The 128,399-nt window shown below is 41.0% G+C and overlaps 8 protein-coding genes, 1 long non-coding RNA gene and 7 other non-coding genes across 22 annotated transcripts; 7 read left to right on the top strand and 9 right to left on the bottom strand.

Moving 5' to 3' along the window:
• Nucleotides 1-13,583: 13,583 nt before the first annotated feature.
• On the bottom strand, nt 13,584-13,677 carry trnai-uau. The gene is made up of 2 exons: nt 13,640-13,677; nt 13,584-13,619 (listed from the first exon to the last, which is right to left on the bottom strand). It is a non-coding gene; the product is annotated as a tRNA-Ile (tRNA).
• A 1,903-nt stretch (nt 13,678-15,580) lies between these two features.
• LOC111220088 (inactive rhomboid protein 1-like) lies at nt 15,581-52,133 on the bottom strand. Of its 7 annotated transcripts, none has more exons than XM_022743051.1 (20): nt 51,881-52,133; nt 31,082-31,223; nt 30,782-30,915; nt 30,307-30,453; nt 23,882-23,990; nt 22,972-23,178; nt 21,834-21,956; nt 21,310-21,452; nt 20,895-21,149; nt 20,667-20,778; nt 20,483-20,557; nt 19,945-20,106; nt 19,618-19,718; nt 19,457-19,520; nt 19,182-19,276; nt 18,706-18,781; nt 18,254-18,354; nt 17,942-18,095; nt 16,882-17,105; nt 15,581-16,755 (listed from the first exon to the last, which is right to left on the bottom strand). In XM_022743051.1, the coding sequence occupies exons 2-20, from the start codon at nt 31,193-31,195 to the stop codon at nt 16,560-16,562; spliced, it is 2,592 nt and encodes an 863-aa protein (XP_022598772.1). In that variant the 5' UTR covers nt 31,196-31,223; nt 51,881-52,133; the 3' UTR covers nt 15,581-16,559. The 7 variants fall into 7 exon arrangements, with proteins under 7 accessions (XP_022598772.1, XP_022598770.1, XP_022598771.1 ...); XM_022743049.1 differs by having other exon boundaries at nt 23,762-23,990; XM_022743050.1 differs by lacking the exon at nt 51,881-52,133 and adding an exon at nt 51,265-51,361 and having other exon boundaries at nt 23,762-23,990.
• Nucleotides 31,855-31,948, bottom strand: trnai-uau. Its single transcript has 2 exons — nt 31,911-31,948; nt 31,855-31,890 (listed from the first exon to the last, which is right to left on the bottom strand). It is a non-coding gene; the product is annotated as a tRNA-Ile (tRNA).
• A 2,054-nt stretch (nt 52,134-54,187) lies between the features above and the next one.
• trnai-uau lies at nt 54,188-54,281 on the top strand. The gene is made up of 2 exons: nt 54,188-54,225; nt 54,246-54,281. It is a non-coding gene; the product is annotated as a tRNA-Ile (tRNA).
• A 597-nt stretch (nt 54,282-54,878) lies between these two features.
• trnai-uau lies at nt 54,879-54,972 on the top strand. Its single transcript has 2 exons — nt 54,879-54,916; nt 54,937-54,972. It is a non-coding gene; the product is annotated as a tRNA-Ile (tRNA).
• Nucleotides 54,973-55,288: 316 nt separating this feature from the next.
• trnai-uau lies at nt 55,289-55,382 on the top strand. The gene is made up of 2 exons: nt 55,289-55,326; nt 55,347-55,382. It is a non-coding gene; the product is annotated as a tRNA-Ile (tRNA).
• Nucleotides 55,383-57,935: 2,553 nt separating this feature from the next.
• Nucleotides 57,936-60,971, top strand: LOC111220031 (hemoglobin subunit alpha-D-like). The gene is made up of 3 exons (XM_022742967.1): nt 57,936-58,300; nt 59,030-59,234; nt 60,176-60,971. The coding sequence occupies exons 1-3, from the start codon at nt 58,209-58,211 to the stop codon at nt 60,302-60,304; spliced, it is 426 nt and encodes a 141-aa protein (XP_022598688.1). The 5' UTR covers nt 57,936-58,208; the 3' UTR covers nt 60,305-60,971.
• Nucleotides 60,972-61,918: 947 nt separating this feature from the next.
• On the top strand, nt 61,919-64,487 carry LOC111220237. Its single transcript, XR_002665051.1, has 3 exons — nt 61,919-62,449; nt 63,140-63,375; nt 63,491-64,487. It is a non-coding gene; the product is annotated as an uncharacterized LOC111220237 (long non-coding RNA).
• Nucleotides 64,488-66,367: 1,880 nt separating this feature from the next.
• Nucleotides 66,368-67,352, bottom strand: LOC111219709 (hemoglobin subunit beta-like). Its single transcript, XM_022742439.1, has 3 exons — nt 67,234-67,352; nt 66,869-67,091; nt 66,368-66,583 (listed from the first exon to the last, which is right to left on the bottom strand). Exons 1-3 carry the CDS (start codon nt 67,323-67,325, stop codon nt 66,455-66,457), a joined length of 444 nt encoding a protein of 147 aa, XP_022598160.1. The 5' UTR covers nt 67,326-67,352; the 3' UTR covers nt 66,368-66,454.
• Nucleotides 67,353-69,321: 1,969 nt separating this feature from the next.
• LOC111219743 (hemoglobin subunit alpha-1) lies at nt 69,322-71,296 on the top strand. Its single transcript, XM_022742509.1, has 3 exons — nt 69,322-69,785; nt 70,479-70,686; nt 71,153-71,296. The coding sequence occupies exons 1-3, from the start codon at nt 69,691-69,693 to the stop codon at nt 71,279-71,281; spliced, it is 432 nt and encodes a 143-aa protein (XP_022598230.1). The 5' UTR covers nt 69,322-69,690; the 3' UTR covers nt 71,282-71,296.
• trnai-uau lies at nt 70,228-70,321 on the bottom strand. Its single transcript has 2 exons — nt 70,284-70,321; nt 70,228-70,263 (listed from the first exon to the last, which is right to left on the bottom strand). It is a non-coding gene; the product is annotated as a tRNA-Ile (tRNA).
• Nucleotides 71,297-71,642: 346 nt separating the features above from the next.
• LOC111220210 (aquaporin-8-like) lies at nt 71,643-73,802 on the bottom strand. The gene is made up of 5 exons (XM_022743220.1): nt 73,386-73,802; nt 73,044-73,170; nt 72,714-72,928; nt 71,827-71,961; nt 71,643-71,719 (listed from the first exon to the last, which is right to left on the bottom strand). The coding sequence occupies exons 1-5, from the start codon at nt 73,643-73,645 to the stop codon at nt 71,674-71,676; spliced, it is 783 nt and encodes a 260-aa protein (XP_022598941.1). The 5' UTR covers nt 73,646-73,802; the 3' UTR covers nt 71,643-71,673.
• A 1,581-nt stretch (nt 73,803-75,383) lies between these two features.
• LOC111220171 (aquaporin-8-like) lies at nt 75,384-78,572 on the bottom strand. The gene is made up of 5 exons (XM_022743166.1): nt 78,258-78,572; nt 77,931-78,057; nt 77,568-77,776; nt 76,371-76,505; nt 75,384-75,595 (listed from the first exon to the last, which is right to left on the bottom strand). Exons 1-5 carry the CDS (start codon nt 78,527-78,529, stop codon nt 75,553-75,555), a joined length of 786 nt encoding a protein of 261 aa, XP_022598887.1. The 5' UTR covers nt 78,530-78,572; the 3' UTR covers nt 75,384-75,552.
• Nucleotides 78,573-79,952: 1,380 nt separating this feature from the next.
• On the bottom strand, nt 79,953-85,781 carry lcmt1 (leucine carboxyl methyltransferase 1). Its single transcript, XM_022743010.1, has 11 exons — nt 85,382-85,781; nt 85,067-85,158; nt 84,513-84,634; nt 84,264-84,340; nt 83,359-83,420; nt 83,125-83,227; nt 81,997-82,117; nt 81,569-81,670; nt 81,217-81,308; nt 80,838-80,935; nt 79,953-80,596 (listed from the first exon to the last, which is right to left on the bottom strand). The coding sequence occupies exons 1-11, from the start codon at nt 85,528-85,530 to the stop codon at nt 80,574-80,576; spliced, it is 1,041 nt and encodes a 346-aa protein (XP_022598731.1). The 5' UTR covers nt 85,531-85,781; the 3' UTR covers nt 79,953-80,573.
• Nucleotides 85,782-97,363: 11,582 nt separating this feature from the next.
• Nucleotides 97,364-97,435, top strand: trnae-uuc. Its single transcript has one exon. It is a non-coding gene; the product is annotated as a tRNA-Glu (tRNA).
• Nucleotides 97,436-119,797: 22,362 nt separating this feature from the next.
• On the bottom strand, nt 119,798-121,560 carry LOC111220074 (dexamethasone-induced Ras-related protein 1-like). The gene is made up of 2 exons (XM_022743028.1): nt 121,164-121,560; nt 119,798-120,902 (listed from the first exon to the last, which is right to left on the bottom strand). The coding sequence occupies exons 1-2, from the start codon at nt 121,432-121,434 to the stop codon at nt 120,373-120,375; spliced, it is 801 nt and encodes a 266-aa protein (XP_022598749.1). The 5' UTR covers nt 121,435-121,560; the 3' UTR covers nt 119,798-120,372.
• Nucleotides 121,561-128,399: the final 6,839 nt, after the last annotated feature.

Genomic DNA, 128,399 nt, shown 5'->3' on the forward strand with positions numbered 1-128,399 from the left:
TTTCCTTAGAAAAATTACAATAAATTGCCTTGACAGTGCACCATCGTTCTACAATGCAGCAATTTGCCCCTGTTGCACCGCTGTGCTTGTCTCACTGTGGTTAGTGTGGAAGCCCCTTAGTCTGCATTTAATGGACAAAAGAAGCAAACACAAATGAGGCAATGACAAATAAACCTTCTCAAGCTTTTGAAGGGGATGGAGGGGAAGGAAGATGAAAAGATGTCAGGAGGCTCTATGAGAGAAACTGTGGACAAAAAGCTTCAGAGCAAGATAGAGACAGACAATCACAAGTGAAAGGGACACAGTGATATGTCTACATCTACAAATGCCTACATTTAAATTTGGGATAATAAATAGCATGTGGGTACTGTAGTAGAAAAACTGTCTTTTACTTTAAATATCCCATATATAGAAGATATAAATGACGCATCATATACAAAAATAGAAACTCAAAAATCTTCGGACCTTAGCAAGAACTTAGCAAAAGGCTCTTTGTGTTGTTATCACTGACTTCTTCACCACTTATGACCACAACAGGTACTTGTAAGATCAACATGTTGGAGTCGTAGTAGTAGGAGAACTCTTCCAACTTTCCACTCAGCGGCACAGTACACGTACTGGGTGAAACGCAGCACATTTCATTTTCTCGATTTCCTGTCAGCAAACAAAGGGGAGACCTCTTTTGTCGAAGCTCCAGTTCCTCCGCTAAACCCCTTCTGTGCTTCCCTGTGATTAGGTTCAGAGAACATCATGGGGGTGAGGGGCGTGAAATCATTTGTGGTTGTAATTATGGGCTCCCCTCTCCAGAGTAATCATGAGCTATTAAAAACCACCCTCGGCTCAGCCCCCCAACAATGCCAGTTAACATCAGTGTTCCTCTGGGAGGCTGCAGGGAAGAGGCCAACTACCCGCAAACTGCAGTGGGCACAGAGCTGTGTGTGTGTGTGTGTGTGTGTGTGTGTGTGTGTGTGTGTGTGTGTGTGAGTGCGAGCGTGTAACGCACGTGCGTAAGCCAGGAACATGCTTTTGCCTTTTTGAGCACATACAGTAATACAGAAACTAAAGCTAACAATGCTAAATGTAGACTTTAAAACAAAACAGAGATGCTAACAGGAAGAACAAAAAGTAAAGAATTGTGTTCAGACTGAGAGCAATTCTCAGTTCTTCTTCTTCTTCAGGACAGATTGAAGGCAACAGTGAGTGAGTCAAGAAATGGGCCGGGGCTAGCTGGTTAGCATGCTAACTCCTGTAGAAGAAAAGACATGATAGATGCAAGAATTAACATTGGTGTTGCTCTCCACAGCTGGAGACGGCTTTGCTGAGTAAAAGAATAAAGTTTGAGCCTGAACTCACGTTTCTTCTAGACCGGTAAGTAAACAGCTGATGTTGGCTGTGCAGCGACAGCAAAAACGTACTGAAACTGAAACTTACTATAACATAATAGCTCCTTCAAGTGTCACACTATTAAACAATTTCCAAGAAAAAAAACAAACGACACAGAAGTGTGAACAGAAAGCTGGCGTGTTAGCTTCACATTTATGTCCTCCATTTTCTCACTGTGTTGTTGTGTCACAATATCATCAGTACGGGCAGGAGGAATGATAACAGCGACTATTGTTGGACTTGGTGTTGGCTAAACATTTTCATTCACCTATGTTACTAACCATCGATATTTCCTACTTAAATACTAATTATGGAATATGTACTTTAGTGGGAAATGAGGTCAGTGTTGCCTCTCTACCCTTCACTCCCTCCCTCTCTCTGGCAGTTTCATGGGCTTTGTGCTGCCTCCCGTAGCACTCAGGTTGAATGAACACAATCCCATTATCAGTGACAGTCAATTTAACATCTAAATGCCAAGTTTTGAATGCTTGATGCTATGACACAGAGGGCAATTGAAGATCGTTTGCCACAGACTGATTGGTCCACCCCAGCCGGGGGAGGGGAAGAATTATGGTGATGACAATTTCTGAGTGAATATATTTGGGATGAAATGTCGAAGTCGCTCCTGTGGCTGCAAAAGCAGAGACACAGAGTGAAAGGGTGACGTACGCGGTAAGATAATCTGCTTCATTACAGCGGGAGAAACCCCAGTCGTGAAGCCTCCTTTCAGTCACATGACAGTGTAAGAATTAAGCTTACGTTATCTGGAGGTGACAGACAGTTTGCCGTTATGCCGAAGTTTTTCAAAAGTTGTTATTAACTCAAAAGCGCAGTGTTTTGTCCCCCCCTATAAACTTTCGAGAGGCATGTTTTTCTAAATTACACGTCATCAACGGTGGAAAATGCCAGCATAGTGTTTGGATAGAAAATGTTGGTAATTTTATCAGTATGTTCACGGCCGCAGAGAGAGAGAGAGAGAGAGGTGTACCTCACAAGGTGGTCTGACTGCCCACAAAGACGGCCTACAGCGAACAACACAAGTAGAAAAGGAGAGAACAAGAAGAAGGCCGACGTATACAAGACCGAGAAGAAAGGAAAGGGGTCATATCAGGAGGAGTCCTCAGATCCGACTGTGTGTGTGTGTGTGTGTGTGTGTGTGTGTGTGTGTGTGTGTGTGTGTGTGTGTGTGTGTTTTATTGAGAGAGGGAACTCTGGTGACAATTTCTGTGACATTGTATTGACACAGCATGGAGTGAGAGAACGAAGAGGAGGAGAAAAGGGGCTGAGCGAAAAAGAGAAAAAGAAAAGGAGTGAGAGGAGGAGTGTTTATTCTCTTTTCCTTCCCTCCTCAAGTCAGTCTTTTCCCTCCCTTTTTGTCCGTTCAGTAGTGTTTGTGCTTCTGTGTGTGTGTGTGTGTGTGTGTGTGTGTGTGTGTGTGTGTGTACACACTCACTGCCACACTTGAATCTTTTACTGATTACCTCACACACGTCACGTCTTTCTGGAGGGCTTTTAACGGCGGAGGATTATCAGGCAGCCAGAGCCTTTTAACCCTTCCTCTGCCCTCCCTGCTCTGAGCAGGCAGCTGAAAAATGCTCCTATTATGCTTCCGTCCAAAAATGTGCAACAGCGGTTTTACCTTTATAACAAATAAATACAAGGTTTTGGTGTGATACAACGCAGCCAGAGGACTGAAGTTCTGCAGTGTCAGCAGCAACAATAAACACCTTGTGAATATATAGTGGCCTGTAACCCGCCCGGATGCAGCTGCGCAGCATTGTGGTTTTGTCTTCATCACGGCTCCTTCACAGTTTGAATGTCCACTGGAAGCGTTGCAGAGCTACAGCACTGTCAACCCGCTCTGCCTCAGCAGCCACATTACTAATACATTTCTTTTGCCAAGGTTTTTGGTGTTCTTCAAGCAGACTGTATACTCATCTGCCCATTTATGTCTGATGTGGTAACAGATATTTTATAGCTGTAATTAATAAATTTTAATGATTTTACAAAGCAGGCAAATTAACCTCAATTAAATGGGACACAGCTGCGTCCGGTGGACCTTCAGTTTAATCATTTCATCTCAGTTTGCACATGTTATACAGATTGCACTGTGTTCTCAGTGGAGGTTGTTCCAACTGTGTTACAGTAAAAGCTAATGTTGCTTACTTGGAACCTGTCTGCTTATCGACAAAGTCAACATGGCAGTGGAGGCTAACCTGTATAGTAGTCACTACGATAATAGTAGATAGCATAGTCAGGGTCATTTTTGTTGATCCTTGGTGCTCGGAAGAATAGCGAGAGTTTTCTACCTTGGCTTGAAGGTTTGCGTTTGTCACAAAGGGAGTCAACTTGGTAAGGACAGGGTGATGGTATATAGTGTATTAAATGGCTGAAGTGAAGTCTCATAAAGGTAGATGTTTAAGACCCCTCTGCTAGCTTACATGTGTGCCATCTCTGAGGTGGTCGAGTGTTTGTCTCCTCTCCCTCCCTCCCCTCCTCATGTTTTCCTCTGTTTTATGTGTGTGTCCTGCCCATCCTCTTCCATTCAAACCCCCGTTTACCATTACAATAGCTGCCTGCCGAGACCCTCTCCCATGTATAGCCCTGACCACCGCTGGCTACTGGCAGGGGACCATTCACTGCTGCAACCCACCCCGGACCCATAAAGAGCCTGGCAGGACCGGCTAGGTCCCCCTCCCCGTAAACACCCAGCATCACGCTTGTTGTGTCTGCCCGGGTATAATACCAGGGGAAGGAGGCAGGATGGTGGAGCTGTTGGGTTTATGTACTTGGTTTTGTCAGGGGTGAGGAGGGAGGGGTTTGGTTTTATGTACCCAATAGGGTAGAGCTGCAGTTTGAATGGACAGGAAAACTGTTAAGGACAAATTGTTCTGTGTTTAACTTCGAGAGGAAGAATAAAAGAAATGGCGATTATGACCAGATTGTTTCAAGACCAGACATGGGAATAACAGACTGAGTGCTGCCAATCAGCATGTTAGTATTTTATTTTTCATCCACCTTTGGAAAGATTCTAACTGAAACTTGCGACGCTAAATGTCCAAAAAAAAATGTTTCATCCACCTTTGAACAACAGCCGTCCCCACAAATTCTAGAGGTGATTCTGCCTCGCACTGATGATTACTAAATTAGAGATGGAAAAAAAGAAGAAAAAAATAAAACCGCTGCCACAAAATGTTGCCCCCTCTCCTTGACGATGGCTGGAGGTCAGACGGGTTAGCAGGCGACTGTCGCCTCTTTAGCAGAAGCCACACATGATTGGCCTCGTCTGAAGAGCTGCGTTCTCTCCAAAAAATCAGTAATTTAGTTGTAGACCATTCACAAGGTCTCCATTTGATTGGAGGAGAGGTTGTGTTTGCGTGTATGAATGTGTGTGCGTCTGTGTTTGTGTGTGTGTGTGTGTGTGTGTGTGCATGCCTCAGACCTTGGGAGGGCTGGCTGTGCAAGCCCAAGCTTGCCCCGGCGATGCCACAAAGCCTGTCAGAAATGAAAGATGATGGCAGCGCAGAGCCAAGAAGCAAAAGGAAGATATTCACCAGTAAGTCTTATGAGAACAAATACACGTCCAACCGTCGCACGAAAAGCTGTGATATATGATACAGCCACTCTTATTGGCATTTTTCTGTTACAAAATCTGCGCCTCCATCGCTCTGTTGCACAGACAGAGAGAGAGAGAGAGAGAGAGAGAGAGACGAGGAAACAAAGAGCGAGGTGCTTATCTTGAGGAAGAGGCGCATCCAACCATTATTGACGCAGGTGACCCACAGTAAACAGATTGGAGAGTTTGAGATTAAACAGCTGACAAGTACAGGTTGCGTACGGAGCGGAGTGTGTGTTCTCTCTACCTCACACACATAGAGCTCCTATAAAAAGACACATGATAACAATAACAAACCCAAGTGGAGTTTGCAGATGTCTGGCGATAAGCGATGAGAGGAAAGAGTCTTCTGTTGATTTAACCTTAATCCTTTTTCTAAAAACGTATTGACAGAAGCCGTTGCAGAGGTAGTGATCTGTTGGAGGCGCGGGGGTCGCCTGTGGAATTTTCCACTGGTTTCACCCGGCGAACACAAGATCCTTCATCCTTTCACACCGAGTTCTTCCGTAGACCGTTAAGACACTCGAGTCTGATTCCTCTCAGTTATCAGAGGATGATTAGCTGATTGCTGAAGTTCAAGATCAATTTTGAACTCCCGCTGAAAAGGCTCTTTTCACAAAGGAAGGAGACCAATCAATAGCGTAGCCCATCAACATGAGAATTTTCAAGCAAGTTTCAGAAACAGAAAGTAAGGGAGAAAATTGCACTTTATATGGACGTTGATGATAGTGTTTAGTCGAGCCTCATCTTATGGCGCATTGGTGGCTTCCTGAGACAGTGATTTGGTTGTCAAATTGTATCTCGGACAGGGGAGGCTCTGATTTGTTGCTCTGGAGGAGTAATGGAGGAAGATGAGGAAAGAGAGAGATGGGATGTTAAGACATTTGGAGAACTGGAATCGTGATGATTGAGGTTGATTTGCATTGTGATCAGACAGGATGACTGCTTTCTCTTTGCATAAATTTGTTATATATCTAAATAGAGGCAAACATACAGTGCATGATTTATTTATTTATTTTTTGGAAGTCTTGGGATTGGATCCTATTTCACGGTCGTCTTGCTGCAGAAAACGCTGATGATTGACCAACAAAAATGGCCCTCGGCCCTGCTCAGGCAAGTGGAACACCATGTCCTGCTGTGAGACGTGAAGGTTTATAGAAGTTGAAGTTAATATAATTTAGTTTGGGGAGGAAGGACATGTGTGAATATGTGTGTTTGCATATTTGCGCTAGTTAATGTGTTGAAGAGTGCAAGGTATGTCATGCTGCATTTACACCAGCCCGATGGAGTTTTTATTTGAAAATTTTCTCCTGGAGTTTCATTGGGTCATGTTGAGAACTACCCCCCCAACAACAAATTCAACTGGTAACCATGAAGAGACATAAAGGAATGTGAGTGTTTGTTCTTGCAAGCAGTCAGTCAGTTTGGAGTGAGCTGTTTGTCATGCTGTGTCACCAACAGCTCTCTCTTTGATTGTTGTATGCCAATACAGCCATTCATGAATTTCCCCTAAGGGATAAATAAAGTATTTATCTATCTATCTATCTATAGATTTGTGTCATGATTACATTATTATCACAGGTGCATTCATTTGTAAGTTGCATATACTGTTGTAGTTGTTGGAGCTAATCTTAACTAAAAACACATATTAAATCTAAACTAAACTTAATCAGGTATTAACTAAAGCAATCTACAAATATAACCAAGTGAACCGAGGTGGAAATACTCAAGTACAAGAACTCCAAAGTTGTACTGAGTATGTGTGTGTAGTAACATCCCAATACTCGTTATAAATTTTGCGGTTTTCCAATAAAACGATGACAAACAATAGAAGAGAAGTGGATTGTTATGTGTCCTCTCACTGTCACATAGGATGTTGTGTGAACAAAAATGTAAATTATAATAATAATAATAATATTATATAATAAACTTATATAGCACTTCTCTTCACAAAGTTACTATGTGCTTTACAGTAAGAAATAAAAACAGCAATTAAAAACAAGTTACATGAAAATATAAATTATCCGTGTAGTGGGAAAATAAAACAAAACGTATCAAATATTCAAACGTTCATGAAAGCTTTCTGATAAAAGAAGAGTTTTAATATACACTAGAATAACCAGCAGTTATTCCTGGGTCTTACAAATGAATGCACCTGTTGTAAATGAACTATTAGGGAGCCCTTAACCTAAGTAAACCAAAACTGCAGAAGCAATATTTAGTTTCAAAGAAAACCAACTGCACAGTAATTGTGATTTCACCTTTACTGCGTGTGCATGTCACTCTGATGATACACCTATGCTGAGTCATAATGCCCCATCACACCATCTCGACTGACTGGTAACAGCCAGCGAAACCGCTCCTCGGTTCAGACAGGCCCAGACTCGCCTTGTACAATGATTAGTCCTGCTTGTCTTACACTGGACACAATGGCCCCTTCCTCACAGCTATGCATCTCTATTGACCCTTCGCTAACTTGGAACAGAATGAAACGAGGACGGGGAACCAGACCGTCTCATTAAGAACAATAAGAGAAAGTGCAATGTGGGAGAGCCACATTCCACCGATGACTGTAAGGATTGTGTACAGTGTTGGAAATATGACAGACTATGCTCATTCACTTTAACCTCACAGTGTAAAAACTACATGTGGGATCATCTTATGAAAATTACCATCTAGTAACCACGACACACTGTCTAACGTGAGTCTGTCTCTGCAAAAATACACGTCTTTAAAGCCATTTTGTGGGTTGTTGAGTTCAAAATGTCTTAAAAAAAAAAAAAAAAAAGCCAAACTGCGGTAAAATTATTGTTTTTCTTTTTAAAGAAGATAGAATAAGGCAGATTGCTCCTTGAGAGTTGAGAAAAAGTGACTCTTCTTTCAAGAAATATTTTAAACAAGTTGATTGTGCCTTATTTCGAAAGGGAGTAGATTGAATGGAAGGTTTTCTGGATTCATAGCAGAGCAAAAGTATTGCCTTTCAATGCAGACACACTTGTGCCTTAATGTCAATGTTCACATGGTGGGAAGCCAGTGAGGGATCACGTCTTTGTTGCTGCTCTGGAAACATCTACTTGGTGGAATTATGTATTTTTATTGACACATTCACCCAATTCACAGCGCTTAGTGCTTTTCTACCATACAAACACACACTGATAGATCAGGGGAAATATGGAGGTTCAGTATCTTGCCTAAGGAGCCGGGAATCGAACCACCAACAACCCATCCCCCATTTTTTTGTCTTGCCAATAATCAAACTAAGACATGATTTTGTCATCAGCATATATAATCAATTCTATCCCATGTTACTGTTGTGGAAGATCAGTTCTATAAACTAAAAACTACGGGACCTAACACCGAACCCTGAGGTACACCCATCGTACACCCATCGTACTCATTATTAACTTTAACACACTTCCTCTTTCATCTTATCTTTTCTCACTTCATCTTGTTTTTGTTGACATTCTCTTCTCTTCCTGTCCTTCCTCCTGGAGTCCCATGTGTGCTGTGTGAATATCAGATAACAGTTCCATGAAAATGAATCCAGGGAGACGTAACCCACACGGGGATGAAGGGGGGGGGTGCGTACACTAACATACATTGAGTGCAAGAAAGAAAGAGAGAATTACTAACCATCAGAGAGATTCTGAGAGGGCATTCAGGGAGAGAGTATTGTTAGATTAATCGCTAATGAGGTGTGTGTGTGTGTGTGTAGGTGCACCTTTGTGTGTGTGTGTGTGTGTGTGTGTGTGCGTGTGTGTGTGTGTAATTAGTGACTGGGAGCCAATGAGTGGAGGATAAGAGCAAGTCTTCAGGACGGCTGGAGGACACATGGTAAGGAAGAGGAAGATTGTCCTCTGGAAATGACAGGGCAATATGTAGAGGGTACGGGGGGTGGGGGGGTGGATGGGGGGGCTCAGGAAGTAAGTCATATTACAGTTCAGTGCAACATGACTGCATATGACAATCTCTATATCACCTACTTTATGTCAGACAAAGCCAGCACATCCTGTCAAAGCATCTTCGGTTAAGATGTCTGGATTTCTCAAAAAAAAAACAAAAAAAAAACAAGCACTTGTGTGTTTGCGAGGAACAGACACTCAGTCGTTCCTTTCATCGTGTCTAATTGGATACTTGGACTTAAGACGGAAGCAAATGCAAATGAACTGCGACTGAACTTACAGTGAAATAAGATGGACCTTTAATGATCTACTTCTCCGGGGGTTTTCGAAAAAAAAAAAAAAAAAAACCTGATATACTGGAAAAGCAACGACTGAGCAAACTCCAAAAGTTAAAATGACAACCTGTAATAATGCCGTCTGCGAGGAGCTTGGAACATACCCAAATGTGCTTCAGTTAAAAGGAGATTTACTGGCTTCTGGGGGATGCTGCTAGAAAGTAAAAAAAAAAAAAACTAAATTCAGTCAGATAATGTAGAAGCATCTGATTCACTTGCAAATCTCTGGTTAAATGGGTCTCGCAGATTAAGCAGACAGAAAGATGAGATATACTCTTTATCTGAACTGTTTTCAAATGGTGTTTTTTAGCTTTACAAGAGAAAAGACTTCAAGGATGAAGACTGATGAAGTTGGTTTGCCAAATGCGTGTCTGGTTAACTTCCACCACCTCGGATAAAAAAGCAGCACGCAGCCTTCAACTTTACAGTTTTTTCTTTAGGGAACCAAAAGGGACTGACTCACACGCGATGCATAAACAGGGCAGGTCCTGTATGTGGCTACCTCCTGGAGGCAGTATGTATCAGTGCAGACCTGTTAAGTACTGAACTCGAAAATGAATGTGTTAGTTTAATTGTTTAATACAGAAGAGCTGCAGAAAATATAAGCATGTGACCTTTATGGAGAATTTAAACAGGGATTTTAATCAGAAAGTACCTATGAAATTTAAATTACAGTCAACACCAGAATCCTGAAGGTCATTGGAAGATATTAAGCCCTGGATGGGAATGTAATGATAGTGAATAATAAGAGAAAGCATCTACCAAACTACTATTTAAACTGTTGTAGTTGATTTGTTTTATATGGACAGAAAACTGCAGAAACATGCTTCATTTTTTCAGAAAGACCAGAGGAAGAAATGCTGAATGAGAGACTGAAGAGAGTCACAGGAGCTGGTGAAACAAAGGCGAGCCGGGACGTACGATGCAGCCATCGTCTCGAGACAATAAAATCTGAAACTACATCTGAAAAAAAAAAAAAAAAGATGGCGGCAACATTCAACTCTTTTTCCAGGTAAAACTTATGTCATTAGACTAAAGTCTAACTAAACACTTCAATGAACACATACAAACACACACACACACATACACACACACACACACAGGCAGGAGGAGGGTTTTCACTGTCAGTACAGGTGGTGTATAGGACCATGTGGTTTTCAGGGGGAGGGGGCTATAACATTACTCTCCATCAACTCTGCCATAGGTGGGCTCATCAGACAGGTGTGTGCTAGGCCTGCCTTCCCCTCCCCCATCACTCTCTCACACACGCGCACACACACGCGCGCGCACACACACACACACACACACACACACACATAAACACAAACAATCCCCCAAGCCCCCACCCTTCCACCTCTTGGTTGGCCTCCTTCACCTGATGTGTGCTGAGACTGAGGAGTGAGTGAGTGAGTGAGTGTGTGTGTGTGTGTGTGTGTGTGTGTGTGTGTGTGTGTGTGTGTGTGTGTGTGTGTGTGTGTGTGTGTGTGTGTGTGTGTGTGTGTGTCTTAGTTGTTCCAGGCACAATGAAGAGAGAGGGTCTGTCAGTGGCCACCTGTTGGCCAGCTGTCAGGGTCCCATTTCAGGGTCGTCTTTCTAGGCAGACACAACAGCAGCTACATCTATCTATCTATCTATCTATCTATCTATCTATCTATCTATATCTATCTATCGACGTAGGAAACCTGACTTTCATTTTGTCCCTAAAAACCAACCATCCATTAAAAGATGAGTTGAGGAGGAGGGGGAGGACTGCGTGGCATCTAAGTGTGTCTCGTTTGATGCTGATCAATGGTTCGTAGATACCCTCCTCTTCATGTCACATTAACATCTCTATATGAGCCGTGATGGAGGGTCGGGGGGGTGCAGCAGAGGTGTGAGTTGGAGGTGGGGGGTTTGGAAAAACCAAATGATGAATGAGTGATGGAAACATGAAGGCATGAAATGGACAGGAGCAGGAGGAGGTCGTGATGGGATGGAGCTGGATTGGAGAAGGGAGACGTGGGAGGAGACGGGAGAGATAATTTCCTATGAGCAGTCGGCAGGGGATGGGGGTGGCAGTGAGCGGGGGGAGGAGGTCTAATGGCTTTGGGTGCTGCCTCTATTAGGCCAAGCAGCCAGAGATGATTTTTCAGGATCTTTATGTCGGCAGGGTCATTAATTTGTCACTATTAGCTGCTCCACCAGCTTTTATTGTGACAAAAAAAAAAAACGGGGACAGAGAATATTAACTCACATAGTGTTGTGCACGTAATCTATGGTATTTAGATCTTGCTTAAAGCTGCTATAATAAATATTTTTTAAAATAAAATGCATCAAATGAGAATGTGAAAACAATGTCAGTGTGAAAACGGTCCACTCAAAGAAGATCCCGCCCAGAACGACAGAAGATTAGCAACAAAGTTAGCAACTAGTCGGTGAGCACAGCTAGCAGCTAAGCCAGATATTCCCTTTAGGAGTTGAGCAAGATCAAAAGGAGAGTCTATATTGTTATTACGTTACATTTGCAAGGTCACCAGAAACACGACTCCAAATAAATGCTAATGTTGCTATTATTGTTATGCTAATATCTGCTGGAAAGTGTATGCTAACAAGTTTATCATATCAGCTATTGTCTGAATGCTAAATGTGAAGCTACACCTAGCAGCTGGTTAGCTTAGCTTAACTACGGCGGCCTTGAGAGCTCAACGCACTGCAACTTAAGAAAACACACGCACAAAAATCACAACACAACCAAATACAGGAAGCAGCTAGCCCGGCTCTCACTAAGTCCACCTACCATTATCTCTAAAGCTCACTAATTAACACATCTCCTTTGTTTAATTTGCACATAAACACAAATGTAACAACATAACATTTTTGTGCTAAGCTAACCTGCTTCGTATTCAGCGTACGTGTCAGAGGTGAGGGTGGGGTCAATTCACTCATTTACAGTAACTCTCAGTAAGAAAGTGAATAAATGTATTTCCCAAAATGTCAAACTATTTCTTTAAAAATTTGCAGTGCGACTCTTTTTGATTCATCACCCAGGATAATAAAGTTTTACAAGTAAATTGTAATATGTGACCACTTGTTGAAGACGAGCGTGGACTTTGGGGAATACCTAATAGATACCAAAATGACCTAAATGCAAGATTAACAGAATAAGTTTTAGTGTTGTAATTTGAATGCAGATCAGTGCTGTCTGTGTTTGTGCTGTTCAGCCTCTCAGAGCGCCTCTCTAACATAAGTACACACTCATTTAGACTCAATTACAGACAAGAATTAACGAATGCCAGAGCAATTGCGCGTGTGCCTGTGTGTGTATTTGCATGCAGATTTCAGTGTGTGTGTGTGTGTGTGTGTGTGTATACGCACACTCAGAGAATGGGAGGCGAGCAAGAATGAACAGACACAGTGGTACAACAACACAGGGAGCATCTGGGGGAACCAACAAGAGTTCTGCACACTAATAAACCTTTCTGTTTGAATTAATGGCATTCAAATCCCAAAGAACAATAAAACAATGTTGTTGTAATTCAAGCTTTGTACCCTGAGCAGCAGTCATGTTCTACTCTTGTACCAGGTTTAACACAGGAGTTAAAGGTCCTGGGTTGCCATCTAGTGGGCATTCCCAAAAAAAAAAAACAACAGACATCTTGACTTACACAGGTATGATAAGCAACAAAGAGTCAGGCTGACATATTCAGCAATGCAGGAGGACTGTCAGGGATTGTAGGCGGGCGAGAAAGCCAGAAGGAAATGGTTGGACAGAAGGAAAAAGAAAAACACTATTAGACTCTCTGCAGAACCCTGGTTAAGAATTATGGAAGAAACTTATTACTTCTCGAGGATGCTGTGGGTACACTTTAAAAAGCCCTGAAATAACTTATCATTTTAGAGTGTGCGATGTGTACAAGGTAAGCTTTGGTAATACACGATTAGCATGTTCGATCCATAGTACCTCACAACAAATGCTACAGCAGTTCTGCCTTGGTTTCTTTGCACTCACAACCAAAACTTTAGTGGCTGCTTTTTTTAAGTTGAGTTTTAAGTTAAATCTAACATTTATGCTGCTAACTTCAGTAATGCATTCACTAAATCTAACTGGGAAAAAATAAAAAGTAAAACTTTTTACTTAAGAAATAAGAAAATTAAAAGTCACAAATTCAGTTCCTCTGAAAATATCACCTTGCAGACCCACACACCAAGTTCATCTTGTAATAGTTTGAAGGTGAACATCAACAGAAGTTCGCCTCTTCTTTGAAAAGGCCACACATACACACCTTTAATTTAATCACTGAGTGAAAGCCAAGGCCTTTGGTCTTTGTAGTTCTGTCTTACTCCTCAACCAGCACAGTAAAACTGTGCTGCTCCAGGTGAGGCTCGAACTCACAGCCTCGGCATCACTCTGCAGGTTACTGTCTTATAAGTACCGCGCGCTGACCGATTGCGCCACTGGAGCCTGATGTCAACCCACAGTGAACAACACTAAACAACAGATTTAAATATCCCTGAAAAAGAGGCCAATTGCTTTGGCCAGTTAGATGTGTTCTCATGCTGAACTTTAGTGGAGCTGTTGGGGTTGGAGTTTGCTGATGTCACCAAAAATCAGAGAAGAGTAATTACACTGAAGGTTGACCCACCTTAACAGTGATGACAACAAAACAAAACAAAACAAAAAGCATCAGGAATTCACAGCCAGTTCACATTTTCACACAGACCAGCCACGCAACTCAAAGTCAGCAATCTATACTCAGCTGTTGTGGTCCTGTAGAAACGACTTTAAGTCACTAGAGATCACTGTATCTGAGGGTTTAACTTGAACCTGCTGCACCCACACGCACGCGCGCACACACACACACACACACACACACTCATCTCTCTCTCCTTTCCTTTCTGCTCAAGCAGTCGACACACTTCGCTGTTATTCCTCCTGCACACTTGGTTGTCCTATTAATAGTTACGCATACATTCACATTCACACGCACATTAGCTTAACGACATGTTGCTTACCTGTTGTTGGGGCGCGCGGCACGCCGTCCCTCTCCCCCGCGAGTTCGGCAAAACAAGGCCGTAACATTTTCCTTTCGTTAAATGGTTTGTTTTCCCGCGCTTAGGGGAGTTTCCTGTTTGTTGCAGAGAAACAACTTGTTTCGCTGATGTAGAAATGTTTATTAAATTACTTGGTTAAAATATATTTTTATTTCATAAACTGTGAGAGCTTTATTTAGCCAGAAAAATGTGCTTTATAAATATACTTGTTTTTTGTTTTTTTGTTTGTAAATACTAAGCCTGGTGGGAGGGGCTATGGGTTTAGTGAAGTCAGTCTGTTTTTGGTTACAGAGCAGGTAACATGGAGTGACCCTGTAACATATAGAGTGCTTTATTTTTGTTGTTTTTTTGTATTTTTATTTTTGCAATGAGTTTCATAATTTGCACTTTGGGAGGCTGGAAAATAAATCACACCGACACACTGTCTTCAACTATCCCTGTGTTATTTTTAGGAGGAGTTTGGGACAGAACACCCACCTTATCCTCGTCCTTTTCAACATTCACATAAAAGTACAAGTGTTGATGTTTTTATTTTATTTTTGGGACATGCTCTAGTAACTTGTTTTCTCCAAGCATCATGTTTAAATTTAATTAACTGTGAATAGATCAAGTCTTCAGCTTTTTCTTTAAGGTAAATTAATAATGGTTTACGATTAGGGAAAGATTTTAATGACTTCTCTCTTCTTGTGCTGTGGTTAGTGGTGGTTAGCATCAATGTCAGCGGTGTAGTTTGTTTCTGTTATTCATGATCAGAAATATATCTTCATAACCTTGGTGTTTTTACTTGATTTGGTCATATTCCTCTGCTAGAATACTCAGAGCTATGTTGTCTTTTTTAATAATAATTTTAATAAATAGCCATTTCAGAAAACCAGTCATCCCAAATTACGCTTGTGATGACCGATCCATCTGTGGGTCAGTTTGTTGTTCACCGCAACAATATTAATTCATCACATTTCAAACAAATCTACCCCAATCTTGCTAAAAATATTATTTTCTAAATTATAACACATATATATATCCACAAGGTGGAGATGAGTGGTAAAAAAAAGAAAAGATAGTTATGTACTGTTTCCTTTAATACCTGATTAACTGAGGTGACTATAGAAAATGTACATTTCGTTGGAATATTCTGGTGTGGTGTGAGTAGTTTACAAGCTCCAGTGGTACAACAGATAAGTGTGTGGTACAAATAGGACAGACACCAGCACATTGATGCTGAGGTTGTGAGTTCAAGCCTCACCTGGACCAGTGTGGTTTAAGTGTCTTGACATATCTTCTGAAGGAAACACAGACTGAAAAATGAGCCAAACTGAGTGTTTCGTTGTGTTTATTGTTAGGTAGCTAAAACGCGACCACTATGAATAAAAAACAAACAAACGGAAAAACACAAAAATTCACCTCCGTAACAGCGATTCACAATGCAGCAGATTAATGTATAACTGTGTTCTTTACATGGAACACAGGGTGAATATAAAAAACAAACAAACAAACAATCCATCTGTGAAAGAAGTGCATTAAAGGCTGTGTAAAAACATATTTTACATGATTTTGTCAGATTGTGAAATACAGTTTCTACAAAGGTTAAGGAACACGACCCATAATGCCAGAAACTGCTGACACAAACTGACACATGGCACTAAAAAGACATCGTGTGCGTGGGCGTGTTTGTGTGTCTGTAAGGCACATTTAAGCATTTTAGAGTCTCATTTGTTGGCGAGTTTTAACTCTAAGAATATCCAGTAAATGGACAAAACTGTTTGGACATCAGTAAAAAAAAAAAAAAAAAAAGCCTCAGCTCGTCCTCTGCAGCCTTGTTAGGTTGTAACGCTCCCCTTTGGCCACTGGGGGATGCTGTCAAGTCACGTAAGAAGAGAGGTAACTAATCCTCCAGTGTGACTGGTCACTGATTAGCCCAGCTAGAGATCAGTCACACATATAAATCAATTGTTAGTCCTTTTCAGTCAAGTTTTGTTCCCGTGCACGTGAATATTTTTAGTCAGATGCCTGGAGGCTTTCATGCCTTTATTCATAGTGGGTCTGTTGTTCCTTTCCAAACGGTACAACAAACAAGTTTGAAATTCACCGGTCCACATGAAAAATCCTGAAACGCTGTAGCCGTTGTTCCAGGAGAAATGTTCCTGCTCAGTCACAAGTTGCACTGCGGCTAAATGTGCATTTTTTTTTTTTTTTTCAGTTGCCTCAACATCCAACATTTTAGAAATGTTGCAACCCGGTCCAACTTCAGTGCACTCCCAGAGACAGTCCAGCTGACACTTCGAAGGCCGACGTTCAGAGGAGGTGCGCGTTCAGGTCATACTTCTCACAGAACTTGTCAGTGATGGGGATGCAGGTGAGGTACTCACACCACTCGCACTTCACGGGGTAGACGTAGAAGAGAACAGCCAGGGCGGAGAGCAGACCCAGGAAGACCAGCAGGAAGACACAGATCTGGACCCGCTTACGGTACATATCAGAACGCCCGAAACTAAAGAGAAGAAACCAAGCATTATTTATCTCTATCTCTCTGTCTCTATTTATTCACAGGGAGGGTACAGATACAGTCTCTCTGTGGAATAAACTCAGAAGCACAAGCATCCCTCTCTTCACCTACCTGATGTACGGCAGGAAGGCAAAGGACAGGAAGAATCCAGATATGAATCCGCAGATGTGGGCAAAGTTGTCAATCCATGGAAGCAAACCAAAGGAGAAGAAGAAGACTGAGATGGCCAGCAGCTTGGCAAACGCCCACCACGGTCGCTCGAGGATCTGCCAGCTCTGAAACAGCTCCACAAACAGACAGGCCAGGATACCGAACTGGCTGCCTGCAGGACCCACCTGAGAGAGAGAGGGATGAAGAAGAGGAAAACGGTGAATGCAGGGACACAGAGATGTTATGTCTTACATAGCTCAGTTCATCACAAAACAAAAACTAGTCCCTGATAAAGTCCTGAGAGGAACATAAACTGTTAAGAGCTCAGGGGCTGAAGTGAAGCTCTCTGTTGGACACAGCTACAGTCTTTTTCCCTGTGCGGCACATGTCTCTCTTAAATGCTACAACCATTTAAACTGCAATATCTATTTAAATGAGACTTTTAGTACATCCAATAATGAAAAAGAAAAACATGAAAATGCACAAAAAAAAGTAAAAATTTTACAGAATTTGCTAAATTTTTTTGTAGCAACCCATTTAGCCAGTTATCTCTTATTATGCAGAGGTTGTTGTTGTAAACAAACACAGTAACAAACTTCTCTTTTTATTCATTTAGCGTAACATGGCTCCACATGCTACTTACCTAGCTGGCTAACTAGCTAGGTGGGGGTTGCACATCTTGGTTTATCAGCAACAGCTAAAGTTGGCTGGTTAAGGCAGAGCTGCTTCGACAGTCTGAAGATGTTTCTTCAGGATCAGCTGTTCTGCTAACAGCGTGTTAGCTAGCCAGTTAGCTCCGGTTGCTAACAGGAGCTTACCTGGTAGCACTTGTTCAGCTTGCAAGCTTAAGTGAGGCAGGACATATGAATTTGATAGTATTAAATGTATTAAATTTAATTTATTTATTCATGAATTAATTTATTTACATATTTCACAAATAGTTTATTTAATATTGAACACCGTGGGGTTCCGGAAGATGCCGGATCATGTGTATAGTTCTGTTTTGAGGGTGACATTGTACCTCCGCTCTGTAGGGCAGGAAGATGGCTGAGGCCAAGTTGCCAGTGATGCCGCTCAGCATGTAGATGATGGAGATTCTCAGCCAGCCGGCCAGCTTCTCTATGTCCCTTAGCACCGTCATCTGGAACAACACTGACACCAGGCAGTGCAGGATCCTACAGACACAGAGAGCCAGAAAATTATTTTTGAACGTTATAACTTTTTACTCTTTTAACCAATTTGTGATTTAGGCACGTAAAACAGTTGTACTCTCATGTCTAAATACCGAGGCCTGTTCTGAGATAGACAAAAAGAAGAAGGGGAGTTCAGTCACCCAGCATGAAGAAAGAGTGACAGCCACAGTCTGGAGAACTGGTCTGGGATCTCTGGATTGAGAAAAGGCAGCAAACCACACACATCATCCATACAAGCCACCTGGTGGAGAAAGACAGGAGAAAAACAGTCAGGACTGTAGATCCACTGCCACCCTGTGGAGGAACATGACATGTTGAATTCAGTCCAAAGTCACAGGAAACCACAGGCTCTCGTGGTGCAATAGGTCAGCGCACAGTCTTTATACAACAATGACCTGCAGGTCGGGAGTTCAAGCCTCAGCTTGTGCAGCAATGTTTTAAATTCAAGTGCATGCATCACAGATACCGTCTGGGCTGAAAAAGCCTTTAGAATGAATAAAAAATAGCAACTGTTGTACAGATTCATGAGGATTCGAGGAAAAGAAAAGGTTGTAAATACAGTAAAAATGTCTGTGTCCTTTCTTTGTCCTACCTGTGAGCAGAGAGTAGCCTCCTCATGGAAGTAGCCGTGCATAAAGTCACAGTATTCTCTAGAGGTGATTTCACACCTGCAACACGACACACACACACACACACACACACACACACACACACACACACACACACACACACACACACACCATAAGCTTCATCAGCAAAAGCTCACAGAAAAAAAGAAAAATCCAGGAATTAATTATTCAAAAACTTTAATATACTTAAGATTTTCTTTATCATTTAATTGAGTGCTGGGCGACGTCGCCTTAAAGGAGTTGTTCAACCGTAAGAGTTTCAGTGCAGTTTCACTGATCTATGACTGTATAGACTCTGTGCCGAATGCTTCTCTGTTCTGACATCAGAGAAAGTGGCGAAAACACAATAAGCATGAAAGTGCTCAAAAATGAAGGTAGTTAATATTGGTACATGTGCAACACCGCGACTCCTGCGGTGCCCGGTGACACTGATGCTCACCGTCCTTTGGTTCCAATGCAGCAGGGCCGGCCTGTGATGGTGCAGTCTATGTGGGGGAGGTTGGTGTGATTCCCAGAGTTGTACCTTGTACAAACCTACAGGGAAAGTTTAAATTTAAATATAAAAATGCCAAAATAAGGATCCGGGTGAGGGCAGTCTCCTTTGTGGTCAACTTTTATAGGCTCCCCCTTCACTCCCTACTGCAGTGTGAAAATTCGGATTATGTCGATACACATTTATGGTCTTCAGACATGAGCGAATGTAATTATACTCACTGGCCACTTGGTGATGTCATCAGGCCACTCGTGAGGTGAAACCGAGGCCGGCTCCAGGCAAATTCTACAAATCACAATCAAGTTCAAAACGATGTCACAGTGCGGTTCTAAAACATCAGGATGATAATCATACAGACAGCATTTTTTTTTTTAAATGTTACCTGGGGTCCTGATGGCAGACTGAACCATGCTGGCGTAGTTCACCGTTCAGATGGGGAGCACTGGGGTGCTGAGGCCACTTCACCCACACTGCCAGGGTGCTCTGCAGTACAAGACAAACAGAAGTAGCTCAATCATCATCTAGTGGCTACTTGAACAAAAATACTGCAACAAGAACTGTTTAAAAATGCTCTAAGTGGCGTTTAACTTGCTACTGTACTGTCAAATATGCCTTCTGTGTATAAGTTCCTCCAGTGACACCTTTAAGACAGACATGGCTGAAAAAGGCCAGGTAAAAGTTTGACTGTAAAGACTCTGGTTTCACCAACCGAACACTCCTCTTGTAAAGTCTGCAGGCAGCCGGAGCGATCGTTCCTCACGCAGCAGCCGGACTCTCTCTCTCTCGCTCTCTTCTCCTGGATCAGTTTCTGGATCTCTTCGTCTTGTCGCATGCAGGGGGAAAACTTGGCTCCCAGGTGGATCAGTGCCTCCTGCAGGATAGTGACATTACAGCTCGGTGAGGTCACGGAGACGGGCCTGGCTATGTGAGATTAAATGAACTCAAGTGACCTTTCATCAACACCAACACTCATCATGTTAGAAACCGACATTGTTACGATATCTTTCTGTGCACAATTGAATAGTCAACGTCCGGGTCTGCTCGGAGCGGAAGAAGCGACTACTTCAACTGTTTATCCTTATTCTATTTGTAATTAATTTCTGCTATTTCCATCATTACCATCAGTTTATCTTTTTAATTGATTGATTTTAGTTAATATTTTCAACCATTTACTAAAGTGCTGAGTAAAGCACAATGATCGGGAGAAGATTGTAAATAGTAAAGATGGTAAAAAAGAAAATACTTACCGAGCTCGGACCCACCCAGAAGTTTTGTTGTTGCACAAACTTAACATTTTCATAAACTCCTTTGTTCCTCAGCACCTACAGAAGGTACTTGTATCACTCAGTCATCCATTTTCAGAGCAAATTCAACACAGATTCACAAACAGAACCAATCTGAAGATTACAAACATTGTGAACTTTTACTTACAGAATCGACAGTTTCGTGTTGTGTGAAGCCCACAGGGGCGATGCCGTAGATAGCCACAGCCAGAATAGTGATGAGCAAATGGACAAATGTGATCCAGTAGGTAAAGAAAGGCCTGAAGGAGAGAGAGGAAAACTATTTCAGGCTCCGTTTGCTGGAATATTGATGAAAAACTATATTTAATTTCACATCAGAGGACAGGAAGGAAAAAAACAGACTCATCTACTTTACCTGTGATCATCCATGTCCTCAATCTGCCTCTTGACAAAGCTGTCAATGCGCTTGCGGTACGTCCGGTTTGTGAGACGGCCGACCATGCCGAGCCCATACGGCCTCTTCTCTCGGGCAAACAGCTTCTTAACGGGAACCACGATCCTTTGTCCCCGCTGCTGATGGTTGTTGACACTCACCACCTCCTGTTTCAGACGAACTTTAGGTTGCACCAGACAGCCATCTTTTGTCTTCCGCCATCCTCGCTCTAAAGGCCTTGATTTAGGAAGAGGAAAGAATCGCAAACTGATACGTAAGATGGAGAATTTAGTCAGTACGTAGTATCATAAGACAGTGTCTTCAGTGCTGCAAAAGCTGCGTGAGAGGTGAGAGGTTTATGTGCCTATGAAAAAATTCTGTAAAAATATAAACCCACAACATGAGGTGACTCCTCTCCAGTTCATTCCTATCCAGCGCACTTCCTGTGAGCTCGCTCTCATCCAGCTGTTTGAGGGCCGCCTCCGACGGTGTCTCAAAAACATCATCGGCATAGGTGGACAGCTCATCGTGCAGGCCCTCCTACAAAGACGAGTAACTAAGTGAGTAGGAATTCAATATAGTAAATATATAATAAATACGCTCAGACCACAATAACGTGCTTTGAATTTTTACTTTGCTTTGCCCAGAGAACAAGAAAATAGCTTAATAACTCTAGTGTAAAAACATTATTCAATCAAGCTGTGATGTCATTAAAATTCAACTCAATAAATGTATAATTCATTTGTTAATAGCACTGGTTTTACAATATTTTATACCTGACGTCTTAGAAAAGTTTTTTGTCAGTAACAACCACAAAAAACTAGTGGAGACACAATCTTCTGTAATTTTAATCTTGTTAATTCAGGTGAAAATAAATGAAAGGTTAGACTGGCGGTGTGTGGAAGTGTGTCCACTGCTCACTCTGGTGAAGAAGGAAGTGTCCAGATCATCAGGAAAGTCTACAGTGTCGTCTTCGAAGAAACTAGGAGGCATGAAACTCCGTCTACGATGTCGCCCTGCGGTGCTATCACCCAACGTCCGGCCCTAACGCACAGAAAAAACACAAACATCATCATGTACCGGTGTCACACTGAGCTACCATGATACTTTCTCTGATAAATGATGCCAATAATGGAACATTATTGAAAAAAATATACACAAAAAGGTGAAATATGAAGCATTTTCACACAAGTATATCACTGTGACAGATACTTACTCAGGGTTTTTACTACTGTTAGCAAATGAGACCATGTCCGACATTATTATCAGACTCTGCTGAGCCTGAGCGTTTATCTGGAGGAATCCCCAGCAGTGCGTGTCACTCTCTAAATACACCAACCTCTGTGTGTCACTGGATTACCGCTCTGCTTAATATTCTGACCACAACCCAGCAGATATCTGAGCATTCGCTGTGTATTATCACGGACCATCTGCTAGTGAATCCCCGCCCTCTGCTCAGCATACACTAGTGGATACTACTACTGTAACATATATGTAAGAGTTTAATCCACAACACGACAGCTGATCTCATGTTTTACATGACATGCCGACGCACACACATGAACACACGGACAGAAATGCAAATACGCAGAAAACACTCAGAAATTAATCCCATCCATTCATGTGTGTAGGAGACAGAGACACATCAGCATATAACGGATGGAGTTTGTCAAAGAATCTCTTCACAGAATCATAAAATAATGGATATTAAAGTGTGTGCACGTGTATGGAAACTCAGTGTTTTTAAATGTGTAAATCACAGGCGGAAAGATTAACTGTAAAGCATTTGTTTGTCTATCTTTAGCTCAATCTCCTTTTCAGAGAAAAAGATCACAGTCAGTTATAGCCCATAATGTAAGTTATAGCTGATCCTAATGTGCATCTACATTGTGCAGAAAAACTGGTCATTTCAATTTCGGGGAAAACTGGTGTTGGCGGCAGCTTGGAGCTTGGAGCTTGAAGCACAGGCTTTGCAAAGCAAAAAGAGTATTTGGTGATTGAGAAGTTTTTAAGATTAATTCTCATTTATAAACAAACAAACAAACAAACAAAAAAACACCTTCATAAGTGCGGCTGCTGCCTTGAGACTCATGACAGCAACAGACTCCCGCTTGCGTCGTCGCGGCAACCGGTTGAGGGCGGAGCGGGAGCTTGAAAAGGAGCAGAGGGAGGCGGTGCCGGGTGTGATGGGAGTTTGCGGGACACTGAAGCCGTCTACATCTTCCACCATGCGGAAGGCACGACCCCGGGCCAGTGGGTCTACGATCTGCGCGCACGCACACGCACACACACACACACACGCACATACACACACACAGTACTTTTCATACTTGGACAAGCCACATACAACAGTAAACACACAGCGAAAGAATAGTGAAGAGAAGGGATGCACATAACACACATCTGTACTAGGGTTAGACTGATGTATCCAGCGGAAAGCAGCTTTTTCTTAATTAATAATTAAATATCTAGTAATCAACATTATTGTTTACTGATTAAATTGTTCACAATAGCAGTAAAAGATTTGTCTGTTATGAATTTGCATCATAACCAGAGCTGCTTCATGCAACAATCATTAGGCTAACACTGAAACGCTTATTAAATGCGCTTATAATAATGAGCAAAGACATTGGTTCCTAGTATTAGTCGTCAAAAACCCATCAATCGAACCCTAGGCAAGATGACTGAGCTAAGAGGTAAAGCAAGCACCGTAAATGTAATGTGTAATGAGGAAAGGGAGTGAACGAGTGGAAGAAATTAAATGAAAGAAGTGAAACAGGAAAAGGTGAGGTGAATAACTGTCCCGTTCGTTCCTAGATCCGTGCAATGTGCCCCAGGCGCTAGCCTACCCTCTGCATGCCATAATGGTGGTGACTGGGGTGGTGGGGTGGGAGGTAGAGGGGAGGAGGGGTCTCAGTGCTGGCCAGGGAAAGGTTGTCCTGGCTGTGGAGCTCCATTTCCCTCATCACCTGAGCCTTCAGACCCCCATACAGATGGCTGCAGTGCTGCAGGCTCTTCCTCCTCCATCGCTGGGTGCTGTCGCTGTCCTTGCTCACCCCGAACCAGTCGGCCGTACCTCTGCAAAGACAATGGACTGTGGTTAGTAAAACTTAAAATCTGAATATTCTGATATGTTAGTCGGATTTAGGGCATGAGAAATTAAATGTTATGTGGCAGAAATCAATCCACAGGTACATTTGTAATTGAAATGATCATATTTAATCTGTGCACAAGACATGCTACTGGCTCAGACGTGACAACAAACTGTTGACAGAATAGCTGCAAATGGAGCTAAATCAGTTAAATCACAATCAATCCAGTATTAACACTAAAACCAACAACAGAAACTCAGATCATTTTATAAAAGCTACACACTGGTTTCACTTGGTAACAAACTGGTGCAAACATAACACACACATAACACAATAAAAGTAGCTATTGTAGTAGTAGCATAAATGCTAACGTCAGTATGCTAACATAATCACGAAGGCAATGCTAACATGCTGCTGCTGAGCAGGTATAATGTTTACCATCTTAGTTTAGCATGCTAGCTTGCTAACTTAGCTAATTAGCGCTAAAAAAATGATCTATTGTACAATTTATTCTCTAGCTATTAAAGAATATAAAGTATATGTATGTTTTTCAGTATATACATGAGCTGTTTTACCATTTTACTGCAACAACGCTTCCTCATCCAGTTATATCTCGTTATCAAGCATGTAGCTAATTCAGAAAGTCATGAGGCAACTAACAAATAAAATAAAATAACATATACTTATTGTCTATTTCATATTATTTTTTATTTTTGTCCATAATTTGCTTTAGCCTTCTGAAGCTGATTATTCTTTAATGGATTGAAATGTACATCCCTCCTAATTAGCGGGACAATATGCTGATTAGCTGATTGACTGCAGCTGTTCGTTGGGGGGTAGTTGACTCATAAATTGGGTCATTTGCTGATTGCTTTCTTGTGTGTTCTGTTGAAGAGCACCATACATCTAAAAACACAGACATCTGGTTTCGCAGTCTTTAAATATGGAAATCATTTTCTACGGAATAGAAAGCCAAAATAAATAGTTTAATATAATTAAGACAAAAACTTTGACCAGTTTGAGCGTGAGTTTCGTGTGTTAAAAAGAAAGAGGGCATGTAGGGTGAACTGAAACAACAAAAAAAACCCCCCAATAAAAACAACCTTTGGCTACAATACAAAGTAAATTTACCAACTCAGATTTACTTCAATAGCACAGATCTGCTTTCCAGATGAAGATAAGTGATAATGAAGAATCAGAATGGGATGCGGGTCCATCTACAGCTGCAATCCAGCTGATTGACAAAAACATTTGAGACAAAGAAACCCTCATGAATTCAGCTCCCTTCCAGCATTTCCTTCTCTCATCTCTCCTTATCTCTCTCTGCGTATACGTGCACGGTGCATGTTTGATTGTGTGCACGCCGTCGGCCCAGCTAAGAGAGGATGGATGAAGAATACTGTCTTGTGTCGAAACGCGATCTACTGCTCTGTGTTCGGTCAGCAGTGAAGAAGCAGATGGACGACCTGACATGACTGTCGGTCTGTGTTTTGAATTTAAACTCAATAAATATGAATTCACTGTGCGCATCCAGGTACTTTTTTTTTTCTCTTTCCATTAACAGTGCCTGCGTGCCAGGCTGTGTTAACCGATCAGGAGGGGGGAGGCCACGCTGGGGAAACTGTTTGGAGAGCAGAAGACTCAGTAATAAACACTCAGCCCTCGTCATCAAGACAGACGCCAGCTGGGGAAGCCTTTTAAGGCTGCGCAGGGGCAGGCGAGGGGCGGCGTGGACCTGATTGTTGTCCTTCAAGAGAGGAATGTCTTAGGAAGAAGACACAGGTTTGGGAAAGCAGAGACACATGGGGGTCAAAGTGGGCCTCTTTAACAAGGAGAGGGGGAGATGCAAACAGAAAGGAGGAGGGAGACAGTGAGAACCAGAGGAGGAGGAGGAGGAGGAGGAGGAGGGGAGGTCGTAACATGAAATGAAAACGATGGAGAAAAAAAAGAAAAATACAATTCAAGATTGAACTGATGGTAAAACATGATGCGGCCACATTTCAGGCTGGATGACGTTTGTTTGTGTTTGTTTAGATAAGCAGCTATTTGTCTGCGTGCACCAACAAGCATGTGTCACATTCGCCCACACGAACCTCAATAAAACATTCACCACTGCTTGACGACAGCACAAATCCATTCCACATCAAAGATTAAAGCGTTGTTAAACCACATGAATTATTAGCTTCCAGATCTCTCTTCCAGGTAAGGCTGGTGCACACACATAGCAGCAATCAACCGTACTGTAATTACAGGCTTAGACAGCCTTCATTTCATCTGTGAGAAAAGACCAAGGGGCAAATATCAGTAACAAATGCTACCACTGAACAAACACAGATCGCTGCAAATAGAAAAGATAAAAATATGAGCATGGATGATAGGTAATGAAGAAAAACAGGCAGAGCGCTGCACTGGGTCAAAAAGGTGTTGTGGAGAATGTAAAAAAGAAAACTGTGAAACCAGGTGCGCTACCAGGATGAGGCCGGTGGTCAGGTAAACTAGAAAAACAAGTTGCAACTGTATAATGGCAGTCAGAAAAAATTATCCGATCGTAGATGTGAAACTAAAAATCCTTTATTAGTATATGGAAACTCTCGGAGTCTTCATCAGGGCAGGAGTGCAATGAAAAACAGGTGTGCATTTAAAGGCTCAAGTCACATGATGTGTGGATTAAACCACTTCAAAACAAACAAGTTCTGACAATAGAAACAACAAGACATTAATTGAAATGTTTATTTCTTGTTGTTTCTTTGTTTTATTTCTTCTTATTTCTTGTCTTTACAGACTATGTCTATATCCATGTACTAATAAAGGATTTTTAGTTTCACATCTACAATCAGAGTTCCCCGGATATATATATTTTTTTTACATTTTTTTCTGACTGTCATTGTACAGTTTCAACTCTTACGAGAGTTATTACACTGGACAGATGTTTTTTTTCCAGTTTATCATGGATAATAGGTATTGAGTTTACTGAATGGATAAATCAACAAATGAGCAGGTTTTATTATTCCTTCACAACTGCAAAAATATATACAAAAGTACAAATACGATGTACTTCAAATTTCCATTTTTTTCCCCCTACTTTATACTTCTACTCTAATCTTGTATGACCTTTTTAAAAAAAACACAACTTGATCAGCTTCAACCTTAAAATGCTGTTTACATGTTAAAGCATCAATAAGAAAAATCTAATGTATAATATAATGTACATTATAACACGGATGGGGCCGTTCTGCTGCATAAGAACTTATTTTGGTACTTTAAGTACATTTTGCTGCTAACACTAATATCCGCCTTTACCTGGGTAAATTTTAAAGGCTGGACTTTTACTTTGAAAGTATTTTTAAATTGTGGCATTTCTGCTTTTACTTAAAATAATAGTTCATTTTGGGAAATACATTTTCTAGCCAGCAGCTAGTACAGGGGGACACAGCTATCCTGACTCTACTGACGGCAACAAAACTCACCAAGTGGCACCTTTAAAGCTCAGTAATTAACATGTTATATCTTGCTTTCTTAGTCTGTCAGAAAAAGGAAAGTAATCGACGCTCACCATCTCTTGGCTGTAGTTTCATATGTGACATAAAGATATTAGAGTGGTGTCAATCTTCACATTTAACTCTGCAAGAAATTGAATGAACACATTTCCCATATTTCCACCACTGCTAAAAGAGAGCGCTCAGCAGTATTACACGTATACATGTGGATGTTGTCAATCATGAAAGGTTCAGTAAAACCAAAAACATAAAGACTAAAAACTATGTAACATATTGTCTTTTAATCTCAGCTAAATTCGATATTTTAGTTTAGGAAAATCTTAATCCTTGCACGAGGAATACAGCACTTCAACAAGTGCTTTGTGCAGTATTTCCATTCACTGGCCAACGTGTCACATGTTGACTCAAATCAACGTTTTTTGATCCGTATGTTCTGCTCTGGTTGAGCAGAATCACGGCACACTCACCTGTCCAGAGAGCTCCAGGTGTGGTTCAGGGTCTGGGTCATACCTGAGTGGGGCTGGGACTGTGGAGCTGTGTCGCCTCCATTACCAGCATCACTAACATACTGTCCCCGGTTAGCCCCTGACCCGTATTAAACCCTGATCTGCTGAACGCAAACTGATCCTCCGCAGATCACACATACGATGTTCCATGAGGGGATTTCCTGAAATCCAGGCCAGCGGCACCTTGTAACGGTCGCTGTTACGCAAGGAGAGGATGATCGCCACATGTGCAGACCCTGTGTAAGATCCCTGTCCTGCTCAGTGAGCGGCCGGTTAATCAACGGTTAGAGAAATGCTGGCATCGGTATCTTCGGGTCAGACGGTGAATGTCCTGATGTAAAGAGATCCACAGAGGGATTTCCACCGGCTGGACCGACTCATTCAGGGCGCGATGAGTGGGAGGACCTCAAATCTTCTGACCTTGTGTCCTGAGCGCACAACTGAAGTTTCCATATGACTTTGTTTGTGTGAGAGAGTGTGTGAATGTGTCAGCGTCTGGCAGGCCTCCCAGTATCCATCCTCAAGAGGTTGCATAAAAGGATGTGACCTACTGGGCAAAGAAGACAGCGGCTCTGGTCCTTGTCAAACTGAATATTCTCCCCCATCCAGAGCCCCAACGGTCACCATCAATGAGGTCCTTCTCTCTCTCTCTTTCTGCCTTGTTTTGCAGGAGTGTGTGTAAACACCAGTTCTCCCTCTAACATACCAGCACTCCACAGGAAATGGGAGATTAGAAGGAGGGAGAGAAGAAAGATAGAACATCATACACATGAGGAGGGAGGAGAGATGGAGGAAGGGCACTGGGACATGCCTGAACATGACACACACACACACACACACACACACACACACACACACACACACACAATGGAGTAGGAGTACCACGAAGGTCTAGCTTGTTCAAATCATAGCCCGTAGTGTGAACCGCACCTTGCTTTGCAGCGAAGACCTTCGTGTCAGCAGTTAAAAGAATTTCAAGATGAATGGCGCCTTGACATGAAAAATGACTCATGCAAAGCCTTCCTGTTGTCCTCCAGATCGACAAACCCCAGGGCGCCCTCCCAGTTACCCTACAAGCCAGTAGGGTAGCAAATCACACACAGACAAACACTTTGTTTGAATAGTAAAAGATTTATCCTGTATTTATAACCTCCTTCAAGTACCTCTGCTAACCCCCAACAACTCATGTACACATGCACAAACTTCCCCTCAATCCCATTAATTCTCTTGCAAACATCAAACGAATTAACTCTCTATCTCTCTCGCTCACACAGACCTGGCCAGTAAACCTCGGCGTGATAAAGTTAAGACGACAAGAGTCTCTAGGTTTTAGTCTCGGCTCCGCGTTCAAACATTTACATTCAATTTAGCGCCGTGGGAGAGGCCCCCCGCTTTGATGTGGCCCTCATGCTCTGTGAGGCAAACATCGCATCTGTATGAGTAATTGTATTATTTTGTCTGCCTAAAACCATGTGGCGCTGTGTGTCACCTGACTGACTGACACAGATTACACCACTTACTGTGCATTCCTCAAAGCATCACGGCACAAAGGCAAATGCAACAGTGTGTGTTCTGGTGTGCAAAAAAACTGAGTCAATACCAACATCAAGGGGAGAAAAATCACGGTCCAATGGGTCATTCATCATCAGTCCTTCATGTGTGGTACACCTCAGATAATAGATTCCTCAACCTGCCTTGTGCATCAGTACATAGTTCATTTCTCTGTTTTTGTTGCCGCTGGTTGCGTTGAAGAAAGGTCTCGTCTTTAGAGTCAACAAAGAAGCCACTGCATCTATTCTCTCCAACAAACTGCTATTTTATCTGTTCTGAAAATATACGACAGCACATTCTTTACTTTAGACCTGCACTGACAGATTAAGCTCCACACACAACAGCGATGAGTCACCTTTTAAGTTAATGTGGCGAACTTTATAGAGAGGAGTTGCTTGTTTACATATGTAGCTAGTTATAGAGCAACATTAGCATACATTTGAGTTGAGTTGTGTCTCCACCAACTCCTGCGGGAAATATGTGGCTATTTAACCACTAAATGAATCACTATGTTCATCAGCCGGTCTCTAACTAGCTTTGGACCTTTGGTGCTGGAGGAGTGGTGTAGAGTGAGCTGGGAAAGCGTGGCCATCTTATACTCTTAGTCCCTAAATCACTGTCTAACAATCAGCATGATATTTCTTTCTGTGCAGTATATTCAACAACAACATGCTGTTTCAAACAGAAGCAGACACCTTCGAACAGCTGTCATCACCTCCCTCCCTCCGTCCTCCACCCTCTCCTGTACCTGATGATCTGTTTGGGTATAGATGAGCGTCGTCGCGTCAGTATTTTGGGGATGCAGGACCGCCTCCGAACAGTCGACACCCTCCTGGGGCTCCTCTGGCCCTTTGGGGGAACTGTGTTGACGCGCTCAAAGCGCACCCTTTTCTCACTTCACAAACACCACAGCAGGAAGGGGGGGGCGGGGAGGCAGTGGGGAAACACAGATATAAAAAAAAAAAGAAGCAAAAGGGGGAAAAGAGAAGAAGAAGAGAGAAGAGAAGACAGCAAGATTAATTTGTGTTAAATCAGAAAGGAGACCACAGCTCAAGTTAGTTTTGTTAAAGAGCTAATGCAGAGAATTACTGAGATTATAAGACATGCAGAACTCACAGGAAACTAGCAGCTGGATAAATTCAGCAGAGGAAAGAAGAGAACCTCTTAAGAATCTGTGTGTGTTAGTGTGTTAGTGCGTGTTAGTGTGTGTGTGTGGGTCTAACCTCTTGATAGACTGTGTGATGGAGGGCAGTCTCTCCAGAGGAGGTCTGAGGTAGTTGTTTGAAGTTTCCATGGCAGCGATGCAGGTCTGAGGGTTTTCCCCTGGCATGCTGACGCTGCGCAGGCGCTTTACTGGCTGCAACACACACAACAGATGAATATGATGATGATGATGGTGATGATGATGGTGCAGACACACTCAGTGCCTGGCTGCACAAATGTGAAATAAGTGGTTTAAGATCTAAACAACTCCTATGACTAGTTTCGCAGTTCTGACTTGAGTGTCACTGCTGTGTTTTTACCTGGGTGTGTGTGGGCGAGTCGTCCGGCGTCAGCTGGATGGTGGGGATGTCCAGTTTGAGCCATGGTGGCTTCTTCCTCTGCAGACTGCTGTTCCTGCTGCCCGGTTCATCCATGCTCGCTGCCTCTCCCTACTCCTGCCAGCTGGACAACACACACACACACACACACACACACACACACACACACACACACACACACACACACACACAGACACACACAGAGAAATGGGTTTGTAGGACAATTCACACAGTCAAAATACATGATACACATGAGGGCAAAAAGCTAAAATCCAAAACTTAGCAGCTTTGCTGAGTAATTACAGACAGAATGTGCATAAATAATAATCAACACTAATCCATGCCTCCCCATGGTGCTGGGGTCGACACAGAGAGAGAGGGTGCAAACACATGCCTTATTATTTTCACTGCTAAAGTCCAGGTTTTTTTTAGATAAGCAGTGATAATGGGTAAATTTGATTTGGATTGAGCCAAATTGACAGTGGTTCAATAAAAAATATGCTTGTTATTTGTTCAATAAACACATGCAGACGCTGCATCTACACGAACAAGTTTTTATTTGAATAAGTCTATAAGAAATGTAGCAAAATGAAAACAGTAATTTCATATAAACCAAGATGAAATCAATGTGTGTTAACTCCTTCCCTCAACAATTAGAGACCGTGTTTGCTCTGATTATCTGATTAATCTCACTGATGAACTATTTCCTACATCAAAGTCCTTTCTGCGATTCACAGTCCCGGTTAAAACTTCACTGCTCCAGGTGAGGCTCGAACTCACAACCTCGGCATCACTCTGCAGGTTACTGTCTTATAAGTACCGCGCGCTGACCGATTGCGCCACTGGAGCCTCTGTTGAGCAGATAATGGGGTGGTGTTTTGGAGGGTCAGTGTAAGCGCAGCTGTGCCTCAACGCCACAAGATGGCGCTAGGATCCTCAAAGGCAAGGCTTTTCCTGCTATACTCAGGCAGACACTGGCTTGAAGAGAGACACAGAGGACACAAAGGGATGCTATTCCCCGCTGTTGAGTGTGGTCCCATCCTCTTTAAGCAGACTTTTCATTCAGGGATGTGGTCTGAGTGCAGCAGGCCGCCTATTAACATATAGAGTCCGACAGATCGAACGACTGCCACACAAACTGAGGGAAAGCCACGGAGCAGAAAGCCGCAGCCTCCACTCATCCTGTTGTTTGCTGGTTAATGGGTTTATGGGTAAAGGGAGACATTTGGAGAGTGAAAGGGGTTTTCCTGGTGAAACTATTTCACTGGAAGTTGTTTGGGAATAAACACAACATATTTCCATTTTCTATTTTAAAATCAGTGAACTATCCGTCACTGGTGCCACATAGCAACAAGAAGAGGAACAAGAGGAAGAAGAAGATAAGATGACATGAAATTCAACCGACTGTCGTCTCCGTTCATAATGCAAACAAAATGCAGCTTATAGTGACAATGGAGGAACGTTTACCACTTAAAATTCACGGGTCATTGACTATATAACTGTAGATTAAACCATTTTTTGTATATGAACAAGCATGAGGGGCAATATATCCTGCACACGGGCGCTGCTATCTTGCACCTTGCCGGTTCACCTGGTAGAGCGCGTACCATAAAGGATTTACCTCACCGCAGCGGACTGGGTCAGAATCTGACCTGTGGCCCTTTGCTGCATGTCGTCCCCTGACTTCCCTGCCTCTCTTTCACTGTGGCCGTCAAAATAAAAAAAAGAATCTACACAGTAGATCGAGGGTGGAGCCACAGTATAAAGGTCAATCACGACGTCACACTTCACCTTTTTATAGCATGAAATAACAAATTAAAATCAAACATATCCAAACACGAAACTACCTAAACTGACAAAAACCATCTTTGGGAAAAATGTATTTTTATGTGTATTTTGATTTTTTGTTTGGCCCATGTGCCATCTGATAACATGAAGGGGACGAGGTCGATGACCTGTACTGCAGCCGGCAAACAGGAGGCGATCCAGATGTTTCGGCTTCCCCTTTTGGGGAGGTGTCATGTCCTGCGTCTTTTTACACAGTCATCATTTTAGATGATTTTAGACACAGAGGCAAATTTGCAGCTTATGTGGGATCATGGTCCAGGCAAAAGGAATATTCATCAACCTCTGGTAAAGGCCTGCGGCTGAGCTGACTAAAGGCCATGATTGATAGTTTGCAGTAGCTGGCATGTCTGCTTCTCTCTATCATCTGTCAACACAAGTGGGCTTTTCCAAATGTCTCCATTCACCTCACTGAAATGACATTTAATGTGAAAGAAATGTCTCCGTGCTGCAGCCTCAGTTTGAGAAAACATTAGTATTTCTCCTGTCTGGTTGTGTTTTATATGTTCTGTGGGCCAAGGGGAAGTCAATGAGCGGGAGTGAGGGGACTATTACTGGATAATAAGACATCTGCATGCGGTTCTGGTGAGGTGTAATGAGCGACCACCGAGGAGGAGCTCCCGTAGATCTCAGCTGTGAATCATTCTGTGATTCATGGCTGTGAATAAAATTACAGGCTCCCCTCTCTTGCCATAAAGTCATTAGCTTAACAATAATCTGTTCCATGGTACGTAGACCTGGAGCCCATGTTCAGACTTCATGGCCAAAGTCAAGTCTAACGAGCTCAAAGATATTCAACACTGGCAGCTGGAGGACTTCTTCATACACATCGACATGGACAGTACGGCGTGTGCTTCCAAACCAAACAGTCAAAACAGACACAAACACACTCACAGTTGCACTACGTCCTTGAGCGGAAAATCCCCTTTTGGTTACTCTCACTTGTCAAACACAATCAGCTCAGGTGTCTCCACACAAACTGGCTTCTCTATTTAGATAGTGAAATCTCCTACATTTCCCAGGAGGCAATGCCCCAAAGAACAGGTGTGAACTTGTGGATCTCATTCAAAAGGAAGGCGCTTGGACAATTAAAGAGTGTGATTACTCATCTACAAATAGGTGTAGGTGTAGTAGAACAGCAAGAGCATCATGTGTCATCATGTGTCATCATGTGTTTTTTCATGCAGTTTGCAAACACATCAAACAAATGTTATATACTGATCTACTGAGGTTAATGGGGGTGTGTATGATCGTAGTTCTGCAACGCATCGTGGCATGATTCTTTAATGTCAGAGCGTAAAAGTTTCATACTGGACAGTTTTAGTCTCATCATAGACAAAATCTTTTTAGCTTCCTGGCTTTCATCAGTTTGTGTGAGAGATTAGTTATAAAGGTAACAAGTTAAAAGTTAACCTAACTAAAAAAAGTCCCACTATTGCACCCCCAAGTGGTGGTATCAAAAACTGCAGCGGGAGGACAGGCAGGACTAGCACATGAAAGTTTGCACAGACATTCATGTCCCCCAGAGGACGAAGCCTTCTACCTTTGATAATCCCGACTTTTACTTTCGTGTCACCATGTGGATGAAATGTTTGTCCTGAAATGTCTCAGTTCTCTACAACTGTTTGATGGATTGCTTTTAAATTTGGTACAGATGTTCATGGTGCCAGGAGGATGAATCCTATTTAACTTCGGTCATCCTTTGTCTCGTCCTTTAGCTCCAACATGCGTCTGACAAATGTGGTTTGAAGTGACACGCTGTGTCTTGACAGCTATTGGATGGACTGACATGAAATTCAGAACAGAACTATAATATAATGTAGGTTTTTTTTCTAGCATTAAAATTTCAGTTTGACAAATAATTTGTTTTATGACTAAATAGCTACAAAGCTAATGACATTCCCACCAGCACATATACCACATAGCACATCGCACAGCAGCTTTAAACTCTGAGTCAAGGCTAAACAAGTAGCATGTGAAGAGATGCTCTTCTTCTGAATTACCTTACACATAGTGGTAGATGTTAGCATGAATGGTTATTAGTCTCTCTGTGTCCCCCCCCCCCCCCCCCCCACACACACACACACACACACACACGCACACACACACCCTCAAAGGATGAGTGGTACTGCTATTGGATGGATGGATGAATGGACTTTGAGGATTCGTATCCAGATACACTATATACATTATGTAAATATACACACAAACAAACCAGCCCGGTGTTTGGTCTTGAGGAAAAATGTAAAACTAAAGGCGGATTATACAAAGTTGACTGTCCATGTCAGTGTTTTGGTCTCTCTGTGGCCACATGTGGAAGCCTTGCGCATTCTCTTACGGTCACTGAGGATAAACACACCCCTGCAAATAGAAACTTTCACCAGAACAATCCATAACCACATCCTTTGCTTATTCTGTGGTGATGATACACACTCGGTGTTTGTGCGAACACTGACATGAACAGAAACGCTCTTAAGATTGTACAATACAGCATGAATATGGACCTGCAAACCTACCCCCCACCTCTCTCTCACACACACACACACACGCACACACACACACACACGCACACACACACACAGTGTATAAACACTCACTTGACAACCATTGCTTCAGTCTCCCACGTCAGATTTTTACAATCCTCCATACGGCTGAAGAAGAAATGCCGTGCGGTCCAAAACCAATCTCCTCTTCTTTCATCTTGTTTCCTACATCCACCATTTGCTATTCCATGATCATGATCTCGTTTTTTTTTTTCTTTTTTTTCTCGAGTTGGGTTTTCATGCCAGATTAGGGGCTGTAATCCCTGTGCTGTACACCACATGACATCATCCTGCTGTCAGGCCTCAGAGGCTCATACCGACCCCTGACTGGACAGCGACACCGCTGCGATGGTGTCATCAGCACCCAGCAGGAAGCGGTGTCTCGGATACCCGCACACGCATTCTCAAAGCAGAAAGACTGAGAGTTAAAGGGCTTTAACACCTAGGTGTTAAATTTTTTTATTTTACTTGGGTTGAGATTTATCAGCCAAAGATAGAAAATCGTCTTGCACCTTTAAAGCTCTCTTCCTCCCCTTTCCTCTCAGATTTAGATCCGTATACTGTGCATGAAAGATTCAGTAACACAATACCAAGGCAGAAAGTGCAACGGTAATTTATCATATCGAAAGAAACTCTCATTTTGACTCATTTATCACATTCACACCACCCATAATGTTAAGTTACAGTTGTGACCTTTCTAGAAAATATCACAGGAAACGTGAACCTTCTGTGCAGCGCTGCAGCCTGTGGTGTCTATAGGGGGACAGAGCAGTGGTGTAATTGGATCCTCTTTACATACAGTGACATTTCCTGACATGCTGAGACAGAATGAAACAAAGGCATCACTTTGGCACCGAAGCGAGACTTGTCCCGACACTGCTTGAGACTGAGGCACCAACTCACTGTGACGGCATGTCAGAAAGCTTTAATATTCAAAGGATCTTTATGTTAAGTAGTCCAAAACCTAATCTCTGCTCTGTGTCCTTTTATTCTCTAAATCTCCAACCATCCCCCTCTTGTTCCTTCTCTTTCTGGTTTTCTGGTTTTCTGTTTCATGTCTGCACCTCCTTGCAAACTGAAGTTACTTTTTATCTGTAAACATATAAGATATTTTCGTTTACACTACTGCTTAAATTTTAATACTGTCAGAATAACGGTAGGACAAAGCTGGGTTTCTGCCGGGTACGTTATTTTATGGTGTATAAATAAAACAAACTATTTCACGACTTGTAATTCCTCAGTAGTTTGTGTAAAAGGCCCAGTCAAACAAAAGAAAGAGTCAAACTGAATTAATTCTTGTGTCTTTGTGTAATATTTGATTCTGGTAATCTGGTGACTGCTCACAGAGCTAGTTGGCAAGCTAACCACCAACATGCTCGCCAGATGGGCTAACGCTAATCAGTCGCAACAGCGCTCCAAGCTTTTTTCTATTTTCTCTTTTCCGGTCCATTTACTGTGTTCTAACGTGTTCATCACTCTGCACCATTTCATTCAGTACAGAATTACTGAGGACCAAAAAGACAAGCTTGCTTCGAGTCATTTAGCTTAGCTAGCTAGCTTAGCTCGGTTGCTCACAGTATTGTGTGTATTCGTATCATCAACTCCTGTCTCACAACTGTCAACAAATAACTGCTTTTCTGTGAAACAAAATCTATACTCTAATGCGTGGTGAGGTTTGATAAAAGTGAAAGATGCAACACAGATAATAAGTCAGAGCAGCTTCGACGCAGCATGTCTGTCAGCGACCTCAGCGCTTGTTGCAATTGTTCTTCCAAAAAGCATCTACAAAACAAGACAACATGTTTTGGGCATTTTCTGACAGCAGATGAGGTAACCAGCTCTTTTCACTGTGCCCTGCTGTCATGCCATGTCCAGCATGAAATCACATCACGATTGCTCACAGAATGATGGATAAAGGCCGATTTCTTCCTTCAAAATAAGTCAGGCAATCAAAATCATAATAGTTTGTTTTGCTGCCTCCAGGATTCTGTGACCCGTGTTTAACTGCTGTCACCACCAGTAACAAACATGGTGGAAAATCAACAGTATTTTTCTGTCCAAAGCTGTTTAGTCAAATCAGATCCTCATCAACAGCTGCCAAAAGTCTGTTTTAAGTCTAATATGAAGCAGAATAAATCAGAACGGCCTTGGATACTTTGGCTTCATTTGTGCCGGCTCTGTTAGGAAAGCCAGACTTTCAGGTCCGAACATATATTTATTTTGTTTTGGCAGGTAAATGGTATATCAGGGGGAGGATTCATGCTCTTTTCTTTGCTCTGAAAGAGGAAGGTGGTGTGAAACTGACAATTACCAGTACACTTCCTAGTTAATTGGTTGGGGACTCGGCGGCAGATTAATGCCCAGACAACCCAGGTAGGTCTGAACCTCATTACGCCGGCATTGCTCTGCTCTAATAGGCACTACAACCTGCCCAACAGCACCTCTGGGTGCATTTTAGCTTTAGTGTTAATGCATTTTCTTTTTCAGGACACTGATTTCAGCAGCTGTGGTCATGGGAACTGACTGATTGCAGCCTTGAGAAAATTGCCTGCTCCAAATTAAAGGTTAAGTCTTCAACTTCACACTGGTAAGCACACTACACACTGCACTGATGGATGCCTTTAAAACAGACGACACATCCTCAAAACTTACTTTGTTTGACTGACAATCAAAAGATAGGCAAGTGTATTCAATTAGCAATTAAAAGAAATGGAGAAAAAATACATTTAGTGTTATTTATATAATGGAACAATGAACGAGGTCAGAGATTCGACCTTGCTTTACATCGGAAACTCGTGAAGAAATAAACCTAAAATGTTGCGTTCATGAAAATCTCGGCTCTGGAAGCTTCTGAAAAGTCTGTATCTCCATCACCCAGTTTGTTCTGACGTAACAAAGCATGAGTAGGTCGCATAGATTAAAAGTGAGTTATGCCGTGTGCTCTCTCCTGCCCTCCACCCCTCCCCCCCTCTCACCACCACCACCACCACCACCACTGGACTGTGTACGCTCTGGGCTCTCATCTGTGCCAGATGTTACAGTCATAACACAGTGGGTCATTTCCTTTCTGTTTGCAGAGTCCTGCTGCACTGCGAGTGTGCGTGTGTGTGAGTGTAATCTGCTGCTACCTACGCAAACAAACACAAATAACTGATTAAACATCTGCCACAACAGAAGCAGTATGTCAGTTATGGAAATCTCCATCTCTGAGAGAACAAACAATATGGAAAGAAATGATATCAACAGAGAAAACCTGGGAGCATTTATCATTTCCTGGCCAACATTTTCATCTAAATTCTACTTTTTGATTTGCTGAGGCTTTCATGACTCCACATTATCTATTAACCTTTTACTGATGATGGGATTTAGGAGCAGACAAAGAGCATGATTAAAGCTTATCTCTACAGAAAACCAAATGTCACCATATGGCCTCGTTGATTCTCAACTATCTCACAGATTTATCTCTTAACTCTGGTGTTATAGGAAATTTGTTTCTTTGATACTTACTAAAGGTGCAGCACGTGCCCTGGTGTAACATATGCTCCGGGCTTTAAGACTATAAAGCCTGAGCCACCCAGAAACCAATGTTTTGTGGACATTTATACAATAATTGACGCAGATACCAAACAGCCAGCCAAAGGCCTTACAGGGCTTTCAACGATGAAAGAAAACAGACGCTGACTACATGACACAACATCGATTGGTTCAGTAACTCAAAACGATAACATCAGTCTGGAGTTTATTCACTTACATGTTTGTACCAACAGACACGTACAGTGGGGGGTCTTAACGAGCCGAAGCCATCTGTCTAAACATGATTTTTATTGTCCTGTGGTGTCTGTCTTTCATCTCGTTACCGCAGATTACGCGACAGTGAGCGATTCATTAGTCAATCAGCCACTGTGCTGCTACTCTCCCACTCTCGTCAGTGTGCAGGGAGGCTGAAACATGTGGCCACTCAATTACACACACACACAGTACAAAAACACACATGGAACACACACACACACACACACACAGGGTGTGTGGTACTGTATTTTTATACCACTTTCAAATGACACCTTGGAATAATTCATGGTAAATAAAAAAGACTGTAGTCAAGCTGATTTAAAGCTTTGTACATGCCAGGATCTGTGTCACTGCTTGTCTTTCTTCAAATTAAGACCATATTTCCTAACCCCCCCGTCCCGTCCCGTCACAAAATGCCTTTGAAGGCAATGGAGGCTTGTATCTACTACCCACTCCCTGGTGACACTTGGATTTCTCATTCACTTCACTGAAGAGGACGAACATTTACAAAGTGATTTTTCCAGTTGCCTCAATCCGTGCACCATCTGCCATTGTGAGAAACTCTGTGCTGTAAAACAGTCAACCAACTTCAAACGCGACACGGTGGCATTGTAGAGACTGTAAGTCTTGATTGATGGTATCATTTGTTTACAGTAAATAAGAATGTAATGGTTTATTGTTGATTAAATACTAAATCTAAGCATTAACAGCAATAAAACGTTGTCTGTCATTAGGAGCTACGATGCCACAGTTGGTCAGTGTGTGTATCTTGGGTTGAGTTCAAACCACACCTCGAGGATATCTGTGCAATCATCGGTAATTATCCTGCAACATCATGCACTGATCAGTAATTGTGGGAATTGTAGTTGCTAACTTCTCGGCATATTAAAATGCACAATGATTAGCTCTGCGGTCCATCATTGATTCCTCACATGCTGCAACCTTTGCCCAACCTGCCTCCACTTGATGCTTGGAAATACTGCACATTCCTGTGAAGAGCCCAGGTACCTTGCAGCCCATTTCGCCCCATTCAGCTCGAGCTGCTACAGCGTCACAGACATGAGGTCCAGCTGGTTGTGCTGACTGGTTCCTATGTGGCCGAGAGTGCTGCTGCAGTTGTTTATGAAGCCACACAGTGCCGTAGCATAACGGGTCCCTCTGCAACCATTACCCCATAAATATTTACACTATAAGAAGCAAATCCCATATAAAACCTAAACAGGCCTAAACTATACTGTGTATGTATAAATATATACCAAAGACCAATGCATAATTCAGTTATCTAGATCAAACAGCAGTTCAAACTCCTTAAAACAGGCAGTAAAACGTTAGCAAGGCAAGCTAGGTATTGTACTTTAGATTGGCCGGTTTGAGCAGCCGCAGAAAAGCTGGTAAAATTACTGAAATTACAATTTCAGCAGTGTCCTCACAGAAAAGTGAGATCAGTGAGTTATTTTTTCAAAAACTCAGGATTGAACTAGTTGAACTGTTTACTGATAATTTTTAAGCAAAAATGACAAACATTTGAAGTTTCCAGCAGCTTCTCACCTGTGAAAATCTGCTGCTTTTCGTTGTCTTACCATATAATAAACTGAATATCTTCAGGTTTAGTTCTGATCTGATGAAACTTCCCTTGGGATTTGTGACAGATATTTCTCTATTTTTGTGCATCAAACTGTTAGATGCAGCAATAAAAATAATAAAAAAAAAAAAACCTTTTTCAGTTGTGGTTGAAATCAATGCGAAGCCTATATGTTTAAGGAAGGAGTTTTTCTTCCTCCGTTAGACTGTTCTCTGGCCTTAATAAATAAGGGAACAGCAAAAAAAAAAACAGCTTAAATATACAGAGATAAACAGTTGCTCAGACAATCAGAGCAGATCAGAGGTCGGACATACATGGTTTGTCTGCCTCTAAGCGCAATCATGTCTCTCTACTACTCAGCCGTCTAAGCAGGAGAGATTTAATTGGCAACTTGAAACCAGGGCAAAAGCAGGGAAAGTCAAAATCCACAGCTACACTTCCCCCCACACTTGTCTTTGCATAATCAGAAAGTCTCAGATCTTTCTCACAGTCAGAAATATCTCCCATGAAAGTCATTAAGGTATGATTAAAGGATTGGCATAGGCTACTGCTATCAAGTGTTTCCCACTGCAGATTGACACGTGGCCTGTGGGGAAGCTGCATTTAAATTTCACATGCAGGAGAGGCATTTAGTCTGGCATACATTCAAACCTCGACCCACTGCACTTCAGTTCACACCCATGTATTTCAGACGAAGCAGTCTGCGAGTGAAAAAGCCTTCAGGTAACTGCTGCGGGCGTTACAACACCTCAAATGTTCACGGCATAAAAAACATTTAAATAATCGAAGCTTTTCAAAAAGTTCTGCATGAATTCATCATGGCTGGGATGTTCTAACACAGCGGTAACATGACGATAAAGCCGTGGCCACAAGCCTCACACTGCCTCTTGTCTGCAGATGACCTGAGTATATGTGAAGGCAGAGAGAAGAGGAAAACACCAACAGATGGAGAGAGACGAAAAAAAAAAAAAAAAAAGCAGAAAAGGGACTTGATGTCATGTTGGGAGAAGATGAAAGGAGCGAGGGGGTAGAAAGCTGGGAGCAAAAGTGGAAAGACATGCTGCACCAAGTCAAAGAGCAAAAAAAACCAAAAGGAAATCCACTGCAGCAAAGTGGAGAATAAAGAGCATGATACTGTGTGGAGGGAAAAGAGAGATGGCCGTGGAGGAGACAACTATTTTTTTCTCAATCAAAAACAGTTGGCTACCTCGCACATGCATGTCTAAACAACATGTGACAACCATTTGCATAGTTTCAGTGTGTGGGCATGCTGCGTGGTTAAAAAATGCGGGACTATGTGTGCATGAGTTTGTGCTTGTTAATTCATACCTCTATGCATGCAGTGAGTGTGTGAGTCCGTGTCCGTCCGTCTTTCTGTGCCAGACATCTGCATCAGTTTACCTGTTTCTGCCTCTGAGTCACGGCGCACAGTTTGGTTGTGGTGAAGCTGCGGAGATAACAGTGCATGAACCTCCGCCAGTCCGTGTATCATCATGAATGACGGGTAAATGTTACCTGAAACTGATTTTCAGACACTTTCCTAGACACATTAGCACAAAATGCTTTTTACCTTGCAGTGCAGATGGTTAAACAGAAGCCTTAAGCTGCATTAACTGATGTTTGTGCCACTTGGGGGCATCGGAAATAAGCTGCAACCACAATATTGACGTATTATCACCTTTTAAGTTTTGTGTCGACCTGATGACGCTAAGGCTACGTCCACACTCCTGTTTTGAAATGAAAACGATTTTAGATCTGTATCAGAAAAAAACTCTGTCTGTACCATTCATGCACATGCTGATGTGAACAGAAAGAGAGTTGTCTACTCTACAATTGGTAAGTTGCCGAAAATACTACAGACGAGCAACAGCAAAGGCAGCTGTAGCGTTAAAATGCAGAACAACAAGGTCGGTAACGCTTTAATACATTATTCATGTTGCATTCGCCACTGTTAGTCATGACTAATAAGACCCAATCAGGCAGCCGCCGTGGGCGTCTACATGATCGTTTCCAAAAGTCTCTGTTTCTGCCCATCGAGACTAAAATGCAACCCTGGAGATTCAAAAACTCCAGGTGTAAATGTAGTGAAAGAGATGTGTTTTGAAACTAAAACTAAAATCGGTTGATAATTTTCTGTCTATCTAATTATATGTGGATGTGTCGCTACAAGCAAGCACTTTCATTTTACACGTAGTCATCTGTCTGTTGACACTTCTCACTGTTAATATAATACTACTGGTTATAGCAGCTTTAACTTTTCTGATCTTCCTCAAAAAACATCATCATCATCATCATCATCAAACAGGTTTTACAATATTTTATAATGTTATCAGATTTGAGTTACAAGAAAAACATGTCAATAAAAGTTTTAGTTAAAACAAAAATAAAGTTCAGATGACTTGATGAATTAATTGTCAGGTTTAACAGCAACAAACCACTGACAGCTGCAGAAAATCCAGCAGCAACAAATTGATGGAAAAAGCTTAAAAAGCTTAAAACAAAAAGCCAGCGCTGCCATTCATCACTTCGACTGTTCCAACAAGCTCAGATCGCAGTCGCCTGCCACAAAATGCCACAGGAGAGAGTATAATGGTTCCTCCGCTCCCGTGCCAGGTATAAGTCTTAAAAGAATCGCAGAGTTTTCTCAGCAAACAGGACATCTGGTGACGCTAGCCACAAGAGACTGCAGGATGAAGTGACAGAAGATGAGGGGATGAACAATAAAGGGGAAGAGAAACAGATCAAAAAGTAAGAGACACAGAGCGTAAAAGAGATGGAGGACAAATCAGAAAGAAGCACAAAGTAATGAGCAGAAAGCTCGGGAGAAGGAGCCGAGACTGAGCGTTGGCTGTGTTTTTTTTTACGCTGCTTCAGAGCCCGACAACGGCAGGTGCAGGACGCTGCAAAAATGTGATTTTTCTCAGCTTATGTACAAATTCTTCAGTAAGGTCTTTAAATTTGTATCTAAAATCTAGTTAAGCGGAACCTCGAGCCATCGTGTAGCTCTGTCACATGAGAGGACAACTCAGGATGGTTGTGTTATTGCAGAGGAGATTGTGTGAGAGTTAAAGAATAGGTCAATATAGCTCAACATCTAGCATTTAATCACCTTTAACAACAGAGTTTGGCGTCCATGTATTTGCGATTTTAAGCACTTCCTTATTATTAAGCTCCAAAGAAGATTTCAGGAAAAAAGAAAATATGGTAATTATAGTAATGTCCGTTTGACATAAATGCAACGTTAGCTGAATGCTGTTTTTTTTGTTACATGAATAATAATCCTAAACCTAACATTCATGGTGATTAATACATTAATACATTTGTTTGCAGACTGCAGGTACTTCAACACAGGTAACAGCAGTTCTACAATCTCTTTGGTATTTCAGTATTTTTACTCCAAATAAGCTGTAATGAGAAAACAGTACAGTTAGCTCAATTTAAATGGGAAAAAAACCTTTTTTTAATCCTGCTAATTAGCTAAGAAGCTGCAAGCTAACAAACTTCAAATGAGCACAAACTGATGATCAGAAGCAAATTGGTCCCTTTGAGCCAAAAACAACTGTCCCAAGCAACTGTGTCCATGTCTTTAGATACAGAGGAGTCATAATGTGAGAAACTTAATCACCTGTTAGCATTGCTAACGTTCGGCACTTCCAAAATGGCTGCCTGAAGGTGTGTTAGTTCCCAATCACGAGTTAACAGAAACACAAGAGTGACGTGAACTTTGTTCTTTCACATGCTTCATATTGTGTGCAGCCTCTTTCACTTTTCTAGTTTCTGTGTGCTCTTCACATCTTTGTTTTTATTTTTTTCATTCTCTGACCCTCTATTCAACTCATCAAACATGACAGATTTAGCTGTGCTGCCGGAACACTCATGCACATCAATGACGATGATATAAAAAGCAAGTTCCTACATGCGTGCTATTCTTACTTCACAGTGAAACCTTTTGTATAAAAATGTATTCTCTCTTTTTTCAAATTCCTTGTTTTCAAAGACGACATTTGTTAGAACAAAAATAAACGTGACTGAAGTGAAAAGGTTTTTAAAATATTTACTTTCTGGAAGTTTAGTCTCTGCACCTCTAATGAAATGTACAAAGCATTTTGTCCTTCAGTTTCTCTTCTACATAGGGAGGGACTTGGTGCTGATAGTAAAGAACAAAATGCTAAGTGAAAGTGTAGCAGCAGAATATCCCCAGAACAAACAGACAGACACTACAGTTTCACCTGAATAATATAGAGTAAGTATACAGTAAACGTTTACATCTGGGATGTTGCACTCTCTCATCAATCACACAGGAGGCTGCAAGAGACACAGCAGATCTCTAAAAGATGCATCATTGCTTAGGTCCATGTTCAACCTTCTGGCTGACTGCTCCGCCAAGGACTACAAACTCACTTCCAAAACATCCATGAAGAACTCCAAAACAAAACAGGGCAAACTAAAGTTGTAATTATGAGGTTTATGTAATTGAGGTCAAGTCTTTTTTTAAGCCTTAATGTACTTAAGTACCATTTACCAAGTACCATGTTTTTACCAAGGTCTAACATGACCATCAAATCAGTAGTGAACAACAACCAACAATGTTGTTTGTTTACTACAGGCATTACCAACCTCCGCCATCTTTGCCAAACTGCAGAAAAGATAACAGTAGAGGCCACATGTTGACCAGATCTGCAGAATTAACATTGGCGTTCACTGAGTTATAGGAAAAACAACACTCTGAACAACCCCATTTCAAAGTCTACCCAGAATTACACACTCCAAGGATGGATGTTGTTTACCTAAGGAAAGTTGCCTGAGCACAGAAGCAAAATCTCCCTCATCGATCACTCAGTTGCAACAACATTTACATCTTTACAGAGTAAAGTGATGCAACCACCACGTTACAAATTTCAACATGAGGAAGATGTCCATAAAGAGTATATCTGCCAAATGTTCAATGCTATGTGCTACTTGTAGCATAAAACAGCAATAATCTTTGTATTAAACAATGGATCCATGTCTTTCTCAGCAGGCGACCAGCTACGAACAGGCATGCAAATATGTTTTAAAATGTGTTTTTAACGGTCAATCTCAGCCTTGTACGTGAGAATTGTCGATGTTGATTCAGTCCCATGGATACAAGCATCATAACTTCCTACCACTAACTGTCATGTTATTGCGTCTTCAAAAGACTCAACACGGCGGATGACCTGAAGCTTCAGAGTTTACCCACTAAAGCCATGTGGTTAATTAGCGAGCTTTCTTTTGCTCTCCTGTTGTCACGTTTTGTGTTTGTCAGGGGAAAAAGGGGTGAGGTAAGGCAGTCCTATAAAGAATTATACACAAACTGAATCATGCAATGTTATTTTACTGCGCAGAGAAGAAATTGGAAAATACTATAAAATGATGTCATCGACCCGGGTTTAGGGTCACAGCAGCTGTGTGAAGCATTTCTATCAAAGTAAATGGTTTTGTGGTAAAAATGCGTCACTAAAACTGTTAAAAACAGACACATGTTTCATCATTTTACACTGATGATCAACAGAAATATTTCCTGGGTCACAGAGTGAGATTGGTATCAATAAACCAACCCCAAAATACAAAGCATCCAGTACGCTGCACTTTACTTTAACTGCATAGAAATGTCTTATTGTGCATTCAATGGTAATGACAGGACATCCTCTGATTATCCCTCTTAAGGTTAAAGGTCACGCAACCACTCACGTTGTCATAGCATGAGTCTAAATATAAACTGTATCAGCCATAAATGCTGTTTTAATCACTTCATCAAGTTTATCTATATATTTATCAGCAAACGTCTTATAATGTGAGTCAGTCAAACCCCGAGACTTTAAATTGCTTAAATATGTCACAGTAGAATGAATGGCTGTTTGGTAGAGAGAGGGTAAAGAAAGTAAACATGAAATAACACAGTAAAGAGAAACAGACAGTTTTGTCTTAGCTGCGTGGTGACAGGAAGGTCACCGTCACAATAAGTGTCTAGTCAAGTGTGGCCTCGCCTGGAGAAATGAATAGGCCTCCTCAGCAGCCATTCATCCCTCCTGCCATCCCTCCTTCCTGCCATCCCTCCACGCAGCCAGTAAACCCATGCTGTGAACTCCAATACAAGAGCTTCCTCTGTTGGCTGGCCTTGTATGAAAAGTTAATGGTAATTGCCCACAGATGCCACATTAGGGTAAGATAGCGGGGGGAGAGAGAATTGGCTCTGAAAAGAATACTCGGAGGGAAAAATGGAAGTCATAATTGTGGTTTCAAAGAAACAAGAGAGGAGTTATTCAAGATCATCACAGAGAAGTCTGCGGAGTCCCTCAGGACAACTCTGTCCAGGGGACTGCATTGTCATCAAAAAGACATTGAAGACGGGTTTGGAGACCAGTTTACGCCACATAATGGTCAGATTAAAATTCCTTTTTGAAAGAGAGTTTGCTATTCATCCAGAACTTTTGTTACAAGTTCAAGATAAAGATCTGTTTCTACTGAATAATTTCTTTTTAGGCAAAATGAAAGAAAAGTTTTAATGGACAAAATCTCTGCAATGGTTAAGTCAACTAAAAATATTGGATGCATGGTTAATACAGATTAATGGTGAAATTGTTATAAATAAATGGTTAAAAAAATCCAGTTTATGCCAGTCCAAATGGAAGGAATATGAATGTAAACACTGACTATTTCATTGTATGTAAAAATCAACCTTTATATAATTATAATAAATAAAAATAAAGCAAAAGTAGACACAAACAGCCCAACCCGGTGTGTGAGGGTGAGGGTTGTGTGTGTATGTGTATCTGTTAACCACGACCTTTTAAAATAAACGACCTGCTTCAGGTCATATGTATATGAGGGCTCAGAGTTCGTTACGCTGTGCAGCCATTTGCAGACACAAGCAGCTTCAGATTCTCTTCTTATGTTTGTCAGGAATCCCGTTCATGCAGCTTCAACCCAGCAGATTGAAACCTAGTTTGCATTTTATTGAAAACATTCATAAGATGGATGTTTTCAAAGTAACTGCAGGACTGTAAATCTGCTCATTATGCATCATCCCATACCCTTATGTAAATGATCCACTCGTGACCTCTCAGTGACCCATGTGTCCACTGTACAGTCAGTGATCCTCCAGCCACAGTTTAACCTTCGACAATCTGTCTGATGTGCAGTGCTTTTTTTTTTTTCTCTTCTACAATCCCTGCAGCCGTTCTATTTCTGTCTCTATCTCTAGGCTGGAAAAGGAAAATTAAACCAACAACACAGAAGTGAGTGTGTGACTTTAAACACTGAGGAAAGATTACAATAATACTGGCTGTCAATAAGAGGATAAGTATAACTGCAATCTATAATTATGTCAAGGAAATCAGTAAAGTCAGCCAAAAAATGAGAATGTGATTCCTGAAATATAAAGATTTTTCAGTTTTCCGCTTATTTAGTTGCATAAAGTAAAAATAAAACACACGCGTGCATCCGTATCATCTGTGAGTAATTTGCTTGAGTGCTCTGGCAGCGCAGGTGTGACTGTCACACTGATAAGTCCCTCCTGGTTTTGATTCAGCGTGACGATGAACAAAAGTGAGTGTGACACAAAAAACTGAAAGAGAGACATGATGAGACACAGAGACAAGAGAGATGCAAAGAGGGAGAGGATTAGAGAAATCCTTTTCCAGATCGCTGGGGATCAGGTCAAATCTTCATCATTTTGTCTTTCGGGGGACGGAGGGTAAAACTAACTGCACGACAGCTTCAATTACTCAAGCCATCACCTGTCAGTCAGAAAATCCTGTGAGTCGGGGCGGAGCACAGTCCTGACACTGCTAGTCTTTCATGTAGCAGCTCAGAGTTTTGAGCTGTTTGCTGATTGTGATCTTTAACTATCCAGGTCTTAAAACCTGTATTAACAGTTACCTCTGCAGGTGCAGGTATCTCTTCCATCTGCAGTGATGATGTCACTGTCAAACCACAATTACGCAGAGCAGATGTGCTGGTTATATTTTATCTGCAGCTACCAGATTATTGCAAGTTAACCACTGAAACCTCAGTGCGTATGTGCACATCGAATTTTTTTTGGTTATGAACGACATGCATGACCGCAAAGTGCGAGTCACATTGTGCAACTGGGTCCAAGAAAACAGCTGTGAGAGTCTACGGGTATGATAGGTGCTGCTTGAGGCTAAAGGTTAGCATGCTGATGTTTAGCAGGTATGTTTATCATGTTCACATATCGCTAGCAGGCTAATGTTTAATTAGCACTAACCCCACAGCTGAGACTGACGGACCTGATGATGGCGCAAGAGTTTAATTCATAGGACTATCTAAGTGATAGTGATAGAGTACGATTTTATCCTGAGGAAGACATGAACATCTGTGCCATATTTCGTGGCAATCCTTCCGATAGTTAGACATTTCACTCAAGACCACAAATGCAAACTGCTAGAGGAAACATCAAAGTCATTAGGATTCATCCTCTGGGCACCATGAATGTCTGTGCATCCAATAGTCGAGGAGATACTTCAGTCTGGACCAAATTGGTGGAGCACCCACCTGTTAGACTGAGGCCACGCTACTAGTACGCCTAAAAAACTATTCAAATGAACTGGTTACAGCTCAAAGCCTTGTGGAGCCTGTGTCGCAGGTGGACATTGCTTTGCTTTAGGGGGCCACATGCTTAACGATTGAGAATCACTGTAAAAAAGAGTGTGTTTTACATTTTTGTAAACTGAATATCTGTGAGTTCTGGACCGTTGGTCAGTTCCCTTGAGCTCTGAAAAGTTGCGAAGGGCATTTTTCACAATTTTCTGACGCCATCTGACACCATTATAACTGATACAGCAAGAAACCGAAAGAGAAATATTCATCTGAATGCCTCAGATGAATACTCTGTCAAAAAGACAGAATGTCAAACTGAAGCAGAAAACAATCTGATATAAGCAGCAATTTCAAGTTGTGTAAAGACTTTCAGATAATGCTTTTATTAGTTACTTTAGTCAAAAGCACCCGTCACTATTCTATGCAGATTTCTTGACTAGATGAAAGAACAACTTGTGCAGTGACAAGTAGCAGCACAAAACACAAGAAAGATAAACAGTACAGCTTGTAGGCACTGGAGAAGATCCACTCATGGGCGTGCTGCCATGAAAAATGCATTGTGAAAAAGCTGGAGGGCTCCTGTAAAACCAAACCAGTTTTCCACCCTGATGCACCCAGAGGAGGGCTCCGTATAAACATGAAGGTGCATTGCTCTTCTGAGAGCAGCGGCCCAGAAATAAACCTGCTATTGTCACTGCCGCTTTCCTACCCAACCTGTTCAAACACGCTTAACATGGTAACCCCAGCGTGCCAGGGGAGAGAAACCAAAGAAACACACCTGCAAAATGCCACCGTGCCTACAGACGCCTACTATACTTTCACTGGTGTACACAGAGCAACAGATGAAACATCTTCCAGGATGCTGTCAGCTTCCTGTTTAGAGGTTGAGGTTGTGTGTGTGTGTGTGTGTGTGTGTGTGTGTCTGTGTGTGTGTGTGTGTGTGTGGGTGTGTTCTTTTACTCATGCCTTCACACTATGTGAAGCACTTTCAGTTGTAATTTAGAGAGTCAAAGTCACCATTTACTGTTAAGATTAAAATTAAGATTCGTTTTAGGTTCTGGGAAGGGTGGTTGAAGGATCACTTCAAAATAAAAGTCATTAATTGAAAATAAACATTTCCTTATTAACATTTTAAATACCAATCAATTAATCATGACACTCATCACATTAATCAGCGATAATTTTAATTTTAATAGCTTTGACATGCCAAAATTACAGATATTTTGCCAAACCTCTCAGGGCCATTCACCCTCATGTAGTTCTTAAAACATATAAAACAGCTGGTGATTTGGTTGGTAAACAGAAAAACGTCCATCGCTCTAAATAGAAAGCAAGTAGTACGGCTGTCGCAAAGTGGTGAGAGAATGCTATAAAGTTTAACGTTTCGAAGGAAATATTCCAGCGTTCAGTCAGGGATACTGTGTTTTCCCTCCAAAATAAAACATTCAATCAGCAGTTAATATGTGGAGTCGTATTAGTTCCATTACATTCTGTTATTCAAGATAAAAACACTGGAAAATAATGCAGTCACTAAATAGAGGAGATAATAATAATAATAATAATAATAATAATAATAATAATAATAATAGCTATAAGCTGAAGTCTAGAGTCTGGAAAGTGTGTGTGTGTGTTATGTGTGTAGATATGAATCTTCACTAATTTCTTCTTGGCACACTCCATTAACTCAGCACTGATTCTCCACATACAATTAAGTACTGCAGGTCACAGGTTCAAACCCTGGCCTCGAATCCGGTTTCCCTCAGGAGGAAATCTGAACGGCTACTCCACATGTGTGTGTGTGTGTGTGTGTGTCTGCTTCCTACCATCTTTCCAAACAGGAAGCCAAAACAAATCCTTGATGCCACAGGTCAGTGGTTTAATTGTCTCTGTGGGATTTCTGTGCAGCCAGCAACCCAAATGGTCCCCTTCATCTCCACAGCACCAGAGCAAGCAGCACTTTGAAATCGATTTATCACACTCACAACCCGTTCGTGTGTGTGTGTGTGTGTCAGACAGAGAGAGAGAGAGCGAGACAGAGAGAGAGACTTGACACCCACACACACACCTGTTCTCACTTTCAGTAAACCCATTTGACTCCTCACATGACAACCTGACCAGAGGCTTCACAAAAAATGCCATTTTAAATTTTAATTGAAAGGTTGGAAGTTAGTCGTCCAGATGTGCAAAACTCTCCCAGTAAAGACAAATCACATACACACCTAACAAGGTTACCCAATGCCCCCCCACCCACCCACCCATGCAAGACTCAGGAGACCCCACCCAGAGACCCCCATGTGCTGCAGCGCCGTTTCAAACCTGCATATGTGCACTGAGAGCGAGATGCTGACGGATCGCCCTCACACCGAGGCGTGCAGTAAATGACAGCCGGTGTGAGAGGCGACAAGACTCGGTATGACACACAACTGTTCCCCCGCTTACCTTCAAACTGAGTCCGGTTCCCGTAGCCCAGTCCAGCACCGACGGCTCCACCGGTGAGATGCTAACGCCGGTCACTTCATAAGTTATCCCTGCCACACATCACGCGGACACGAGGAAGAGTAGTTTCACTATCAAGCGCGATCTCCAGATGTGAACGAGGGCGGTGTTCACGTGACATAAAAGATGTGCGATATCAGTGAAGTGAAACCTCGGTTTCTGTATGAAGCACACCGGGGGTCCTCTGTCTGTCCCTCCCGCCGCCCACGGTGCTGCCGCTGCCGCTGCTGCTGCTGCTGCTGGATGACAGGTCATTGACTGACCGACCGACCGACCGAGTGACTGCCGCTCCGCCGGCCAGCCTCACAGTGCCGCCTAGCGGTGATACCGAGCAACTACAAGCCTGCAGAGTTCCGTGCAACCTGTCTGAAATCTGTTTCTGCAGGCTTGTTGTAATTATAAGATTTTACACAATTGAGTAATAGCATAGACTTGGAGATGTCATCTGCTGTGTTTCTAAGCATTAAATACTGATTTTACTGCCACGCTATTTAATTAAAGAAAAATGTACTGGATATTGATGATACTGACAGACGTTTTATCTCACAAAATCTACAAGTGCAGAACACAACACTTTGTGGTGACAAGAATAATAAGCAGCAGTGTTTGTACATGTGTGGGTGTTTAGTCACATACTTCCCTACCACTAAAGGGAGAAATACTGTCGCTGAGCTTTTATCATATCCCAGATGGAGACTTTCACTAATAATATAATGCAATCTAGAGGAGGGAGGGCGAGCTGGTACGGAAAGGTATTAAACCTTTATCTCGTTCACTGGTTTTGGTTTAGTTTGGTGGTCGGTCCTCAAGAATCTGCAAACTGCATTTTAGGCAAAAGTCTCACAAATATTTTGGCTTCATATTCCTCAGTGATATTGGGGATTTAGGAGAACTGTAATGAGGGGAGGTGGGGTCAACCTGATTATTTATTAATCTCATTGAGAAGTCTTTATGTATTGAGATACATTAATGTGTTGAACATTTAATGGGGCAGGTGTGTGTGTTGAATGTCTTTTTGTGTATTGGCATTGTGAGTGTGTAATTTATGTGTGTATAAACAAAAGTGTAAAACAGTTTGTGTGTTTCCTGAGTATTTGACCATATTTCCTCTTGCTGCAGGTTTAGTTGCAAGTTGCTTGGTTACACACAGCTCTGCATCACTTTAACACCAACCTCCTCCTTCTGCTGGAGGCCGGGACAGGAAGCAGTGCTGGCAAGCTTTCTGACAAATGGGCCCATATCTGGGGGGGGGAACTAGGCCTAAACTATTATATATGTGACACCAGTAAAGACAGGAGAAGGGTGCCTGTGCTAGGATCCTATTTTGGAATTTTAATTAGTTTTCAGTTTTTTTTGGAGGTGTAGTTTTGTTTCAACTTTTTTTTTTTTTTTTGCATCAGTTGTAGTTTCATTATGTTTTGCAAGTTGGTGTTTAAGCTAATTTACAATTCACACACAGTCTCGCAGGTGCACAAGCACACACAAATGTCTGTCCACATGCAGTCTACACAATGAATTCTTGTTTCTAAATTCTATTTACTCCAACACTCTTTGCTCTTTGTTGTGTCACACACTGAGTGAGAGTCACATTACGTGCAGGACATACAGAGAGCTGCTTTCCCTTTTGTAAGAACTGATTACAATGCGTAGCTGCAGAAAACAAGCTTCGAGGATAATCAGTGTGGGCAGAAATAGGAGGGATTTACAAGGTGCGTTCACGCTTCAGGAGGCTTTTATAGACATTAGAGGGAAATCTGTTAATTCAAATGAGGAATTAATTACCCTTTCTTGCTGCTCTCCACATTTTTTCTTTAATGTTATTTATACTTTTACTTTTAAAACCTGCGGTTAACAGACTTAATAATGAATTGACCACTGTTGACCCACAAGTTTCTAAATTGTCTTGTCAGTGTTACTTATCAGAAATACCCATGAGTAATCTGAATCTTATGAACTGATCCAGTGGAATTAGAAGAAACAGTATCTATTCTTTTTTTTGAACCTCATATCTCCACCTTGTGGAGCAATGAAGGAATTATAATTACGAAGAAGATATTTTAAACAAACTTGGAGGTGGGACAACTTCCATCTTTATGCTTCTTTTCTTATTTTGGTGACCTCATCCAAGCGCCAACATAATAATAACCACCTGAATTCAACTTGAGAACTGATCTAATTGGCCAAAACGATAAGCCTCACTTTCCAGGAATTTTTAAATCTGTTGTTCGGTGTTACACGGAGGGACGTCAGGCTCCAGTGGCGCAATCGGTCAGCGCGCGGTACTTATAAGACAGTAACCTGCAGAGTGATGCCGAGGTTGTGAGTTCGAGCCTCACCTGGAGCAGCAGAGTTTTACACACATGGTAGCTTAGGAAAATAAGGTGGTGAACTCTGGACAGCTCACACTGATCACAACAGTTAACAAAACACAGTCCAAGTTACTAGTTGACAAAGGACAAGCCAATAGATAATGTTAGTTCAGTTGGATAACTGGACGTCTTTGTCTACATGTAGCTTTAACTCTGAGAGCTCAATGCACTGCAACTGCAAAAAACACAAGCAAATTCACCAAACATCTTCATCAATTTGAAAAACACGTGTGCTGCAAATACTCACAACACAAGCAAAGACGGACACAAGATGCAAGTAGCACAAAAAAAGTGATGAACCTGGCTGGGACACACTTCTCGTTCAGTTCTTTGTGACTTTTTAAAAGTTAAAAGCATTGAACAAAAAGTGCGTCCCAGCCAGGCTCATCACTTTTTTTTGTGTCCCCTGGAAACACTTCCGTTGTCATCTGTGCTACTTGCAGCGCATTTGTGTATTGGCTTGTGTTGTGAGTATTTGCAGTGCGTTTCTGTATTTGCTTACCTCACGTGTATTTGCATGCGTTTTTCTTAAGTTGCAATGCTTTGAGCCCTCAGGCACAGCACAATGTCGAGCTCCAGTGGCGCAATCGGTCAGCGCGCGGTACTTATAAGACAGTAACCTGCAGAGCGATGCCGAGGTTGTGAGTTCGAGCCTCACCTGGAGCAGTTCAGTTTTACAACGGTGACTGAGGAAAATAAGACAGTGAACGACACTCCTCTAGACAACTCACACTGATCACAATAGTCAACACAACACAATCCAAGTGACAAGTCATCAAAGAATGAACGAACAGATCACGATAATCAGATTATCCAGTTGGGTGACTGGACGTCTTAAACTACATGTAGCAGCTTTAATGTTGCTGCTCAACTACAAGCCTTAGACTGTGAAAAACCAACCAAGGTATTACCTCAGCTTTAAGGGGAAATACTTTAATGATGTTACTCAACAGTCAGGTTAATAAACACAGAGGTGTGTCGAGCTCCAGTGGCGCAATCGGTCAGCGCGCGGTACTTATAAGACAGTAGCCTGCAGAGTGATGCCGAGGTTGTGAGTTCAAGCCTCACCTGGAGCAGTTCAGTTTTAAACGTATGATGGTACTGCAACTTAAGAAAACGCATAGAAATAGACAAAACACAAGCTAATGCACTCACAACACAACCAAAGACAGAGAGGTGCTGCAAGTAGCACAGACATAAATGGAAGTGTTTCCAGGAGACACAAAAAAGTGATGAACCTGGCTGGGACGCGCTTATTGTTCAGTGCTTTGTGACTTTTAAAGTTAAAAGCATTGGACAAAAGGTGCGTCCCAGAATTCAATTCAGTTGAATGACTAGATGTCTTTGACTACATGTAGCAGCTTTAATGTGCCTGCTCAACTTAAACTTCAAATACTTCTGTGATGTTAATCAACAGTTTGCCAGAGACACTGAATGACTGAAGCATTGTTTTCTTTCATGAGACTTTCAACATTCAGGTTAATAAAGGCGGCCAGCTGTTGAGCTCCAGTGGTGCAGTTGGTTGGCGTGCAGCACACACAAGACAGTGACCTGCAGAGCGATGCTGAGGAGGTTGGGAGTTCAAAACTCACCACAGTTATGTTAGCAGAGAAGGTTTACCGGCAGCAGGTGATGTGATAACACATATCACCAAATGATCACTCAAGACTAATCTATAATAACTCATAAAAGTTATCAATAAAAGTTAAGTGTTTCCTTTAAGTGACCAGAGGTCAGCATGTCTAAGGTGGGCATGATGGGATTTCATTAAATCACATTCAGTACTACAGTAAAACATTATTCACTCATTTATCATGCTTTGTTCAGTTCAGTTTCTCTATGAAGACCAGCCATAAAGTCACATCACTGCCACCTATTGGACAAACATGTTCATACTTTAGACCAAGTGCTGCAGTGCAAATGCTCAACACTAAAATACATTTTAAGGCCTCAAAACAACATGTTCTTGTAAATAGTATTAGTATAATATATAATTTAAACAAACACGTCCTGTTAAACACGGCTATCTGTGTGTTTGATACATGGTAGATATAAAAGCATGGCTGCACATTTTCTTACACAGGCCACATGAGATCTTGTCAGGCTAAGTCAGCCCTCATCGCTTCACTGGGCGCACAAGGTCAACATAAATACTGCACAGCCTTCCTGGAGATGATGGGAGGTTCCTATATGTGATAACCTCAGAGGCACAGACTTCCCTCTCTCACCCACCCTGAGCCTTTACTCTACTACTACTGTCAACAGCAGCCAAGTTGCCCAGGAGGTTGTCAATCACCAGAAAAGTATCAAGGCGCTGTTGGTGCCAGTTTTGATCAGCGATGTTGAGTCAGTTTTGTGATTTCTCTCAGTTATTTCACTCCAGCTTTAATCCCTCCAAACATGTGGAATTTCTTTCTTTCTACTTTTGACAAAACACCTGAAAAGTGTTGCCTCTGCAACTTGTTTTATTATTGACAATCAACTATTGTCCATCAGATCAGTTCTCCACAAAACCTACTTTCGTAACAAGAGCTGATCTGCTGATATGTGTGTATGTGTGTATCACTTTCCTGTTTGTGCAGGTTCACTATTTGGGTTTTGGTATGTGATAATATGATTAATTGTATGTTTTATGTTGGGAATATTCACTATAGCACAATATAAACTGGCATGACACAGGCTGGTTTGCCTGAGTTTGAGGCCCTGTGTGAAGACCGTTGTTATTTCAGCTGACACTAGTGGAAATAGGTCACATTTCCTAAATTAACATATGTTCAATCAGATTATCACACTGCAAACCTTCGGGCCTGGCACCAGCATTATATTATAGACTACCTCTCATGTAAATAAGATTATCACTCAAAAACGCAGCACTCCTTTTCTTCACAGCCACTTTATGGGTTGTTCTCAATATCCTCCTGTGCGCTCCTGTATAGTTCAAATGCCTCATTAAAAGACAAAAGCTGGACGTGGACAGCAAAGGTAAACTTCTCTATAATGCCATGCTATATTGATGACAATGGTATCTAATGCATTCTGACCTCACGCCAACTGTCCTGTAACCAGCAGCTTATGGAGCTGCAGATAGCAGCAGCTGAGTGACTTTATCTGCAAAAGCCTGCTCCAAACTGCAAAACATCATCTGCATTGAAACCTCAGACTCATATAGAGTATAATTACTACTGCTACTCACACTTAACGTAATAATATTCTGTTACGAAGTCAAGGTGTGGAAAGGGAAACTGTCAGAAAATACAGAGAAATATTTAGGCTGAGAGTTTTTCTCTCTCACCAAATCCCTGTTTATTTAACAGTAATTAAAGTAGACCAAGTTTATTGTCTGAGATGAGAGGAACAAGTAGAGAAAATTCACTTTATTTAATAGTATTTTTATTTTTTACATTAATCCATGTTGTTATTGAGTGGCCGAGAGGAACAAGCAGTATCTAAACCTATTAAATACTCTTTAAAAAAAAAATGGTGTCACCTAAACTGAACGTGGAGAACCCCACACCAGCTGCACTTTCAGTGTCAGCCGCATGAATGATATGGTAGAAATAGCCAGTGTGACGCACGTTAAGCAGCAGATAGTGCGGTGGTGTGCAGCCCCCGCCCTGCCCTGGCTGCTGTCCGATAAGGCGGAGGAGGAAAACAACAAGGCTGCTGCCTCAGACTTTTACTATTACACCTCCCTTTCTTCACATAGGAGGAATTGTTACTTGTTACTGCTTTTACTCACCATTTTTGTCTGCGTTTGGCTTAACTGCATTAATGTGGTGATAAAATGGTTGATTAACAGCTTCGTCACCTGTTGTGAACCTCTCTCTGACCTCAGCTGTAAAGCCGTCTCACACTCTGGATATTCAGCTACAGTTAATTGTTGTTCAGTGCAATAGGCTGCAATGCTCTCAAAGAGGGAGAAAAAGCTAATTGCAGAAATATGGGAAAGACTGACTCCTGTGGCTGAAGATATTGGCTCAGATGCGCTTCTTCGGTAGGTTCACACTCTGTTGTATAGACATTTCTAAAATGCAAACTAACGTGTATTTGGAATAAACTCTCAGGAGATGTCGTGTGTATCTAACATTATTAAAGATATTAAAATGATATATGGTTAGAACAGATCAAATAGAAGTAACCTGCCTCTCTTCCACAGAAGTATTGCTTAAAAAAGTCTGATGTGTGTTGATAAATGCTCATCAATGAAGATCTAGGCCCCAACTATTGACATTGCTTACTTTTGCTGATGTTGTATTAAAAAGTGACCCTTTATTTATGACTTTATCAACATGTTTTCCTGGAGAATTGATTGACTATAACCATTTATTAACAAGTTATTAATATCCATAACTTTAAAAGATGGCTATAAAGCATTGGTAAATGATTTACTAACCATTGATAAAGTAATTAGTTACAGCATATTTGGGGAAGTGGGACCATGGAGAACATGCAAGTAAATTACAATTACACTAATGCTGATTCACAAATCAGAATTTGCTAATTCATCAAACCTCAGTGGTTTCTAAATGCTGCCAGTGATCTACAAACAGTGATGTGAAATGTTCAAATGAGCGTGCTGTGATAATGCTGATGTTGACAGTGATGATTGTTGCAGAAATGAGAAGCAGCTTTTGATGCTTTTAGCATTTCGGTCACAAACACGGGCAGAAGTCCATTAACGGCCATTCAGATTCATTTCACTGTTCCCGTCTCCTCCTCATAGGATGTTCGCCTCTTACCCAGGAACCAAGACGTACTTCTCCCATCTAGACATCAGTGCCCGCTCTGCTCACCTGCTCTCTCACGGGAAGAAGATTGTCCTGGCCATAGCCGAGGGAGCCAAAGACATCAGTCAGCTCACCGTCACCCTGGCCCCTCTGCAGACCCTGCACGCATACCAACTCCGGATAGACCCAACTAACTTCAAGGTGCTGGTCCTTAGACAGAGCAGAAAATATACAGATTAATCTCCACTGAGAAATGGTTATTTACTGAAACGTGTGTCTCTTAGCGTCCAATGTTTTTACTGAAGTATGATAATGAAGTTTCTCTTATGTAAAGTCATTATCAATCCATATTAGACCAAATCACACTGAAGTTAGAAGGACTACTTGTTTAGAGCTTCAAAAACCACCTGTCAATCAAACTCCTCCTCAAAGCCAGTGTTTATGTGAGATATCTTTTCTATAAAGTAAACTCAGGTTTCATATATTAAGTATTTGCACAACAATCGAATGATTCCTATATAAAATACTTGTATCATGCTACTAGATTCTGCCTGATCTGCAACCTTGTTGTTAGAGCATTGTGGACAGTCTGTCTGTCTGATGTGAGCGGGAGGTGGTGGGGAGGCCCAAACATGGGGGCTTGAAAATGACACTGCTTCAGGTGGACAGTAAGAAGAGGTCTGATACAAAATGCTGTGAGTGGTCACCTGCTGTTTGTTTGCTGCAGGGATCATTGTTATTCTGAATTTTATTATAGATGGATAGGAATAGTGTTTTCTGATTCACTCCCTGCGGCTGCTCCAGACCACAACATTTTTTTTTGTAATTGTAAGCTTTTAACTGGGCATGTTTCCTCATCACCGTGAAAATCAAGTCTATGTATTGATTCACATTTTCTTTATCAAAGAGATCTAATGACGGGCATGAGGAGTATGTGCCACTAACATGCTTTTACAGTGAAATACCCACAAAAAGAGTTAATTTTAAAACCTTAATCAATTACTTTTGACATCTATATATTACAGGTTAACAAAACTGACAGCAGCAGCCATGTTAAACCAAGGATCCTCGTGTTTTATAATACACATTTATTTACTCTTCATCCATTCTTTGTCAGTAACAAAGCCTCACCTCTCCTGCAGCTTTTCTCACACTGTATGCTCGTCACCCTGGCCTGTCACATGGGCGAAGACTTCACACCAGTTGCACATGCAGCCATGGACAAGTACCTGTCGGCCTTCGCAGCTGTGCTCGCCGAGAAATACAGATGAGACTCAGCCACGTGTTTCTAGGAAGTATACGAGACATTTATGATGCTATATGATATGAAATATTTATGTTTGTGTAGTTGTTGTTATTGTTTAAGGTTTTGTAATAATAAAAATGTGCAATTAATATACTAGAGTTTGTTATGCTGTATAACAATATATCTTCAAGGACTTAATAATGCATAAAAAATAATGTGACCATAGACTTTATATGGAAAGTATCTTTACATATAGTTTATAGCCATGTCTCAGGCACTCAGGGACGTGCACAGACATTTTGGGGAGCAGGTGCTCAAAAAAGGGCACCTCTCATAATGTTTAATACTCAACATATTTCTACAAAATTATCAACTCACACAGAGACAATGGTCTTCTTCAGTATTCACTATTTCTAGTTTTATCACAAGAGCAGGCAACAACAAAGGAACCTATGGCACATTGTGCATGTTTTCTAGTCTACTAGTTTCTAGTATATATTTAGAATACCTGACTGCACCAGGGAGAGGGACATAGTGAACTAAGAATTTTCAAGAATAACTCGTTTATTTTTGCACATCACACAAAATGACTTTGTTACACTGTGTACCTGCAATTTCTTCCCTTCATATTTGAGGGAGGGCTGTCTTTACCATGTATCTGTTGTCATTGATGACGATCTATTATATAACAAACCAACAGAATGAACAATTAAATTAGGAGCCTACAATTAAAATGATGCAGTTACTTTTTAAGGCAGGACACTACAGGCAGGTTTTTTCATGTACTGGTCAATTTTGAGACTTCAGTCTATTTAGCGTCCATAACTTCTTCTTTCACACCAATGGAAAGAAAACCTCTACAATACATATTAAGGTGGTATTTGTTTTTATCCTATTCACATGCAGTGCCTTGGCAAATGTATGCAAATTAGCGCATTTTAATTGGTTAACGCCTCATTTGCAGATAAACATGGTTATTAGATACAAATTTTACTATGTTCACCTGTAGTGTCTCCCCTTAAGTACAGTACATTAGCCTGTATGCCTACCATGATAAATAATGATATTAGAGAACATTTATTTGTCTTTAAAAGGACTGAACGAGTGAGAAAAAGAGAGCTAACCTTAGCTAATTAACTTATTACATTAGCCAAGTAGCTAATGTGTGTACGTTTGCAAGACACAAGTTAGCTATATTTGTTTTTGTCTTTTGGCTAATTCGCTTTGAACTCGAGGCACTGGCAGCTCAGTCCCCTCGTTCATCACCACTCACCTCAACACAAGCCAAGGAAAACCAAAACCGCCACAACGGGAAAAGTTTAGGCGCTGGGAGGTGCTGCGTGCCTCTCTGACGTGACGGGCTGTGACCGCGTGCTCGCCGCTGTGCAGGAGATGTGGAGGAAAGGAGGGACGAAGGGAGGGTTACGTTTTCCTTTTATAACTTTTAGACACAGATGCAGAATTGAAAAAAAAACAATGTAAAATACTTTAACTTTAAATGACAGCTTTTATCAACAAAAACACGTTATGAAAGAAGATATGGAACAGGTGGGAAACATACAGAATACTGACACTTCACATCAGTCCTGTGGATGGCGGTATTGAGTCTTCCTATCCCGAATTCATGCGACGAAGAAGAAAACGAGGAAGTCGCTGTAGAGGAGGAGTTTACCTAACAAACTCGCTTTATTTACAAATATGGAATAAATGTCTATAACTTATACAAAAGTGCATTTGCCACAAATTATGTGTATAATGTTAACAGTTTATAATGCGTGTTCAGAATATATAATATAATATATCGTTGTTTTCGTGTTTAGGTCAACTTTTCGGAGTTGCAGTGATGGCAACAGTTGTAGTGTTGTTAGCTTGTTTGGGGAACTGTAGCTTGGTTAGCTAGTAAGACTCCCGCGGTTTACCGAGATGGTGACCTCATGTAATTTCCCGGGTTGTAAGAGCACAACCAAGCTGCTGTCTTTCCCCGCCGACCCTGTGCGGGCTCTCCGGTGGCTGCAGATCCTCGGGCTGCCAGAGGACGCTCGGACCACCGGGCTGAAAGTCTGCATCCTCCACTTCTCCCCGGAGAGCTTCACCAACTACACCCAGGCTCAGATGGGCTTTGCCGTCCGGCCGCATCTGACGGAAGACAACTTCTCCGGAGGGTCGGCCGGTGAGTGCTGGGGATGTGCCTGAAGCTGAACCAGTCCATCAAAGTGGATCGAGAAAAGCTTAATTTCTTTATGCTTCATTTGAACAGTGCGACATCTACTGGCCACAATATAAAATAGACATATACAAACATTTGTATAGTACAAATTAGATAAGAGTATAAGGGAAACCATGATTGTATTTTTATTCCAAGCATACATTTATAGTAATTACTGTAAAGGCAATCAATATCTTTTCTACACATCCAATATATTAATATCAGTCAAGTTAGGCACAATATTTGTGTTTTAACTTATTTGAAAGTTCTTAGTCTAAAGTTCATAAAGATGTGGGTTGCCAGACTGAGCCACATGTAAATCATGTCATTCCAAGTGAATGTGGGAATCCTGAAACATGAGTAATTGTCTCTTCTTGCTCAGCTTTTACATATTTGTGTTGTTTATTCACAGCTATACATTTACACTTTTTCCTCTTAATTTTGTGACTGCAAACTACACACTGGTCAAGGGGTTTAGATATGACCCGTGCTCTTATCCTGGTGGAGATTCAAGCAGCTATTATGACACTTAGAGAGCCACAGATGCTGACAGGTACTTGGGTTAACAGAATAAATAATTGTTTTATTTTGGCACTTAAGATTTTCATTTTCCTCCTGTATTCCTCCCTTTTTTTCTATAATTGTTTGTTTAAGGTCAGAGTCATATCAGGAGCCTCTGGAGTCTCAGAGGAGCTGTCCATAGACTCGGTGTCAGAAGAGGAATCAGTGGAGTCAGAAATAGAGACTGTGACTGTAAAGATAGAGACAGAAGAATATGAGGAGCCTCTGAGCTAAAGTTGTGAACTTGAAGACCTGCCTGTGCAGCTTGACAGACAGCAGGAGAAGGTGACGAGGCATTAGCCATGCTGCTGACAGCCAAGCAAAACAAGGTAACTCCAATTTAAGTCCTGATGCTATTTCTAATCATATTTTCCATAATCTACTTTGCAAGTATTTTCTGTATTCATTAATCTGTCTTTTTTCTCCTCTTTGTGTTTGGTTTAGTTCCAGCTGTTTATTGCTGTGTTGCTTGTTTCCCATGTCTCAGAGAGGAGGCATTTGCAGTAATCAGGAGAGCTGAGACATGAGAGGCTGCAGGGACACGTATGTTACACTTCAGACTGCAAACAATGCAATTCATAAGTTCACCTAAAGCAACAATATGCAACAAGGCAAAGACACTAGCTCCTAGCATCTGCATTTTAGCCCACAACGGCTGTGGGTTCAGATGTTTTTGGTCAATCACATTAGCTGAATGCTGACTTGACATGAGTGGACAACGTCATTGCTAGTTTGTACTGAGAGGATGATTTTGTGTTTGTTCCCTGAGCCATTGATAGGCTTTGTTTTTCTGTGCAAGAGTTGTTAGCTTCGAGCTGTATGCTGCTTCCAGTATCCATAACCGCTCATGTTTGGAACCCAACAGAATTTAATGCACCAGCGTTCTGTAGTCGCCACTTCTGGCTGCAGAGGCCGCTGTTCACCAAGAGTTGCATTGTCTTGCTTTGAAGTAGATGTAATCTTCCACTATTGCCTGTATTCAGCTTTAGAAATGTATTTTTAAGTGCAGGTCTTGTTTTCAAACTTGGTTTAAAGAAAATTAACAATGTTACATACTGAAATGTCTCTGGAGCTGAAATTAAGTTGTAATAAATACTGAGCTGTCTCTCGTGCTTAAATAAATGTGTAATAAATTCCGGAGCTGTCTCTGGTGCTGAAATCAACTTTATAAATGCTGAGCTGTCTCTGGTGCTGAAAATACACATGTGATGCTCTGGGGAAAGAAGCATACTTAAGACAACCTTGGGATCTTCTTATTTCCTAGTTGTTCCATTAAGAACTCCAGACCATTAACATCAGAATTACTGCATTTACCACAAGAATATTAGAAACCACAGAGACCAGTAAAATCAAAAACACACTCGTGTAATGTGACTTATGCCTACGTGATTGTGATTTTGTGGAAGCATGATTCAAATATGCTTAAACGTTTCATTTTGCCTTGGCCGACTGCAAAAATAAAAAGTGAAATGCCAACTAGTCCTCAAGTCCACCTTCATGACACGTTCAAATGGTGCCACCTGCTGGTTTCAACAGGAAGTTACACGCTGTGACTTATTGCTACACCACCTTGTCTGGGTGTATTGATAAACTTGAAAAACAAATCTCACGCGGGATCTATGGCGGCCGGGGTCAGTGGGCGGGGTCAAGAAAATATTGCTGATTTTGCAATCAAGTATTGAACATTTTGATTTTAATGTCCATTAAAGTTTCCATGGGCTAGTTAATTAAAATTGAATTAGGTTTTAGTTTTTGAATTGTTTTTGTTTTAGTTTTACTTTCCACTAAGACATTTTTCTTTTATGAAGTCAGCTTTCTCAAACCTCTCATGCAGCCACAAATCATTCGGTGGTGAAAGGAAAGCACAAACAAAAGATGGTTTAAAATAAAATGCATCAACATTCAACATGGCAGATAATATGTCCTCCTCTCTCTGCCTGTTGAAGTTAATGACTCTAGTTTCTTCACCTTATTTGCTTTTCTCTCGTGGGTCAGGTGTCGTGTGGCTTTGACCGTCATTCTTCACACTGAGGCATCGGGAGGGTCGGAGCTCTTATCGGCTTCGAACTGCAATCTGAGATAGTCGAAATGTGTGGTGAGTTCATGTGATCCCCTTTGTCCTCAGCTGACCCTAAAAAACACAATAAGTATGAGGATTCCTTCAGTCTGCATATACAAAGAGTCTGCGCCCACAGTCTCTAATCATTCTTATCATTTTTTAATAAAAGCATAATTTGTTAAAAATATTCTGAAAAATAGCTCGTTCCAAGAAATGTGATCTAACAAGTGAAAACACCTTGAGAGGTTTATTTGCGCAATAAAAAAACATACAGTGCAATGTAAATATAGAAGAAACAAATACACATTGTCCTAAAAAACAAACATAAGATAAAAAATGTAAGTTTTCTCTTGCCCAAGTTTAGAGAGATTCTCATTTCACATTTGAAATGTTTAAATATCATAGTTAAACCTAGGCACAAAGAAAAGTCATTACAGGTTGAGAATGACTCGTGAACTCTTGTGAACTCTGGTTCTCGAGAGTTCAAACTGTGCAGCATCGAAACAAGTTTACTTAACATTTAATGGTTGATTTAAAGTCCTTAGCTGACGTTGTTGATGTTAGTTACACCTTCAGTTGTTTCTAAGTCCTCATATTTTTGCGCAGTGATATTGAATATTGGGATGAATGACATGGTGCTTTCTACAGTAGATGTGATATTGGTGAGGACGTGATGCATATGGACGGATATCGTCAACTCCGTAGTATCTTAGGCTTTACCATTGTGATGCGCCCTTTGACCTCATACCGATCCTCCAATATGTTGCCTTAAATCAAAGTTAAGTCCGTTTAATTTTTTCTTGTCATCTGAGCCAGTACAGTGAATATTAGGTGGATTTGCTAATATAACATGAAGGAAAAGGCGACATTGTCTCCTGCAAGGCCTTCCAGTCCAATGCATAAATACAAAACCTGAACCACAGTGGCTTACATGTGAATAATTTAACATTAAAAACTGACGCTGATCAGCAGAGGTTCACAGTCAGGAGAGGCAAACCAGGAAAATGTTTGAGGCCCCCAATGGCCCCTCACATTGCAATGCAATGACAACTATAAACCCCCTTAAACCTCCAATAAAGACACTATAAATCCTGTCAGTATTACAAAGTATCACTAATCTGATATATATATTTTTGATTTTGATAATGTTGAATTAGTATTGTGGCGGTTTAGGGTCCAGCCATTACCAAACCTATGGCTGTGCGTAATTACGAAGAAGAAATTGAGCAAACAAGTGGGCTCAGCTTTGCTTTAGTGGGCTTTTATTTCTTCATGAAGGAGACACATAACACATGTGAACAGACGTTAGAGATCTCCCTCGGGTGACCAGGGGCGGAGGCTGCTGGGGTTTAGTGGTACTGCCTTCCCAGAGCGGACACCACCACGGCCAAGAACTTCTGCCAGGCGGCCTGGGTGTCTGGGGTGAAGCCGGCTCCCATTTTGGCGGCGATGACGATGCTCAGACAGTCAGCCAGCAGCTGTACAAAGAGAGAGAGGGGGGAGGGGGTCAATAGATGCCTTTTACATGTGTATTTTATGTCATTTTATATTCGTTTACGTGGATTTGTGGTCATAAGTGAATTAAGCATCATGGAAAAGCTTTTTTAAAATGTTTGTGCATAAGCCAAGATTTAAATATGAGTCTGCTCCCTTTGATTTTTCTCTAATATTTTCTGTGGTGTAAAGCTTTTTTTTTCTGTGATGATAAAGTGAAGTGTAAGATTTTTCATTAGAGAAAAAGTTTCAGGATGGTGAAACTTTACCCTGAAGTTGTCGGGGTCGACGTGCAGCTTCTCGGAGTGCAGCTCGCTCAGCTCGGCGTAGGTGGCCTTGATGTTGTCCATGTTCTTCACAGCCCGGTCCAGACCGTGCAGCACCGTCACTCCATGGGCTGCGATGTTGGGGTTGGTCTTGATGGCCTCAGCGTTGTAGAGGTTTCCGAAGGAGCCGAAATACCTCTGAGTCCAGGGGTAAACGATCAGACACCTGCAGCGAGGGGGGGTCAGGTGAGAAGTTAGCAGGGAGTTGGCGCCAGGAGGAGGATGAAATAATTCTCAATGCATTCTTCACAAAATGTAGCTACAGGCAAATGATTGCAGTTGCATTTGAAGAGCAATGTTCTCCGTACCTGCACAGAGCCTTGGGGCCGATGTCGTTATAGTCCAGGTTGGCAAAGATGCCGCTGATGATGCTGCGCTCCTGCTCAGTCCACTCAACCATGGCTGCTCTTGTTTTTTTGTGTTCAGGCTTAAAAACAAAAACGCTGAATAGTGCAACTGTCCGAAGAGCGTCTATTTAAATGTCTCCGAGCTCCCCCCCGCCCTGAAGGAGAGGACGGCTGTGATAGGCTGGAGATGAAGCGTCTCAGATAAACCGCAGAAGTCTCCAGAAGTTTCTGGATGTTTTGATATTGGTTTGATCGCTTTACAGATTTGTAGACATGCCAAAGATTCACGTCAAAAAATTTTTTGGAGTCAATGTCGAGCAATATGAGCACAAGCCAAATTTGAGAGGGCGATTACTTTTGCAAGATGCAGGTTTACAGGGGCGATTGAAAGCTGTTAGATACAGAGTCAAACTATGGAACAGATCAGGTCTTTGTGCATGTGAAGGAAAAACTGCAAATTAGAACATTAAATATATTTATTTAATTGTAATTTCTTGTTTGAAATTAATACGTTTCCAAACAGAATTTCAAATCAGGACAAACTGAACATTCAACTGTTTAAATTCAGTTTTTGGCAAAGTCTTTGCAGCCTTCGCTCTGCTCCTTTAACCTCATTTAACCGGCAGCACAGGCCTTGTGTTCTGCACTACAAGAACCAGAGCTGAACCAGAAACTACTTCACCGAGCTCTTTTAGCTGTATTATTGCACATTAAATCATCATTTATTGAAGTTAAGGCCATAACTTTTCACTCATAGGGAAACCACATTATTAATGCATTCATTATTTGTTAAAATACCAACTTACATGTGTTAATATTTCAGTGAAAACAGCCTGAGAAACAATGAATAACAAGTGTAAGAATCCAGATTTATTTCAATATAAATATCAATATCCATATTAGTCTAATATTTGTCAAAGATTGTAAAAACTAAATTGTTGCATTGCATTTATTGCTGTATATCACAAACATAAGAGGCTAAAAAAAAAAAAATCAAATATAGGCACGTGTTCTTCTCTTAAATCATGAAAACCAACTTCAGTGAGTCTGAATTTTTAAATATGAGTAAATTCAGCCAAACGTGCGTGTTTGCCAGGCTGCGGCAGAGTGTTGTGTTATCTCTGAAGCCACACTGGCGTTATCTGCAGCAGCGCCCCCTCCACCCACACACTCGCTGCCCACATCCACAAATGTTTTGATTAAGAAAATACTTGAGTTCGGTGATAAAGGTTTGGAGCAATATTTCACCCCCATGATAGGAAACACATTAACGACCAGAGCCAAAAAAGAAAAAATGGTGGAATTAAAAAAATTAAATCACTGATAAATCTTGTATGATTTACACAGCTGCGACATGATAAGGTTGTATCTTTCTTTTTTTCAAATTAATTTCCTAATGCAATAATTAATGCGTTGCAGCCTGATGTGGTTAACGTAAAATACATGTTTATTAGCAGAATAGTTTTGCAGTCCTTTGTTTGCAGCATTTCCAATCTCTCATCTGATTTTCTGAAACCTGTATCCTTAAATGACCTACAACATTTTTCTATCTTAATAAATAAAACGCAGTTTTTTTTTTATGTGGGGATTAAACAAATCCCCCAACATGCACCTCGTGGGTCAAATGTGTCGATTTGGTCTGGAACCATAGAAAAAAAGAAAAATAACAGAATTAAAACCTAATATCTTGTGTTTGGTCTGTGTTGGAATAACTTGAGGGACACTTCAAAAACAAGCTCGTCAACAGAGAGTTCTCACTCTGTACGAAAATATTGAACTTTCCCTCTGTGGTGCAAGAGTTTCTGCTGACTGATATTTGGTGAACAAGCACCCACAGGCCTTTAGCTCGTGGAAATGTAAAATCATGAGTTTTTTGTTGTTTTTTGTCGGTTTTTTTTTTTTGCATTTTCATCTGAGCTTAACTTGTTTCAGGTGGAAAATGTGTCTGAAAACTTAAATCGGGTGATTAGTCTTGTAAATCCCTCTATGCACGTGTGAGCTGCTAATTTGATTATCATTACTATTTTTCCCGCTCTGTTTTATGTCTCTGAGTTTCTGCACCCGACATCTCTGCTCCTGACTCCTGTGACCTTAGATGTCCTCCCAGTGAACCCTGCCTCACCTCTAACTTCTATATGTCAGACCATACGATCACATGTGCAGACTCTTGCACCTGATATGTAAATGATCACATTTCTTGCCAACTGACGCCCACGATGTGTCCAGCTGATACCACCTCTCAGGCTGGCATCCGGCCACTGAAGGTTCTTTTGGGCGTGGATGAAGGGGTCCCATCTGCGTCAGTGGACGCGATTTGGCATCCGTTCCCGTGGGTGGGACTGCGGAGCCAACTGAATTTAAGTAGAAGTCCAAACTTACCGGGCATCGCCATCAGGTAGAGAAAGAGAGAGAAGCAACATGAGTTTGACTGAGAAAGACAAGGCTGCAGTCAAGGCACTGTGGGGCAAAATCTCCAAGTCAGCAGATGCAATTGGAGCTGATGCTGTGAGCAGGTGAGTGTCCTGTTTACTCGTATTTCAAATTAAAACCAGAGATAGTTTATGCCATGTTTTTTTTTATTTTTTTACTTTGATTCTGCAGACCTCATGTCACGGCTCTTGTTAATGGAGAATCGGTGCAACAAAATCTCGGCTCCAACCTGTGATATTGTCTCACTTAGGAACACTTATTAGGTGAATTATGTTTCTTTGGTGACTGCTTCGCTTAGATTATCAAGTAACAACGTGAAGTCAATCCAAATTAACAAAAAAGAAAAAGAAAAAGTGATAATCCTGTGCATTGCTCATGCGCTCTAAATCATTAGATTAATTTGAGATCGTTAAGGAGTAAGTCATCGTAGACATTAAACATATTTTCAGACCACAGATACAGGATGGGCAGACAAGGATTTTCAGTAGTGTTTCTATTTTGTAATTATAACCAAAGGAAACCCTATGCTCCAGGTGAGGCTCGAACTCACAACCTCGGCATCACTCCGCTGGATACTGCCTTATAAGTACCGCGCGCTAACCGATTGCGCCACTGGAGCACATAAGCTGCGAAATGGCAGTACAGACAAAGTGAATAGGAGTCGCAATACCGTCGCAAATGTAGTGAGCTCAGTGCTGTTGCTTTGTTTTACGCTCAGCTGACTCAGCTCTCCAACACACCCAACACACCACTTCACTTTCCCTCCATCTGCACAGGATGCTCAGCGTCTATCCGCAAACCAAGACCTACTTCTCCCACTGGCCCGACCTGAGCCCCGGCTCTGCAACCGTGAAAGGCCACGGAAAGAAGGTGATGAGTGGAGTAAGTCTGGCTGTGTCCAAGATCGACGACCTGACCAACGGCCTGCTGGATCTCAGTGAGAAGCACGCCTTCCAGATGAGAGTGGATCCGGCCAACTTCAAGGTGAGCCAGGGGTCCCTTACATCATATGCACATCAGGATATCATGATATCAGTTTTGTGCTAAAATCATATTCTAGTAGTTACTTTCAAATTTTGCAAAAGTTATAATCTTCTCTCATTAACATTTGTGCGCACCTTTACGCACGGGGGCAGCTTGGTTTACGCACAAATTACGCATGAGTGCTTGGGAGGGGAATACATTTAACAAGCCATTCAATTTCACTCGCAGTTTTAAGTCTTAATTTCTGTTATACAACCGAAAGAAATGTGATAACAGAATGACATGTTCCAGAGACATGTTGGGATTCTACTTGGATCGTGTTTCAGAATAAAGTTAAGATTAATTTGAAGGGAAGTGGAAGTGACACACTTTTGTCTTGTTCTATTGAAATTATCTAAATTGTTAAGATCGATTTTTGCAGTGGAAACCAAATGTTTTTCTATGAAATTGTTTCCTCTGTCCACAGTTGCTGTCCCACTGCCTTCTCGTGGTGATCTCCATCATGTTCCCTAAGGAATTCACTCCTGAGGCCCACGTCGCCTTGGACAAATTCCTGTCCAACTTGGCCATGTCTCTCTCTGAGAGGTACCGCTGAGCGGAGAATGCGGTCTTCCACACACGACCATTTAACCAATGGTGAAAAATGAAAGAATAAATAGCATGCCGCCAAAAACTCATGCAACGGTGTCTTTTATGTCTCCTGAAATGTTTTATCACTTCAAACCTGCACAAGGATCAGCAGCCTATAAAGTCTACAGGTAGTTTTTTTGTGTGTTTTTATGAGCAGAGGAACAAATGAAGAGATCAAACATGTTCTATCTTTTATTTCATACAGAAAAATCCACACAGTGATCATACAATTTGACATAAAAAGAAAGAAAACTACACATTGAGAACATGACATTATGACATGATTCAAAACTGATGACCGGACAGACATTGTTCACAGGTTTATTGTCGCCTGGGCAATAAACGGGCTAGAAGGTGTTATGAGTTCATAACGACTCGTAACTTGTTATCACCGAGTATGAGCCTGAAATAGAAGAAAGTGAGACGCTGTAAATCCTCTGTTTTCTCTCACGTCATTTTATTTATTCATTTATTCAATCGCAACATCCAGTGATACCTGGCTTCTCTTACCTGAGCAAAGCAGCAGCCACCAGACCTCCTCCTATGGGTCCGGCCCAGTAGACCCAGTGGTAGGTCCAGTAGTTTGCCATCACAGCCGGACCGAAAGCCCTGGCAGGGTTCAGACACGTCCCTGATACATCACCCCTACACCATCAAGAAAAGCAGGCGACTTGTTAATCATTAATATGATTTGACGTTTTTGTCTGTTAAAATCTAAAAACGTCTTTGGTGACTCAACTGTAGCAGTAAAAACAACATAATAATAATAATAATAATAATAATAATAATAATAATAATAATAATAATAATAATAATAATAATAATGTGGTTATATAAAAAATATATTCATATACAGTCAAACTGAGCCAGATTGTCATGGGTACACATTTGATCATTTTTCTGGTGGTAGGATCAGAGATATTGATTAAAAAAAGATACCTATAACATGTAATAATAATAATATTATAATAATAAATCAATTTATAAAATAATGATTTTCAAATCATGATGAAAGTTAATTTATGTTGAAACAATCTTTTTTAAAATGTAAGAAAAAAATAATAGAATTTATGAAGGATTGACCCCTGAATTAAATTAAATTAAATTAAATTAAATTAACCTAAATTCCTGTTTGTCTCTGATAAGATGAATGTTAAAGAAATCTCAAATTTTTAGTTTGTAAAAGGCCAAAATTCTCATCTCATTAATCTGATTAATTTTTAATTTTTTTTGGAAACATTTTACTCAGTTCAGTCAGTTCTTATCATTTGGCTGATAATATCATGACTCTGGGCTGAAATGATCTCGAAGTAGTAACTGACTTTTTGAGGGGGAGCTGGTCACTTTTAAAAATTGGGTGTAAATGTTTAACAGGCTCAATAAACCTTTTATCTCACCCTGCCAGGATGCAGATGATGACGGTGCAGCCCACCAGGAAAGGAGCCATTGGGGTTTTTGTCTTCTTGTTGACTGCCACCAGCAGCACCACCATGGTGACCATGCAGGTCATAGCCACCTCCCCAAAGATGGCCCCGGACAGCTGGCTCTCTGACTTGAGGATATCAAACGCTGCTCCTGTGGCATTGTGATAGCGTTGTGCAGGGGTCATTAACTATAAGACACAGATAACACTTTTAATTACCTTTCATATGTTAGCGCACAAAAGAGCCCAAATATACATCAGTCCAGAAGTGTCACTCTTAGTATGTGGTTCATTCTCCAATGACCTTGGACATTCCTGCTCCAAGGACTCCTCCAATCAGCTGGCTGACAAGATATGGCCCCACCATCATCAGCTCCATGCCTCCGCACAGGTAGATGGCAATAGTGAAGGGGGGGTTGAAATGGGAGCCACTGGAAGGAAGGAAAGAAGCGACAAAGAAAAAGTTGAAAGCAAAATTGGAAGCTGTTTTTAAGAAGATGCGATCAAGCAAACTGCACGAGACCCATTCCACTCCATGCATGAGTCCTCTGAACGGCCCAGGTTGATCATCATGTGGCAAAGGTAACACAGCGATACTCCGAGTGTAAATGCAACAGCATTTTGATTCTGTTTTTTACTCTCTTACCTGATGTTGTCCATGACCGCCACCATCACCGCCACAGCCAGCCCGTGCACCAGAGCCGGCTGCACCCGTCCAGCTGCTGGCACGTTCTCGATGACGGACACGCAGCCAATGAACACAAAGAACATGGTCCCCACTATCTCGGCCAGGCAGGGCTGGAACAGCGTCTCATATTTGTTGGGGGGTCTGGACACAGGTGGTTTCTTGCCTTTCTCCATAAGAGTAGAGTCTGTGTCTTCCATTTCCATTTTCTCAACTCCCATTTTTTTTTGCTCCCCTCTCGTTGGACTCTACTTCTGTTCCAGGGTTAATGCTCACAGATGGCTCAGAGATGTTGGTGCTAGCCTGCCTGTGTGCCTGCAGCACTTAGTCCGGACCCTGTCTGCAGGAGACTGTATCAAGTGCAGTGGCCAAGGTGATGTGGTTATTTATAATCATCACTGCAGCTGACACGCTGAACTTGAATTGCATCACACGTCATAAAAGAAATCAAAGGTGAAGATTCATTATGTCAATACAATCCCTCTCTTTGACACCTGCCAAGCTCCTTGAAGGAGACCTCAAATTGACCTTTTGTAAAAGGGATGATGGGGTGCAAAAGGCATCAGTCGTTCAAGGTTCAGCACAGTCTGTCTGCTCAAGACGTGTCTTTTATTCATCATCACCATTATTTTATTTTATTTGGATGCACGAGCAAACCTGGAGCAACCCGTAGTAACCTACATAGATAAGATAAACCTTGACCAAGGACTTTACACTGTTGTAGGTTAGTGCCGTCGAGTGCTCTCCACTCTACACATTTAAGTGCGTGACGCTCATGCTGCACAAATGAACATTATATCAGACTGAGTGTTTTCACATTTGAAAGTATATTTTCCTTGTACATTTTCCAGTATTAGACTCAAGTATGATTTTCAGATCCTGGTACTTTACTTGCATGTTTCCTTCTATGCTACTCTATACTTCTACTATTCAGAGAGAAATATTGTTTTACACCACATTTATTTAACAGTTATAGTTTCTAGTTACTTAATAGATTAAGATTTTTAATTCATTCATTATTCCCTATTAAAATAAAATACATTGTTTCAGATCCAGTTGTTGTTGTAACTTTATATTGTAGCGGTATACGGTATGTATCATACGAGTCCTTCTGCTTCTGATACTTTAGAAACATCTTGCTGATACGGCTTCAGTAATTTTACTTAAATAAACTTCTATGCAGTGTTTTTACACTTTTACATTATAGTACTGCTTTATTTTTTTTTTACTTAAAGGGTCTCACCTAACTTTTATCACCAGTGATGCCTAATAAGGGAATATTTTTTGTAAAAATGGTGTTGATCCCTTTGGGGTCACAGAGGCCAAACACCGTATTTTATGATGGTTCGTCCCTTAATTTGTCAATTTGTATTTAAACGTGTAACTTTTAATTCTTATTGCAGTATTTTTTAAATAAGCTGCTGCTGCAGGTATATGATTGTATCCATGACTGCATTACTTTATCATACATCTTTAATGCAGCAGAAAATATTACATGCAGTTTCTGTGTGTGATTGTTTCAGTCTTGCACACTAAGTAGTACAACCATTATCATCCATCTTCCAGGATGCATATAATATGTATAGTTTTGAAATACTTCTGTTTTAAAAAAAAAAAGAAGCTTTTCATTGTAACTTGCTGCCGTGTTTTAGGTGATTGAAAGACACCAGTTTATGATTCTAATCTAGCTTTATTGTATGGTGTGGTGCCCTGTCCTTGCACCCTCTTTTAAGTAATAAAACTATCAAAGCACGGTTTTCCATTCAGGACTTTGACCCAAACAATGAGTACAAAGAGACTGTAAATAGATAATTATAGATAATCATTTGTATGAAATTGTAGGAAATTTATGACCAAATGTCTGTGGACTTTTTCCATCCGGCATCAAACATGTTAAGTCCAAATTTGGAGTAGCGATCAAAGCCCTGTCATATCATCAAACACTTTATTGAATCGTGAAATACAAACATGTCATTGCCAACAGTAACAGCTGATCCAAGTACAAATACATTTGCACACATTTTGCTGACGAATTAAAAAATGTTCTAATCTAATAGTTGGAGAAATGTTCGTTAATGTAAAAGCTGTCATCAAGTCAGTAGGATTTTCCTTTCTCTCTTTTAGATATTCACTTCAGTACAACCCGAGTTTTCTGGTCACCAAACAACAACCTGCAAAAAAAAGCGATACTTCAATTACTGGTCTATCGTGACGGCACTGCACACGATTCATTATCAGGTTAAGAACATGATGGATCACCGAACGGGCACAGCTTCAGAGATCCAAGTGGTTTGCCCCCTAATTTTACTATTGCCACATAGCTAGCGTTAGCATTAACAGCTGTTTACTTACCAGTCTAGAGGAAACGTTGAAGTTTCAGCATCAAACTTCATTCCTTTACTCACTAAGAGCTGTCTCCAGTAAAGTAACGCCAATGTTATGTTCTTTTATTCAAGTTAGCATGCTAATCAGCTAGCCCCAGCCCCGCCCTGAAGACGTCTTGTCTTATTAAACGCACCGATGGCCGAAGCTCTTGTCAAGCAACAATCACCACCACTCGCTCCCGGCAGGAAAACATATTTGGCAGCAGAGAAAACTTACAAATAGCCCCTTTAAAGGTAACCTGTGGAGTTTTTATCATGGTTTGGATTCAGTAGTACCAAAACGCAATGTGCATATCCTTGAAGTCTTACAAACAAGTTGCATTTTCTGTTGCACAAAACATTTGTAAAGCCTTTCTTTTTAAATATTTAAGATCCAACTCATAACAACATTGCTCCATAGCAATACCAGTGGTCAAAAACTCCACAGGGTCCCTTTAACGGTCAACACTGGCTCTTTCTGCATATAATCACCTTAAGGTTTTATTGCGTTCAAAAACTGTAGAAAGCCTGTTAAGCAGCATCTGAATCTTAACCTACCAGTGTTTCTCTGACATATACACACCTGATGAAGCTGACAGTGAGGAGTGCACCGCACGTGGGCCCAACCCAGTAGATCCAGTGATGGTTCCAATGGTTGGCGACCAATGCAGGGCCGAAGGCTCGGACAGGGTTCATACAGCCTCCAGAAACCATCCCTCTGAAACAACAGGCAGCAGAGGCCAACACTGAAACACCAGCTGCTCTCAAAACGTTAACAAACTTTTTGTCAATAACAAATAAAAGTTGATAAATAAAGTTAATTCTTATGCTAGAAAAAGACTCGTGTAAGAATTTTATGCTTTTGATGTTAACAGTGCAGTGTGCAGAAACACACAGTATTACACAAACAGTATTCAGTGTAATGAACTGTAATATGAAGACAGTCTGGAAAATAACTAAGTATATTATATTTTTTTTCTCTACTATTTTTATCTGACAGCTATAGTTAAAACTCAAATTATCTATATAATTATTAAAAATAAACTCAATATGATGCTTTGTACAACAGTAAAATACTGCTTACACATTCATGCATCAATAATAACAATTAAATGATGATAAAATTGCACTCAAAGGGACCAACTTTGGATCAAGTGGAAACACAATCAATCTTCGCTGTTGAGTGATGTGAAAACCGTCCTTCGACAGATGTTAACATTAAACTGACAGTGAGCCAACTCGGTCAAGGTAATAAATAAAACCTTTAATGAATGTTGGCATCCATCTGATAAGTGATGATATATACACGAGTAGAGGAATGTTGTCGTCAGGGCTGGAGCTGTCATTATGTCATCTGTGTTTTTTTCTGGGGATTGAACTGAATGCCCTGGAGGAGTTCAGATAAACAATGTAATGATATGAATAATGGTATGTCGCCACCTGGCAGCATGCAGCAGTCAGTTCATGTCTTCATTTCAATGGACACATCATTTTCTTGTATAAGTATTTCTCTCGAAAAACAATCTATCTACAGTATCTTTGTTAAAAAAAGGGAATATAAACAAATTTCCTTATGTGACGATAAGCAGAAAATATAACCGAAGTGTTAACTAATATTAATCAGATACAAGTAAACACATATACAGTTTATATCTTTTTGCTCTTGTGACCTTTAGTTTTTATGAAATCCTGGCTGCTGTCCAGGCTGTGATAGGACTGGGAGTGACTCTCTGGACCTCAGCACCAATCTACTGCTACTGATTCCTACTGAGCCACTTACCCGGCAAATATGTTGGCCGTCACAGTGAGGCCGATGCAGAAGGGAGCCCACGGTGAGCGGGTTTGCCTGTTGACGGCCCCCATGCACACCACCGTGGTGAGGAGCAGAGTCATTATCACCTCTGCCAGCGTGGTTTTACCCAGATCACTGGTGCCGGGGTGAAGGGCTCCTCCGAGGGCAGCATCGTAACTGCTGGTGGGGCACATTGCCTGAAAGCAGAGCGAATTGAATATAAATCATCCAGTGCACGAGGAACATGGCTGGAGAGAGAATGGTTTTCACTTTTATTTATTTATTTCTACCAAACAAATTTTTTTTTCTTCTTCTATTTTGGCAGAAATGGGCTTCCATAGATTTCCTTACCTTGGCTAAAGCGGCACCAATCATCCCTCCACACATCTGAGCCAGGATATAAGGCACCAGCCGAAGCAGCTCCATCCCTCCACACAGGCAGATGCTCAAGGACACGGCGGGGTTAAAGTGCCCCCCACTACAACAAACATAGACAACTTAACTCTGTGTCTCTGAGCTGATAACAACAACAACATGAGGACTTTGTTAAATCAAGACTAAACTAAAACATCATGGAGACCTTTCTAATATTGTAAAAAAACAAGAAATCAACTCACAAAGACAAAGAACACCGAGCATTCAAAACACATAAAGACACTGAATGTCATCAGTCTTTACCTAATTTGTCCAAACACCGTGATGAGCACCGCCAGCACCAGCCCGTGTGCCACAGCAGGCTGGAGGACGCCACTTATTCCCACGTTCCCTACCACAGACGCACACCCCACAAACACAAACAGGCTGGTCCCGAACAGCTCGGCCAGACAGGGCTGCACATGCTGCTCATACAAACATCTCTTCTTGTCTGCGTTGCTTGAGCCTCTCTCTGCCTCCTGAGCTTCCAATCCACCGACCGTGAAGACCTCTGCTTTGGTTTCTGTCCCGGACATGCTGACTTGGAAACAAACTCTTTTTTATTTTCTCAGGATCACTTGTTCCACTGGTGGACCACAGCCTGCACTGGATTTGTCTGATGAATGTACACTTATGTATATAAGCCATTCTTGGGATGATGCATAAAGGACATACGCACATCCACATTTTTTTTCTGCGATGCCCCACCTTCCTGCAATTGTTTATACTCCCCAGACTGTTGGCACTCCATCAGTGGAAGCTCATAAAATTATTAGTACTGTCAGAGAACGAGCACATAGAGATAATCAGATGAGGATGACTGGTGTCTTGTTACTCAGAAGCGCAACGAAAACACTTGTTTGGTTTGGCTGATACCGAACATTTGTGTGTTTTTTTTATCAGTTAACTCATTCTAACACATCTGAAGAGTGTGTGAACTTTAAACTTTATGGAAAAGTTTTGCGACATAAAACCAAAACAATGAGATGAATAATACTAGAAACTGTGAGAAACTCAATTCTGAGAAAAGCTGAATGTAAGATAATTAATAAAACACTTTATGCATTATAATCAATTGTCTATTGGTAGATATTCAGTAACTAAAAACCAGGGATGGACTGTAACAAAGTACAACTACTTATATATATATATAAGTATCTGTACTTTACTTCAGTATTTTTTCTTAGGAAACGTATGACTTTTACTCCGCTACATATAAAAGACAAATATTGTACTTTTGACTCCACTACATTTCTATGAAACACTCGACACTGTGAAGCAGAGCTTTCAGTCAGTGGAATGAGTTTTCTTTTTATTTCTGTCGCTGTGTTCATCACAGGAGAAAACACAATCACAGCGATGGCGACGTTAGATAAAAGACGAGGCAGAAGATTCTTCACCGGAGCACCACGGCCTTATCCGAAGTCCATGTTGGAAGTTTTAGAAATAAATAGAAATGAATTTCTTTCGTTTTAAATATTTGCTGTGTTTACCAAGACCGAACGTCATCACTGCTGACAAAAAGAGAAATATTAGAACGACAGCAACAGCCTCTTTCTGTTGATTCAGTTGTGTTTTCATGGCCATGTCTACGGGCTTTGTTGCATATTGTACAAGCCTTTCATTCTGCAGGTTCTACAGTTGGTCACTTCATTCAGTCGGTTGTTTCAGAGTCATTATGTTCTGTAAATGCGCTGTGGATCAATACAATGCGTTGACATTGATAATGTATTTCTGAATACTTTGGTATTTTTAAAAGTAAGCAAGTAAAACTTTTAGTGAACAACTTTCACTTGCGTTAGATTCGATCAGGATTATCTACACTGTGTATGTTCTATGTTCCCTCAGCTCGTCCCTTCCACTGCAGATAACCCAACTAATATTAACGGATATTAACTGATATTTTGATATGAAGTGCAAAACAAAACACATGAACAAAGATGTAGACATTGTCTTACACAAAAGGAAACTTTTATTCAACTGCACTTGAACAGCATTCGTCAAATATAATCTATTACAAACTAATCTGTCATGTCCTCTGTACTGTTTGAAAACTAGTGGCAAGAATAGAAAAGATCTGAAAGGCCTGTAGATGAATGTAATGTATTTCTTGCAGTTTGACACGAGTTATTGCATGCGCAGTATGTTCGTGAGTTAATGAGCCTGGAAGTGCTAGTTCACCAATAAATAAAATTAAAATGGCACATGAAATCCAAACGAGGACAAATGAGCAGAGTTTGAAACAATATTTCTGTGACTGTTAATTTGCCTGGAAGCAAATTAATAAGAGAAACATGATCGATTATACTGTTGGTAATCCAGTGCCAGTGTAGTGACAAACCTCTTCACAGTTCTCGACCTCGTCACCTCTTTATCTTCAACACGGACTTGGTTACAAACGACGCTTGTGAAATCACATTCTGCTGATGCCGGGAGTTTTTTCCAAGCGGAGCAACTCCCAGACAACTGAGAATATGGGTTTCCTCTTTCCCAGTAACTCCTTTACAACATCTTCCCCCTGCTGTTGATTTTGGCGAACACACTTGTTAAGCACGTCCTAACAGCGGAGCAGCTCCACACTCAAAATGCCAACTGCGACAGACCTGAGGAAACAGAACATGACCCGTTCTTGTAAATGACCACAACAGACACTCCAACTGGGCGGCTGGATGGAAATATGAAAAAAATGTAACACATATGAGTAACACAAAGTAAATAAAGTGACAGGCAACGTGGCGCCGTAGATGTCAGAAATGATCTTTGAATTGAGGGACTTACTACATCAGCTTATGTATACAGTAATTAGTATTCATGAGGTGTAACAGAAACATAATGACCCATTACCCAGGTTGAGTTTGTCCTTGGCGGCCCAGCTGATGCTGTAGTGCTGAAGAAGCTGCTGCAGCAGCTCCTTCTCGTCCAGGAACTCCAGTCGCTCAATTCTGCAAGGAATTAAGAAAATGTGGTATTTCATCAGTATTTCATCTCGTGTGAAAATCTTGCTTAAAATCTGTGGAATGCCCCTTTAAGCTCACAGCGCTCTGGCAACAGGTGGTAAACACAACACCCCTCTGAACAATCATATATGATAAGAGGATCAAAAAGTGAGGATGGGACAACTGTGGCGAGAAGAACTGATCACAATGTGTGAGACGAAAGACGAAAACGTATAAATCGTACAGTAAATCTGACGGATACTGGGCGATGTTAAGTCTCTCGTTACCTTGCCACGTCGTCCTGACGGAGCATGCTGTAGATCGTCATCATGTCCAGCGCATCGGCATGCTCCCAGCCGGCCTTCAGGAACCGCTCCTTCTGCAAACACCACACATGAACAGTATGATATCTAGATGTTCTGCAAAATAAATCACCGAGCAACAGATCTATGAGCAAGAGACCCTCAAATCACTCTTCACCATGAGTTATTAGTTAAAACAGATCGTGTTTGTTCATATCTTAGTATCTGTTTGGAACTCCGATGGAGATCTGATCATATTTTAAGATAAATCTACACATAACTGCAGGTAAATCCAAAGGGTTCACTTACTTTTCTTGTATTGAACCCTAGAGAATACCTGAGAGTCCAGGGATTGGCAGAGCTCGACTCCTGCCAGGGTGCACTGTCGGCGCTGCAGGTTCTCGATCATCACCTGGCCAAATCGATCGCTCATGTTCACCTGGAGACACGGACAACGTTGGATGGATGAAGTCTTACGTGGTGTTCCTGAGAAAAGCTACAATACTGAATCTCAGCTTAAACACACAAGCGCTTCTGTCCTTTCAAACACCTTCCCTCGTGCAAACTGCAGATAAGTTTGTTGAAGTTTTATCCACTAACTGCCACACATGATGAGGAAAACTGAAGTTTTTAAAAGCCTACAGCTTCCAATAGTTACTACAACTGACTACAAACTTACTACTACCAGGTACTTCCTTGTATTGTGACTTGGATAACAGAAGCCAACACCTGTGTTCTTCTGCTGTGGGTGTTTGTTTTGTTTACCTGTTCGTAGTTGATGAACATGGCGGTGTGGAAGGTCTCCGCTGCCCAGTTAACTAGGTTGGAGGACTGGAAGGGCGTCATGTAGACCAGCACGCACTCGGACAGGAGCAGTGTGGGTAATCTGGAGATGAGAACGTAATATATAAACACATCCTGTGACTAGAAAGCGCTCGGAGAGATCATACTGTTACCGAGGCAAAAGAATGCCGTTATTTTAATCTAAATTTTTTATATGATATGCATGAAAGTAAACTAATTATATAGAAAACAGAAATGTCATTGCGATTGGTCAAGTTATATAGCACCTAATTAATAAACAGATAAACATGGCATCCTTAGTGAGTGTGATTATCAAACTGTTACACTCCCGTCAAACAAACCTTCAAACCAATAAAAACTTTTTTATCTTTCATACTCTTGTTATCTTAAACCCACTTGCACTTCAGTGTCTGTTATATTCACAGAGGAATATTCCATTTTCACTCCAGTCTTTAGTGTTGGCAGGCAGACAGAAAGATTCACACTCAGCAGCTTCCTGAAACAGAGAGCCTCGCTCTTTGTGAAACCTCCATGGATAAATAAAAATTATCTAAAAATGCCGTAATGAGCTGAGATGAGAGAGTCCGGCAGCGAGGCCCGTCCTCGCCACAGAAAACTTCCTGTCATAAAAAAAAAAAAAAAAAGAAAGAAAAAGGCCTGTGCCATCCAACTTCCAAATTCATCTTTGTCCATTACTACTGGTAAGATAAATAATACTGAAGGCTTCAAAGGTTTTTTGAACTAAATTTAACTAAGTGACAATGGATTCCAATTGTGCCAGTTTTACAATAGAACAAAGGATCAAAACCTCCTCAGAAGCTCCAGACAGTCAGACATTACATCTGAATGACAGCCATACTGTCACTCTGTAGAGTAAGTCTGTTATCTAGAGTCACTTACAGTGAGAAAACACAAGAGATAAGCTTCAATTCTTGGATTTCCAAAGACATGCTGGGAAAAAAAGAAAACTGGCAGAGAGCAGTATAATGACCTTATACTTACACTTCGTTCAAACTCCAACTCATTTGGTTAGTATGACTTATATGGAATATAATATTGAGATCAGACCCGACAGTGTCTGTCACTTACTCTGGGTTAAGCTGGAACTTCTTCAGTTTCTCATCCAAACTAGAGATGTCTCTGAGGTCTGCTCCAATGATACAGTAACGGTCTGAGTCGAGGCTGTGGGCATCTGAACCAAACAAACACATACGCACAGTTAGAGAGGTTTTCCCACATGGAATGAAGGATGTTTGGAGTTAAACCACATGGATATGTAAAGCCTACGTGGTTTGTGATGTATGATTGTAATTTTTGTTATACCTAGCAGTAAGGAGTCTGTTGAGTGGGTTTCGATGATGGGTTTGGACAGCGGTGGTTTTGTCCTGGTCAAAAGAAAACAACATAATTCACGATTAAAACTACTTATCATCAATTAACCTAAAGCCATACTACAGTCAGGCCTTTTACATTCACCAGGATACATTTATAGTCCTGTGTCAAAAGCTCCAACAACCATCGTATTTATATAATTAGTTGCTACTTTATTAGGTTAACAGCTCAAACTAAAGCAGTCTAACACAACAGTGTTTCTAATGTACCCAATACACTGGCAGCTAAGTATATGATGTTACAGGCTAAAAGCTATTACACTGAGCTAATAGAAACACAAATAAGTTAAAGTTTTTAGATTTTGTGCATATGTTAGCCTCAGTTCCATGATAGTAAATGTAACACATTTTACAGCAAACAAGCACTTGTGAGTGAACACTGCAGCTGCTTATACACAGCTTATCCCAAGTCACCCTTGTTTTGTTTTATATCTAACAGACTTAACATAAGCTGTTAATGCAGGACACACGTGTGTTTAGCATACAGTGTAAATTTATTACTGAAGCTCCTGGAATTCTTCTGTACAACAGCTGTAAATGCTGAGATGCCGTTTTCTGTAACAAAGACCTTTGTCTCCCTCTACAGTTCTCTACACTACATGACAACACCAAAGCTAGAAAACATGATACACTGGTGCTACTTAATGTCCTGTTGTGTAGCAATAATTAAATATTAATCATAACCTGTTATGCATAACATTTTCATGAATTAAAGTAACTACAACATAGGTTGTAATTAATTTACAAATGCAGTGAGAGATGTAAGACAGTAAATCTAGATTTAGACCCTGTGGCTGTAAAGAATAAATAAAATAAAAAAAGCCCAGTTCATCTTACTTTATATTGTGTATTTTCCTGGCCACAATGGTAGGAAAGTCAACTTCAAAGAACTTCCGTGGCATGAGATTTTCATCCTATAACACACACACACACACACACACACACACACACACACACACACACACACACACACACACAGTAAAGATGTGTTTTTTGAGGATAGATAAATTGTATTTTGATGCAGTCGCATCAAATCAAATAGAATCAAACTCCACTTTAGAGCGACGGAGCTGCAACGCTGCGAACCTTCAGTCTCCAAAACGTGGTGTCCAGCCCAGCTCCCAGGTTAATGATTTGACAGTCACATTCTGCTTTCTTTATAAACGCATCAAGTAGATGGTTCACTCCTTGAACACGGGCATAGTAGCCTGTCACATCAGATAATGAAGATAAAACACATACCTTAGTCATGTTACATACAAAAAAAAAACATTCCTTAGATCATTTTAGCACTGTGGCATTTAAAACCCTTAAAAATGTACAAGATCACAAATATGGAGGACAAAAGGATCAAAAGCCAACAGCATGACTGGGTTAGTGGGAGAATTTACTGCTGACAACTCCTCACTAACCACATTATAAAGTGAGGCGTTAATAGCTAGTTATACTGGAGATTACACAATTACCTTGTGAGTATTAACTGCTCTATTACATACACTGCGGTGTATTGCTTATGAAGCTCTAGTAGCTACAGGCCAGGCTCATAATATTTACTTGCGATCCTTTCATTTACAGTCTGGCTTAATGTGATGACTTGTACGACCTTATTGAATGAAGCAGAAATGAGATGTGTAACTTGCCCCTGTTGATTTCAGGTGCCTTCCTTTCGCCTACAGATCTCACAAAGTACTGGATATATGGGTCCTTCCAGTAGCCTTTACTGGTGGCAAACCTAGACACAGATCATATACAAATTATATAACATTATATATATATATATATATTATGAACAGAATGAGGAGGTGCCACATAATTGATGCTCTCTTAACTAACATTTTTTATAGTGATTGCTATATAGTGAGATCCATCCATAAATCTCACCAACGGCCTAATAATAAATTATAAGGAGCTGACTCAGTGATACAGTGATTGAAGATGATACTGATGCTAGTTACCTTTTACATGTGGTTGCATCGTCACATGTCGTCCTCACTGCTTCATCTGCAGTATCCGTGTCTGTGAAGGGTTGCCGTGCTGCCATTAATGATCCTTCTCCTAACGTTATTTGGTCAACATTAAAACTGTAAACGCTGCATAATCTCATCCACCTGTTTTAGTCCGGTTTTAGCTGCTACAAGCTAACTGGCTAACTCAATTTGAATTTGACAGGTTTATTTAACAAAACAAGGACGAGAAACAATGAAAGTGAGAGCATAGTCGAGTAGCTCAGGTTCTTGCGTGCAGTAAATAAACTACGAGTTGGATGAAAATAAGCAATTTAAGAAAATTTAACGATATTTTCCGGCTGAAAACAAGTTGCTCGCAGCTAGAAATGTATTTACATGTTTGACCGGAAGCAAAAGGTCAATGCTTCCGGTTGGTATTTTTCACATTAAAAGTATCACTGTAAAAGTTCATATTTTGCACAGGAATAAAATAAACCTACAACTAAATGCGAAAAGTTACACAATTACAGCAGTATTTTTTTTTTTTAGGAAAAAAAAAATTCATAACAATTTTTTTTTATTTTTAAACCCACTCCACGTATGACTTGAGGTTACAGTATTGATCATTGATCATCATCTTTTGAAACAGCTTCCTTTCACCTTGCACAGGTTGATTTTTAACCTAAACTAGACAAATACACGTCTTTGCAAATTGTGTGGGAAATAATACCACCACAAAGCAGGGGCGGAGCCAGACATTGTAAACATTCGGGGCTCGGCCCAACTAAAGTCAATATTCAGGGGACATGCTCCCCTCGGGAATGTTTTTCCCCATTCACAGCAGCTACATGCTGTTTACTGTATCAAGCCATTTGTATATCATTTGGGAAAAACATGAAAATTGCCCAGGAAAAAAAATCATCCTAAGCCTGCATCGTATTTTGAATCTAACTGTTCTCTGTCTCCATCATTCTGAAACCACAACACAACAGATTTTGACAATGACTAATTTTCACTACTGTCACATAAAAAGAGACAAAAATTGTCTGATTTTACTATTTTGAATTACATGACATAGGTGGGGAACCACATTTAAATCCAGACCATAATAATATGTGCTGCTCTAACTGAACAGACATGGATCCACAACAAGACCAAGTAAATGTCTTCATGACTGAACTGAATATTAGGCCAACAGAAGAATATTTACTCTAATGATATTAAATGTATTTAAAGAATAGCATCATAGGATAAACAACATGGACATGTACTGTAATATTATCAGACAATTTGATCTTTATTTGATCTACTCCGGATCACTCTGTTCTCATTCCCTCCTCTTTTGCTTTCAGGTGCTTTGAGGATGGAACACTAGATCATAATCATGGATTGTGCATTTAAAGGAGAATCCAACCCTTTTTAAGAATTCACATTTGTTATTCCAAAGGGAGAACCTTAAAATGTGCAATGTCATCCCAGTTTATTCTATAATAATAAATGGAGCTCTGATGCTGCAAGACCTTACAATATGTCTGCAATTTCTTACACTACAATAAGTATTTCAAATTTTAGGCTTTATATCCAATTCAACATCTGGATGAGACCAGTTAGGGTGGACTCTACACAGCTACTGTAGATAGCTGATTGATTTTTGCTGCTGCTTGTGGACTTGATGCTGGTTTACTCTGTGTGTAAATGTGTATTTTAATAAGACAGCATGTTATGTAATCTGATTCCATCCTGTATCTAAGTGAAGGGCTGACGTAGGGAAAATATCAGGAAATTAACAAACGCCGTTCAGGCCCAGCGCCAGAGCAGTAGGTCTAATGGCCGTCCGGCACGGGTGGCTGCTTCCGGCCTGGTTGTGGGTTGTTGGGACTCGGGAAACCGGTCGCACCGCATTTCAGCCGGATCTCTGGGCCCAGACCCGGCCGAGTCTTTCTCCAGAATAATGTGAATAACAGCAGAAGAAAAGTAAAGTGGGGAACAAACAAACGCAGAAACTTTTCATACCTGTGACAGTTTCGGAAATCGGACGAACAGGAAACGGGGAGTGGAGGGAAAAACCAGAGATGCGCACAACTGAATGCTTTAATGGTCTGCGCACATACGGGCATTTGGCCGAAAGGCGCGAACTTTGCTTTAAATACGGAAGACAAAAAGCAGGAAGGTCGCAGTTGGCCCATGGATTTTTTTTTAGCCTCATTCCTGAGCGCGTAGTGGGACTTTTTTTTGTGGCCAGACAAATACATTTTGCAAACACACAAATTATATTTTGAATAAAAAATATTTTTGAGCAAATAATACTGTAACCTGAGCAAACTAAAATCTATTCTGTGCTCAATAAATCTATTTCTTTGTTTGCTATTATCCACATAGTCGCACAATACTAATGTGTGTCACTCAGTTCTATGAGAAGCTGCTAGGCCAAAACTGAATACTTCACTTGCACATACATGCATATCATCAGGCATATACTGTACATACATATATACAGTAATGAATGTGTAGGGCAGTAGCCTAAATAAGCCACTGGGTGTCAAAGTTGCTATGTTTATTCCTTTTTATATACAGTCTATGGTTTATTCCCAGGTGAATCCTGGTTTTGGTGTTGTTTGACCACTGTGGTACACTGTAGTTTTGAGCTGCGTCCCAAGCGGGACGCCATCTTGGTTTTTTTGTTTTCTTCCCTCACAGTACAAGGTAAGCAACGTTAACAGCAGCGTGCATCATCTTACAATAACTTAATTTCACACAATTATCACACTTCCAGTCCTTCTGTTTAAACTGTGTGTAAACAACATGTTGGTTAACAGTTTGCCATGGGATTGAGACGTGAGCAGTTGTATTTCCTGTCTTAAGGTTGTTCGTAATATTGGCTAGCCGGCTAGCTTTCTGTGAGTAACTTGATCAGTGGAAACAGTGTGGGATGTCGGATGTGGTTGGTTACAGGTAGGCATGTTATTCATCTGCTAGTTACTTTAGCTCAGCAGTTAGTGATGGCTTCTCTCTCTCTCTTGCTCGGTGTTTTTGAAACTTCAGCGTAGAGGATTGTGATGTCTGCTGTCAGGGGGAAGAGTGAGCTCCTAACCGCCATGCAAACTGGTAAAACAGATCTGTTACTTCTCGCGATCACTTGTTTTCCAATACAAGTCGATTTTCGTTCAGACCGGCAGAAGATTTGTCCCAAAACTCTGTGTGTAAAACGCAAATCCACAAGCATAGAGAAAAGAAAAGTGATTCAAAAATGTTTGTTTGAAGGTTGTAAATATTAGGAAGATATTCACCAATGCTTTTCATTTATTTGTAAATTAATTGAATAGATTCAGATATGCTTTTATTCGTGAAATTTGTTTGTAGATCCGTTTTATATTTGCCAGATATTTTTGTGAGTTTACAAATGTATTTTTTGTATTTCTGGAAGGTGTTTTGACACCAAGTTGAAGTTATAAATATAAATAATGTTATAATAAACTTCATTTAAGATTTGGGACTTTTGGGAAAACATCCGGAGCTGGAGCCCCATAAGCCGCCCCCCCTCGCTCCGCCTATGCTTCCATCCACCATTAACTAGTCAACTAGGTCAGCTTCTTCTCTCGAGTACAGGAAGCTTCAGTGAAGCAGCTCTCAGGAAGTGCTTTCCGTTCCATGTGATCACCCTCTTGATGACTGTTGTTGTTGAAGCTACTTGAAAGCAAATAGCAAGTCAGCTGTTACACAAACATTGCATGTGTGTCGCTTGTATGTCAACCAATTTTGTCAATGAATGTCTCGTGTGTGTGGTGCTGATAATAATTTTTGCAGCAGCTCTTGCACAACGCGGAGATAATAGATTCAGTTAAGAATGATAAAAGTTTAAATATCGTGCTATCTCTGTTTTTTTTAATCTTTTTTCCATTTTGATTTTTCACCATGCAAAAGAGTAAAAATGTTAGTCCTGATGTGAACCACAACAAAACCCTAAGACTGTACATGTCAGTGTTTTGTACAGCAGGTGGTGTTACTACACAACCAATGGTGTGCAATCATTTCCCACAGTGGTTTTCCAACAGGACAGGATGCAGAGGGAGAGAGGTTAGATATTATTTTGTCCGCGTCATTTCAGGTCCTCCTTTCTTCACCTCTCCGTGCAGTCGAGGTTCTGTCGTGCTGCTCAGTTGAAGCTGAAGGATATGGTGTTTTTCTATATGAAGCAAAGCAAGAAAGTAAAGGCCAATACACGGTTTCCACTGTGTGGTCACATGGATCAACACCATGTAAATTTCATTGACAGCCCAAGGTCTGCATGCAGCTCAACCTTTTTGACCGCACATTCTGTACACACTGTGAGCGCAACAGCTGCACAAGAACTTGAAAAGCAAAGCGGACACTTATTTTATTGTACTCTATTTACTGTATTCCCCATGGTCCTATTCCCCATCATTCTTTTTTTTGTGTGGCTTTTTCATGTTGTTCAGGCGACAAAGGAATTCTCCTTTTTGTTGTCAATTCAATCATGTTCTATATAACGCACATGTTTGTAGCACATCTGTGTGTGCATTCCCCAGTTGTAGTATGTATAGAAGTACATGTTCATCTGCTGCCCATGTGCAAGTCTGCAGCTGTCCTTGCTGAAGTGTGTGCTCAAGCATGTGGATGTTGTGGTGGTGGACAGTCGTGTGAAAGCGAGAGTTTTAAAAATGTTGACACTGAACATAATTTGGGGTTTCGCAGAATCGCCCAGTATCACATTATTGTCCACCAATCAGAAGCTCGGTGGTTCGATCCCTGGCTCCTCTGAGTCCGTAGGCAAGACACTGAACCCTAAACTGCCCCTGATGGCTGTTCCATCAGTGTGTGTATGGGTGTGATGTATGAATGTGTGAGTGGACGTGGCAAGTGCTTTGAGTGGTCGACACGACTAGAAAAATGCTATAAGTGCAGTCCATTGGCCATTGTGTTGTATTAACATGGCAGCACACAACAAAACATGTGCAGTCTTAATTTTTTCCATTTGAGAAATATATTCAAAATTCAATCTATTTTATCAGAAACCATTTCACAAGCTTTTACCTCCTCACGTCTCGACTGCTGCAACAGCCTCTTCACTGGCTTCAACCAAAAATATATTAAATGGCTCCAGACTGTACAGAAGTCAGCTGCCAGACTTTTAACAGGATCCAGGGGAAGTGACCACATCACCCCGGTTTTAGCCTCCTTGCACTGACTCCCTGTAGGTTAAAGAGTTGATTTTAAGATCCTACTGTTGATTTTTAAAGCTCTTCACAGCCTCTCGTCATGTCTTATATCTGACCTTTTAACAGCATATGAAGCAGCTCCTCAGACCCTCGGGCAGAGGTCTTTTAGTTGTTCCTGAGGCAAAGCTAAAAAAAACCAGAGTTGACAGAGCTTTCACAGTCAGAGCCTCGAGACTGTGGAACGAGCTGCCTGAAGCGGTTCCAACATTTCCCTTGTACATTGCATTCTATCAAAATTGTATGTAAACAGCACGCTGACAAATCAGTCAGTGATATAGAGGTGGGACACTGGGCTACTGTAAGTGTGTGTGCGTGCGTGTGTGGTCACGTGTCTTTTTGTGTTTGTTTATCAATTTAAAAAGGTGTTTGTCATCATTCAGAGACCCACACAGTGACTCATTTCCACCCGTAACACCGGCTCGGTGTAGAGTAATGATTTGTGTTCGGTGTGTCGCTCTCTGGTTCTACTGTCAGACTCGGTGACAGCCATATTTTTTCATTATGTGTCATTTTACCTGAAGGCAAAACAGTGTGTCATGCTGACTGATTTATATTTAGGCTGCTTCTCTCCTATAGATCTCTCTGAGCTAACTTCAGCTGTTTGTACTCGAGGATTCTTAACCTTTAATTAATGCTTCCATGTTAAAAAAAATAATTAATCTTTATTAACCGCAGGCTTCTGAGGTTGCAGTAATTAAACCTCTACTGAAAAAGCTGAATCTTGATCCAGATGTTTTAGCCAAATATAGACCTGTATATCCAACCTCCCCCGTTTATGTCCAGATGCTTGAAAAGTTTGTGATTATTTGCATATGGTTTGTATATGTATCAGGATTCATAGCACAGAGACGGCACTGGTGGAAGTTACTAACGATCTTCTCGTGGCCTCAGACGACTCTATACTTGTCTTACTGGATCTTAGTGCTGCATGTGGCGCCGTCAACCACAGGATTTAATTACAGAGACTGGAACATGTCATGGGGATGAAAGGAGCTGCACTAGGCTGGTTTAAGTCATATTTAACATGAACACAAATGTTAGTCATTCTTATTATTCTTTTCATTATTAATTGGTGCTGCACTACATACAGCTGTCATTGCTCACTCTCTTTTCTCTCCACCATTCCTCTCCTCTCAACCCAACCAGTCGAGGGGGGAGACGGCTGCCCACTTCGGTCAGAGGTTTCTTCCTAGTAAAAGGGAGTATTTCCTCTTCACTCAGATCTAGCACTTGCTCATGATGGGAACTGTTTTGTTTTTCTCTTGACCTTACTCTGTAAAGTGCCATGAGATAATACATGTTATGATTTGGTGCTACTGATAGGGTGGTGTTTGGTTCTTCTGCTTCAAACAAACAGAAGAAGAAAAATCCCCTCCGTCACTCCTCGTGACCCTTATTTATTTCAGTGTTATTGAACACTGTTTCTACTAAAGCTTGATCGATTTTAGTGTTTAAGGATGAAACATACATTTTTGGAATAACACCACCTTTTTGTTCAGTTATTCTTAAATATTTCTTAAATTCAGTTCAAGTCTTGTCAGGGTTGAGATGCCTTCTAATCACTGGGACCCTAAAAACTCTTTAGGAAAACCAGTCTAATGAAATTCTTAATTGTGCTACAAGCTCTTAATACAAAATAGTATATTTGGACTTTTAATGAGAAATAAATGCGATTTAATTAAACATAAGTAATGGATATGAGTATTAACAAAGAAAGCATCAAGAAAGTTTTATGAAGTAAAAAGTTATATTGCAGTATTAATTGTATTTTGGCCAATTTAAGGCAGCTGAACAATCAAAAACACAATGTTTGATGTAGCAGACGTGTTCGTCACCTTTCTCATCGCATGTGAAAATTGAACCCACTGTTGGTATGAAAGTTTGGATTGGTGCAGCTTTAAACATCACTTTGGATGGGGGGGGGGGGGGGGGGGTCGGGTCAAGGTAAACCCTTGATCCTAAATACAGTGTTCCAGTTCATCAAGAACACAATAAAAGCAAACGTATGGTGTTTCTTATCAGAAGTAGCCCTGATCAAAAGTCTATATAGAGCCTTGGATTAGCGAGTACAGCCTTGTGTCGACTGCACACTGTGCAAAGATTTGTCCTTACTGGGTAAAAGCGTCACAGTCCAGAGGAAATCCCAACAGAGCAATAAAACTAGGACTGAGCTTGAGTTCCCTTTTGAGATTGATAGAGAATTCTTCTTGGAGCGTACTCATATAGAACATACTAAGGGAATGTCCTGTACAGTAAACAGCTTGTTATCGTCTGTGCTGTTGAGATATAATGTACAAGAAGTCCTCGCTGTAGGACAGAGTGGGGCTTGTATGGTCAGCCCTTATGGTCTGGTTTAACACGCTGCTAATAGTGAAGGTTAATGATCGGGGAGTGGCATATTCCATGGAATCTTCCATGGTTCTGTTCAGTGGAACACACGCCATATGTGTTTGTTTGTGCATGTGCCAATACAGGACACGTACATTTCACGGAGGAGAACAGCACAAATACATGACCAAAAAGAAAAAAAAGGAAGTACATAAAGCACCATCAAACACATAATATTGAGAGAACAGGTCAGGTGGAGCTTTCCCTGTTTGCGAACTTGTTTTTGTTCCTATCGTCACGGGTCCCAGACCACCTCCGCCCGTCTCACACGCTCTGTTATCCTCTCTGTCTGTTTGGATTGTTCTCCTTCTGTTTGTCTAATTGCTTTACAGCTGAGAAGGAAAGACACAAGCTTAGAGTGTGTTGAAAAATCTGTTCCAGACTGGATCATCCGCACATCATAGCTATCTTGAACATCTGGTTTTACAGGCTGCAGGATGTTCTTTATTAACCAGAAAATCAAAGTTCCCTCGTCACAATTTACATTTTTGTTTATTTGAATTACTCATAAAAACCACAACAGTGATAAGTGCGTTAGTGTTTGAACCCAGTCAGTGGCCTGTGGGTAATATTTTCATGATGACATAATGGCCTCTTTAAAGCTGCTATAAACAATTTTTGTTATATAATGACAATATTACAAAGACAATGGGAAAACATTATGAAAGGGGTCGTTCTGAATCTGCTGCGCCACTTAGCTTTAGCTTTATAGTGAGTTTCAGCGCATTGTTCAGCATGAATTTACTGTTTTGGTTCATTCTCACTGCTGCAGACTCTTAGTTTCCAGCCACTGCAGACAGCAGTGTTTGTACAAAAAAGCTCTCAAAAACCCACTGCACACTATCTGCCCTGCACCAAACAACAGACTGGCACTGTTAGCAACTAGAGCGCACACATACTCATACAGAAATGTAATATATGACATGTATGTCCCTGTATCAAAAGTGATGTTGCCATATATGTCACCTATATTATTATCATTTATTATTGTCATTCATTTTAAACATGTCTAACGTCACATTCTGGGAAATTGGTCTCAGACTTTTGGATCTTACTGTTTATAATATCAACATCCGTTGTCAGGCTTTGGGATTGATATATATTCATGTAACATATGTCTACAATATAAATACATACATACATACATACATAAATGTATATATTTGTATAGGCTAGATATATATGTCAATATATGAAGTTGTTCCCATTTCTAATAGCATTTAGCTGCTAAAGATAATCAGACGTTCCCTCAGGAATTGATAGAGACCAAAGATAGAACTAAAAGAGAGTGAATATCCACCAGGTGGCAAGAAACTCAGCTCCATTGCTAGATGTGTAAATGGACAAATAGGGAAAATGTTGAATTCATTTATTTGGGCTAGTAGAGGCGACCGCTTTCAAACTACATTTTTAATATCAACATATTTACACATCATCAGCCTCACAGCAAATACTGGCAACATCAATAAAAATCCCGTGTCAGATCAACTGATATAGCCGTATATACATATGCTACTGTATGTAGCTAATAGTATTTTCTAGTGACAACACTACAGTTTTCTACGTCTACATGTGTGTGTATGACTGTGTGCTCGTGCACACCGTATGATTCCCCTTGTGTTTGCATGTGTGAAATATCCCAGATGCTGGTATGTAATATCCGAGCCAGTAGATAGCATGTTTTTGCTCGTGCGTCCACAGGCAGCATTCAGTCGGTGTGTTGGTGCAGCTTCGTGTCATGTGTCAGTCTGTCTCTGCCTGTGCATCAGTCGTCTGTCCATCCCTGTTTGTGGCTAAAAGAACAGGACACTGTGTTTTGCTGAGCTGGTGTTATGGGTGGAAATCAAACACAGCAAGTAATTACTGAAAAAACACACGCCCACACTCAGTTAACACAGATAAGCTTATTTTATGGTATCTGGTTATGTTGCCCCAAAGTCTGTCTCCTGTCCAATGTATTTACAGCATGTACTGGTTCTGATTTAGTTTGAATAGAGTTGTTTATGTTTCCATTTCTCCTATACTAGTTGTTTATTTCTGTTCTGTTTCACAGGTTCAGAACTGGTCTTTATTTCTGCTCTTTACACATGCTTTTCTATAATTCATGCCCATAACCCGTATCCAACCGAAAAGCTGTTTGATCTGATGGACGAGTGATGCAACTGTCACGAGGAAGGCAGATGAATTTCGAGTATCGAGTTTCGAGAATAGACATTGCAAATCTTATATGTTTTATTTCTGGGAGTCCAGAGTTACTGGATATTGTAAGGACTGAAATAAGAAGCTTTTTTATAAATGGAATGCAAATATTTGGGATATCGGCACCAAAATTATATTCCCAGCAGCAGCCTACATATTTTACTGCAGTGCTCAGATTAGACTCTTAAGGATGGAGTATGTTGAATCACTAACAAATGTGATGTTATATGTTGATTGCTGTGCAGGCTTCTACAGATGGTTTGTTTGTGTCTTTTTATAGAAGCAAGTATCAGCCTTAAAAGAGCATTGCACTTATAACTGCACTATAACATTCTCATACTACATACAATGAAAACTAAGAAAAATAAAGATAAAAATTGATGAATATAAAATCAGGACTTTTTTTTTGTTTTGTGGGCTGGAAAACCAAAACAACGAGCTTAAAGGTGTTCAGTCGTTCAGTACAGCTAAGGTGAACTGCAGAGAGATAATTCTCAATAAAAAATATTATAAAAAAGAAAAAAAAAAAAGGAAAAAATATTGATTATAGCAGCTTTATTTTTTATGATGACAAAAAGCGAAGTTTTATAAAACCCTGACTTTTTCTCGAGCTGTCATTTTGCATCAATGTGCAGCAGAGGGAGACCTCCATCAAGAACACCCGAACCCAGTTTCTGCACAGCAGAATGTATGTCACACTGTCTTAGTTAAATGATTATTATTTTCTCAGTGGGAAAACGCCACATTTGATTTCTCAGTGTCAACACTTGAACGAGGCAGGTCAAAGACAAGTGGATCACACAAGAAAGAGAAGTTCATCATCCCAATGTTGATAGAACTAACTGTGGGTTCAGAAGCGGGAGTTTTCATTTAATAGGACTGAGTTGAACCGAAAGATTAAATAACAATGTACTTCTCCTTATCTCTCACTGAGCTGGTTCGTAGGGCAGACGAAGACTTTGTAGTATTTCTGTGAAAAGCTGCTGTTAAGAAACCATTAACTCGTGTCAAGCTTACAAAAGATTTGACTTCATTTTCTTTTCAGAGTAAGACTGAAGTTCACATTAAATATTTGAGTTGAACAAGCTGTTAATTAGATTCAGATTTAAAGTGTTTCACTCCAGGTTTTTCTCATTTCAGTGTTCCTTCCTTTTTTTTCTTCAAGGAAGGAACAGTTCTGACTCCCACACACTTATTCATGTAATCAGTGCGAGTCCTTCTCCTAAGTCCTTCTCCGCTGAACATCCCTGGAAATATGATTCATTTCCGAGTAAAGCTTAATGTTTTCTGCAGAAAAGAGAAAAAAATGAAGGGTGCAGGGAAATAGATTGGTATGTGAGCCAGTCATTGAGTTGAACATTACGATTTAACAGAAGTTAAATGCGGTTCAGCTGTAATTTTGTTTGACGCACAATGTCAATTAAAAAGAAAAAAGAACAAAGAAACAGACGGCCTGCATGTCGGCTTGGGTTGATAAGCGGCGTGTAGCGTACTGTTGATTATGATTAATTTCCTATGTGTTCTGCTGGTACGGGAGGGACAGCGCGGCTTGTGTGTGTTTGTCGATGGCTGCCTTCATGTGCTGTGTGTGTGTGTGAGTGTGTGTGTGTGTGTGTGTGAGGAAATGGAAAGGAAGAGCAGGTAAATTTCCACAGCAGTGGACCAGACCACCACATCACTCTGCCATCCATCTTCACAGAAGAGCAGATATTGCTGTTGACGCGCTGATGGCTGTAGAGGGAACATCTCTTTATAGTGCTGCTTCATTTCCAGGCACAGGACTGAGCTGGAAAATTTTCACATTAGGCGGCTCACGTCACACATATACACACTGGTGTCCAATTCATCCCATCCAGTTCAGTTTTGGTATGTTAAACTATTATTATTATTATTATTATTAACATAGTTTTTGTTAGTTTAGCCTTAAATCTTTAGTTTTGGGATGATCTAGTTTGGAAAAAAAAATCCTGCAGCCTCCAAGTGGCAACGACGGAAAGGGAATGGGAACTTTTGGAAAGTTTGATTTTAAAGCTGCATCACTATTTTTTTCTCTGAGCACTTGTTTCTTTGATCTGAAATGGAAGTAGGTGTTTTTATTACTTTGCTTTGTGAAAAAACTCTCATTTTGTAGGCTACAACCCATATGCAAATATTCATTTTGTACATTTCCCATATGGTCTAGCGGTTAGGATTCCTGGTTTTCACCCAGGCGGCCCGGGTTCGACTCCCGGTATGGGAACTGCTGTTATTGATGAATTTCACCAGAGGGGATAAATAATGTATATATGCATCTATCTATAAAATATTAAATACATATTGTAAAAAATATATATAAAACCTTTTTAAAATTGGAACAGTTTCATATTTTGACATATATGTTTAGTCCATACAAATATGTGTGTACTTCTACTTCTACCACAGATATACATTATAATTACTAAGAAACTTGCGCTTGTATATATAAATGATATATGTATTTTAACGTATCTGCTCACAACATGGTATACAAATTAAAATTCATCATAGAAAATAGATATATGTACATATATACTATGGGTATTTCATATATGTTAGAAACTTATATCTTCATATATCCACAGGATGTATATATAATAATATCCCCTTATAGGTGACATATGGCTACATCACTCTTGCGATATGGACAGTCTGTATATGTCGTATATTACATGTCTGTGTAGGAAAACAACAGATTTCCTGCCAGTTTCCACTCGGCATATAGTGTCAGATGCAGGGTAGCTGCTGACAATCTTTTTATTGACGATCTTTTTTAGTAATTACACCAATGTCACAGAAATACTCAGACATCATGATTCCTCACTTAATATATAAAAAAGTGTTTATTCATTCATTACACGTATGATGGCTGATTACATTATTGAAATCAACTACAGCTGCTTTACTAATAGACAGAACGTTCATTTTCTAATTAGCTTTTTTTTTCATTAGCCAGCCATGTTAATGCATGTAATGTCTATTTGTTTAGTAATCCCCATATTACGTTCAAAGAATGAATCAGGGTGCTGCTAAAAATATTTTTTTTCTCTATGTACGACTTGATTAATGAGCTATTCAGTGGTGGTATTTCTCTCATAAGCAGTATGCTCCGTGACTCAACAGGCTGTTGTGAATTTTTAATATCAGTGGGTTCAATTTGTTTTCCATCATGTGGCTGTTTTCCAGGAGCTATGTTCAAGGCAGTGAAGTTTTCCACAGAATACAATAGGATAAATAATGCAGTGAGATCGGAGGCAAAAGAGACTCAGAGTACACCAGTGCAGGAGATGTGGAAATAGAAGATGACGCAAAGAACCCAGTGCACATTTATATCTTCTGTGTGCATATGTATGTGTGGCCTGAGAAGAGAGAGGATAAAGAAAGAAAGCTCTGTGTTAATACGCTGATATTGGCTCACAAAGTCCCTCTCCGGTGTGTGATGAATGAACAGTGTGTGTGTGTCTGTGTGTTTGTGTGTGTGTGTGTGTGTGTGTGTGTGTGTGTGTGTGTGGATGAAAGCGAGCGAGAGAGGAAGAGCTGTCACCATAACTCCTGCATCACTCAGCTCTGAAGTGAGATAAAAGAACTAAAATTAGAGGACAAAGTAAAGAAGTGAGAAAATTAAGAAGCAGAGAAAATATTACAAAAATACCTTCTTCTTCTTCTTCTTCCTTTTTTTGTTTTTTACATTTCTAGGAATATGAGTGTTTGGTGTGAAAATATGAGAGCACGTCCATCAAGCTGCTGCTAAAGCGGGTGGAGTTTCACAGGGATGTCCTGTGGATTTTAAACCTCAGGAGCGACGGAGTGAGACTGAAATAGCAGCTTGTTCGGGGGGTTTGTGTTGCACCAGTCTGATAGTTGTGTCCTGTTCTTGCCTGTTTCTCTGGTGGTCTAATATCCTCTATCCGGTCATTAAAAGTGGTGAATATTACACTTTATCACATTTGGAACTTGAGTGTTCGCCGGTTATTACTCCTCACCCGCTCTAACCCACTCCCCTTTGTATGTGTCTGTCTTTCTTGTGTGTATTTTTATGTGTGTATTGTGAGCATGTGTGTAGGAGAGGGAGTGATGAGCGACTCTGACTACACGTGTCTGTGCCAGGAAACTTCACACACTGACGTCTTTGCTGAACAGATTGAGGCTGCTCTACACAGAGGAAGGCTCACAGTGTGATGCTGTGCATTGATGCCAGGTTGTCACTCCTCAGTCAGAGTCAGTATGGTAATCCTTACATGGCGTTCCAGTCATTCCCCTGGTGTTTTGTTTGTTTTTAGACACAGACTGACGCTGCGTGTCGTCATCAGGCAGTGGGAAACCTGCTCTGTCATACATCCGCAACACACATTTTGTGTATCTATGGACTATATACTAAAGTTAAAGGGTGCCATATGAGTAAATACTGGTTACTTTGACATACCTTTACCCTAATGTCATATTATTTAATCTGAACTGATCTGTGTTGTTAGCGCTGCCTCAATTATTCAGTGTGAATAATCTAAAAAAAAAAGAAGTAGTGTGAAATACGTCACGTGTGATGAAATTAATTATTTTAAGCCTCTACTGTGCGCCAAAGTAAAGGGAGAGTAAGTGATTCTAATCTAATACACTTTTTGTCGTATTCAGTGAACATCTCCTCATGGCCTGCTGTAGCTGTCCGCTCTGCGCGCTCTGGCTCTCCAGATGGGAGATAAAGAAAGTGGCTTGGACCAACAATTTCAACCAGGAAACGGGGGCAAGAGAAAGAGCTAGGTGCAATAAAATAAAATAAAAGTACAGCACATGTAAGAAACAGTTAACCCAAAGGTAAGTCAGCAAGGCTATTACAATACAAAACATGAATACAGTCAATATTATATAAAACCTAAAGTAAACAAACCATTGTATTTAACAGATGATTTTATCTTGGCAGTGCGGTTGAGCTGAGGACAACTTAAAGAGAAAAGGAAGCAAGCAGACAAAAACAAACACGATCATTTATGTAATAATACATGAAAGATAAGTGTCTCTGTTTGTGTCTGATAAACTCTGAGTTAATTCAAATTTGCTTCGACTGAGGTTTATTTAAATATCATGCACGTGATTTTCCATTTAATTTATTTAGTATTTATCAAACATTTAGTCAATTATCGATGGTCCAACAGCCTCGTGGACGAGCCCCTCATGCTTAATTAGTGCAATAAAATCAATGTTTGTCCCTGCGGCCAGTGGATGATGTGTAAAAATCTGTGCGATTGTCTTGCCTCATGCCTCAGTTTGTACAGACGTTAAGTCCCTCTTCCAAAACACAGAATCAACAGCAGCTACAGTCAAGTGGACGGGTGAGATGCGGAGGATGAAGTCTCATTCAGTCTGGCATTGAGACAATTTCCTCAAGTGTTGTGATGTTATTTTAAACTGGCTGTGTTTCCATCTTGTGCGAGGGATAATTTAATACTATGCAATTTGCATTGTAATTTCTATGACTTCCTATGTGGCAGGGGTATTAGTGTGGTAGATGATAAAATATAGACCATCACTTTCACTTTTCTAAATTTGTATTGCGTATGTCTTGCGTTTGTGGGTCCATTCTGTTGTTTGATATAATTGTCTTTTACCGGAAGCTGGTTAAATATATAAATCACACATTGTTCTCAAATTAAATTATTTCCACAGCAGCCATGAAGACAGCAGAAAATGTTTCAGCTATAAAAAAATGTTTGATGTTTTGGGATGCACTTATTACATTTTTGAGCTTATTCATTTCTATCTCCAGAGATCTACAATGGCCAAGATGTGAAACGCTGTCTTGGAGCCAGTGGCGATTGCTCTAAGACTGCAAGGGAAGCTCAGCTTCCCCTAAAATGTCAACAAAATAAGTGGTCAAATATGTGCTGTTGTGTGTACATTTCATTGACTAAATATGCGCTAGAACACGTTCATCTTTTGTTCAGAATCAGCTACTTATCACAGGTAACCGACACGACTTCCTTTTCATTCATCCCCGCAGCGCCACAGTGCTTTACACAGTGTAGACGCCGAGCGTCTACTGACTTCAATGGGGAAGCACAGAGTGGGTTGTCCCACCTCACTCTTCTGTCACTCTGCGAATTTACATATAAATAAACGGACACATTTTATGATGTAGGTCGAAAATGAGCTTCCCCTCCTCATAAGACCAGCAGCCGCCACTGCTTGGAGCCTATGTCCTTTGTAGGAATGTTAAGAGTCAGAAGTCACAGCATCTGGTCTGTAATAGACCCAGGAGAAAGACAAGCCTCCCCGGAGGGGAATGGGAGAGTTGACGGTATCCCTTTGAGTGGTCAGTAAGACTAGAATAGCGCTATATAAGTGCAAGTCCATTTAACAGCAGAAACTTTTCGTACCTTTGACAGTTTCGGAAATCTGGTCAACAGGAAACAGGGCGTGCAGGGAAGAACCAGAGGTGCGCACATCTGTCTGCTTTAATGGACTGCGCACATACGGGCATTTTGCCAAAAGGCACCAACTTTGCTTTAAATGCGGAAGACAGAAAGCAGTAAGGCCGTAGTGGGCCCATACCTGGCTCTGAGAACAGTCCAAAGCCCAAACTAACTTCCACCAGGCTTTATGTCCCGTTTACATGAAGAAATCAACAACCAGACAGAGTCAGAGGCTTTGAACTTACTTTCTCAGCAAAGGGACTCGAGAAATTGTTCATTTCTTGATGCGTCATGTGAACAGTGCCACATCGGCCTGAATGTAAAATAGGCAAACACAAACTGAATATCAGTAAAAGGGATTCATGATTGTATTTTATATTCTAAGCATGTATTTATAGTAATTACTGTAAAAGTATGGAGTTATTTTGTGTCTCATTCCTGAGAGCACAGACAAATACATTTTGCAAACACACAAATTATATGTATAGAAGAACTTTTTTTGAGCAAATAATACCGTAACCTGAGCAAACTAAAATATATTCTGTGCTCAATAAATCTATTTCTCAGTTTGCTATTATCCAAAATAACTATGTGTGTCACTCAGTTTTAGTCAATTCTCTGAGAAGCTGCTCGGCCACAACTGAAGACTTCACTTGCACATACAAATATACTGTCAGGCATACACTGTACATACATGACATGTATACATACAGTTACACATGAGTAGGGCAGCAGCCTAAATAAACCACTGGGTGACGCAGTTACGATGTTTATTCCCAGGTGGATTGGGTTTTGGTGTTGTTTGGCCGTAGTTTTGAGATGCTTTCCGTGCGGGACGCCATCTTGAATTAATGTTTTCTTTTCTCGCGGTACAAGGTAAGAAGTGTTAACAGCAGCCTGCATCATCTTACAGCGGCTTCGTTTAAATCACACTTCCAGTCTTTGTGGTTAAAACGATCTGTTTACAACATGTTAGTTAACAGTTTGCCATGGGTCTGAGACGTGAGCAGTTGTATTTCCTGTCTTAAGTTGTTTGTAATATTGGCTAGCCGGCTAGCTTTCTGTGTATCACTGTTCATTCGTTAGTTACTTTAGCTTAGCCGTTAGCGCTAGCTTCTCTCTCTCTATCTCTCTCTTGCTCGGTGATTTCTTGGACCAACAGAGTGAGCTCTAATATGTGTTTTTAAAAACATGTTTTTACACGAAAAATCTGATTGGATAATGAAAGTCCAACTTTTTTAAATCCTTGCAGGATTCCTGTTAACAGTACCTGCAGTCGGAGCTGTGTGGCCACCTCCTTTGAAACCGATGGGAGCTTCCTGCATAACTTGCACTTGAGTTAATAATGGTAAGTGTCATGAATTTGAATTAAAAACGTTACTCAACACTGTAATGTGAACAGCTGCCTAAAATGTCCTGGTTTGCCCTGCGATGGAAAGCTTATTCTATTATTTATTTATTATTTATTAGCTTATTTAGTATAATTACGTGGTTTCTTGCCGGCAGACAGAAGGTTAATACTACCTCTGAGCAGCACTATGTCTCTGGTTAGCATGCTGACTTCAGTAGAAGAAAAGACATAATAGAAACAAGATATAACACAGGCATTGCTTTCCACCATTGGAGAGTTTTTTTTTTTTTTTTACAGAATACAATAAATACATCTTAGTTGCTTGTTTCAAGAGCTACTGTTTGAACATACATTCCTGTGTCCTATTCCTATATTCCAATACCTAATTCTACATTACCACTTTAATCATTCAATGAAATTCTGTTGTCAGCATATCTATTTCCTGTCAGCTGGTACAGCTGTGACATTAGAACTGGGATCATAAAATGAGCGTGGGACACTATTCTTGGATTAGTGGGGCTGCTTCTGTGAAAGACGTTTGTAAATTAACTGCTGGAATGATCTGATCACATGCAGAGTGGTGATAGTAGATCGGAGGATTTTCAATACAACGTCCAGATCAAATGAGTTGATTTAAAGCGCCCCTGGGACTTCATGCTGTACTGTAGCAGCTGGGGACTGTTTAATATGAGCATATTTCATAATTCTCCCCACTGTACTGCTGTGGATAAGTAACACACTTAAATGTCATGTACTAAAAAAAATTCATCTATGAAGAAAGAAGCCTGCAGACTATAATAATAGTGACTGTCAGAGCCATAAAGCCACAAAGGTCACTATACAGTAACACTGCTGTCTCTTTGGGGGCACTCTATCAATGTGACATGCAATGTAGATAAGATTAAAGGAAATAGAATAGAGCGAAGATGGGAGAATCTGTTAAAGAGGCATTGATTTTTAGGAAAATGTCATAGTTTGAATACAGATTTCAGTACATGTGGAACTTACATAAACCAGATTCCTGACATTTAGGGTTTTAATTTCCGTTTTTATTCCTTCTTTATAGTATATGGTAAAAAGTAGATCATTTTGTCTGTGTGCAAAAGTAATACTTGCCTGATAAAACCCCACCCTTTTTTTTTTGGGTACTCACTACAGATAGTCTTGCTTTGATATTGACATCACCAACAGTAGGTTCAAGCATCAAAGAAAGACAGTGGGAAGGAGCCATGACACATTCTACATCAGTCTCGAACATGTGATATATGGCAAGACTTGAAGAGGGGGAAAGAAATTGATCAGATGCACATTATAGTGACATCACACACTAATCACACATAGCCACAGCGTGATATTTATGTGTTGGGCTCATTGTTCTGTTTTTGATACTGCAACTCTGGAAATTTATGTTGAATATAAAATATCTGGTGAAAATAGATTTTAATTTGGTCAATGATTGGTAACTATTGGTAAATGGACTGCACTAATCAAGGTAATCAGAGGTAATTTTGGGTTCAGTATCTTGCCCGAGGACACTTTGACATGCAAACTGCAGGAGCCGGGATCGAACCACCGAACTTCTGATTAGTGGACGACCCTGTATCATTAGGGTTTTCAGCTCTTTTTAATTGCCATGACAGTGCACCATCAGGCACAAAACCAGGGCCCTGAAACTGAAGCAGATAAACGGAGTTCAGCCATCATTCATTTTATTATTTAGCCCCGTGTTTCATTTTATGATGCTCAGAGATTATACATTAGTTCTGTGTGGGGGTATACTGTATTTACGCACTACAATCCCAAACAAGTGTGTACATTTACACATATGTTGCAAGTACACACAGAGTTGTATGGAGACTCCTCTCTCACACACACACCCGGACTCTTTAGTCATGCTGGTGGCGTGGCTCTGGCAGTGTATGGTAATGTTGTTCTGTCAGTCTGTCCATCCACCACTTTGGTTCAGACTGAAATGTCTCAGCAGTTGCTTGGATGGATCCTCCCCTGTCGAAAATTGTCTGTTACTGCATAGTCACTTTGCCTTGTAGCCCACCCTTCACTCATTTCTCAGCATGTCTTCTCATCTCATTGCTCAGCTGCCTTGTGCTTTTCTCCGTTCCTTTTTTCTCTCCCTTTTTTTGGCAAGTTTTGCATGGCACATTATAGTCCTTGATCCGGTCTAATCCTTCCAGCAGAGTGACTTCTCTCTTCTGTTCAGACCGTGTTGTCTTTGAGCAGCAACGGCCTTACTGCGGTTCTGTCCCAGCTGTTTTCTCCTTTTGCTCTTACGCACATGGATGCTTATCAGCGTGCAGGGCCAGGCAGGAGTAGCAAAGGGCGAGAAACAGTTAGGCCGAAGATCTCCCCAGTTTCTTTTTGGCAGGGATTATGATCCAGCAAAGCAATAGTTTCTATGCCAACCTTGCTTTCACAAAAGATAATAACACCTGTCATTCGCTTTTGTTGCTATTCACCTGCTGCAAAATACAGATAGAAAAAATTCCAGCTATTCATGCTGCAGAATATTAAAGAACATCCTGAATCTGCTCATAAATGCAAATGAATATTCAGTTTTCTCACTGTCTGCATTTAGATTGAAAAAAAAACAAAACAGGAATAGATGACACTACAGACACTGTTGTCCATGTTTCCACTTATGAAAAGGTTTACAAGCTGAGAGGGTAACAGGAGACTCATTACGTCTGATCTCTGTTCACGAGTTTACATAGTGGCCATGAAAACAAATACTGTGTGTGTTTAATTTGGTGTGAGTGGTAATATAATTGATTATTGCCATATGGTTTATAGCGCACATTAAAAAGGTGTGTGTGTGTGTGTGTGTGTGGGTGTGTGTGTGTGTGTGTGTGTGGGTGTGTGTGTGTGTGTGTGTGTGTCTGTGTGTGTGTGTGTGTAGTACAGCTGTGGGAAGCTGAGATGTTGAACACTGGGAAGGTCACAGGGGAGAGAGGATATTGGGAGGGAGCATTCTGTGCCTGGAGCTGGGTTACGCAGATAAAGTCTGTGACCTTAAATTACCAATGTACAGTCATTCACACACACACACACACACACACACACACACACACACACACACACACACACACACAGAGTTATGAGTCCACTACCAACAGCTAGGTGTTACTGTTTACAATGGACTCTCCCACCGACTTAGAAAAAAATCCTCACCGATGACATCTCAACTTATTCCCAACTTTACGCTCAATATGTCACACAGTAGTGGAATTGGCAATTGCCCAAATTATGAAAAATATAACAAATGGTGCATTGTGTGACGCTGGATGAGATTCTTCAGAACTGAAAATACATAACCCTCCGCCCCCCCTAACCCTTTTCTGACTCGCCTCCCCTTCTAATTATTTTGGCACAGTCCCTTACTGAGAACAAGTCTCAGTTAGAGCAATGTTCATGAAATTGATAAAGAGCCAGTAAGTCGTCATTATGCAGAAACTCAGATGACTGAAAATGTAAAAAAAAACAACAAAAAACAAACATTTTAGTATCCCAGTGTGAACGGGTGCAATGATACAGCACATTCTGCTGCTTTCTCTGGACAGGTATGATGTCATGAATGACCCCAGTAATGTGATGCACATGGACATACACACACGTAAATACAGTATCATACCCAAGCTTGTTATGTCACTGATAAAGACGCTGTCAATGGAGACTGCATTACAATCTCTGCCCCTCCTTTGACACTCTTACCTTGTGCCCACTGTTTGCTCTTGTAATTGTACTATACTACACTGTGTGCACACTGTACGCAAGTCTTAGAAACGCTATAACCCTGAACTATATGAACCTACTTCGACTATTGGTGACGGGGATAAACTGGGGAAAGTACACCTTCTCCATTTGTGAGCGTTTTAAGCGAAGCAGTGGAAATGACATTAGTCCTGATGAAGGTTAATGAGATGTGACAAATTCAGGACATCAGAGGGGATTTTTGAAGTGAAGTTCACAATGACGTTGATTGTGTTTTTTCGCAGTCAAATGACTGGTCACATACAGGGGACAAGAACATCCCTCTTCACAAAAGTGCGAAGAAAAGTTCAAACAAACCGTTAACTGTGTAATTAATTTCTTTTCATCTTGAGCGTGACAGGAGAAATGGGGCATGACAATGGCTTTTGTCACAGAAGGATGCAGACACCATATTTATTTGTACTACACTTAAAGGAGATGTTTGTATGTTTTGCTGTCGCTACGTGACGTTAGCATTAACAGCTGTTTACTTAACAGTCTAGAAGAAACGTGAGTCCAGCATCAAACTTCATTCCAACAGCGGTCTCCAGCAGTGGAAAGCAACGCTAATGTTAACCTAAAGTTAGCATGTTAACCATCTAGCCCCAGCATGTGTCAGCCTGTCGGGTCACTTTCTGATAGCAACTCGCTGTAACCTCCAATCTACCCTGAAGACATTGCACTATTAAAACCTCCTGCTCCTGGCAAGAAACCACATTCAGCAGCAAAGAAAACTTGAATTGTTTTCTAACAACTGCAGATGGTAAACATATGAGAGCTAATATTACAGAAGAAATCTCCAATTTTTCTTCCCAAGGTCTCCTTCAGCAGCAGCAGCAGCAGCAGCAAGAAGTGATTGAAATTCTTGTTTTACCAGCTACTAACTTGACAGAATCACCAGTTAGTAAAGTGTGAAACCAACATGGCTCATGCTGCTGATTGATATCCATGTGTGACCGCTGTGAACATGGTGTGAAACATGTTGATCCAAGTGTGTTTTGTGTTATGTATGTAAATGGCGCTGTCAGCAGGACAGATGGAGAAGCCTCTACACAACATTTCTTAGAGGCAGATGAAATGTCTTAAAGATGTGCTGCTTTTCAGAGAGGAATACATCATTGGTATATGAATTAAGACAGTATTTTGAACGCCCACTTTGGACATCTTGACCTCCTTTCCAGGGATCTCAGAGCAGACTGCAGAAATACTCTGCTTTCAATCAGCTGTCAGTTCACCACAGCAATGCATATTTCTCCAACATCACATCTTCTTACACTGACTCTAGAAAAGTAGTTTTATACTTTCATAGTTAATTGGTAACACTGGGCAGTCATTTTTCCTTTTGTAATGTGATCAAATTATTTCAAACTTTACTTCAATTAAATGTAAAGGATGGTACTGACTGAGTGCGACTCTCACTGTGATCAACAGTAAGAAAATAGTTTATGAACAATATTGAATACACTGTCCTTTTCTTTGTTTTGTTCATTTCAATCGTAACTTTGTCTTGGACTGGACATAAATGTTTTTGACTGTAGCCCTGGAGTTTGCCTTTAAACTTCTTATATTGAATCCAATTCTATGAAGGCAAATAATATCTATAAGGAATTCGATTTTGTTTTTGCGTCATATCCTAGTTAGTACATCCTGTCCAAAGGCTTTCCAAATACAAGGGAGGAGATCTGTTTGCTAGTTGGTTCTAATAGATGGTGATGTACTCGTCACACTTGAACACTGCAACACCACAGCCAGCACACAGAATAGTACTTAGCAGGATATTTCATTAGCACCAGAGTGAAATACAGAGAGTACACAAAACTCCTTTTTTTAGCCAGCGAGAAAAAGCAGTAAAACAGCATCCCATCTCCAAACGCTGATTTCCCCAGAACAGCGGCATTATTTCCTGCAATTTTCCTGCACTTACATTTCTCTGCAGACTATCTCAAATCAAAAGGTCAGTACGCAGAAGAGCTCCTCATGTGTAGTGACGCAGAATCTCCTTCTTAATGCAAAGCAATTAGACCCTAACTACCGGTATTTGTTTGTTTTGCACCAGAGAAAAGAGAGAGGGTGGGGAGAGGAAAAATGTCAACCAGACTGACGTATGTGACACAGAGAGAAACTTGCCTGTTAAAAAACAAAAATAGTGCTGTGATTGGGCAATTTACGCGTGTCACGTGATATATTTGCATATTTAACAGAAACATATTTTCAGTCACTTGCTAGATGACTCCACTTAAAGTCTTTTGTATAACAAATAATGAAATGACTTGATTAAAATGTCCAAAAAAGTGAAAAAACATTTAAACTTTTAGTTTCATCAGTCCGTAAAACGTTAAATGGACGTCCTCGATTTCACCAACAACTTGTAGTCATTACCAGCCTTTCCTTGCAGATGTAAACATTAGCACATGGGTTGTAGGATATCCTGTCCTTGTGTGTAAAACCATCCACCTGCAGGTATTTACTGAGGGAGGAATACCAAACTAAGAGTTACTGATTAATCCCAAATGATCATTTAGTTGTTGACAACTACACTGGACCATTACAGAATAACTGAAGAACAAATTGACCTAGACAAACAGAGAGAGACAGACATTTCAAATGCGTGCACATTAGCATGTTATTCTCTTATTTCAATGTCAAGAAACAAGGTTTATTATATTACACTTGTACATATATTAAAGATATCTATATGATGGATTTTTATATGGGATAACATGTTAAGACCATATCTTTCCATTCTGGGAAAATGATCTCAAAACTATTACAAAATACATAAATATTTTTCCTTTTTCTTTCTAAAATGTTTAATTTCCTATATACTCTATTATGTATGTGTAAGAGTCATTGTGAACTCCTTGAGTAACACAGCCCGCTCAGAAACCACAACTTATTAATATTTTATTCTGTTAAATATCAGCGTTTGTTCAGTAGTTCCTGGTTTGAGCTTCGGGCAATGAGTCATCTAAGATCAAGACTTGATTTTCACGGCTCGAGGAGATCACGTGCCGCGCTAGCTTGGAGACAGCTGACGAGTGTTACTCTGACGCAAATGAAAGTCAGTAGAAGTTCAATCACGCTGGATGACATTCACAACTTCAATGCATTTTCTGTGCAAAACACGTGTCGCTGCTGCAAAACGTGGCCACCCAAAAACATTGATGTTAGTGTGAAGAATGATGAATTTATCTTTGAAGCTATCTCCATGCTAAACAAACTGAAGGCTGTGGGGAAAATAATGGCCCTGTGTTTTCATTTCTTTGATTCAGACGGCCTCTGACTGTCACGGCTGCGACTCTAATGTATTCCTTGTGTTTCTGCTGCCCCCCCCCCTGTGTTTCCTGTGTCTCCTCTTACTGTCTCTGTGGATTTGTGTATGTATCTGTGTTGTGGGTGTGCCACTCCTCAATTCTTCCAAACTGCCCACACACCTGCTATCTGCTTACTCATCAGCTCAGCAGTATATCATCACCAGATTGTTGTTTCAGCCAGTTTCAGCTTTAGACTCTTGTTTTCTGAGTTTGTTCCTCGTGCTTTTCTCTGAGCTAACCTCTGTCTCCCTCTGCTCCAGGATCACTTCATGTTTGCTTGCCTCGCTCGCAAAACATCACCCGCCACCCAGACCAGCTCAGCTTCACCGGTGTCAGGCTTCCCTCTGCCCTTCACCCCTCCCACCTGCTCCCCTGGTCATTCCCTGCATTCAGCTGCCAGAGTCCTCATGCCCTCACCATCGCACAAACACTTTGAGAATCTTTGAAGCTGTGCACACTGCCTGCGTTGGTGATCTGCTGTGGCTCGCACGTGTGTGTGTGTGTCTTCAACAACCAGCTCTGTCTCTCTATATAGAGTTTTGCAGGTTACTGGAATGTTTGATTTCTTTTCAATATACATTCCTTCCTGAATTATTCTTGACAGAAAACTTCACTAAAATGCCACTGTCTCCACAAGCAGCTACTAAAATGGTTAAGAAATATGTTTATATTTTGTCGTGTTTGTGTCATTTTCAGATTCAGTCTAGATATAGACAGCTATAGTGGAAGGTGTCCGTGTTGTGTAACGTTGCTGCTGTGATGTCTATATGACAATCAACAGGTCTTGTCTCTGTGTATTTTTGCAGATGGTGTGGATAGAACTGACATTTCTTCATCTTCATCCTAATCTTAAATGCTAACGCTAATGACCCAACTGCTCCGCTTACTACAACAAAGTTACAAGACATTTACTGTATTTCTATGAAAATACTTATTAATAATTTACAACCTTAAAAATTTACAACCTTAAATGTAACTTTGTTCTGCCACGGATCCTGTAAACTGAATACAACAATGCTTCATTGTGTTTTGGCCTCATCTGAGCTTTGTGAAAACCACATGAATTAAGCACATGGTGTGCAGTTTATCAAAGCCATCTGTAACGTTTCATAACTGTGTCGTAGTTGCAGTCAGTGAGATGGCAGGCAAACACAAGGCAGATCCCTGTTTTTGTCATTGCCGATAGCTGAAATCCTGCCATGACCCAGATAGTAGCACCTACGAGACACTAAACACAGAAGTTACCTCAGGGGTGTTTCAACAGGTGACCTAAGCTTCTATTTTAGGTCAGAGCTAATCCACCGTAGAATCGATTGTTTTCAGCACACTAACAAACAGGTGTTAACTGCAGTATTCTATAATACTACAACAGCTTTGAAGGTCGCTGGTCTCTTGCTGTTAATCATCGAAGCCCATTGACTTCTATTGACCTCATTGCATTTCAGGTGTAAACAGGATCAGACCTGAAGAAAACACAGCAGAGCTGCAGAGTGACCGACCGCAGCAACATGTGGGGCGGTCAGCACATGCACCACAACAGTGCAATTAAAATCTTCAGACCTTTGAATCATCACCCACCTGCGGTGCATCAAGTCCATCAGCAGATCTGGCCGGCGTACATGACCGTAAGATGCCTGTTATATTGTTTGTGTTTGAGTGATGACCTCTTCACACACGCAAGCAGCATCTAAAAACGCACATCAGAAGAGCCTTTGATGAAAGCACCTTATGTCATCGGTAATTGAATCTTCACCCCTGTGTCTTTCTGCTCCAACCTAAAACCTTTTGGAGGATCATATAATCCACACACGCAAGACACTCAAATCATCTGTTTCTCATAAAAAGCTCTTTGTCATATAAGCCCCATGTTTCACATCCCCGCTGCTTTGTTGCTATTGATCTAAGAACAACCTGCCATGGAAATCCTGCAGGAAGCGGGGGCAGAGTGGAGGCCTTTTGCAGGGCGAGGTAGATCAGCAAGTTCTGGAAAAAAAAAAAGAAAGAAAGACGTGTCCACCTGAAATAGAAAAATAGTTTTTGTCCAGACAGATAATTTGGTCCTTCATGACAACTATTGGGTGGGTGCTGTCACAGTTAGATAGCCACTCGGTGTGTAGCTGCTAGCTGCCTGCTAGGAGTCACCCCAGCTAATTTACTGAACGTGAGCTCTCCGCTGCAACAGATCGTGAGGAAGTCTGTGCTCCTGTATTTTGAGTTGAGTGAAATTCTAATATTATTTTCATGTTAAAATGAATTAGCAGGTGTCAGTGTCTACGCTCACCATACCTGGCTTATTAGCTTAGCTTGCTAACTAGCTGATTAGCCAGCAAATGAATGACCATTGGGTTAGCCTTCGAGCAAGACGGCCCAGCTGTGCTAACGATGCTAACAGGAGTGTATGCTTGCAATGGATCATAAACCACATGTTTGGATTAGCCAGGAGTCAGGAACTGCCAAGATGGCGGCAGCAGAGTGGTCCACTCTGAGCTTCAAAACTGCTCATCAGAAACCTATGGATGACATCACGGAGGCGACGTCCATCTTTATATAAACTCTATGGTTTTCTCCCCCGACATGCCATTCTCCTTCCGCCCACCAGGTGTCCCCGGATTTTCTGTCCCCATTTCCATCTGCTCACCTGTTATCCAACCTCAATCACCTGTTCTTCTCCTCCCACTCGCTCATGAGGCTGGTGTTTGTTTCTGTACCACCGTGTGACTTCCTGTGTTAAAGTTTGTCTCTGTATTATTCAGAGTTAAGGCTGAATATATACTTCTGCTTTAGTTTTCATGCCCACCACATGTTTTTCATGCTCAACAAGTGTAAATAAAAAAAACACTTTACCATCATAGGGGCACAAATTACAATTACAGTTTTCTAGCAGCGTCAGCTAAAAAAAAAAAGGACATAGTGTTCAGAAGTAAAAGACGGCCATGATTGTTAATCATCCTAAGTAGTGTTCTTGAAATGATTAACTCGTGATATTGAGATTATTTCTCAACGTACCAGGATAATTAACTCATTATCTTGAGAAAATCCTGCTATCTTAATAACAAAATAATTAACCTGTCATTACAAGAAAATAATTTATTGCCATGATTGCAACTGGCTGTGTTTGGCTTCCGTATCAAGTTGTAGTCAAGTTGTTTATAACTGGTGGTTGGTGCTATTTTCTTTCTGTGAGAATCAGCTGAATGGCAGGAAAGTGGACACATTGCATTGCCGCCCTGTTTCTTTCTGTACAAAAGTGAATGTGATACCTCAAACTCTACACACTGATGTTACAGTTTAACTTTACTTCCTGTGGCTCAGTTACATCCTAACCAGAGTCAACCTGATCATGTGCTACTGTAACCGCAGGCGGATGTGGGTGGATGCTGCTGGAAGGCGACCAACCAACCAGTCAATCGGAGGCCATGTTTGGTATGCACAAATCAACAGCACACGCACATTCACAACACAGACTCGTGCATCAAAGTGTACGTTGACTCTGGTTAGGTTGTAACTGCGCCTGTACACACAGGACGTAATGTGATTGCATGCAATAAACAGGATGGTACTGACTTCTGTAGGACACTCTTCCTGTTTAGTGTTTAACCAGAGTGTCAGATTAAACACTGACACATCTCTTGCTCTGGAAGTGCAAGGTTTAATCCGTGTCTGGAGAGCACGTCTGAGACACTGAGCATCAGAGGAATTTGTTTAAGCGTTCCCTGTTTAAATTTACATTCACATTTTGGAAAAAATAACTGCTTTTGCAATATCATTCATCGCACAGAATGAAAATATACTACGCAAACTGCAGCATTATACTACGTCCACATTACTACGTTTTCATTTTTAAACGCCATTTTCATATGAAAACGATCTCCATCCACACTATCACACCTGAAGACGCATACACCTGGGCAATCAGGTACACTGGGCATGAGTGAGCCGGTGGAAACAGGAAGCAGATTGTCTACTCTGCAGTCGGTTAGTTACAAAAAACACTACGAACAAGGAACAGCAAAGACAGCTGCAGCGTTAAGATTAGGGACGTTTTTCAGATTTAGCTGTCGGATCAAAAACTCATCTCCGTGTCATTGTCGCTTTGTAGTTTAATTTGGAAACCCTTCTGGTCAGGGAAAGATGGGTAAAGATCATTCATTCAAAGTCAAACATTATTGCAAGTCTGTGATGGGACGCAAACTTTGGTTTTTCCCACGTACACACATCCACCCGCCGCTCTGACCCCCACAGCTTTACTTTTTGCCTCCACGATACTGAACACAACAGTGTGCGCAGTACGCTGTTATGTCACTATGTCATAGAGGCCTCTCCTATCAGTTTGATCTCAGCATGTCTGAGCCTGCTGTGCTGCTCTGCTGGAACATAAATATATTATGGATTAAGACGTATCCTGCCAGAGCCTGAGCTCCGCATCATCCCCGTATCAGTGAGTCATTGTGTGCAAGAGGTGACAGTCTGGTGTAAGAACTCGTTGCATAAAGAGCGTTCACACACACACACTTCCCCTGTCAGCCTAAAGATAAAGGTCTCTCCTCGCCTGCTACATAAACCTACAAATAATAATAATAAGGTCAAGATTTTTCAGTTGTTAATTTCTCACAGGAATGCCCATGCCAACTCTGTATCAGGTAGTACATTCATAGCTAGTTGTTACATAAGATGGCTCATAACACAGAGGGGCTCAAAGGTTACTGAACATTTATTTTTAATTAATTATGACTCACTAGCCAATTTTGACTGTAGTTTTCCAGCTGACCAGTCTGTTATTAGAGGATTTAATGTGAATGAAGAGGTTCCAATGAAAACACGGGGGCAAGGTTCCCATCTCAGAGGAAAATGCTGGACAGTGATGTCGCTATTCACACAGCAGCAATGTCCAAGTCGTAAGTGCTGTAGTATTGCCCCTGCAATCCTACAAGGTTGATTTTTAAAATGTTTAATTTTCTGTCATATATTTATCATCTCTATCCAGTGCTGGGAAACATTTAGAGGAATCGTCTCTGAAACACGTTATTGTTTAACGAACAGCTGCTGTGAGAAACATTACATTTTGAATGAGCAGCCCTTTTGTGCTGTCATTCAACAGTCACACCAAGTTAAATCCTTATTATTACTATTATTCTTTATTGTTCTTACTAATGAGCTGCTGGACACCTGAATTTCCCCAAGGGGATAAATAAAAAGTGTCTGTTTATTTGCCTAGGGAAGGATTTTGTTTATGACAAATGAACCGTGGTTAAGGTGCGGGCAAAGTAAGGCAACTATAAGGGTTAGAAGAAGGGCACGCTTACAGTTAATGAAAGTATTCATTTTAGGTCTGTAACAGATGGATGAGATTCCCAGTCTCCTGCATATGTGCCCATTCCCCGCCCCCTCGCCCCCTCGCCACACTCTACATCCTTCACTGGCACTGCATGAGCCGGGAGCTGCAGAATCATCCAGTCGATTTAATTCCTCCGGATAGTGGGCTGAATCCGTCACAGGGGAAAAACACAAGACCAGTTGGTGTAATAAGTGGCAGGAATTAGACCAGAATATGGAAACACTTCACTTTAACCCCCCTATTTAACACTTAGAGGCTTTACATAAACATTGCAAAATGACTTGCAACAACCTCGTAAGCAGATATTAGGGGATATTTTACATTTTTATTAATGTACAGTACTTTCAACAGTTATAATAGTCTCTCCTAGGAAAACATATTTCCCTTTGTTACAAATGTGTTTTTCCATGTTGAAGTTGTTGACAAATACATTAATACGTACATTCTGATGTAGTGGTAAAACTTTACAGATGTTTTCCATCTATTTTCCTGAAAACGTTCCCCAGAGTTTCCTAGAGATTAGAAACATGTGATGGTGTTATAACGTGCGTTAACTATTTTATATCCCAGTTCTGAGTTATGATTGTTAACAAAGACATTAATAAACAACTTACACTATAGTGTGTTAAACCCTTTTATTCATTGTTTTCTATTGCGTTTACAAATGCTAAATACAGGTGTTAGAATAACGTGTCATCCCCGAAGTTTATAGTTGCAGTTCGTGAAACTGTTGCTGAGCCTGCTGTATTTCATGCTCATGTTCTCTGACAGACAGACAGAGAGAAAAAAACATTGACACCTTTATTTTTATATGGAGTTTGTCAAACGGCATTCTGGGAAAACGCAGTGACAAGAAACCCTGCTCTTGTCAATATTTATACTGTACTGTAAAAACAGCTCAGGGGACTGTGTGTGATATGAAAGCTCTGGCGTGTAGTGATGAACCCACAGAGACTTAATACCAACTCATTTCTCAGTAGGAAGCAGCAACAGATTTCCCACAGGCGCTGGTAGAAACCGAAACAGAACACGCACACATCTTTGAATGAATGATTGTTCCAGTAATGTGTTGGTTTACAGCTTGTTCCGCTTCCCTGAAGCGGTTGAAGAAACAATTATTGCAATTTTAAATGAAATACAGGATTCTTGACTTGAATATAATTTAAGCTATTCAATAATAATAATATAAGAAGTTCATCAATATCATTATGTAGACATGTCCCATTTTGACGAGGCTTAGTTAGCTTATCTCCCCACACGTCAGCCCCATGCGGAGACTTGACGAGGGTCTCCGTTCAGCAGCAACATGATGCAGCCGTGGTGACAGAGTGAAATGAATAATAATGTCGAAAGGACGGGGGCGTTAAGTAACACCACTTCCAAACCAGACCACATCAGATAATGAAACGTGAATGAAAACAGACTAGACGAGAGTGGCTGCTGGAGAGTAAGAACGCCTAAACTTACTGTAAGTTTTGTCATCGTACAATAACAACATCCCTGCGTGCACGAGGCCACCTCAGCTCTCTGGCTCATTTCCTGATGTTACCGACCTTGCTGTAACACACTTAAGGTCAGTTATGATATGGTGTTGAGTAAGAAGGATTCTACGGACTTTCACTTTGTCATTAGTCACCAATTTAGAAATTACGTCTCCGTTCTCTCACCATGTGTCTCTTTAATGACGTGTGTCGGGGCTGATTAAACGACTGGAATATTTCATGACAGCTCTCGCTCTTACGGTAACAATAAATTTCACCAGGTCACCTCGGTTTGAGCGGCGAAAATCAACGTGTCACGTTACATATTTTTCTTTCCTCGTCAGCTGTCACAAGACTTTATTTTTGCACTGCTCATTTGAAGTTTCTTAGAGTGCAGATCGTCAAACTGCTGTTTCAGTCACTGCACGGTGACCTGGAAGAAAAAAAAAAACAGTAAATGGCTGAAAAGTAAAATGCAGGTGCAGGTGGAAATTATGCAAAATCTAGTCATGGAAGAATTCTTTATTCTTTACCAAAATAAAAGCTATAACACCACAGTGTATAAATACTCTGCACGTGTAATAGGTTGTTGCCTGAGAAGACCTCCTCTCAGGACTGTGTGCACGTGCACAGATCGAACTCGACCGCCATTTTTCTCACTCTCTTGTTAATTTTGTTGCAGGACGTTGCAACTATTATCATTAGTATCAGTGCAGTGACATAAATCGCAGCACGACTGCAGTCCTTTGAGCGAAGACAAATCCTACAATAGAGACGCCACAAAGACTTTTTCTGATCATTTCGAAACAAAAAACTTTCCTCAAGCAATTTCATCATCACCTGTTGTTCATTTTCATGTTTTTCAGCCGAGCTGCTGCTGTATTTCCTTTTGTGTATTGCAGTAACAACAGTCATTAGAGTTTTTTTTAGTAGAGTGAACTTTATTTTCCATCTTGAGCGCACTCCATTGAACTAGTACTGTACGTGGTATGGGCCTGGGACACAGTCAAATGCACGAGCTCAGCTGACCATCAGGGGCAGTAGACGCTGCTGGAGTAGCAGCTTTTTAAGCAACATTTGGCTTCTATGTAAAAATACAAACGACAACATAAGAACATTAGTCTTATCACTGGACCCACTTACGTAACAGTTTATAATCAAAACAGTGACGTAGAATTGTAATTTAATAATGTGATGAAAACAGTGGATTTGATTAAAATTGTGCTCATGTCCCAGAGTTCCTGGTGGATTTCTGGAATGCGTATATGAGTTGATTTATTAAACAATATTTGATTGAATATTTAACATTTCCAATTTCTCCAATCAGGAACAGGTTACTCGTCACCTGATTCACTCTGTACCTGCTCAGTTCAGTCCTTATTCCACAAGTGAGAAAGTAGCACCTTGTGACGCACACAGTGTTAGAGAGAAGAAACTAATGCTGAGGTAAGTATGTTGTTTTTTTACTAAATTTATTTTTGTATCAGCACTGTCTGCTCTGTACATACACACACACACACACACACACACACACACACACACACTCATCCCCGGTCTCCCCTACTTATTTCCACTGTGACACCAGCTTTCCCCTCCCCCGCTGACACTGGTACAAATGTTGACACTTCTGCCATATGGGGTGGCGACGGCGATAATGAAAAACTTATGCTCCGACCGGTTCACTGTGATTCGCAGTGTGTAAACGTTGTCCTTCGTGACCTCATTAAAATGTTTTTTGTATCATTTGGTTGGAGCGTCAGACACAGAGTGCTGCTGTTGTCCCTCAGATTAGAGTTCAACACATGAATTTCAATATGACAAAAACAAAAGTTGCTCTTCAGCGAATAGACACGGCCGTGCATACTAATAAACGCCGTAATTATGTATTTTCATAATGGATGCAGCCAGGAGTAGAGCACATCGTGTTACTGATTAGTAAGAGGGCAGTGTTACAGTGTACAGTACTGCTGAGTGTGTGTCCCTGCTCTTTACACGATATCTGTCTCACAGACACACAGGATGATGCAGGAGGATATCTTCCTGTCTGTGTATGAACTGACAGGAAGCAGGTTTACAGGATTATTCCTGAGAGAGAGAGAGAGAGAGAGGGAGAGAGGGAGAGAGTAAGCACTGGACACTGTGTTTGGTTCATCTCCAGGGGGAAAAGGTTGCATTTCTAAATGAGGGTGCAAATAATGTAGAATTAAAACCGTGATGAGAACAAACTGTGCGCTTTAGAGCTGCAGGGTGAAATTATTCCACAGCGTACTGTGTGTGGTTGTTTTGTCCTGCAGCCTGTTATTAAAATGCATGAGAGGATCAAGGACAGAAATGATCATTTCGGTGTAAAATCTGACCCTTCATGCTAAAGTCACCTCCTTGGTAACGTAACAGCTCATCATACACTCACATTGTTGCTGTAAAGTGTGTGTGTGTGTGTCCATATTCAAGGTCACTTCTTCTGTTATGCTGATGAAGATGATGTGAATTCACAGTCGTGGAGTTAGCAGATCTGATTCTTAACCCCTGGTGACACCACCTGTTGTGTGATGGTCTCATATCCTGTTTAAACGTATGTGTATTAGTGTCATCATTTCTTTATTCGATGAGCAGCATTTCTCTTCGACGCGTCTGTACTGAAGATGTATCCAGAATCCAGATCCCTGCATCAGTTTTACAGCATGTCTATGTGTTTTAGCCTCAGATGATGATGATGATGATGATGATGATGATATGTGTCAATGAAAATGACCCTCTCATGCTTATTGTGCAGATGTGCACAGTGCAGTGTGGCTCAGGGGTTAGTTGGCTGCAGGGTCTGTGTGAGTCTTCACTGTGTGAGACTTTCAGATGCAGATGAAGCCACTAGCAGGTGTTTGTGTGTTGCACCAGAACAGAAGGAACTTGAAACAGAAGAAATGAGAAGCAATGCAAAATAAGTTTTAGTTTATGTTTTTTTGTTTTATTATATTTTAAGATTCTTTGACTTGTTTGCAAAAATGGACATTGACAATAAATATACATTCACAATAAAAAATAGTTTTGCAACGAAACATTGAAATGTAATTAGCCATTATAAAATCTATGATAAGATGTAAACAACATTATTTTCCCCCATCATTGCACCTCCTGAGCCAAGAGTCTCTTTTCTCTCTCCTCTGTAAAAAAGGCATGACGTCAATAAAACACATTGTACGCATCGATGCGCGAGTCTCACAAGGTATGAAGCCACGTCACACATTGGGCTCTGACTGACAGAACAAGCTAACATTCTCAAATGTCTCGTGGGCAATGTTTTTATTTATTTATTTTTTTTGTTGTTGAGTGGTTTGTTGCGGACTCGCGTCTCGAGTCAGAGCGCGTGCGCGCGCGGCAGCGGCGGCCCCGGCGTCTCCGCATCTCCCGTGTCAGTTTGAGCGCAGTCGGCCGCACAGGTCGCTCCTCAAGCTGACGCACCAGGCTCGTTCTTCTTTCAAAGATTTTGTGTTGCGTTTGCTGCCTCGTGGTCCACTTAGCTGATCACACATCTCTCTTTGTCTTTGCCCTGGCCGCCTCCTATCGCCTTCTCTTTAATGTACATGAGGTCGCTGTGCACGCTGGGTCTCCGGGCGCATGGAGTGACCACACCGTACGCTTCCCCAATGTCCTTCAGCTTCTTGTTTTTCAGAGACTTTCTGTGCAGCATGTCGCAGTACTGCACGGACACTTTCCGGTGAAGGTCGGGGCTCATTTCGTGAGGTAGTTTGGCCAAGGTAAACAGAGTCTGAAACATCTTATCCACGTTCTCGTTGCGCTTGGCGGAGATTTCGAAGTAGGCGCACTTGTCGTCCCCGGCCACCAGCTGCTCGATCTCCTCCTGCTGCACCTCCCGGTAAAACTCTCTGTCTCCCTTGTTGCCGCAGATGACCAGAGGCACGTCGATGTTCTCTTTGATCTTGTTTTTCAGGCACGACTTGGTCTCATAGATCTGCCGCTTGAGCCGCTGCACCTCCTGGAAGGAGTCACGATTGTCCAGGCTGAAGACGAGGATGAACACGTCACCTGGAGGGAAAGAAGGATGTTTTAGTTAATTTGCTTTGCCTTTAAAGAGTGATGAGTGGTAAACACACAGGAGTTTCTAGCCCTATAGTATTGTATAGTATAGTATAATAAACACTCATGCATCCTGCAGCCATGCGCTCAAGGCGCACGGTGCGCACAATGACCGCATGTTTGCAGCATTTAAAATGCACTTTTGCACGATCACCACTGTTTTCTAAATCTGAGTAACTTTTCTATCTTGACACAGATGTGGATAAGCACCTGTCAGTATGGATAGTCTCCTCATGGCGGGGAAAGGGTGGTTCCCCGATGTATCCAGTATGTCTAGCTGGTATACGTCTCCCTTGATGCTGTACAGTTTCCTGTGAAAGTCCTCGATGGTCGGCGTGTACTGCTCGTCGAACCTCCCGTTCAGGAACCGAGACACGATGGCCGTTTTCCCAACTTTGGTGGATCCCAAAATCACCATCCTGTAGCAGTTCTTCGCTGGGATGTCAAAGTCGCTCTCTGAGGGCGACATTTTCTTAATCATGGTTAAACCCGTGTGCGCGGACTGCTTTATCTAAGATATGTGTGTGCGTAAAAGGCGGTTGAGCTGGCTTTAGTCAGTAGAGTCGCTCTCAGTTGCTCTGCTGTGCGTTTCTGTCTGAGTAGCGGACTGGAGTCTTGTATTTAAGCGCACGGCGGGCTCCTCCTCCCATACACGTCAAGGCCTAGTGAATAGGCACTGGGTGCTCCACTGAGCGCCGGGACAGGAGAACCAAACTCCCAATGCTGCGTCAGACTATTATTTCTAAGGAAGACGGGAGCGCTGGGAAGCAGTGAAACAGCCCCCCCACCCAATTCTAAAATAATACATTGAAACATTAAGGAGATGGGACTGTGCAACTGAGGCTTTGCGTAACTGCAAAATAATAACTTCCACTGAATGCAGCCGAGTTAATAATTGACTCCTCTTCGGGATTTAACCTGGTTTGGTTCCATTGTATTCTCATGCATGCTCATGTATTGTCACGTATTCTTCTCATGCACCGTCATATGGACATATAGAGGATGACAAATTAAATGACAAAACAACATAAAGTTTCTTGTAATGAGCAACAGGGTGCCACTTGGTATTGATTCTACAAGTGTCTGGAACTGCACTGGAGGGATGAATATCATTCTTCCAAAAGATATTACCTCATCTGGTGTTTTGATGATGGTGGTGGAGACCGCTGTCTAACACGTTGGTCCGAAATCTCCCATAGGTGTGCAACTGAGTTGAGATGTGGTGACTGCAAAGGCCCGATTCACCTCATTTTCATACTCATCAAACCATTCAGTGACCCCTCCTGCCCTTTGGATGAGGTCATTGTCATCCTGTTTCTCCTCTCATTTGTCATGTTTTTTCCTTTAATTTGTCACCTTTGCAACCCTGAATCATAAATTTTGGCCTTTTTAAGTTAGGTTTTAGTTTTAGGTAGAAATAAACAGCTGTTTTCAGTGTATTCTCATGTTTTTAAAAGGAAAAATACACGAATATACCTCTCTGTCCTTATACAAAGTGTCATTCATTAATCTAGTCATTCACATCCTCAGTAACTGCTGCAGTGACTTATTCATGTCACCAGGCAGAAGGAGCGCGAGGGGCTGAGGACTGAGATGATGCAGTTACCAGAGTGACCAAAAGGGGGCACTCAGGGTACAATGTTGCCCAGATGAATGGCATGACTTACCTGAGGAAAAAGACCGATCGTGTGTGTGTGTGTGTGTGTGTGTGTGTGTGTGTGTGTGTGTGTGTGTGTGTGTGTGTGTGTGTGTGTGTGTGTGTGTGTGTGTGTGTGTGGTTGATATCCTTCAAGATTTTTTTTTTTTTTAAATCACAACTGATAAATGCAAAAAGACATGGAGCTGTCAGTTGCCATGGTTATCCATCTGTAATGAACAACAACAGTTATCACAGAAGAAAAGAAGAAAAAGGTGTGTGTAAAAAAAGGTGTGTGAAGCGGAGGCAGGAAATGGTTGATTCAAACTTGTTGATTCAAAAATTAGTGTGTGCTGCTGCTTTAATGTGGTTCATTCAGCCAGGTGTGAAGAGTGACATGCTAACGTGGAGGCAGTGAATAAGGAAAATTAGTAGAAATGAAAAAAAAAAGAGAAAGAAATAAAAGTAGTGGTGTGACCTGAACCAGCTCGGGATTTATGGACATTGTGATGCTGATGTTAAAATCTTAAACGTGGTAAACGCTGTGTGTGTGTGTGTGTGTGTGTGTGTGTGTGTGTGTTAACTGGTACGAACACCAAAGCGAGGTTAGTGTGATCTTTGGGGTTATCTCAGGTTTTCTGGTGTCACTAAGTTTGCTCGCTTTTAACTGGGGTTGGTCGCCATGGTAACCTATGTTCCACAGCTTCAGAGGATCAGATCAAAACCCAATACTGACCAATCAGTTCACCCAAAAAAAAAAAAGAGTCTTCTATTTTAAGTTAAAGCATTAATTCTACCTCACTCCCATAAAAATGCATAAGATCTCTAAAGATAACTCATTGTCTGTCCCAGATGCAGGAACAAACCTGCCTTTAGAGAGATTAACTTTGTATGTCTGAGGAACTATGCCTCCCACTATTTTATGGTTTAGAAATTTTTTCTAGAAATGACCAATAATCAATCTGGACAATATCTGGTAATGAATTACTGTGCATGGCCAGCTGGCTCGTCATAAATTATGTATGTATCTGTGTCTCTATATGGATATATGTGTGTGCGTGTGTGTGTGTGTGTGTGAGCCCCCAACCACCGCTGTGGTGGTTGGGGGCTCACACACACTGGGGGTGGTTGTGGGCTCATCTACTGGTGATTGCTGATTGTTGTGCACTGATTAATGTGAAATAAAAAGAGTCTTCTTCTCTGCAGGATCTCCACAGGTACAAGAGACCTACTTTGTGTCTAATAAAAAGACATATTTTCATAAACCAGTAGAATCACGTTCTCTTATGATAATTAATAAATGTTGACTGGTTTAAACAGAATGTCTAACAAAGTAACAGCTTAATGAATAGTCATCATCACTGCAGTGAGTTTCTTTCATTCCAAACAGGATTTTTGACAATGCAGATGCTTTTATGCTGTTATTCAATCACTGTAGCTCAGGATAACACAAAGCAACTTTCAGTCAGATGGACCTCGTCATGCATGAATTTCTTTTCCTCAATGCAATTGGACATGAGTCAAATGGCCAGTGAAGGGGAAGCAGCTGATGCTGATCAGCCTGAAGTATCATGCTGCATTTGACTTACTGATATGCCCAACCAGTCTGAAATGTGGCAAATGATTTGCTTGGATTCTTAAACATACAGTGTTGCAATTCAACTCAAGCACTATACTTAAGCACAGTTTTGAGGTACTTGTACTCTACAAGTGCCCCTGGGCACAGACCTGTAAAAGGCCACCCACCCCTCCCACATAAGAGTAAAGTCAAAAATGATCCAATGATATGATATATTTATAATATAATATAATATAATATATATATATATAGATATAAAACACTGACTGGGGCAGTTCTGCATTGTGAGCACTTTTACTTTTGATACATGAAATACTGCTGCTGATACTTTCACGAGTAAAATTTTGAGTTCAGGATTTTATTAGTTTTTACTCTGTGACATTACTATTTTTACTTAAGTAAATAATCAGAAGTTTTTCTCTTTTTTGTGCCACTTAACCATCACAGAACCTTAAGCAGAAGGATGAATCATCCCTGCAAAGATTTAAAAAACAAAAAAGAGCTTCTTACGGTAAGATAACAGTTTAACTAAACATTGTCAAAAAAACATCTAAGTGAACTGACTAGGCGGTCTGTGTGATCCTAAATAAACCAAGCAGCAAACAGATAAATGCTTCTCATTCCTTTTCTTATCAAAGAAAACTCCTCTGTTAAGTGTGACTGGACCCTGAGGCTTTCAAATCTGGGATAATCAGTAAACGTATTGTCCATGTTAGTGTTGGGACAGGTTAACAAACTACAGAGTGTGCGTCACAGAGTCAGTCAAAGCCTCTGTGAACTTGGGGCAGCACACAGTGTGTGTGTGTGTGTGTGTGTGAGAATATCCGATTTCACCGGTGTGTTACCTAATGTAACCCCATTGGCAGACAGAGAAAATGCATGGACCATGCATAAAAACATGATAACACAAAATGTCTACAGATCTGAAACAAAAAGATGCAACGAAGAGGCGTCAATGTTGCGGGGGGAGGCAAAAAGAAAAATCACCAATGTCTTGACTGAGCAGTCCCTCCCCCCACCCCCACGTGAAGACAGTAGTCATGGTTTGGCTGGCTCATAGATAATGACTCAGCAGGGAAGGTCTGGTGTACAGTAGTACAGCACTGGAACAGGAAGTGCAGGAGGAGAGTGGAAAAACAAATGTTGCCGACAGTGAGCAAATACGATTTTTACCAGGCAGCTCATAAAAGACAAAGTGAGAGACATAGTAGAAGTTTGGTTTGTGAAGTCAGGATAAAAAGTGGCATGAAATGTTTAAAAAATAGAGACTGTCCTTTACACCTGCTTTCAATCAGCCTGCTGCATGACTGGACTGTATAGCCTGATTGGAGCGAGAGCACATCCACATTAAATCAACATGCAAATGCACCTGTGCTGTTCATTCAAACACATTAAAAGTCACAGCTGTCCATCTCTACAGGTGGTCATGCAGTCACATCTGTAGACATTACAACACATTACTGGTAATGTGTTTAAGAGTCACATGTACAATTTCTGATGTTTTTATGACTTTTTATGCCTTACTATACTATGACGTCTTTGTTCGTAACTACTTTTTGTCTTACTATATGTGATTGCTTGAGAGAACAGTGCTGTGAATACGCTTCCTCTGCACATACTGAAAAGTTACCTCAATTAAAATTATCCGACAATCTGAAATGCCTCTATAGGGGATAAAAACACTGTATATTCAGAGCAATATAATGTAAGTGATGAGACATGCTTCAGCATCTGTCCTATGGAGATTACCAGTCCAATTCTTACACTTCAACTGCTGTAAACAAAAAGCAACTTAATTATTTTATAAAGAGAAATTCAGCCTGATTCAATGTGTGATTTATAACTTCTACTTCTGTACGCTGCAGTTGGTGTTTATGAACCAAGCATGGTTCATAAACCATGGTTTGATTGTAAAGAATGATAGTAACAGATGGAATAAAATGTGATCACGGTAGTTGTTGCTTGGTGACAGTTTTGAGTCCAAAAACAATACAACTGAAACAAAAAAATAAATCTCTGTAAAATCTGTAAGATTTATATTTCGTCCTTCTCACAGTGCTGCTTGCAAAGAATTTGTTATACAACACGTTTTTTGTGCAGTTGTTTAAAGTTAAGTTTTGAAGGATTTGTGAGCAGACACCAAAACTCTCTCCTTGTAATATAAACAGGAAGAGACGTGATAAGCTTGTGGTCTTGTGGCTTGTGGAGAGAGATGACTGTATGGGTTCAGTTAGTTTACAGTGGGGATGCACGGGAGAATTACTTGGAAGATGTTAAAACAAAATCCCTCTGATGAACTTGCAGGACTGATCTCGGGGCTGTGAGAAAGTCCAGTGGTTTGTAATATGTTTTTCTTTTTTACCCCAACTGTGAAGTTCTCGTGTCCTCTTGTTTCTCTCTCATCATTATCATTGCATGATACATTCATGATACACTCTATAATTTTATGTTGGGTGCACAAAGGCTTTGAGTGGAGAGATTAGGGACATGAATTCATCTTGGCAGTTTCTCATGTAAATGCTGCAGAGCGGTCTTCTAGTACTATTCAGCCGTTTGTCTCTGAAATCAATCAGGTATGAGAAGTGTTTCAGACCTTTGTCTCATTTCTGATGCTAATAACTGCTCGCTGCAGGACAAAGGAGTTTTTCGAAACCACTCACTGGAATTGCTGCTCTTGTTGCTCACCCAGGCTTCGATTTATATGATCAGTGCAAAGAAAGCCAAGTCTACTTCTTTACATTGGAAAGAAAAGTGACAGAGAACGTTTCATGTTACATTCAATGTCTTAAAAATGTAGAGAAATATTTCCAAGCAAGTGTGACGTTATTACTTTAGCTTTTTCATCATTTCCATATTTCATTTCTTTGTTGGTATTCTGTATTCTGGTGAGAATGCCTTCATAATGTCGGTGCTGATAGTGTTTGGTAGTGACCTCTTAAAACCACTGTTGTGCTCCATAGACAGTCAGTAACAACAGAAACTGTTACATAAAGTTCGCTGCATTTTTCTCTTATTTTCATAAGGCACTGTCACATTAGCCCTCTTTTAAACAAAATTACCCTGCACTCAACCCAGAAAGAGTTCCTGGTGTCACAGTTCCGGTGTGGGTAATGAAATATTGACTAGGCTGATCACAAACTGTACACAGTCTTTTTTGTGTGTGTGTGTTTTGGTAAAAAAAAAAAAAAAAATCATTATTTTAATTTTTGGTCCTCTCTTGATATTTGAATTTTTTCAAAACTGTCATAACTGCAACAGGAAATGTGTGCTAGATTTTGTCTCATCCTTTTTCCTTTTTAGGCCACAGGCACTAAAAAACAGAAACGTTAACCTCAGGGTGGCACTAGAGGAAAAGTCAGGGGATCATCAAAGTCAGTGTAGGACACATCCTCTGGGGATCATGAATATCTTTACAAAATGTCATGGTAACCCATGATGTTAGTTGTTGAGATATTTCAGTCTGGACCAAAGTGGTGGACTGACAGACTGATATTGCCATCAGTACGTAACACCTGTATGGGTGGATTTAAACCTCACTGGATGAAGTCAAACGTGGTGCAGGGGTTAGCACCGTTACCTCACAGCAAGATCGTTCTGGGTTTGAACCCGTCTTCTGTGTGGAGTTTGTAGGTGTCAATGTATGTCATAACGTCAAGTAGGATTGCCCCCCCCCCCCCAATAATCAAATGGATTATAAGGAGAGATGCATTAGTGACTGGTTGTTACAGTTCATTACTGCTTGCTGCATTCACAGAAGTAAAACTCCTAATTCTCCTGACTCATTCAGAGGAAAAATATTCATGCACTATGCCTTCCCACACATCTGCATCTAAGAGGCAGATATGCAAAGTGCTGCCTGAAAGTGCTTCCATTAGTTGCCTTGATTTCCTGACACAAAGAACAAGTGCTTTACCCCGTGGCTCATTCTTTTATTACATAAAAAAAAATAACACATCAATGTACAGTACATCACCAAACAGTGTGTGTTATTCAGTTTGGAATGGTTTGCATAGGTACAGTATAAAACCAGAGCTGGTATAACTTTAAATGGATTCATGTCATATACAATATAACATTAAAAACAGTGTCTAACAATGAATAATAGTGTATTACAAGAAATCTGTGGTTACAACAGCAACGGCAGTGTTGAAGGCTATTAGTGTTGAAGGTTGGTTTTGTAGAATAAAAACAGAATTATAATTTTACTCTGAATGGAGCTGCTACAGAAGAG

Source organism: Seriola dumerili, unplaced genomic scaffold (assembly GCF_002260705.1).
Source record: "Seriola dumerili isolate Sdu_G_001 unplaced genomic scaffold, Sdu_1.0 BDQW01000068.1, whole genome shotgun sequence".
Lineage (NCBI taxonomy): Eukaryota > Metazoa > Chordata > Actinopteri > Carangiformes > Carangidae > Seriola > Seriola dumerili.

Bases quoted from the DNA above. Each gene is read 5' to 3' on its own strand.
- LOC111219743 (XM_022742509.1), top strand. From the start codon at position 69,691: ATGAGTTTGACTGAGAAAGACAAGGCTGCAGTCAAGGCACTGTGGGGC. The intron at 69,786-70,478 runs GTGAGTGTCCTG...CCATCTGCACAG, and splicing joins GGAGCTGATGCTGTGAGCAG to GATGCTCAGCGTCTATCCGC. The intron at 70,687-71,152 runs GTGAGCCAGGGG...CTCTGTCCACAG, and splicing joins TGGATCCGGCCAACTTCAAG to TTGCTGTCCCACTGCCTTCT.
- LOC111220088 (XM_022743049.1), bottom strand. From the start codon at position 31,195: ATGGATGAACCGGGCAGCAGGAACAGCAGTCTGCAGAGGAAGAAGCCA. The intron at 20,107-20,482 runs GTAAGTATTTTC...ACTATCCTGCAG, and splicing joins TCTGGGTGGGTCCGAGCTCG to GAGGCACTGATCCACCTGGG. The intron at 19,719-19,944 runs GTTGGTGAAACC...CTTGTACTGCAG, and splicing joins CTTTACAAGAGGAGTGTTCG to AGCACCCTGGCAGTGTGGGT.
- lcmt1 (XM_022743010.1), bottom strand. From the start codon at position 85,530: ATGAGATTATGCAGCGTTTACAGTTTTAATGTTGACCAAATAACGTTA. The intron at 83,228-83,358 runs GTATAACAAAAA...TGTTTGGTTCAG, and splicing joins AACAGACTCCTTACTGCTAG to ATGCCCACAGCCTCGACTCA. The intron at 81,309-81,568 runs GTATTCTCTAGG...TGGTGTTTGCAG, and splicing joins GCCAATCCCTGGACTCTCAG to AAGGAGCGGTTCCTGAAGGC.
- LOC111220210 (XM_022743220.1), bottom strand. From the start codon at position 73,645: ATGGGAGTTGAGAAAATGGAAATGGAAGACACAGACTCTACTCTTATG. The intron at 72,929-73,043 runs GTCATTGGAGAA...TGTGTCTTATAG, and splicing joins TTGGAGCAGGAATGTCCAAG to TTAATGACCCCTGCACAACG. The intron at 71,962-72,713 runs GTGAGATAAAAG...TTGATGGTGTAG, and splicing joins ATCATCTGCATCCTGGCAGG to GGGTGATGTATCAGGGACGT.
- LOC111220074 (XM_022743028.1), bottom strand. From the start codon at position 121,434: ATGATTAAGAAAATGTCGCCCTCAGAGAGCGACTTTGACATCCCAGCG. The intron at 120,903-121,163 runs GTGCTTATCCAC...CTTTCCCTCCAG, and splicing joins GAGACTATCCATACTGACAG to GTGACGTGTTCATCCTCGTC.
- LOC111219709 (XM_022742439.1), bottom strand. From the start codon at position 67,325: ATGGTTGAGTGGACTGAGCAGGAGCGCAGCATCATCAGCGGCATCTTT. The intron at 67,092-67,233 runs GTACGGAGAACA...CCCTCGCTGCAG, and splicing joins GGCCCCAAGGCTCTGTGCAG to GTGTCTGATCGTTTACCCCT. The intron at 66,584-66,868 runs GTAAAGTTTCAC...CTCTTTGTACAG, and splicing joins TCGACCCCGACAACTTCAGG to CTGCTGGCTGACTGTCTGAG.
- LOC111220171 (XM_022743166.1), bottom strand. From the start codon at position 78,529: ATGTCCGGGACAGAAACCAAAGCAGAGGTCTTCACGGTCGGTGGATTG. The intron at 77,777-77,930 runs GTAAGGAAATCT...CTCTGCTTTCAG, and splicing joins TTGGTGCCGCTTTAGCCAAG to GCAATGTGCCCCACCAGCAG. The intron at 76,506-77,567 runs GTAAGTGGCTCA...CTGTTGTTTCAG, and splicing joins ACGGCCAACATATTTGCCGG to AGGGATGGTTTCTGGAGGCT.
- LOC111220031 (XM_022742967.1), top strand. From the start codon at position 58,209: ATGCTCTCAAAGAGGGAGAAAAAGCTAATTGCAGAAATATGGGAAAGA. The intron at 58,301-59,029 runs GTAGGTTCACAC...TCCTCCTCATAG, and splicing joins GGCTCAGATGCGCTTCTTCG to GATGTTCGCCTCTTACCCAG. The intron at 59,235-60,175 runs GTGCTGGTCCTT...CCTCTCCTGCAG, and splicing joins TAGACCCAACTAACTTCAAG to CTTTTCTCACACTGTATGCT.